Source organism: Mustela putorius, unplaced genomic scaffold (genome assembly GCF_011764305.1).
Source record: "Mustela putorius furo isolate JIRA1106 unplaced genomic scaffold, ASM1176430v1.1 tig00000081_pilon_pilon_pilon, whole genome shotgun sequence".
In the NCBI taxonomy this organism is placed as follows: domain Eukaryota; kingdom Metazoa; phylum Chordata; class Mammalia; order Carnivora; family Mustelidae; genus Mustela; species Mustela putorius.
The window spans coordinates 441,237-574,378 of record NW_025421272.1 but is presented as its reverse complement, the minus strand read 5'-3'; the positions used below and the strand labels follow the sequence as shown (position 1 = coordinate 574,378).

General features: G+C 48.7%; 4 protein-coding genes and 2 long non-coding RNA genes across 14 annotated transcripts; 5 read left to right on the top strand and 1 right to left on the bottom strand.

Annotated features, from left to right (window-relative positions):
• The first annotated feature begins 32,799 nt into the window (after positions 1 to 32,799).
• On the top strand, positions 32,800 to 49,911 carry PES1 (pescadillo ribosomal biogenesis factor 1). The gene is made up of 15 exons (XM_004766430.3): positions 32,800 to 32,929; positions 37,380 to 37,459; positions 38,218 to 38,371; positions 39,839 to 39,948; positions 42,912 to 43,083; positions 43,174 to 43,263; positions 45,803 to 45,919; positions 46,042 to 46,116; positions 46,347 to 46,433; positions 46,571 to 46,701; positions 46,947 to 47,072; positions 47,196 to 47,380; positions 47,807 to 47,973; positions 48,105 to 48,266; positions 49,392 to 49,911. The coding sequence occupies exons 1-15, from the start codon at positions 32,906 to 32,908 to the stop codon at positions 49,473 to 49,475; spliced, it is 1,764 nt and encodes a 587-aa protein (XP_004766487.1). The 5' UTR covers positions 32,800 to 32,905; the 3' UTR covers positions 49,476 to 49,911.
• A 145-nt stretch (positions 49,912 to 50,056) lies between these two features.
• Positions 50,057 to 66,407, top strand: GAL3ST1 (galactose-3-O-sulfotransferase 1). Of its 5 annotated transcripts, XM_004766429.3 has the most exons (4): positions 51,756 to 51,858; positions 63,071 to 63,113; positions 63,943 to 64,082; positions 64,919 to 66,407. In XM_004766429.3, exons 3-4 carry the CDS (start codon positions 63,952 to 63,954, stop codon positions 66,054 to 66,056), a joined length of 1,269 nt encoding a protein of 422 aa, XP_004766486.1. In that variant the 5' UTR covers positions 51,756 to 51,858; positions 63,071 to 63,113; positions 63,943 to 63,951; the 3' UTR covers positions 66,057 to 66,407. The 5 variants fall into 5 exon arrangements, with proteins under 5 accessions (XP_012918942.1, XP_044920202.1, XP_004766486.1 ...); XM_013063488.2 differs by lacking the exon at positions 63,071 to 63,113 and having other exon boundaries at positions 50,057 to 51,858; XM_045064267.1 differs by lacking the exon at positions 63,071 to 63,113 and having other exon boundaries at positions 50,057 to 58,450.
• Positions 66,408 to 67,263: 856 nt separating this feature from the next.
• LOC106007231 lies at positions 67,264 to 69,654 on the bottom strand. The gene is made up of 2 exons (XR_001181869.2): positions 69,457 to 69,654; positions 67,264 to 68,591 (listed from the first exon to the last, which is right to left on the bottom strand). It is a non-coding gene; the product is annotated as an uncharacterized LOC106007231 (long non-coding RNA).
• Positions 69,655 to 69,923: 269 nt separating this feature from the next.
• On the top strand, positions 69,924 to 81,895 carry LOC106007237. Of its 2 annotated transcripts, XR_001181881.2 has the most exons (4): positions 69,924 to 70,025; positions 71,033 to 75,036; positions 75,286 to 75,389; positions 79,709 to 81,895. It is a non-coding gene; the product is annotated as an uncharacterized LOC106007237 (long non-coding RNA). The 2 variants fall into 2 exon arrangements; XR_001181879.2 differs by having other exon boundaries at positions 71,033 to 75,389.
• Positions 81,896 to 97,355: 15,460 nt separating this feature from the next.
• SEC14L4 (SEC14 like lipid binding 4) lies at positions 97,356 to 111,701 on the top strand. Of its 4 annotated transcripts, XM_013063485.2 has the most exons (14): positions 97,356 to 97,559; positions 100,489 to 100,736; positions 101,090 to 101,165; positions 105,345 to 105,388; positions 105,527 to 105,576; positions 105,692 to 105,751; positions 105,884 to 106,072; positions 107,326 to 107,421; positions 107,716 to 107,776; positions 108,741 to 108,824; positions 109,165 to 109,271; positions 109,349 to 109,488; positions 109,580 to 109,749; positions 110,875 to 111,701. In XM_013063485.2, exons 6-14 carry the CDS (start codon positions 105,695 to 105,697, stop codon positions 110,985 to 110,987), a joined length of 1,017 nt encoding a protein of 338 aa, XP_012918939.1. In that variant the 5' UTR covers positions 97,356 to 97,559; positions 100,489 to 100,736; positions 101,090 to 101,165; positions 105,345 to 105,388; positions 105,527 to 105,576; positions 105,692 to 105,694; the 3' UTR covers positions 110,988 to 111,701. The 4 variants fall into 4 exon arrangements, with proteins under 4 accessions (XP_012918939.1, XP_004766489.2, XP_012918938.1 ...); XM_013063484.2 differs by lacking the exon at positions 105,527 to 105,576 and having other exon boundaries at positions 97,357 to 97,559; XM_004766432.3 differs by lacking the exons at positions 100,489 to 100,736; positions 105,527 to 105,576.
• A 9,366-nt stretch (positions 111,702 to 121,067) lies between these two features.
• SEC14L3 (SEC14 like lipid binding 3) lies at positions 121,068 to 131,570 on the top strand. Its single transcript, XM_004766433.3, has 12 exons — positions 121,068 to 121,210; positions 122,199 to 122,274; positions 122,551 to 122,594; positions 122,755 to 122,814; positions 123,859 to 124,047; positions 125,414 to 125,509; positions 126,155 to 126,215; positions 127,266 to 127,349; positions 129,069 to 129,175; positions 129,606 to 129,745; positions 129,840 to 130,009; positions 130,840 to 131,570. Exons 1-12 carry the CDS (start codon positions 121,157 to 121,159, stop codon positions 130,959 to 130,961), a joined length of 1,203 nt encoding a protein of 400 aa, XP_004766490.1. The 5' UTR covers positions 121,068 to 121,156; the 3' UTR covers positions 130,962 to 131,570.
• The last annotated feature ends 1,572 nt before the right edge of the window (positions 131,571 to 133,142 follow it).

Below are 133,142 nucleotides of genomic sequence, written 5' to 3'. Positions count from 1 at the left end.
AAAACGAGAAACAGTATTTAATCACTTGAGACACCAGAACCCTGGGTAGCAGGGCTGCTTGTTAGGACTAGGAAAATAATCTTAACAAAAACAAAACAAAACAAAACAAAAATCTCAGTAGAGGCGCCTGGGTAGCTCAGTCATTAAGCAGCTGCCTTCCCCTTAGGTCATGATCTCAGGATCCGGCTCCCTGCTCCCCAGCTTCTCCGCAGTCTCCCACTCCCCCTGCTTGTGTTCCTGCTCTCACTATCTCTGTCAAATAAATAAATAAATAAATAAATAAATAAAATCGTTTTTAAAAAATCTCTGTAAGCAGAAGAGAGAAGGAAGGATTCCTCCTCTGCGTAACCTCACAGGAAAATCAACGTGCAAGAGTTAAGCCTAGCGGTCTGCGTGACCTTTCCAAACTCTCTTGAGTTTGAAATAGTTCTCTTGTATGAAATGGGAGGGTTGGACAAGATCATTTTAACTAAGCGCTCTTCCAGCTCAACCTGTGAAAATGTTATCATCTGAAAACACCTCTAACCATTTACTCTAATGAGAATTTTATGGCAGTCATATTGTGGCTAACTGCCAAGATTCATTCTTTCAAGATAATCTGGTTTTGCGCCTGATTTACCACAAGTCAAGCTCCTCACATGGACAAATACAGATACACGCATCTGTTTACAGAAGTACTTTACAAGATACAATTAGATTGTCTGGCTGGAGAAGGCAAGGTGTGGCCCATCCGAGTGAGGTTCTGGGGAATGAAGGAGGTCAGCTGGAGGCCCAATTTCTGCAGATTCTCAGGTTTAGACCTCCAGGGGAGCCCCAGCAATTTGTGGGCAATGGAACTGTGTTGATCTGGCACAGGACTGCTTTGGCTCCTGCAACCCTGTCTGTGCCAGGTGGTGGTGATTGTGGTTCCTGCCGCCTCCAGGAGGGCAGTCTGGAGGAGGTGACCATGGTGGAGGGGTTCCCTATCCCCCAGCCTCTGGGAGAAGCAGCTTCCTCCAGGAGGGTGACCCTCTGATTCCCATGGACTCAAAGGCGCTGTGGCAACCCACCAGGGAAGAGGTGCATTTCCCATAGCTATCAGGAACAGAACAACTGGGGGCAACGCTGGGTTGTTTTAGGTAATATTGTCAGGAAAAGTAAAAAGGAAAGATGACTAAAATGTTTGGTTCAGGATTTCTATTTAGGGGTCTATACCAAGAAAGTGAAAATTAGCTTGGAATGAGCAAGTGAAAGTCTGCCAGTCCATGCATCAGGAAAGGTACTGATGAAGTCAGCTGCAATGTTAACAGATTACTTTTCCCAAGGTCATGTTACAGCTGTAAGTGTCCCGATAATCAGGTTCTTTGAGTGACTATTACTTTTTTTTTTTTTTTTTAGATTTTATTTATTTATTTGACAGACAGAGATCACAAGTAGGCAGAGAGGCAGACAGAGAGAGGAGGAAGCAGGCTCCCTGCGGAGCAGAGAGTCCGATATGGGGCTCGATCCCAGGACCCTGGGATCATGACCTGAGCCAAAGGCACAGGCTTTAACCCACTGAGCCACCCAGGCGCCCCTGACTATTACTTTTTTACTGAGACTTCTTTTTTCCCCCTAAAATCATAAATTTGCTGTTGGAAATCCTAATTGTAAGAAAGAAACATGTCTAGAGGACCTAAGTTACTTGGACACAGAGAAGATGCCTGAGGTCAGGAGTTTCCGAACTTAACATTATACACCTGTCTCTGTAGTTCCCAAGGGAAAAGGACTCTGGGTCCACTTTGCTGTCCAGATCTGAAGTCGACCCCTCTCACTCAGTACTGTAATGCGCTGAGCATAGCAAAGCACTCCTTGGTTTACATTTCACCTAACCCCAGTGTCTAGCCAAATGCTTTAATAACCTTTCTATTTGTGTGGTCAGAGCCCCACAGTTGCTCTGCTCCACAGAGGAGCCTACAGATTCAAAACAGCTCCAAGGTTCTGTCTGAGAAGTTCTCTTGAGACCCGCCAGCAGGAATCCAGTGTGCTCCCTCCAGGGGTCCTGGTCAGGACAACCAGCCTTTGAGGAGGGAGGAAGGTTCAGGGGAAAGATGGAAAGGCTGTCCCAGGACAGGATCACTCAGACTGTCCGTGGCGTCCCTGCACTGCATAGATTAAGATAGCCTAATAATCTTGGGTCCTGTGCAAGGCTCTTTTCTCTTACTAAACTGGAATTCAGACCTTTAGAAATTGGAAACTCACCTAGAGGACATTTGCCCCGTAGCATTCTTTCATGGATTTTTTTTTATGTGTTACTTTTCTTTTTTTAAGATTTTAAGATTTTATTTATTTATTTATTTCAGAGAGAGAGAGCACCAGAGGGAAGCAGACTCCCTGCTGAGCAGGGAGCCCAATGTGGGACTTGACTGAGCCACTCAGCCACCCCTTCCTTGATTTTTTTATAATTTAGAGTTTTCTGCATATAGATCCTACACATTTTTTTTTTTTAATGTAGGCTCCACACCCAACGTGGACTTGATCTCACAACCCGAGATGAAGAATTGCATGCTCCACTGACTGAGCCATTCAGGTGCCCCAATCCTATACATGTTTTGTTCAATTTACTGCTCACTTTGTTTTATTTCTCTGCCTTTTGGAATTCTTTGAGGCCTAGGTTTGAAATAGATTCTTAAAGAGCTATGGTTTCCTTCTGCCACATACTGAGATGGTTTTCCAAGCCTGTTTCTTATAAAATGGGACTGGAATACCATAGTCATAGGTTTCTTATTAGGATCTCATGAGGATGCTTATGAAATGCTTAGAAGTGTGGCTGTCATATGGTTCAAACTCATTCCATTTTAGCACTTGTTGATGACTAACTATCAAAATCCAGGAAAAAGGGCACTTGGGTGGCTCAGTGGATTAAGCATCTGCCTTCAACTCAGGTCATGATCCCAGGGTCCTGGGATTGAGCCCTGCATCGGGCTCCATGCTCAGCGGGAACCTGATTCTCCCTCTCCCACTCCCCCTGCTTGTGTTCCTTCCTCTCTGTTTCTCTCTCTATCAAATAAATAAATAAAACCTTTAAAAAAAATAAAAGAAATCAAGGAAGATCTAAACAAATGGAAAGATATTCTGTGTCCATCAACTGGAAGACTCAGTATTATTAAGATGTCACGGTGACACAGATGTCATCATGATCTAGAGATTTAAATGACCCCAGTCAAAATCCCAGTAAGCTATTTTGTGTTGATAAAATGATTCTAAAGCTTCTGTGGAGAGGCAAAAGACCTAGAATAATCAACAAAATACTGAAAACAAACAAAGTTGGAGGAATGACACTACCTAATTTCAAGATTTACATAAAGGTACAGTAATCAAGATGGTGTAGAGGTCGTGAAAGAATCAACGGGTGGACCAATGGAACAGAATAGAAATGGGAAGAGAAATAGACCCACACAAAAATTGTCCACCGATATCTTGACAAAGGAGCAAAGGAAATTGACAAGGGAGAAAAGATAGTCATTTCAGCAAATGTGCTGGAACAATTGGATATCCATATGTGAAAAAAAAAAGTTTATTTAGACATATACCTTATACTTCTCATAAAAAATTGAGAACTGAACATAACATACCAAGCTATAAAATTTAAAACTTCTGGAAGAGGTTATGACTTTTTAGAAGCAACATCAAAGTCATAGTCTGTGAAAGAAATAATTGATAAGCTGAACTTCACTAAAATTAAAAACTTCTGCTCTGCTGAGGACACAGTCAAAAACAAAAGGACGAATAAATAAAATAAATGAGAAGACAAGGGGCACCTGGATGGCTTAGTTAAGCATCTGCCTTTGGCTCAGTTCATGATCCCAGGACCCTGGGATCCAGCCCCACACTGGGCTCCCCACTCAGCAGGAAGCCTGCTCTCTCTCACCCTCTGCCTGCCACTCCCTCTGCTTGTGTGCTCTCTTTCTCCATCTTTCTCTCTCTGTCAAATAAATAAATAAATCTTTAAAAAAAAATGAGAAGACAAGCCACTGACTGGGAGAAAATATTTACAAAAGACATGATAAAAACTTATCCAGGGGCGCCTGGGTGGCTCAGTGGGTTAAGCCTCTGCCTTCAGCTCAGGTCATGATCAGGGTCCTGGGATCGAGCCCCGCATCGGGCTCCTTGCTCAGCGGGGAGCCTGCTTCTCTCTCTGCCTCTGCCTGCCTCTCTGCCTGCTTGTGATCTCTGTCTCTCTCTCTCTCTCTCTCTGTCAAATAAATAAATAAAACCTTAAAAAAAAAAACTTATCCAAAATACACAAAGAACTCTTAAAAGTCAACAATAAGAAAACAACCAACCCAATTTTAAAAATGGGCAGCAGACACTTGATCAAAGATGATATATAAATGGTAAATAAGCATATGAAAAGATGCTCCACATATGTCATTAGGAAATTGCAAAGTAAAACAACAATGATACCACTACACACTTATAGTCAAAATCAGGGTAGTGTGTGGCTCAGTTGGTTGAGGGTCCCAACTCTTGATCTCAGCTCAGGTCTTGATCTCAGGGTTGTGAATCCAAGCCTCAGGGATTGATCTCAGGGTTGTGAATTCAAGTGTTGTTGAGTCGACACTGAGTGTGGAGCCTACTTTAATAAATAAATGAATAAATAAATAAAATTTTAGAAGATTTTAAAAAGGAGTGCCTGGGTGGCTTAATAGGTTAAGCATTAGACTCTTGATTTTGGCTCAGGTCATGCTCTCAGGATTGTGAGATTGAGCCCCGTGCTGGACTCTATGCTGGGCATGAAGCCTGCTTGGGATTTTCTCTCTCCCTTTCCCTCTGCTCCTCCCCCCATCACATGTGCACACTGTCCCTCTCTAAGAAAATAATGATAAATAAAATATAAATAAATGAATGAAAGAATGGTCAAACACCAAATGTTGGTAAATATGCAGGTCAATAGCAATGACCATTCATTGTTTGTGGGAATCAATATAGGACAGTCACTTGGGAAGACAGTTGGGCAGTTTCTTGTAAGAAACATAGTCTTCCTATCAGATTCCACAATCATACTCCTAGCTATTTACCCAACTGGAGATCCACACAAAAACGTACATGTAAAAGTTTATAACAACATTCTTCATAATTACCAGAAACTGGAAGTAACCAAGATATTCTTTAATGGGTGAATGGATAAACAAATTCTGATACACCTCTCCTTCTGCCCTCCTCCCTCTCCCACTCCTCTCTCTCTCTGCCTCTTAACGAAGTAAGATCTTAAAAAAAAAAAAAAAAGGGAAATCAAGCCACAGAGACATGAATGAAACTTAAATGCATATTGATGAGTGAAGAAAGAAGTGAGTCTGAAAAGTATACTTACTATATGATTGTAATTTTTAAAAAAGATTTTATTTATTTATTTGACAGAGACAGACACAGCTAGAGAGGGAACATAAGCAGGGGGAGGGGGAGAGGGAGAAGCAGGCCTCCCACTGAGCATGGAGCCTGATGCGGAACTTGATCGAGGACCTGGGTTCATGACCTGAGCCAAAGGCAGACACTTAACCAGCTAAGCCACCCAGGTGCCTCTATATGATTGTAATTATACAATATTCTGAAAAGACAAAATGACAGAAATAGTAAGATCAGTAGTTGCCAGAGGTAGGGGGGAAGTGGCTGGGGTAAGAGTGTTGAATAAGTAGAGCAAGAACAGAGAACATTTTTTTTAAAGTTTTATCTATTTATCTATTCGACAGAGAGAGAGAGATACAATGAGACAGGGAACACAAGCAGTGGGAGTGGGAGAGGGAGAACTAGGCTCCCCACAGAGCAGGGAGCCCAATGGGGGGCTCGATCCCAGGACCCCGGGATCATGACTTGAGCCAAAGGCAGATGCTTAACAACTGGGCCAACCAGGTGCCCCAACAGGGGACATTTTTTTAGCATCGTAAAACTATTCTGTATTATAGTTATATGGTGGATACATAATACTATGTATTTGTTGAGACTTATAGAACCTTACAATACAGAGAGTGAATTTAATGCGTGCAAATTTTATAAAAATCATTGATGAAATCCCAGGATAGAATCCAGAATGTGACAAGCAACCTAATATGTATTACTAATATATAAAAACAACCAAACAGGTGGGGGAAAGGATGTTTACTTAAAATTTTTTGAAAATGAGTGGGATCTGGAAGATAATGGCAAAAGAGGGTGCCTGGGTGGCTCAGTCAGTTAACCATCTGCCTTCGGCTCAGGTCACAACACCATAGTCCTGGGATTGAGCTCCATGTTGGGCTCCCTGCTCACTGAGGAGCCTGCTTCTCCCTCTGCCTGCTGCTCCCCCCTTTGTGTGCTCTCTCTCTCTCTGTCAAATAAATAAAACTTAAAAAAAAAAGAAAAAAAAGGATAATGGCAAAAGGATTTGCACGTAAGCACTGTTCTCAAAATTGTATATCATGAAGGTATGAGTTAATGCTGATACTACTAGACATATGTGCTGGAGTTGAACAATTAAGTAAATGGATGGTAGATTAAGGAAGGCAAGTTTCTCACAGCTGAAATGGGAATTTACAGATAAGCAAGGGGAAGCTAGAATGATCCATTGATAATGGATTAGAGCTGGGGACATCACTATGAACTAATGTTTAGCTTAATGTACAAAGGTGGTGACATAGTGATATAAATAAATGATTGAATGATTCACAGATAATGTGTGTATACAACAGAACAGTATTGTAAAAATTGGTAGAAGGAAACCTTATTTACAATGGCGTGGAGAGGCCAGCAGGAGGAGCACTCATGCCTACCACTTGTCCTCAGATGCAGACCCAACAAGAACTTGTATGTGGATACTATACTCTCCCACCAGGAAGAAGGAAGATTTCCTCCTGCCCTGGCAACCACCTAGCCAATGAGAAACAGTCACAGCTCAGCCAATGAGAAGCCACTATACTTAACACTCCCAGTCTACTCCAATGAACTATTTGTTTACAACAGCTCTTCCAAAGCCCCCTTTTCTTTATAAAAAAGTATCCCGCTCTTGGGGCCCCTGGGTGGTTCAGTGGGTTAGGGCTCTGCCTTCGCCTCAGGTCATGGGCATGGGCATGGGCATGATCCCTAGGATGGAGCCCAGGGATCAAACCCTGCATCGGGCTCTTTGTTCAGCAGGGAACCTGCTTCTCCCCACCTCTCTGCCTACTTGTGATCTAATACATAAATAAAATCTTAAAAAAAAAAAAAAAAAAGCCCTCTCATTTGTTTTCCTGGCTCCCCTGTGGGCTTGCTGTGGTTTGCCTCTCCTGCATTGTAGATCTCAGCTATTCTCAAATAAACCGTCTTTTTTTTTTTTTCTTAAGATTTTGTTTATGTATTTGTCAGAGAGAGAATTAGGGAGAGCGCACAAGTCGGGGGGAATGGCAGGCAGAGGGAGAAGCAGGCTCCCCGCTGAGCAAGGACAGGATGTGGGACTTTATCCCAGGACCTGGGGATCAAGACCTAAGCTGAAGGCAGATGCTCAACTTACTGAGCCACCCATGTGCCCCACCGAATAAACCCATCCTTTGATGGTAAGATAATAGGCACTTTGAAGGTTAACAGTGTACACACATTTTTTGATGTCAGCTAGAAGCAAAGACACCACAGTAGCAATAAGATTACCTAGTGCCCAGATTTTGGTTTATACCACCCTCCACAAGAGAGACTTCCTAGAGAAGAGAGCCCCGCTTCCTAGAAAAATGACTGATTCTAGGACTGGGGCAAGAAATATACAGGGTGAACCTGGAACATCTTAATAGCGCCAGAAAGTAAAAAGTGTGTATATGAGTGCACATAAACACACACACACACACACACACACACACACTGATGTATATGCCAAAGGGATATGGAAGTCAACGAAAAGAACCCCCTACTGGATGTAAGGTTTTACAGGCGAGATACACATGACACCAGGCGAGATAGGCGCAAGGCAAGGTTTATTAAAGGGGCCCTCTGGCGAGGTTCCGTGACTGCGGAGAGGAGAGTCGGGGAAGTCACGCCGGGGAGGGGGTCCAGTGGGTCTTTTATTTGGGTTAAGATAGGTTCACAGCCATATTAGGTAAGGTATTCAGTCCTGATGTTCCTGTTTCCTGCATAGGTGTTGGTTTACTTATGGTGACGTGTCCTCGGCAGACTCCTTCGTCCTTCTGGTGAGAGAGTCACGGGTTAAGGAAGAGGGAGACCTGGAAAATGACCGCCCAGCAGCCATTTTTATTGTTCCTCCTGCATTCCCGGAGGCGCCGACCCAACAATGGCCAAAGCTAAAACAATTTGAGCAATAAAGAAGTATTAGAAGGGGCGCCTGGGTGGCTCAGTGGGTTAAGCCGCTGCCTTCCGCTCAGGTCATGATCTCAGGGTCCTGGGATCGAGCCCCGCATCGGGCTCTCTGCTCAGCAGGGAGCCTGCTTCCTCCTCTCTCTCTGCCTGCCTCTCTGCCTACTTGTGATCTCTGTCAAATAAATAAATAAAATCTTTAAAAAAAAAAAAAAGAAGAAGTATTAGAATATAACCCAAAGAGGGGCACCTGGGGGGCTCCGTGGGTTAGAGCCTCTGCCTTTGGCTCAGGTCTTGATCCAAGGATCCTGGGATCGAGCCCAACATTGGACTCTTTGCTTGGTGGGGAGCTGCCCCCCTCCTGCCTGCCTCTCTGCCTACTTGTGATCTCTTTCAAATAAATAAATAAAATCTTTTAAAAATAGGGATGCCTGGGTGGCTCAGTTGGTTGAGCAGCTGCCTTCGGCTCAGGTCGTGATCCCAGCATCCTGGGATTGAGTCCCACATCGGGCTCTTTGCTCCACAGGGAGCCTGCTTCTCCCTCTGACTCTGCCTTCCACTCTGTCTGCCTGTGCTCGCTCTCGCTCTCTCTCTGACAAATAAATAAATAAATAAAATATTTTTAAAAAATCTTTAAAAAATATATAACCCAAAGAAAAACAGTATTATTGAGTTCATACTGATGTAAATAAATAATTGAATAAAAAAAAGAAGTGGTGCCATAGACTGAATGTTTATGTCTCCTCAAAACTCTGTATTGAAACTTAATCCCCAAATGTATTTGGAAGTGGGGCCTTTGAGGGGTGATTAGCAGCCCTCATAAATGGGATTAGTCCCCTTAAGAAAAAGATGCCAGGGAGCCCCTTACTCCTTCACCCACGTGAGAACACAGTGAAAAGACAATTATCTATAAACCAGAAAGCAGGTCCTCACCAGATACCAAATATGCTGGCACTTTGGTCAGGGACCTTCCAGCTTCCAGAAATGTGGGAAATAAATTTCTTTTGTTTACAAGCCACTTAGTCTATACTATTTTGTGATAGTTTTCCGAACAGACCAAGATAAATAGTCAAATATTCTTTGCAGAAGAATCCCAAATAATGTGTGTAGATACTCTGTCCTCATGGAGGGGAAGCATAACTTCCCACTCCCTAAGTACGGGACTTCCTTCCAAAGAGTAAAACATGGAAGGGGGGTGGGAGAAAGAGCAACTTCCTCAGCCAAAACCGCCTCAGCCAAATGGTCAAAGTCAACATTAACAGTGATAGATCATATTGGTAGAACATACCCTTGATATGATGTGATAAAAATGGCACTTTTCCTCTGGGGTCTTCCCCCCGCCATCCGCAATTTAACCATGAAAAAAATTCCAAACTCCACAGTAGGCATATTCTACAAAATACCTGACCATCACGCCTCAACACTGCCAAGGTCTTCAAAAACAAGGAAGGTCTGAGAAATTACCACAGCCAAGAGGAGTCTTAGGAGACAAGACAACTACAAGTAACAGGGTATCCTGGAACAGGAAAAAGGAGGAGGGGTGAGGGGTGAGGGGCAAGGGGAAAGGGAAAGAAGAGGAGGAAGAAGAAGAAGATTAGGTTAAAAACGAAGAAAATCCGAGTAATATATGGACTTTAGTTAACAATAAAGTATTGATATTGGCTCATTACTTGTAATACATGTACCATATTAATGTTAGATGTTAATAAGAGAAACTGACCATGGAGTATATGGGAAGTATCTGTGCTAAATACTCAATTTTTTTAAAGATTTATTTGACACAGAGAGAGAGAGACCGACATCACAAGTAGGCAGAGAGGCAGGCAGAGAGAGAGAAGGAGAAGCAGGCTGTCCGCTGAGCAAAGAGCCCAATGTGGGGCTCGATCCCAGGTCTCTGAGATCACGACCTGAGCTGAAGGCAGAGGCTTAACACACTGAGCCATCCAGGCGCCCTAGACACTCAATTTTTTTTTTTTAAGATGTATTTATTTATGTTAGAGAGAGAATGAGAGAAGGTACAGCGGGAGTGGCAGAGAGAGAGGAATAAAGAATCCCCGCAGACTCCACACAGAGCCCAATATGGGGCTTCATCTCACTACCCTGAGATCATGACCTGAGCCAGAACGAAGAGCAGGTCGCTTAACCTACTGTGCTACTCAGGTGCCCCTACCTACTCAATTTTTATGTAAAATTAAATCTTTCCAAAAAATATTTTTTTTAAAGTGAGGAGTTTCCTTAAGATGATCACCTCATCATTCTGGAGGCTCTACTGATTTTATGCAACTTATGGAGGGTGGGGATCTTTTGGGAGACTAGGTTAAAAAAAAAAGAGTGATGTTGTTTGACCAATTTCACAAGGACTCAGTGATTTTAATTGTCCGTATTTTTTTTTCTTTAAGATTTTCTTAAAGATTTTCTTTAAGATTTTCATTTATTTGACAGACAGAGATCACAAGTAGGCAGAGAGGCAGGCTTCCTGCCCAGCAGAGAGCCCAACTCGGGGCTTGATCCCAGGACCCCGAGATCATAACCCGAGCGGAAGGCACGGGCCTTAACCCACTGAGCCACCCAGGAACCCCTACTTGTCCACATTTTTATTTAAGAATTTATTTATTTAGGGGGGGCGCCTGGGTGGCTCAGTGTCATGATCTCACGGTCCTGGGATGAGGCCCAAATCAGGCTCTCTGCTTGGTGAGGAGCCTGCTTCTCCCTCTCTCTCTCTGCCTGCCTCTCTGCCTACTTGTGATCTCTGTCAAATAAATAGATAAAACCTTAGAAAAAAATATTTATTTATTTAGGGACACCTGGGTGGCTCAGTTGGTTGCATGTCTGCCTTCGGCTCAGGTCATGATCCCAAGGTCCTGGGAAGGAGTCCCACGAGTCCCACATAGGGCTTCTTGCTCAGCAGGGAGCCTGCTTCTCCCTCTGCCTGCTCTGCCTGTTCTGCCTGCCGCTCTCCGTGCTTCTGCTCTCTCTCTGACAAATAAATAAATAAAATCCTTTTAAGAAAAAAATATTCTATTTATTTATTTGAGAGAGAGAAAATGAGCAGTAGGGAGGGACGGCGGGAGGAGGAGAGGGAGAAACAGACTCCCCACTGAGCAGGGAGCCCCATGTGGGGCTCAATCCCAGGACCCTGGATCATGACCTGAGCCACCTGGGTGGGTCAGTCGGTTAAGCATCTGCTTTCGACTCAGGTCATGATCCCAGGATTCTAGGATCAAGTCCTGCATCGGGCTTCTCACTCAGCAATGAGTCTGGTTCTCCCTCTGCTTGTGCTCTCTCAAATAAATAAAATAAATAAATAAATAAATAACAAATAAATAAAATTTAGTATAATTTTTGATAGTTATCAAATATTATAGTTAGTTGACTTCAATACTATTTCAGTCAGTGCATCCATATTAATTTTTTGCTTGTCCTTTCACGTTAAATAAATTAAAATGTTTCAAAAAATCTGAGCAATTAAAAGGCATGGATAACAGAGTAAGATGGTCAACATAAGTCTAACGGAAACTACATGGAAGGAAATGGTGAGAATAAAGAAGACGCAATGTTTGAAAAGATAATGGCTGAGAATTCAGAATTGAGGAAAGATACAAATCCTCAGAATGAGGAATACCTTCTGGCTTGAAACTCAAGCCAGATAAATAAAAACAAGCCCAAACTTAGATACATTATAATGAAATGAAAAACTTCAAAGATTAAAAAAAGAAAGAAAGAAAAGAAAAACATCAAAAATAAAAAGAGTATCCTAAAAAAAGCTAGAAAAAGACACATTTTCTACAAAGAAACAATAATTCTACCATCAGATAACTTCTTAATAGTAACAATGGAAGCCAGAACACATTAGATTAATAATATCTCATTGTGTTAAGAGACTATACTAGCCACCTAGAATTCTATACCCAGTGAATCTATCACTCAAAAATTATGTAAAATGAAGACATATTAAGACAACCAAAAACCAGGGTGCCTGGGTGGCTCAGTCGTTAAGTGTCTGCCTTGGGCTCAGGTCATGATCCCAAGGTCCTGAGATCAACAGGCTCCCTGCTGGGTGAGAAGCCTGCTTCTCCCTCTCCCACTCCCCCTGCTTGTGTTCCTGTTCTTGCTGGCTTTCTCTCTGTCAAATAAGTTTAAAAATCTTAAAAAAAAAAAAGAGAGAGAGAGAGAGAGAACCAAAAACCAAGAGCTTACCTGCAACAGAACCTTATTAATACAACTCAGAAGAAAGGAAATGATTCCAGAAGGAAAGTCTAAGATCTAAGAAAGAATGGAAACCAAGAAAATGTCAAGCTTGAGGATAAATGTAAACAAGTACTGGCTGCATAGAATAATACCAATTATGTCTAATATAAAGGGCATATTTCAAGATAAAAATGAAGTACAACAATTGTGCATAAGTCTAGCGGCTTCAGATTGGAGTTAGAGTATACTAAGATCCTTGTGTTGTTCCTGAGGAAAACAAAATAATGATTAACTTTAGGATCTGCTAAGTGTGTAAACTAAAATTTGGGCATGATCCTTAAAAGAACGGAAACAGAGTATACAATCTAGTAGAGAGTAAAAGAGAATTAGTATGGGGGAGAATTTAATCCAGCCATCACAATCCATGTACTAACAGTCTTTTGAGTCCACAGAGAGAGGATGATTGGAAGCTCCCCAGTTGGTACTTTCCCAGGCTCTGCCCTATGTATTTCTTCCTTTGGTTGATTTTAATCTGCATCTGTAATAAATTGTAAAAGTTATAACAGCTTTCACTGAGTTCTTAAAGTCCTTCTAGCGAATTATTAAGCCCGAGGATGAACTTAGCAGCCCATGAACTTGTCACTGGGGTCAAAAGTGTGCACTCTTCCCTATCTTCACAGTTGGTGAATTTTTGGACTATCTAATCTCCACCAAAAATAAAATGGATAAAGTATGGCATATTCTGTACAGCAATGAGAATGGATATTTGCACAAAAATAAAGATGAATTTCATAAACATAATATTGAATGAAAGAAGCCAGAAGAAAAAGAAAACATTGTGTAAGGGAATAAAACTCCCATGGATGCTTTGGTGCTTCTGTAGAAAACCCTAGTCTTGGGCACCTGAGTGGCTTAGTTGGTTAAGCATCTGACTGTTGATTTCAGCTCAGGTAGTCATCTCAGGACCGTGGGATTGAGCCCCATGTTGGGGCTCTGTGCTCTCTGAGCCTGCTTAAGATGTGTGACTCTTCCTCTGTCCCCCCACCCCCACCATGAGCTCTCTCTCTCTGAAAGATAAAGAAAGAAAGGGGCTCCTGGGTGGTTTCACTTGGTTTAGTGTCTGCCTTTGGCTGGGGTCATGATCCCACGGTCCTAGGATCAAGCCCCGTATCAGGCTCCCTGCTTGTTGGGAAGTCTGCTTCTCCCTCTCTCTCTCTCCCTCTGCTTGTGTTCCCTCTCTTGCTGTGTCTCTCTCTGTCAAATAAATAAAATCTTTAAAAAAAGAAAGTGAGAGAGAGAAAAGAGAAAAAAAGAAAAAAAAACAAAATAAAAAGGAAGCAAGGAGCAAGGAAGGAAGAAAGAAAGAGGGAGGAAGGGAGGGAAGGATAAAGGAAGGAAAATAAAGAAAGAAAAAACCCCAGTCTCCCGAGATGTGGAAATGTATATGATACAAAGATAGGCAATACTTGCTTTCACTTCCCCTAAAAACATATAACTTTCAGACTCCAGAAGACTCCAGTCTGTAGCCATTTGTCTAGTTAATTGGGTCTTATCCAAAAGCAGAATAAAACTCTTATTTCCTTGAGAGGGCCAAATGGATACAGTCCAACTAGGCTCCCGGTTTAAGCTCCCAAGGTTCCAGAAAAACTAGAGTGCTATCTCCCCCATGTATTTCAAAAGGGATAATGCCCAGACATCCCAAACATCATGGGCCGGGGCTTATCCAGTTCTTGGAAGGATGTATTTACATTCCATCAGATTAGGGCAAGTACCTAGGATTCTTTCCATTCAATCTCCAATAAGCAGAGATTTTTCTTTTTCCTTTCTTTTTCATTTTTTTAAGATTTTATTTATTTATCTGACAGAGATCACAAGTAGGCAGAGGGGCAGGCAGAGAGAGAGGAGGAAGCAGGCTCCCCGAGGAGGAGTGAGCCCGATGTGATGCGGGGCTCCATCCCAGGACCCTAAGACCATGACCTGCACCAAAGGCAGAGGCTTAACCCACTGAGCCACCCAGATGCCCCCATAGAGAATTTTTTTTTAATTGTTTTAATGTAGTTTTTGGAATGTAGGTGAGGTCCAGAGCCAATGACCAAGAAAGAATTCTTGAGACGTCTTTGGTGCTAAAAGATGATTTTATTAAAGCACAGGGACAGGACCCATGAGTAGAAAGAGCTGCTGCATCCAGTCTGTGAGGAGTGACTGATTATATCCTTGGGAGTTGGGGGAGGTAAGGAGAAAGGAAGGTCTTCAAAAGAACTTTCCCATGCTAAAGAGGACCTATAAGATACTGGAGGCCTGGCCATTGTCAAGTTAGGGTTGTTTTTCCCCCTAGTAAAGCACTAACTATCTTAATAGATAGTTGGGAGTTCCCCTCTGGAAGTTAGGTTATTGATGCTTTTACCTTATAAATCACTATGACATTTGTAAACTGAGTCTCCCTCGGTTTACACAAGGCACAATCCCTGTCTTGCGGGATTGTGATCTATATAGGTTAACCATTTGTTTATCCTTCTCTTAGTTTAAGGGCAGCCAGGAATACCAGAGGAACCTCACGCAGATCCCGCGTGGGGCTGTGTGTGTGTGTGTGTGTGTGTGTGTGTGTGGTGTGTGCTGAGTATCAGCTTGTGCTTTGTCCTCAGCTTGCCTTCAGCTCTCTCATCAGTTTGGCATAACTGGCATAAGGATTATATATACAGACCAGTGAGACAGAACCGAGAGACCACAGATAAACTCTCACATGTATGGTCAATTGATTTTTTTTTCCAAAGATTTTTATTTATTTATTTGATAGAGATCACAAGTAGGCAGAGAGGCAGGCAGAGAGAGCGAGAGGAGGAAGCAGGCTCCCCACTGAGCAGAGATACGACTCTGGGATCATGACCCCAAGCCAAAGGCAGAAGCTTTAACCCACTGAGCCACCCAGACACCCCTGATTTTTGACAGGTTACCTGCCTCATCACCTTTCCCTCCCATCCTCTTTAGCAAGGTTATTTCATACATTTGTAAAACTGTTAAGATTTGTTTGTCACATTCTGCATTCCATTCTGGGATTCCCCAGATGCCTAAAAGATTCTTTTCTTGTTGTTGTTAATTTGCACACATTAAGATTCAGTTTTTATGCTGTGACGTCCTATGGCCTACTGGCAAAAAGCAAACTTAGTTTAACAACAGCCAGACCTCCAGGATCCTGTAAGTCTTTCACTTATGAAAATCCCTTTGGAAACTTCTTTTCTCTCTGCCTCTCCCAACTTAAAAGTACAGAATCAATTGCTCATCACGACCCCAGTGCAGCTTGTTTTACCCACAGGTCCTGTCTCTGTGCTTTAATAAAACTACTTTTTTTGCACTGAAGATGTCTCAAGAATTCTTTCTTGATTGTTTGCTTCTGGACCCCAATATCTCATATGATTTCGGTGTCCCAAAGTGCAGCCAGAGTCTTCTCCAGGGCTGGACTCCCATCCTTGGTATAGACTTGGTGAGTACTTTTTCATCTTTTCCTTTACTTCCATTTACTTTCATTTCAGGGCCTTTTCAAGGAGTAGTCTTATCAGACCACTTTCATGACAATTGCTCAGGCTGCAACCATCTAGTTGATGGCTACTCTACAGGAAGGAGAAAGCCTGCTTTAAAAAAAAAAATTTATTTATTTATTTGACAGGCAGAGATCACAAGTAGGCAGAGAGGCAGGCAGATAGAGAGGAAGGGAAGCAGGCTCCCTGCTGAACAGAGAGCCCAATGAGGAGCTCAATCCCAGGACTCCAGGATCATGACCTGAGCCGAAGGCAGAGGCTTTAACCCACTGAGCCACCCAGGCACCCCAGAAGGCCTGCCTTTTTGATATGGGAAACAGAGGCAGAAGAAAAGTTACTAAATTTCCTTACCCACTGACAAGCCCTTGAAACAGTCAGAGGGACATAGACTCAACTGCTTCCACCTTAACACTTTGCTAAGGGCAAAAGGCAATCCTAGCCTGAACACACCCCCCCACCCCACAACCAGGATCCTGTGGGTCTACTTTAATATGTAAAAATTCCTTTGGAAACGTCCTTTATCTCTAAATCCTCCAAGATATGTGTTGGCAATCATCTCCAAGCATACGGCCCACCTATATATATCTGAAGGGGTCTCATGACTAAGGTCTTATTAGACAGTAATAAATGACCTTTTCACAACAACAGCTAGCCCCTCAAGGTCCTGGAAACCTTGCTTCCAAAATTCCTTAGAGACTTACTCTATTCCTGACACCCTCCCATCTTGCAAGTATATGATGGACCACTCCTCACAGCCCCCAAGCAGAAGCTTTTTCTGCCCACAGGTCCTGTCTCCATGCTTTAATAAACCACCATTTTGCACCAAAGATGTCTCAAGAATTCTTTCTTGGTCATCAGCTCCAGAGCCCACCCCACCAAAACTCACTTATATTCTAAAACTTCATCATTTTGGCTGGAAGATAGTACTCTGGCCAGAATGGTAATAAGACCCAGAAACATGATGCCCTCCCTTTATTCCTGTCCTTATGCAAAGTTGTCTGTCTTGGGCACAGCACTGCCACCGAAGTCACCAGGATGGCTGACAATCTTAAGACTCCCGTGTGAGGTTTCCTTCTGATTGATCTAAAGCAATCCCCTTCACATCCCTGGTCTAGCCACTTCTGGCTACAGGAACTCCATGGGGAGCTGGCCCAAACCAGTATCTGATGCAACTGTTTTCTATTTGTGTCCCATACTAACTACCTAAATCACAAAATTTGGTAATTTCCCATTGTAAAACTTTTCTAGTGTCAAAAATTGTAGGCCCTTCACAGCCTGGCACAGTATTTTGGTTCATCCACAGGCACCCATTTGTAGTCTAGAATGCATTGTGGAAGAAGGGGTTGCCAGCATCCCTCCTACAGGGCGGGATGGTGATCATATTGATTTCATTTGAGGGACTTCTCTGGTTGCTTTGACACCAGAAACCTCGGAAATATCCTGTGTGGGGATGCAACAAGGGAGATAGGCAGCATCTGGGGGTAGTTTCATGGTAATGGACCGTCACTACTTTTCTAGGAGTATAGGATCTTCAGTTTCCAAGGACTTTCCCGTGGGATCACTTTTAACCCACTGGAAACAATTTGGATTTCAAAATCTTAAAAAAAAAAAAAAGAAGAAAGAAAGAAAGACTAGTCTTTTGAATCACTGCATGGGCTCAGTACTCCTTCAGAGACAAGGAAAAATGGCCCTTTAATGGGACATTAAACTGCAATACAGTTAGATCTCTTCTGTAGAAAACAGGACAAATGGACAGGAGATACCCTAGATCCAGGCCTTCAGGGCCCTGGATCTCTTCTGTAGGAAACAGGACAAATGGACAAGAGATACCCTAGATTCAGGACTTCAGGGCCCTAAATCAGGACCCTCAACACAAGGTCCTCTTGCAGAATGTGTTTATGAGTCCAGTGTTTGGCCCCTCACCAGGCTAGTAACCCCCCTCCTGCTATATGGGATGAGAACTGATTCAGCAGTCCTTCTCCAAATAAACCCAGATTGCTGGAGGAAACACTAAGAAAGGGGATGCTGACTCTCTCATTGTTGCCCCTAATAGACCCAGGTTTCTTCTCTTGTATGTGGGAGCTCTTCCCTCATTCATCTCCTGGGTTAACAGCATGATAATTGGAACCAATGGTCTCTGGTTAGACTATTTCAAGAAAGGGACTTTAAGGAATATTCCCACACAGCTGCCAAACTCCCTTTGCTTTGGGGAAGTTCTCTGTCTTTTGTGGCCCCTTCATGGACTGCCTGTTTCTACTTAAGTGGTAAGAAAACCTGTCCTTTCATCAGCCCCAGGGAGCAAGCTTTAGACTAGAAGTCTTCATTCTCTGTCCTTGGGGTTTTTATCTACCTCTACCCCTGGCTGGAGGCCCCGCCCCTCTTCGGCCTTCCCCTGCCCCCCCATCCTGTTCCTGCACTGCCTTGGTGCCGCCTGCATAACTAGCTCCTCCCCTTGCCGGCCAGGAGCAAAGAGCACCCAAGTGGACCTACATCACTCGCTTCGGTTTTCCCCACCAGTGTCATGGGTAAAAATGACAATGGGGAACAAAGTGGACTTCTAAGTGGACTCAGGTGGAAGATACCTAATTTAAGGTGGTTGGGTTTAAGATAGACATGTCTTTAGAGCTATCAAAATTAAATACGAAACTTTTAGTCTACCTAGGTTTACTAAGGTCAAATAAGCTCTTGATCTTGATGAGGGAGCAGAAGGCTAGCTGAGGACAAAGCCCAAGCTGACGCCCTGCAACCTCCCCCCACCCCTTCCTGGGTGGGATTTGGGTGATGTTCTTCCAGGAAGCTCCTGTCTTCATGTTAATAACTTGCTAGAGGGAAAAACTACCTTAACTTGAAAATGGCATGGCCTCCGATATCCTGTGGGTCTTCTTTAACATAGGATGATCTTTTTTTGAAGCCTCTCTTTTCTTTACTTCCCCCAACTTGCAGTTACATTAACAGCCACCCCTCACAACCCCATGCAGCAGCTCTTTCTGCCCATGGGTCCTCTCCCATGCTTTAATAAAACCACTGAGGTTTTTGTTTCGTTTTAAGTAAGTTTTTTTTTTTTTTTAGATTTTATTTATTTATTTGAGAGAGTGAGACAGAGCATGAGAAGGATGAAAGTCAGAGGGAGAAGCAGATCCCCCAACCCCATGGAGCTGGAAGCCTGATGCAGGACTTGATCCCAGGACTCCGGGATCATGACCTGAGCTGAAGGCAGTCGCTCAACCGACTGAGCCACCCAGGCGCCCTAAAACCACTGTTTTGACCAAAGACATCTCAAGAATTCTTTCTTGGTCATTGGCTCCATACTTCGCCACTCCAAACAATTGGACATCTAAATCTTTCCCAGATAAAATACGGTACTGAAGGATTGATGACCAAACAGAAGGTTTATCTGCTTTTGACTTCTTACTGCAAAGAAACTAAAGATACTTGAGTCTGTTGGTAAACATGCTTTGTGCTTTATTAAAAGATTACACTATGGGGGTGCCTGGGCGGCCCAGTGAGTTAAGTCTGCCTTCAACTTGGGTCCTGACCTCAGGGTCCTGGGATCAAGCCCTCCGTCAGCCTCTCTGCTCAGCAGGGAGCCTGTTTCCTCCTCTCTCTCTCTCTCTGCCTCTCTGCCTACTCGCGATCTCTCTCTCTCTGTCAAATAAATAAATAAAATCTTTTTAAAAAAAGATTGTACTATGGGAAAATATGTTTTTAAAAATTGTCAACTGTATTCTTCAGTTTCAGATAAAAAAAGAATTCAGATCTAAAAGATCAGAAATAAATTTCATAAATTTCAGATCTCAAAGAATTCTGGTTGTAGCAGTTCACAATCGGTACTGTTTAGTTTTCACTGGAGGTTATGGTTTCTAAGAGTTAAAATTCTTCTGCTAAATGTAATTAAGACTGATGGAGGGAAAAAGTCTTCGGTCAAAATTTGAATGAATAAAATCAAACAAGATGGGATCCGGAGGGAGACCAAACATAAGAGACTCTAAATTTCACAAAACAAAGTGAGGGTTGCTGGGGGGAGGGAGGTCCTGGGATTGAGCCTCACATCAGGCTCCTTGCTCAGCAGAGAGCCTGGTTCTCCCTCTCCTTGTTGAGTTATGGACATTGGGGAGGGTATGTGCTATGGTGAGTGCTGTGAAGTGTGTAAGCCTGGAGATTCACAGACCTGTACCCCTGGGGCTAATAATAAATTATATGTTAATAAAAAATAAAAAATTAATTTAAAAATTTGAATGAATAGGTTGTAAAGGTTTGCAAAGGGAAATCACTGGAAAGGAATTTCATAACTGGTTGGGACTAAATTTAAAATGAATGGATTTTTAAAGTACACTGGTATAAGATTACAACTCTGCTTTTCTTTTTTGTTAAAGAGGCAAAGTCTTGGATTGTTGATCCGCTTTTTATTTTATTTATTTATTTGACAGAGCCATCATAAGTAGGCAGAGCAGCAGACAGAGAGGGAGGGAAGCAGGCTCCCTGCTGAGCAGAGAGACCAAGGTGGGGCTCAATCCCAGGACCCTGAGATCATGACCCGAGCCGAAGGCAGAGGCTTAACCCACTGAGCCACCCAGGCACCTCTGCCGATCTGATCTTGATAAGAAACTTCAGCTTGCTGGGCGCCTGGGTGGCTCAGTGGGTTAAGCCGCTGCCTTTGGCTCAGGTCACGATCTCAGGGTCCTGGGATCGAGTCCCGCATCGGGCTCTCTGCTCAGCAGGGAGCCTGCTTCCTCCTCTCTCTCTGCCTGCCTCTCTGCCTGCTTGTGATCTCTCTCTGTCAAATAAATAAATAAAATCTTTAAATAAAATAAAATAAAATAAAGTGGCTGCAGCATTAAAAAAAAAAAAAAAAAGAAACTTCAGCTTGGGTCATGATCCCAGTGTCCTGGAATTGAGTCCCACATCAGGCTCTCTGCTCAGCAGGGGCCTGCTTCCCCCTTCTCTCTGCGGGTCTCTCTGCCTGCTTGTGATCTCTGTCTGTCAAATAAATAAAATCTTATTTTTTTAAGATTTTATTTATTTATTTGACAGACAGAGATCACAAGTAGGCACAGAGGCGGAAAGCAGGCTCCCCACCGAGCAGAGAGCCTGATGTGGGGCTCAATCCCAGGACCCTGAGATCATGACCTGAGCTGAAGGCAGAGGCTTAACCCACTGAGCCACCCAGGTGCCCCTCAAATAAATAAAATCTTTAAAAAAAAAAAGCTATGAATACTCAAATTAAGGTTCTACAAATCCTTTCCATGATCAGTTAAGGTCCTGATTTGGGGGAGGACTGTGGTCAACTGTTAATTGTCTCTCTGTTGGACTTCTTATTCTTACAGCCATAAAAAAAAAATTCATTTATTTTTTTCAGTGTAACAGTACTCATTGTTTTTGCACCACACCCAGTGCTCCATGCAATCCATGCCCTCTCTAATACCCACCACCTGGTTCCTCCAACCTCCCACACCCTTCCCCTTCAAAACTCTCAGGTTGTTTTTCAGAGTCCATAGTCTCTCATGTTTCATCTCCCCTTCCAATTTCCCTCAACTCCCTTCTCCTCTCCATCTCCCCTTGTCCTCCATGCTATTTGTTATCCTCCACAAATAAGTGAAACCATATGATAATTGACTCTCTCTGCTTGACTGATTTCACTCAGCATAATCTCTTCCAGTCCTGTCCATGTTGCTACATAAGTTGGGTATTCGTCCTTTCTGATGGAGGCATAATATTCCACAGTGTATATGGACCACATCTTCCTTATCCATTCGTCCGTTGAAGGGCATCTTGGTTCTTTCCACAGTTTGGCGACAGTGGCCATTGCTGCTATAAACATTGGGGTACAGATGGCCTTTCTTCTCACTACCTCTGTATCTTCGGGGTAAATACCCAGTAGTGCAATTGCAGGGTCATAGGAAAGCTCTATTTTTAATTTCTTGAGGAATCTCCACACTGTTCTCCAAAGTAGCTGCACCAACTTGCATTTCCACCAACAGTGTAGGAGGGTTCCCCATTCTCCACATCCTCTCCAACACATGTTGTTTCCTGTCTTGTTAATTTTGGCCATTCTAACTGGTGTAAGGTGGTATGTCAATGTGGTTTTAATTTGAATCTCCCTGATGGCTAGTGATGATGAACATTTTTTCATGTGTCTGATAGCCATTTGTATGTCTTCATTGGAGAAGTGTCTTACAGCCATTTTAATTCTAACATGTTGCCTTTTTCTTTCTTCTTTCTTTTCTTTTTTTCTTTTCTTCTCCCTCTCTCTCTTTTTTAAAGATTTTATTTATTTGACAGAGAGAAACAGTGAGAGAGGGAACACAAGCAGGGGCAGAGGGAGAGGGAGAAGGAGAAGCAGGCTTCCCACTGAGTAGGGACCCTGATGCGCGGTTGGATCCCAGGACTCTGGGATCATGACTGAGCCAAAGGTAGACACTTAACAACTGAGCCACCCAGGTGCCCCTCCTGCCCCCCTTTCTTTCTTTCTAACATGTTGCCTTTTTCAGTGTTTCTCTGCTTGGTGCCCAGACTCCGTCAGTACGATAATTTCACATTGACAGATAGTCCTTACCCTCTAGAGAGATACTTTTTGGCTGTCCAAATTGGACTCGGCTGCCTCTGTCTTTTGTAACACCCCCATGCATTCCTGACTGACCAAAGTTAACCCATAGGTAGGGACATCTCTATGCCCCTATTCAGGACAAAGAAGCTACAGATGAGACCTTCCACCTTCAACAACCTTAAAGATTTAAGGGTTGGGGCTTGGTTGGTTGTGTCCAACTCTTGGTTTTAGTTCAAGGCATAATCTCAGGGTCCTAAGACGGAGCCCCCCATTAGGCTCTGCACTCAGCACCGTGTCTGCTTGATATTCTTTCCCTCTCTATCTCCCTCCCCCATCTGCTGTCCCTCCTGCTAGTGTACTCTCTTTCCTCTCTCTAAATAAATAATTAAATAAATAAAGTCTAAAAAAACCCCTTAAGGGTCAAAATTGTTCAGGGAAGAAATGATGAGATAAGAAAAGGAAAGCAGAAGGCAAAATCCACATTCCCGCCCCCACCCCCCATCCCCCGGTAGGAGTGGTGATGTGGTTTGAAGTAGGTTTCAGGAGCCAATGGCCAAGAACGAATTCTTGAGACGTTTTCTGTGCAGAAAGGGTGTTTTTATTATTTCATGGGGATGGGACTCATGGGCAGAAAGAGCTACATTCTAAGTGTGAAGAGCGATTGATCATAAAAGATTTTCTATCTTGAGGAGGGGAGGGTGATGTTAGGTCCAGCAAACTGAATCTACAGATTTCTGGAAATTGCTTTTTTTCTTGTAAATTATTAAGACAGTTGCAAATTGATAAGACTCATGTCCTGCATGACCGTGATCTCTATCAGTTAACAACTTGTTTTTCCCTTTTCCTTGTTCTTGGGCAGCCAGGAGTGCCTGAGGAATGTCACACAGGGCTCAGTGGGTTAAAGGGCTGCCTCCAGCTCAGGTCATGAGCCCCGCATCAGGCTCCCTGCTCAGTGGGGAGCCTGCTTATCCTTCTCCCTGTGCCACTCCCCCTGCTTGCTCGAGGCACACACACTCTCTCTCTCTCTGCCATAAAAATAAATAAAGTATTTTTTAAAAAGGGGGGTGGAGGTCACAGGGTGTTAGCTTGTGCTTTGCTCTCAGCTTGCCTTTTGATCCCTTATGAAATGGGATATTGTAATATTTCTCAGGGCATTGATGACTGCCTGAGAATAAAGGAAGGAAAAAGCAAGTGGTCAGTTGATAGAGATCAGAGTCATGAAGGACATGAAACTATCAGTCTGTCACTGTCTTAATGATTTATAAGAGAAACACAATCGAGAGTAGTCAGAACTCCAGAAACCTATAGACTCAATTTCCTGGAGCCCTAAAGTCAGGTTCCTCTCCATAGGATAGAAAAAAAAATTTTTTTTAAAGATTTTATTTGTCAGAGAGAGAGGGAGAGAGAGCAAGTACAGGCGGACAGAATGGCAGGCAGAGGCAGAGGGAGAAGCAGGCTCCCTGCCGAGCAAGGAGCCCGATGCGGGACTCGATCCCAGGACGCTGGGATCATGACCTGAGCCGAAGGCAGCTGCTTAACCAACTGAGCCACCCAGGAGTCCCAGGATAGAAAAATTTTAATAATCAGTTGCTCCTCACACTTAGAAGCAGCTCTTTCTGCCCATGGGTCGTGTCCCCTTGCTTGAGTGAAATCACCTTTTTTGTACTGCAAAAGTCTCAAGAATTCTTTCTTGACCTGTGGGCCCCAAGATTCCACAGTGGCCCTACCTTTGTCCTGTTAGGAGGAGAACAGATTCTCTATTGAACTTATGCAAATAACTATGATTGCCAGTAAAGGAAATACTCATTGAGACTTTTTTAATTTCAGAGGGTTCAGACAGAGAGAAAGTTAAATGTTTTAATTTGTTCACAAATGAATACTTTATTCCTTACATATATGAACACATTATATTCTTTATTGTTATAACTTCAAGCCAATGGATGATCCTTTCTACTTGGGGAGATCCATATATAAGGGTCATACAATACATTGAAATGAACTTGGGCATTCATGTCAGAAATGCAGAAATATTTGGGGGATAATCTGGAATGTACACACAGCATTCTGTTTTTGTGATAGCACAAGTTCCATCTTGTGCAGCAGTTAACATCTAACGCCTTTCTAGTTTCCAAAACTGCTTCGTGCATTTCTGTTACTTCAGTATTTAATAGGGAAATGCTATTTTGAGTGTCATTTAGGGCTTTGACTGTCATGACCTGAGCGGAAGACAAGAGTCTTAATCCACTGAACCACCCAGGAGCCCCCAAAGTTACCTTTAAAATATACCACAAGTTCTGTAGCTCTGCTTCGCCTTTTGTCATTTTTCAATTTACTGCTAAGGCTCAGAACATAGCATATATCTTTTTTTTTTTTTTTTAAAGATTTTATTTATTTATTTGTCAGAGAGAAAGCGAGCGAGATCGAGCACAGGCAGACAGAGTGGAAGGCAGAGTCAGAGGGAGAAGCAGGCTCCCTGCGGAGCAAGGAGCCCGATGTGGGACTCGATCCCAGGACGCTGGGATCATGACCTGAGCAGAAGGCAGCTGCTTAACCAACTGAGCCACCCAGGCGTCCCATATAGCATATATCTTAACATACAAAATATCTTAACCTATTAAGAGCTTCCGTGTGCCAAATGACTTCTTCCAGTCCTAAAAGGATGCTAGGTGTTCATACCAACTCAACACAGAACATGTCCACTGTGGTTTTAAATTGGCAAGGTTGGCTGGGTTGGTGATGATTTTAATAATGTGAACATGCATCCAAGCACAACCCAAGAGTACAGTGGCCTTTCCACTATACTCTTGGGTTGTGCTCCTCGCCATGTGAAGCCATGGCCACAAGTTAGAGCAGTAGGCCATTGTGTCCCCTTAGGCCTTAGGAGCCAGCCATCTAGTTTTGGGCTTCCTTGTCCAGTCAGTAGCAAACCAATCAGTGGCCTGGAGATTAATGATTTGTGAGCATTACTCCTAATGACAGCCATCCATTATTTCCATAAGTCCATAGTTAACCCCACAGAGTGGGCTACACTCTGGCTTTTAAGGAATGATTTTGTCATTCCAGCCACACACAACTGGTCAAGGTGATAGCTGAGTATACAATTGTTGGGGAAACTGTTCCAGTTTCCATCTGTTCAAATAATCATGTGCCCACGGGTCCTGTTATTATCCCCACAGAATAACAAGAAGATTGTGTATACATGAGCTTTTGTGGCAATTTCCCTGAAGTTTATCTCAAGTTGTTTAGCTTAAGGCAAACAACATTCTAAGACAACTAGAATGAGAATTTAACATTTGCAAGGGTGTGTTATTGAAACAACTTTTCTCTGTAATTACCCTTATTTCTAGAGATAGCCAAATCAAGACTAGTTTGAAAAACAAGTTCTTGGGGCAGCTGGGTGGCTTAGTGGTTTAAGCCTCTCCCTTCAGCTCAGGTCATGATCTTGTGGGATAGAGCCCCTAATCGGGCTCTCTGCTCGGTGGGGAGCCTGCTTCCCCCACCCCCGTCTCTCTGCCTGCCTCTCTGCTTGCTTGTGATCTCTGTCTGTCAAATAAATAAATAAAATCTTTTTTTTTTTTAAGTCCAATTTTAACAGACTTGGCCTAATTATTTACCTAAGATCAGCAAGAATAGTGATTGACCATGTAGATCTTTCAAAATTTGCTTTTCTGGAACTCTTCAGAAGGAATCAAGACTGAACTTTTAGTAGCCTCTCTGGACCAGAAGCCAAGCCAAATACTTGTCATCAGACATGCCTGCAGTACCTGTATATTTGGACAAATTCTTCTTTCTGAGGTCCTTAAGATATCCTGAGGTTCTTGTACCTGCCAGGAAATGACAGTCGTTACTCACCTGGTGAGGCTGCTAGGAACTCTGTAAGGAAGGTATCAGGCCAACAGTTCCAAGGTGCTTTATGGCTCCAGGTTTCGTAATGTCATGCTCAGTTCCTTAAAGCTGTCTGGTCATATTTGAGTCTCGGCATGTCTCTCAAATATGACATTCCAGTCAAAGCCTTGGTAAACTAACCAAGGTTTCCAACTGGTGTCCCGTTACAAGGAGAATAGATACTTACAGAACTTATGCAAATAACTATGATTACCAGGAAAGAAAATAGTGAAAGACTTTTTGAATCTCATAGTGTTCAGGAAGAGAGAAAATTAAATGTTTCAGTTTGTTTGCAAATGAATACTTTATCTCTTACATATTTAAAATGCTTTATCTCTTACATATATATCCCTTCATATACACAAATGAATACTTTAGCCCTTACAAATAAACATATTTCTGTAAGTCATAGGTATCTTTTTTTTTTAAAGATTTTATTTCTTTATTTGACATAGAGACAGATCACAAGTAGGTAGAGAGGCAGGCAGAGAGAGAGGGGGAAGCAGGTTCCCTGCTGAGCAGAGAGGCCTACAGAGGGCTCAATCCCACGACCCTGAGATCATGACCTGAGCCAAAGGTAGAGTCTCAACCCACTGAGCCACCAAGGCGCCCCACCAGTGTACTTTTAAAATCCATTCATTTCAATCTTAGTCTGCCCTGACCACATATGAAATTCCTTTCCATTTCCCTTCACAAACCTTATACTTCCTTCGCATTCAGATTCTAATTTCAAGCCTTTTCTTTTTCAAATAACCAGTCTCATTTTAGGACTAAATTACTTTCTCTTTCCTTCGATAAAAATGTATTCCCATTCTCTGTACCTTTCTTACACATCAACTTTCCTACAGTAGAGCTGCTTTTCTTATTTCCACCAGTCTTACTTACATTTAGCAGAATTTTAACTAAAACCTTAGTCTCCAGTGGAAACTAAGTAGTAACCAACTGTGAACTGTTATACCAGAATTCTTTAGATGGCAGATTTATGAATCAATCAAACACAAAGCATGTTTTCCAGCAGACTCAAATATCCTTATTTTCTCTGTAATAAGAAGCCAAAGTGCAAACCTACAGTCAGTAGTCAGTGCTTTAGTATTTTATCTCAACTGGAAAAGATTTAGATGTCCAATGAATTCAATTCCAATTTATCATCCAAGCAAAACTTTGAAGTTTCAGACTTTGAAAGCTATCTTAACAATTATGCACGAAAACTTGAGACAGAAAACATTAAACATCATTTAAGTCATCTTTTTAAAAAAAATTAATTTATTCGAGAAAGTGTGAGCATGAGTGGAGGGCAGAGGGATAGGAAGAGGCTGATTGGCCGCTGAGCAGAGAGCTCGACATAGGGTTCAGTCCCGGGGTCCTGGGGTCAGGACCTGAGGCAAAGGCAGCTGCTTAACCAACTAAGCCACCCAGGCACCCCTAAGTCATCTTTTTGCTGACAAATTGCAACAGAGATAACATGCGCTTATTTGACCTTCAGTAAGCCTTGGTAGAATAGAAGTTTCATATTTAATCCTGATAACTCTAAAGACATGCCTATCTTAATTAAACCAACAAACTTAGAGTAGTTTGAATACTGAGTTGTGTTCCACCCGGGTCCACTTAAAAGTCAATCAATTTGTTTCCCATTGTCAATTTTTACGTGGGGCACCGGTGGGGCAATTTGAAGTGGGTGGTTTTAAGTCCAAGGGAGGTGCTCTTCACTCCTTGATGGTGAGGGTAGGTGGAGGAGCCAATGGTGCCAGAGGCACTGAGGACGGTAGAGAAACTAGTTATGCAGACAGCACCCAAAGTGGTACAGAAACAGGAGGAGGGGGAGGCAGAAGAGGCAACATGCTGCTGGAAGGCAGAGAAACAAGACTGCTGGTTCTTCTTCTTCTTTTTTTTTTTTTTTAAAGATTTTATTTATTTATTTGACAGAGAGATCACAAGTAGGCAGAGAGGCAGGCAGAGAGAAAGAGAGGGAAGCAGGCTCCCTGCCGAGCAGAGAGCCCAATGTGGGGCTCGATCCCAGGACCCTGAGATCATGACCTGAGCTGAAGGCAGAGGCTTTACCCACTGAGCCACCCAGGCACCCCAGGACTGCTGGTTCTAAAGCTTGTCTGCTCAGACAGGTGAGCAGATACTGTTTTTTCTGCCAACACAGGAATATCCAGTCCCCATCAGAAGACATGGAACTTCCTCAAAACGAAAGGAGTTTCGGCAGCTGTTGGGGGAATATTCCTTAAAGTTCTCATCCCCAGGTAGACTAACCACAGTTGGCTTCAATTATCACAGCCATTTATCCGGGAGATGAATGAAGGAGAAGGCCCCACATCTGTGAGGAGGAGGAACAATAAGAGAGGATCACTATCCCTTTCATTAGGGATGGCCTGTGTTTTGGCAACCTGGATTGATAAGAGGAGGCTAGTTTAGATAATTATCATCCAGTAGGGCAGGAGAGAGTTTATCAACCTGGTTTGCTGCCAAACATTCTGCATCCCTTAGGGCCTGGACCTAGGGTACCTTCATCTATTTGCCCTGCTTTCTGCAGAAGAGACTGACAGACTGAGGTCAAGCAGTGTTACAGAAGGTCAGTCCTTTCCTAAATTTTGCAATCTGAATTGTTTCCAGTGGGTTAAAAGGTATTCCAAGGGAGAGTCCTTGTGAACTGAGGAAGAGTTTCTTGGTCCATTGCCAAGAAAATCTATTTCTCCACCCCGACTCCCAGGGGCTTCCCACGAGGACATGTCAATGGTTCCAGGTGTCCCTTGAACAAATCACTGTGATCACCACAGCCTATAAGATGGATGCCATCATCCTCCTGCTTCCTTCCCTATGGCATTCTAGACTACAAATAGGTGCCGGTGTATGCACTGAGATGCCATGTCATGCCTTACCTTGCCATGAAGAATCTGCCCTTTTTAACCCATGGAAAACACAAGAGAAGTTTTACAAGATGAAATTACCCAATTTTATAATTGAAGTAGTTAGTAGGGGTCATTGACAGAAAACAGTTAAGGTAGAAATCCATTGTGATCTAAGTGACATTCTAACACGTGTAGTCCTTACAGCTAACTTTCCTAGGAAATGTCCCAGGTTGGGTTTTAATTCAATTGCGTGGGTACTGGTTTTGGTTAGGTCCAAGTGGAGGTCTCATGGCCAGAAGTGGCTTGACCAGAGATGTGAAGAGGACCACATTAGACCAATGAGGAGGAAACCTCACATAGGAGCCTTAAGATTGGCAGCTGTCCTAGTGACTTTGGTGGCTCTCCTGTACTACCCCTTCCCCAAAAAGACAACTCTGTATAAGGACAGATATGAAGAGAGTGAGATGCCTAAATGATAACCATTACTGCTATTTCTGCTTCTGTACCTTCGCTTGCTAACCCATGAGGAGATGGAAAATTACCAGCAAACTTTCTATAGGCACTCTGTAACCACACAACCCCCGCTCAGAATTGAACCTAGCAGAGTGGCCGCTCCCGGACCCCCACCCGGCTCTGGGCCGAGAGATAACAGCCATCTGGCACCAGAGAAACCCCCACCCAGAATTGGACATGACAGAATGACTGCTCCAGGACCCCCCACCCAGCTTCGGGTGCAGGAGATAATAACTATCTGGCACCCCGCGGCTTGACAGGGAGACCCCGGCCAATCCTGAGGTGAAACATACCCTAGCAGCACCAACTAAGCAGTTTGAAGAATGACAGCCCTTTGACCTAACCAATAATCTGTTCCCAGCCTTTTCCCCGCTCTGTAGCATGCCAGTCATATTATAGAGTTGCTTTTTGATAAGTCCCTGCCTTCCCAAAAATAGTGTATAAAAAGGGTTGTGATCCTGAGCTTGGGACCTCTTAGTATCACCAGCAACGAGTGCACAGAGGTCCGGGTTCGAACTCGTAATAAATGACCCCTGCTGTTTGGCTTTGACTCCGGACTCTGGTGGTCGTCTTTGGGGGGTCTCGGAATTTGGGCATTACAAGAGGACATCAAATTTCTGGGTCTTATTACCATTTCGGCCAGGGAACTAACTCCCAGCCAAAAGGCAGGCTTTTTCCTTCCCATAGAGCAGCCACAAGCTAGAAGATCGCAGCCTGAGCAATTGACATAATAGTGTTCCAATAAGACTGTACTCCTTGAAAAGCCCCTGCAATGAAAGTAAAGGAAGAAAAGAGAAATTACTTACCAAGTTTGTACCAAGGCTCACAGTCCAGATGAGAAGACTCAGGCTGCATGTTGGAACACCAAAATGATGTGAGATATTGGCGTCCGGAGGGAACAGCCAAGAAAGAATTCTTGAGATGTTTTACATCTGCATCGTTGCAAAAAAGGTGATTTTGCTAAAGCACAGGGACGGGACCCGTGGGCCGAAGGAGTGTACTGGGGTCATGAGGAGTGACTAATTTATATACTTTCAAATTGGGAGGGGGGTGAGGGATAGCCTAGGTCCCTACAGAATTTGGAAGCAAGGTTTCCAGGACCTTGAGAGGTCATTTACTACTGTCTAGTAGAATACTAGTCATGAGACCCTTTAGATGTACATCAGTGGGACATATGTTTGGAGGATGATTGCTAACACGTATTTTGTGGGGGAGGGGGCACAGCTGTAGAGATAAAAGAAGCTTCCGGGCGCCTGCATGGCTCAGTGGGTTGAAGCCTCTGCCACTAGGGTCATGATCCCGGGGTCCTGGGAGCTTGCCCCGTGTGGGGCTCTCTGCTCCACAGGGAGCCTGCTTCCTCCTCTCTCTCTGCCTGCCTCTCTGCCTACTTGTGATCTCTGTCAGATAAATAAATAAAATCTTAAAAAAAAAAAAAAAGAAGTTTCCAAAGGGATTTCATATGTTAAAGAAGACTTATAGGATCCTGGAGGTCAAGCTAAGGTTGCCTTTTGCTTTAGCAAAGTATTAACATTGAGGCAGCTGAATTTCTGGAGGATCATCACCGTGTCTGTCCCAAGTACTTGTGAATGGGGCATTATAAGGTACATTATGAAGAAATTTACATTTTTTTTTCTATTTCCTTTGCCTTTGTTCTCCACACCACACACCATCTGAAGGCAGTGGTGAATATTTGTATAAACCTTATAATTATACTTTGAGGAACACAATACAGAAAGTATATGTACTTTTTAAAAAAAAGATTTTATCTATTTATTTGACAGAGATCACAAGCAGGCAGAGGCAGGCAGAGAGGGAGGGGAAAGCAGGCTCCCTGCTGAGCAGAAAGCCCATGCAGGGCTCGATTCCAGGACCCTGGGATCATGACCTGGGCTGAAGGCAGAAGCTTAACCCACTGAGCCACCCAGGAGACCCAGTATATGTACATGTTAAAAGCTCAAATGTGCCAAATGTACCTTTACTTTTTTATTATTTTTTTAAGATTTTATTTATTTATTTGATAGAGAGATCACAAGTAGGCAGAGCAGCAGGCAGAGAGAGGCGGAAGCAGGCTCCCTGCTGAGCAGAGAGCCCGATGGGGGGCTCATCCCAAGACCCTGAGATCATGAACTGAGCGGAAGACAAGAATCTTTTATTTTTTTTATTTTTTTAAAAAGATTTTATTTATTTATTTGACAGAGATCACAAGTAGGCAGAGAGGCAGGCAGAGAGAGAGAGAGAGAGAGAGGGAAGCAGGCTTCCTGAGGAGCAGGGAGCCTGATGCGGGGCTGGATCCCAGGACCCTGAGATCATGACCCCAGCCGAAGGCAGCAGCCCAAACCACTGAGCCACCCAGGCGCCTCGTGGAAGACAAGAGTCTTAACCCACTGAACCACCCAGGAGCCCCCAAAGGTACCTTTAAAATATACCACAAGCTCTATAGCTCTGCTTCGCCTTTTGTCATTTTTCAATTTACTGCTAAGGCTCAGAACATACAAGTGGCCTCTCGGGTCACTAGACTTCTCTGAGTAAAAAAGTTTGCTTTTGATCTACTTTATCCCCCTCCAACAGCCAATGAGCCAAAGAGAAAGCCACAAGCAGCGGGAGGAAAACACAGCCCAGCCTCACTAAGCGCCCCTGGCCGCCGCTTTTTCTCAGAAGAAGCCTCTTTCCGAGGGCGCCTAGCAACCGTTACGATGACAACCCACCGGCCCTCGCTCACCTCAGAGTGTGGCTGTCCTCTGCATCCCAGAAGGCACTGCGGGGTCGCTAAGCCTTCCGCCACCTTCCATCCCAACATGCAACGGGGCTCATAGAGACAGGCGATCGTCACCAGATGGCTATAGAAACGCCTGAATAGCTGCGTTCTTTTAAATACTAAAACTGTTATATGTCCAGAGATGAGAAAGAACTCTAAAAAGCGGTCTCAGTGACTTTTTTCAGAAAGTTCCGTTGTAAATTTCGAGGAGGAAAGCCGAATATTTCCCTAGACTCCCTCAGGCACCTCATCGGGCAGCCCGCGCAGGCCCGCGGCGTGGGGGCCTCGGGGCCCTAGGCTGGGCACGTGCGGGAGGAAGTGGCGCTGTCTGCCCGCGCGGCGCTCGTAGACCCTTGATCGTGGAGCAATGGGAGGCCTGGAGAAGAAGAAGGTGAATGGGGCAGGAGCCGGGGAGGCGTGGTGCTGGGAAGAAGGGGAATGAGAGGGAGGGGGAAGCGAGGGTGCCAGAGGACTGCACCTTTCTGGTGTGGCCCTTCGTGCGTTCAGAAACTGCTGGGATCAACGGGATGAGAGACAGCTATGAGAAGGGGTCCGAGGATGACAGTCCTTGTCCGATGAAGTACAGGAAAGAACCTTGGAGCAGGGCTGTAGAAGAAAGTTGGGAGTTGCCAAAGAAAGCCTCACCCTAAATGCAGACCGGGCGGAAAGTCAACTGCTTATTGAAACAGTAATAAACATTACGTAAAGTTTACCATTATGTCAAGTTTATTATCTCCAAAACTTGTTATCCCTTCTCTGTTGAACCTACCCTGCACACTGGGAGGGAAACATAAACAGTCAGGTGTGGTCCCTGCCTTCCCCAAGCTCACTTTCTGGCGGGGAAAGGACTCTATAAACAACCAAATGAAACAATCACATGTTGTTAAATGTGATGTGAAAGGGTGGGGAATGTAAAAGAATACTCACTTCAGTTAGTGTTGTCTTGGAAGGTCTCTCTGACTCGACATTTAAGCTGAAATTTGAAAGATCAGGAGATCCAAATGGGTTCTGGGCGGTGGGAGTGTTTAGTGAGCAAACCTGGCAGAGGACACACAGTGCCAAGACCGTTAGGTGGGAAAGGCTTTCTGTGTGCAAGAAATTAGGACATCAGGATGGCTGGGGGATAGTCAAACCAAGGGAAGAATGGTGAGGTTATGGTTAAACTGGGACCAGATGTGCAAGGTTTGTGAGCCACCAGGAGGGACTTGGATTTTACTCCAGGTGCAGTAGGTCTCAAGGGGAAGTACCCTAGTCAGTTTTTTAAGGATTTCTTGTGCTGTATAGAGAATCACCTTGGTGGTGTGAAAAGACTGGGGAAGGGATGAAGGTGAGGAAGATGTAGTTGTCTCCTGTTTCCTTCAGATTGAAAGTTTCTGTTGCCTGTTTATGTTTAAGCCAACACAGTGTTGAACAACCAGTAAGTGTCAGTGTTTGGAATTACAAAGATAGAAGATGGAAAAATCTCCCTTGCAGCACAGATGCAGCTATGTAAACAAATCACAACAGTTTTTAATGCTGGGTTTCACAAGCGTCTTGAGTCAGATAACGCCCTTTTTTCTTTTTTAAACAGCACAAGCGAGGGAGCAGCAGGCAGAGAGAGAGGGAGAAGCAGTCTCCCTGCTGAGCAAGGAGCCCCCAGGATCCTGGGATCAGGACCTGAGTTGAAGGCAGATGCTTAACCGACTGAGCCACCCTGACGCCCCAAGCCATATAACTCTTTGTTGTAGAGAGTGCTGTCCTGAGTGAGCATCATAGGGTATTTAATAGCATCCTAACTTTTTACACGCTAGATGCCACTGGCACTCAACAGTCCAAAATGCCTAATTGCCTTCCCTCCATCCCACACACACCCAGGAAGTAAAATCACCCCAGCTGAGAACTACTTATCTACTTGATGTTTAAAAGGATAAGCGTGATGACAGACATATGTGTGATGTAAAGCAATGGAAAACACTTTTAAGGAAGACCTAACTTTCTGAGACAGGCTAAAGCTCATCTTTATAACCCCAGTAGACAGTTTCTGGAAGAAAGAATAAATGAAGGTTGTATTTTGTGATGGGGTAATCGGAAGGTGGGGGTCATAAACATACTCTTTGAGGGGCTCTAGATTTATTTCTTAGAGCTAGACCTGGCCATCAAGGTCCCTGCTGCCTTACTGCAGACAGTGATCTTGTTTGGAAAGGACATTTTTGGTACAATGCACTATTGCTCTTTATCAATGATACAGAGATGCGAACACGAGACAGGATGTTGGCACTGCAGACATCCACATGGTTGCATCAGACAGTATGCTCCTTGGGGAGTGGGTAGAGACCAGGTCTTCTGTCTTCATTGCCCTTGTAGCATCTAGCTTAATACATGGAACGTAGTAGAGGTTCTCTTATTTTCCTTTGAATGAATGCTGGAGGGGAGTTCATTTTCCAATGAATAGAATGCATTCTCAACTGGGTATCACCCACAAGAATTAGTTGAAGGGGTTTAGATTTCAGTGATTTGTGACCCTTTATTTGTATTTTTAATTAATTTTAAAAAAGATTTTATTAATTTGTTTGACAGAGAGAGACACAGTGAGAGAGGGAACACAAGCAGGGGAAATGGGAGAAGGAGAAGCAGGCGTCCCACCAAGCAGGGAGCCCGATGCAGGGCTCAATCCCAGGTCACTGGGGTCATGACCTGAGCTGAAGGCAGCCGCTTAGGGACTGAGACACCCAGGCGCCCCTAATTAATTTATTTATATTAACGTACAATGTATTATTTGTTACAGGGGTACAGGTCTGTGATTCAGTCTTACACAATTCACAGAGCTCACCATAACTTACACCCTTGCCAATGTCCATCATCCAGCTACCCCATTCCTCTGACCCCTGACCCCTCCAACTGTCAGTTTTTTTCCTGAGATTGAGTCTCTTACGGTTTTTCTCCATCTCTGGTTTTGTCTTTTTTCATTTTTTCCTCTCTTCCTTTATGATCCTTTGCCTTGTTTCTCACAGTCCACATATCAAAGAGATCATATGATAATTGCTTTTCTCTGATTGGCTTATTTTGCTTAGCATAATACCCTCTAGTTCCATCTATGGTGTTGCAAATGGCAAGATTCCATTTTTTGAATGTTGTGTAATATTCCATTTATATACCACATCTTCTTTATCCATTCATCTGTCAGTGGACATCTAGGGTCTTTCTGTAGTTTGGCTGTTATGAACATTGTTGCTATAAACATTGGGGTGCAGGTGCCCCTTTGGATCAGTACATTTGTATCTGTGGGGTAAATACCCAGTAGTGTAATTACTGGGTCATAGGGAAGCTCTATTTTCAGGTTTTTCAGGAACCTCAGTACTGTTTTCCAGAGTGAGTGGTTGCACCAGCTTGCATTCCCACCAAAGAGTGTAGGAGGGTTCCCCTTTCTCTGCATCCTTGCAACATCTGTTTTTTCCTCACTTGTTGATTTTAGCCATTCTGACTGGTGTGAGGTGGTTTTGATTTGTATTTCCCCAATGCCGAGGATGTTGAACACTTTTTCGTGTATCTGTTGGCCATCTGGATGTCTTCTTTGCAGAAATGTCTGTTCATGTCTTCTGCACATTTCTTGATTAGATTTTTTGTTCTTTGGGGTTGAATTTGATAAGTTCTTTATAGATTTTGGATGCTGGCCCTTTATCTGATATGTTATTTGCAAATATCTTCTCTCAACTCTGTTGGTTGTCTCTTGGTTTTGTTGACTTTCTTTTGAAGGGGTCTTAGATATTTCAATGGTTTGTGGCCCTTTAAAAGACCATATTACACAGACGCCTGGGTGGCTGAGTGGGTTAAGCCTCTGCCTTCGGCTCTGGTCATGATCCCAGGGTCCTAGAATCGAGCCCTGCATCAGGCTCTGTGCTCAGCGGGGAGACTGCTTCCCACCTCTCTCTGCCTGCCTCTCTCTCTGCCTACTTGTGATCTCTGTCAAATAAATATATCTTAAACAAATAAATAAATAAATCTAAATAAATAAAATCTTAAAAAAAAAAAAGAGACCATATTACAGGGCTGACTGGGTGGCTCAGTTAATTAAGCTTCTGACTCTTGACTTCGGCTCAGGTTGTAATCTCAGATAATCAGGTCTGCATTCAGAGAAGAGTGTGCTGGAGATGCCCTTCCTCTGCACCTCCTGAGCACACGCACGCTCTCTCTCTCTCCTTCTCTCTCAAGTAAATAAACAAAATTTTTAAAACAAACAAGAAAGAACACATTACATAACACATCTTTGGTATGTCTGTAGTAACATTTCATGGGGCTGTGAGAGGGGACAGTTAAGGGGGGAGACAGTTTAAAAAGGCTTCTTATGGTAGGGGTTGGTTACAATGAAAACGTTGAAAAAACTGGCTTAGGGGATTAGGCACTGAGGCACAGGATTCCAAACTGCATTTGAATCGAAGCCCTTAAAAGCTATGTGACCTGGATAGGTTATTTCACTGAGTCTGTTTATTCTCAGTAAAATAAATTTTAATGGCACCCATGCCACGGTGTTGTGAGATTAAATGAAATAATGTGTGGAAATCACTAATCATAATGGCCAGTACTTAGAACCACTCCCAAGTGCTTGGTTTAGCACCTGATCCATAGCAACCTCATGGTTCCGAGCGTCATGCAGATGTGTGTGTCCTTTACACTGATTTACTGCAAGAACAGTGCAACAGAGCTTGCTCAGGCAGGTGGACTCCCTCTCTATAGCATTTCCTGTCCCAGAAGCCTCTTGGCTACTTGTCCACAGTGATTATTGCCTCTGGCCTGATGCATGCCCAGAAATTGACGTCATCACTGCAATCAGTGCTAATGGTCATTTGGTTTTTTCCCTCCCCAAGTATGAACGAGGCTCCGCCACCAACTACATCACCCGAAACAAAGCCCGGAAGAAGCTGCAGCTGAGCCTGGCTGACTTCAGGTGAGGGTGGAGAGAAGTAGAATAGGGGAACCGCAGGGAGGTGCCTGGGTGGTGAGTCACACTCAGTGATGGTGAAAACTCAGCTGTATCCATGTCTTAACCTACACTGCCACAAATTCTGTCTAGAATTCTGATAGCCCTAGTCTGGCTTTGCTTTAATGAGCAGTGCTTTGCCAAGGGTGGGTCTGCGGGGAAGCTGAAGAATGGGTCATGTCACAATGTGTCATCAGAATGGGCCTACTGCTACCTTGCATTGCTGCTCTCTGGCTGGGTCTTTGTCACCTGTCCCCTCCCTTCTGGCAGAACAGACTCCTGATCCTGAGAGCCCCTGCAGCCAGGGACTCTCAGCTCCTTGTAGAGTCAGATGTGTAGTTTTCCACAGCTTGTGGGCCCTGCTCTGGCCCACTTTTGGTCACCCAGCACTTTCCATCCTTACAGCCTCTGTCCTTCTAGAATGCTTTTCCCTCTACCTTTTATATGGCTGAAATGTCAGTTTTTCAGCAAGGCCTTTTCTGACTCTCTTTGCTCAAAGGGGTACCTGCCATCTGGCCCCGTCAGCATCCTGATTATTTCCTTTCTGGTATGTGTGACAGTCTACATTAGGTGATTTTTGGGGACTTGTGTTGATCAGGTCCTGCACAGGGACATGAATTCTCCAAGGGTGGGGCCCGTTTTCCCCATTCCCAGCTGTTTTGCAGGCCTGATGTGGCCAGCGCTCAGCGCGTTTACTGACAGAAGGAATGGTCTTCGTCTTCCAGGCGGCTGTGCATCTTGAAGGGCATTTATCCCCATGAGCCCAAACATAAGAAGAAGGTTAATAAAGGCTCCACAGCGGCCCGAACTTTTTACCTTCTTAAAGACATCAAGTTCCTCCTCCATGAACCCATCGTCAACAAGTTCCGGGAATACAAGGTGAGGCCGGGGCTCTGGGGTCTGGATGGCATCTGTCGCTGCTCTGTGACCCAGCAGCTGTGACCTTGGGCAGAGTGTTTAACCTTTCTGAGCAAGAAGGGTGAGGTAATTCTACCTCAAAGGAATGTCTCAAGGATTAACTGAGATCACGTGTGGAAATCATTTGCACAGAACCTGGCAAATGATTCATGCTTTACCTGCTGTTCCTTTGGCCTGGATCTTTTAGAGAGTAAATGTGTTGCCCTTGAAGCAAAGAAAGTACGTTCAGGGACTCTTTGGTGTATTCTTTTTTTTTTTTTTAAGATTTTATTTATTTATTTGACAGATCACAAGTAGGCAGAGAGGCAGGCAGAGAGAGAGGAGGAAGCAGGCTCCCTGCTGAGCAGAGAGCCTGATGCGGGACTCGATTCCAGGACCCCGAGATCATGACCTGAGCTGAAGGCAGAGGCTTAACCCACTGAGCCATCCAGGCGCCCTCTTTGATGTATTCTTCTGCGCCCAGAGAAACTGCACCTTTTCAAATTTTTTCTGGAATCGCTCTCAGGAGACCAGGCTTTCCATTCCATAAATGGAAACCATTCATTGCTTAAGTACCATAGGGAAAACAGAGACCTCATTGGACCAAATGCTGATCATTGAAAGCAGACTGCTGTTACTGAAGCCTGGGAGAGCAGTGGGACCCAGCTGAGCTTTGGGCTGGGAGGAGCTAGGCGCCACCTGGTGGCCACAGGAGACTGGCCAGCCCCAGTTGCTGGCCCTTGGAATATTCAAGTCCAGGGGATGGGTGGCTGGCTCTGTTTTGCTGCTGGGTTGTTTTTTTTTTTTTTTAAACTACTTAAACCCACTGCATTGGAAGTGGGCCCATTGTGGGAAATGGCTGTCTTGGTTCTTCCGCAGCCTTGGAGCCTCTGAAGAGCACTGAGGCCGTCTTGGCCAAAAGTACTTACAGGGAAGACATCAGTTGGTTTGGAGGACCTTGTGGGCCCATGCCTGGCTTCAGCTGCATTTTCCTACATGACCTTGCCCCTATACCCGTGGCTTGTTTCATGCCCACACAGACTGGTGCTCAGAATGAAGGCCAGCTTTCCTGGTCCAGTGCTGCTTTGCGAGTAGGTCACTTGGGCTCAGTTGGAAAATAGGGCTGAAAACATGATGTTTTCATGTTTCATGTGGTGAAGTCAGCACATCAGAGTGGTCATGTCTGGTCATCCATCACAGGGCTGCAGAGAGCTGGCTGTGCTCATCTGTGTGGGCCAGTTGGGATGTTTTTGGGAGTTCACTGTTTTATACATCCCAGGCTGAGGGCATCAGCTGGCACAATCAGACAGCTGTGATCAGCTTTAGGAGGTCCTGAGACTCCTCCCACCTCATGTGTCCCTCCTTGGTGGAAGAAGGGTCTCCAGGAGCCCTTGGCCCCAGCATCAGTGAGGAAGAGATCAGAGGAAGAGATCTCTTCCTCTCTCCCAGGTGTTCGTCCGGAAGCTCCGGAAGGCCTATGGGAAGAGTGAGTGGAACACTGTGGAGCGTCTGAAGGACAACAAGCCCAACTACAAACTTGACCACATTGTGAAGGAGCGGTGAGTTGGGGACTCAGTCCTAACACCAGGACTCTGCTCAAGTTGCTGGTAGCCTTTTGGAGGAAGCAGACCAAAAAACCACGAATTGCAAGTCACAGCAAGTACCATGTGGGATGCTAACTGCATGAAGGGACCTGGGGAAAATATGTTACCTATGGGTTTATAGGGGTAGACATTTGAGTCAGTCAAGGGAAGTATGGTTCAAGCAATGGGAACCACAGATGCAAAGGCCCTGTGGTTATTAAGAGCCAGAGTTCTGGGATTGTGCCCCAGGCATGTGGGGCAGACATGGCAGGCATGGCTAGGTGCCTCTGATTTTTTTTTTTTTTTCTTAAGATTTTATTTATTTATCTGACAGAGAGAAACCACAAGTACACTGAGAGGCAGGCAGAGAGAGAGAGAAGGAAGCAGGCTCCCTGCTCAGCAGGGAGCCCGATGCGGGACTCGATCCCAGGACCCTGAGATCATGACCTGAGCCGAAGGCAGCGGCTTAACCCACTGAGCCACCCAGGCGCCCTGATTTTTTTTTTTTTTTAAGATTTTATTTATTTATTTGACAGAGAGGGAGCACAAGCAGGGGGAGTGGCAGGCAGAGGGACAGGGAGAAGCAGGCTCCCCACTGAGCAGAGACCCCGATGCAGGTCTCAATCCCAGGACCCTGGGAGCTTGACCTGAACCGAAGGCAGACACTTAACTGACTGAGCCACCCACGCACCCTAATCTTAAGTGTTCTTTCCCAGCCTTCTCAGTAGTCCCACTCATCCATTGGCTAAGGCTATGGTTCTTTTTTTTTTTTTTTAAGATTTTATTTATTTATTTATTTGACAGACAGAAATCACAAGTAGGTAGAGAGGCAGGCAGAGAGAGAGAGGGGAAAGCAGGCTCCCCGCTGAGCAGAGAGCCCAATGCGGGGCTCAATCCCAGGACCCTGAGATCATGACCTGAGCTGAAGGCAGAGGCTTAACCCACTGAGCCATCCAGGCGCCCCTAAGGCTATAGTTCTTAACCAGTAGCAGAATTGGTCCCCAGGAGACATAAGGAAATGTCTGGAGATACTTGCGCTTCTCATGACTTGGATGTGGGGCAGGAGAAGGAGTCCTACTGGTGTTTAGTGGGTAAAGACCAGGGAAGCTGCTAAACACCCTATAGTGGATAGGACAGTCCCCGTCACAGAACAGCTTGGCCCAAATTGTCAGTGGTGGTAAGGTTCAGAAACCCCGGGCTAATGAACGTCATCTTCCCTTGGGGGCTCACGGCTTGGGAATAGTCACTCTGGGCTGGATGGACTTGGCGTCACTGAGTCAGGCCCGCCATGGGCTAGCACAGAGAGAGCCCTGGCCTAGGAGCCCAACATGGCGTGTCCTCACCACAGCTCTGCAGCCTGCAAGCTGGGCGGCCTGAGAACGGTTCCTGCTCTGAGTACGTCCTCCTCTGAGAGAGAGACGATAGCTCCTGTCCTGCCTGTTCACACACAGCTGTCATGTGGAGCAAATGCAAAACTTGCACTAGGAAAAAGCCAAGTATCTGGATTCATGCCCACACCAGGTGGCAGTGTGGTTATGGAGTTCCAAATCCACCACCCCCCACCCCAACCCTGATCTCCTTTGCCATCGCCTTAAAAAAAGCTGGTGTCTCAGAAACAGTTGGTGCTGTTCCTTCAAAGGTCCTGGCCAGGTTAGTGTGTTTGTGCGTGAAGTGCAGAGAGAGGACACTTAGGAGACACCACAAGGGGCCAATTGAAGTTTCTGCCTGCACACCAGAAAACCAGATGCCCCTCCTCCTATTGGCTTTGGAGAGGTCCCTGCGGCCTTTCTTCTGTTTCTGTGTGCCGTGAAGACTGGCAGGTTCCTCCTGGCGCACTGCAGGGAGTGACGCCACCTGGGGCTGGAACGACCATGGCCGTCTCTGGTCTCATGGCTTTCAGAGTCCCTTTTTGAAGCAGCAAAACGCTTTCTGTGAAAGAAGGCTTCCTGGAAGGCAGTTTGGGTTCAGAGGCTCCGACAGCCGCTCTGGCTAGGGGAGGGAGGCCAGAGGCCCTGTCTGACCACTTATCCCTAGGCGTTTCCAGGGAGCTACAGGAGCCCAGTTTTAAACCAACAGTCTGGTCCAACGGTGTCATTTTCCAAATGAAATCACTGGAGTTGGGTGAGGCCCAGGGATTCATCCTGGGTCACAGCTGGGGTGGGAATCCAGGTGTCATTACACATACTCCAATGTCCTCTTCATGACCCAGGCCTCCGTCCCTCAGCAGGGCAGCCATGCAGTAGTGGATCCTGCCAAGGATGGCATGTTCTCGTCAGCTTCTTAATTTGTCACAGGATTCCTGGAAGCGTTTTTTTGCTCTGGCTTTTCCTTGCCCAGGACTGAAAAAATTCCAACATCTTTAGCATTTGGTTCCAGTTGCTCCTGCAATCCAGACCAAGGGCCGGGTGAGGAGGGACGAGACATAACTCACTCTGGTGACCTGTGGCCGGGCCAAGCCGTGAGTGCTGCTGAGTGCAGGCTGGCCCCCATTTTCCACCATCACACACTAGGGCAGCATCATATTTTTCTGTTTTTGGTTTTGAACATTACGACTGTATTTGCTTTGAACTGCGGTTCCTACCTTGAAAAATAGACTCGGTCCACTCTCTTTGACCACAAATAGAAGTGGGTCCAGGCTGAGTCCTTGGTGGGCAGTGACTGTTCAGGACCCCCTTTGGGATTTCTCTGATCCTCAGAGCTAAATGGGCCTGGCCTCATTCCATGCTTTCTCATTCCATGCTTTCTCCAATGGGGAAGCTGCCACTGCCAGGCCCCTGGGCATTGCCCAACTTTGTGATCAGGAGATAAGAGTGGCAAGACCTGCTTGGGAATGGGGACTCTGGGGGTGACTAACAGATCAGAAGAGGAATCTAGCCTCCTCACCCCACCCCGAGCCCAGGCTGCCCAAGCCTGTGAGCACCGCTCTCCTCGGCCTGCAGGTACCCCACATTCATAGATGCTCTGCGGGACCTGGATGATGCCCTCTCCATGTGTTTCCTCTTCTCCACCTTCCCACGGACTGGCAAGTGCCACGTGCAGACCATTCAGCTGTGCCGCCGGCTCACTGTGGAGTTCCTACACTATGTCATTGCCGCCCGCGCCCTGCGAAAGGTTTGCCTGGGGCCACCTGGGGGAGGGGTTGCCGCTCTTCTCCCTGCCCTGCCTCCCAGTGCTTTTCACCCTACTGTGCCCTCCCCCCAGGTCTTCCTGTCCATCAAAGGCATTTACTACCAGGCCGAGGTACTGGGGCAGCCCATTGTGTGGATCACACCCTATGCCTTCTCCCACGATGTGAGTACACCTGTGGGGCAGGCAGGGGCTTGTGCTGGGGCGTTGCTCATTCTCTGGCTCCTAACAGACATCAGGACTTGGGCAGAGGGAGGATTTTATTGTCTTGCACAGTCCAGCATGTGCTGGGTTTCCAAGTGCAGCAGGGGTATCATGTGGGGGTGAGGGATGTCCTGCACAGTGTTATAATGACAGCTCGAGCCTGCCTGTGTGCAGTCATCTGGGTGACCTTGGACATGTTCCTGCCTCTTTCTGTGCCTCGGTTCATGAATGATGTTTTTCCGCTTGCTAAGTCTTGTCCTGAGGATGTAAGGGGAAAAAAATCTTGTAGAGTGCCTGGCGCTAGGCCCTTTGGGAATGCCGTGTGGCCAGTAAGCAGCCACCAAAGCTCGGGAAGTAGCTGAGCCCAGCCCTGCCTTCAGAGCCATGGGATCGTCGTCCGGCTCTGTCGCTAGTGGCTGCCAGACCTTGGCCAGGCTGCTCTGCTTAACCCCTTAGCTTCTCCTGACTCCTACCCAGGGTTGGGGGCACTGGGTGAGGTGGGGGAGGATGAGGACATGAGATGTTATTAGCACAAGGCACTACTTCCTGTTTATCTTGGTTTAGACTGGGTATTTTGGGCAGGGATTCACAGAGAGAAATCCTGCTTTTGCCTCCTTAGGGGGCAGCATTAACCTCTGGTCCCCCGCATAGTCTTAGCCAGACTCTCCTTCTGCCGGACTTGTCATCCTCTGGGCCTGTGTCTGGCCGGGTCTCCTGCCTGTGCCATGAGCAGCAGGTGTGCCAGCCTGGCTGGACAGTCTGTTTGCTGACCAGGTTAGCAGGTGCTGCAGGGCCAGCTGGGGATCTGGGCCCCTCCCCTTTACTCTGGGCTGGCAGGGGTCCGAGGCTGGAACCCACTCTGACTGCAGGGTAGTGGAGCTGTCTGCGGGCAGGCTGCAGTCCATGGGTGAGAGGCGCCTTGGCCTTCAGCAGTCTTCTCTTCCCACTCTCCAGGGCCCAGATGTGTGCCAGAGCCTGGGGCCCCTCCCTCTTCTCCTTCCTTCCTCTCTTCTTGCCATGCCTCCTTCCTCTCTAGCCCTCCCTCTTTTTCCTTCTCTCTGATGTGCCACCCCCATGCTGCTCAGACTGGTCTTTGTATGTTCTCCTGGTGGTGAATAGGGCCCTGTAGAGGCCAGCCTCCGCACAGCTGGCCCTGGGGGAAGGGAACAGGCCGCCGTTCCTCCTTCCTCCCTGGCCAGCTCACTGTCACTACTTCCTCTCAGCTGGAGGATGGGGGACCGGTCCTGGGTCATTACTGAGGCCCTCGTGTACCTTCTTCACCCTGAATAGCTAGTGCTGGGCTCCTCAAAGTAGGACCCAGGCAAGTAGTGGGGTGGGGTGGGAAGAGGGGCAGCGATGGGACCCTGCTCAGCACTGTGCTACGGAAAATGGAGTTACGGAGTTAGTCCTCAGATGCTTCCCTAGCAGATGTTCTTGGAAGGATGGAGGTGTGAGTGGGGGCACGGGTGGAGTACGTCTTGGTCCCTGTAACCTCACACTGCCTAATGGCAGAATAGAGAAACAGCTCAAGGTCATGGGCGCGTGTGGCATGAAGGGGATGTTGTGATCACTACCGGTTTTGACATGATTCAGCATATTCTGCCATCCAGCTCCTGGGCGGTCAGCAGGGCTGGGCTCGCCTCCCTGGTTGTGGGGGCAGTGTTGCTCAAGAGTCGAGACACTTTGTCTGGCACTCAGATCCTTCCCCTGTTTTGCTTTATCAACTCCTCAAGGGCAGAGATGAATCCTTTCATGCCCCGTACTTGCCGGGTTGGTAGCTCTCAAGGGTAGCCATGTGCTTTTGCCCCAAGCAGGCAGCTTTTCTCCTGCCATTTCTCCAGAGCTTCCTGGGGCCGAGTCAGGCAGTTGTCCCATCCTGTCCTGGTTCCTTGAGTTGTGCGTTTGTCTTTGGCTTGGGCCTTGGCCTGGGCCTCTGAACTGAGTGTTCGTTCCAAGGCTCCTGCCAAGGTGTGAGGGTGCTGAGTTGTACCCCCCCAGGCCAACAGACTGCTGCAGGGCCGACTCTCCCAGCTGGGGTGGCGATGGAGCTAGGCACGGGGAGGCTAGCAGGCGAGCCCAGAAGAAGACATTAAATGAAGACTGTGGGATGACTCATGGCGAAGGTTGAGCTCTGGCCAGGCTGGTGGTGGAAGGCCACCTCTGTGACCGAAGTCTGGTTTGAGCCAGGACTTGCAGGATGAGTGAAAACTGGGGCAGGGGCCAGGGAGCTTCAGCCAGTCCCTTTCATCTTCCTCTTTATGGCTTGGGGATTTGGCTCTGGCCTCAGGATGCCCCTAACCCTGGGGAACCCTGTCCAGTGCCTCCCCCAGAGTGCTTGTGGGACACGCCACAGAGCCTCTTCTCATGGAGTAGGGGTCTCAAGGCAGGGCTGCCATGGAGGAGCCTTGGGCGGGCTGGAGTCACCTCCCGTGGGGGTTGCCAGTGCCGTCTTTTCCCCTACCTGCACCTGCATTGCCAACGGGTCCCCTGTGCCCTGCAGCACCCGACAGATGTTGACTACAGGGTCATGGCCACCTTCACTGAGTTCTACACCACACTGCTGGGCTTCGTCAACTTCCGCCTCTACCAGTCGCTCAACCTGCACTACCCGCCCAAGGTAGGGCCCCAGCCCAGCCCAGCCCAGGTTCTTCTCAGTGTGCAGGGGCCACGGTCCTGCTGCCCACACAGAGACAGGGGGCTCTGGCATCTTCTCCCTCTGACCTTCTCCTTGCCTCCCAGCTGGAGGGGCAGGCTTACACAGAGGCGAAGACCAGTGAGGACACCTATGCGTTGGACTCCGAGAGCTCTATGGAGGTGAGAGAAGCTTCCAGAGTACTGGCCTTGCGTCCTCCTAGAAGGGTGGTCACTGGCCTGGTGGTGTGGATATGCATGGCTAGACGGGTGGGCTCAGGGCTTGCCCTTGGAACCCAAGACCACTGATGTCCCAGAACTGTCACTGCTCCTGCTATCCCTACCTTGCCACTGACCATGTCCTGAGCCAAGACCTCCTATCTGTAAGCAGTGGCCCTGCTTCTTTCCTATAGAAACTGGCAGCCCTGGGTAACAGTCTGGCCCGCATGGTGGTGCCTGCGGAGGAGGAGGCTGAAGTGGATGAGTTTCCTGCTGATGGGGTGAGGACTGCATGTCAGGGTTGGGGGGGCGTGCTGGGACTGAGCGCTCTGGGTGGAAGCTGGGGGACATCTCCGCCTGCTGCCCTCCAGCATGGGTGTGGGCAGGCTGGATGGCACCACGGCCTCTTTCGTGGCAGGAGATGACAGCGCAGGAGGAGGACCGCAGAAAGGAGTTGGAGGCACAGGAAAAGCACAAGAAACTCTTTGAGGGCCTGAAGTTCTTCCTGAACCGTGAGGTGCCCCGCGAGGCCCTGGCTTTTGTCATTAGGTGAGAGGCTGATCGCCCTGGCTGTGCTCTGCTCTGGGCTGGGGCCCGTCCCAGATGCCCCGCAGTAACACAGGATGGTGGCAGCACGCACCCCTCAGGGCTGTGGTGCAGAATCACCAGGGTGGGCGTGGGGAGCGTCCAGCACCAGCATGTGGGGAGATCCTGGTGTTGGGGAGGGGATGGGTGTGTCCTAGGGGGGTGAGCTTCATGCTGGATACTCCTGTGCTCTCCCCCTATGCCTGTAGGAGCTTTGGGGGGGATGTGTCCTGGGACCAGTCTCTCTGCATTGGGGCCACATATGACGTCACAGACTCCTGCATCACCCACCAGATTGTCGATCGGCCTGGGCAGCAGACGCCTGTTATCGGCAGGTAGATCCCCAGGGCTCTCATCTTCTTCCGTCTGTTTGGATTTCGGGGTGGGGGGCAGAGGTCTGTCTTATCCCCAGAGGCGGGGGGTATCGGGTTGCTTCTATGACCTGTCTCTGTCGCCAGGTATTACGTGCAGCCCCAGTGGGTGTTTGACTGTGTGAATGCGCGGCTCCTCCTCCCCGTGGCAGACTACTTCCCCGGAGTGCAGCTGCCGCCACACCTCTCACCTTTCGTTTCGGAGAAGGAGGGAGATTACGTCCCTCCCGAGAAGCTGAAGCTGCTGGCCCTGCAGCGGGGGGAGCACCCAGGTGAGTGGGCCAGGCGATGGCATGGGTGGGTTTCTCCGGGCTGGCTTTGGCCTCACCTCGTTTCCCTCCTTAGCTGCAGAGGTGGCAAGCTCCTCAGAATGGGACAGTCAGGCTTAGGAGAGGGAACACGTGTGTCCTACAGTCTGCTGTTCCTTGATGTTCAGAGTAACTGAGCAGGAGTGGTCTGGAAGTTGTCGTGGGTATTTAGGTAGGAGGTGGCAGAGCTTGGGATTGGGGGCCTGGAGTTTCCTCAGAAGCCAGCTGGGGCTGTAGGGAGAGGTGCCGGGGGAGTCCCAGTTGGGACAGCCCTGCATCCTCTTTGGAACGTCTTCGTGGCTGAAGAGTGTGGTGCCTGGGCCCAAGTGCTCGGCCTGCAAGGAGAAGAGGAGGCTCCCAGGGCTTTCAGAAGTCACTGCCCTTTCATAGAAAATATGGATGAATCTGAAGAGGAGGATGAGGAGGAAGACAATGATGGTGATGGTGATGAAGGGGGAGAAAATGAAGAGGAGGAGGAAGAAGATGCAGAGGCTGGTTCAGAAAAGGAAGAAGAGGCCCGGCTGACAGCCCTGGAGGAGCAGAGGCTGGAGGGGAAGGTACTGGGAAGCTGCTGGGAGGTGCCCCACTGGCCATCTTTGGTGCCAGCCCTGGCGCAGAATGGCAAGAACCAGGGGACCAGTGGGGGTGGGGGACCCAGCATCCACAAGTGTCTGCCCTGTGTCCCCAGAAACCCAGAGTGATGGAAGGCACCGTGAAGCTGGAGGACAAGGAGAGGCTGGCACAGGAGGAGGAGAATGAAGCCAAGCGCCTGGCCATCATGATGATGAAGAAGCGGGAAAAGTACCTTTATAACAAGATCATGTTCGGCAAGAGGCGCAAAATCCGAGAGGTGAGTCCCTGTCACCTGCCTGAGACTTCCAGGTGAATCTGGGGGCCGGCTGACTGTCTTCTGTGCAGACTCCGGGTCCTTTCTTAGATTTTTTTCTGAGGTTGCTGGTCTGGCCTGGCCCAGCCGCTGGGGTCCCCATGCAGGCCTGTGTCGGCATCTTGGTGTCAGCAGCTTGTACTTGGGCTTTTTTCAGAGCATCAGTTTCCTTCTGACACCCAGCTCTTTCTGAGTTTATTGGCGTCTGGGGACAGAGCTGTCTCAGCAAACTCCAGGCCCGCTTTCGCAAATGACCGCTTAACAGATGTGCATAAAGCAGGAGGGACTGTGGAGGTCTTGGTTAGGTTCTCTTTTGTTTCCTCTTGTTCACAAAGCCAGAGGTGCTCATCGTAAAAAATAAATAAATAAATAAATAAATAAAATTTTTTGAAGTTCTTTGCACACCACAACTCTGTAATCAATGATGTGGGAGTGGCTCACAGTTCTGCTTCTGGGGTGATCTGTAGAATAGCGCCCCAGTTTCTTCTGTGTGTGTAAATAACACAGGGTTTTGGAACCATCATGCTACGTACAGGTGGTTTAGAGGGTGTTTTTCATTTAATCATAGAGTGAATTTCTTGCTATGACCTCATACAAGTGATCTGTTCTCTAGATAGAATCAGTTTGTTTTTCAATTTGAGGCATTCTTAGAAAACACCCTTGAGCACAGCCTGCCTCCTCTGAAGTCCCTGCAGGGTCCATTCATAGGCATGTAATTGGCCAGATTGAAAGGCCCATGTGTGTTTTGTAGTAGATATTTCCAAATGGGCCCCAGGGGAAAGACTCCTCCCCAGCAGCCTGGTGAAGGTGATTGGCACTCAGCTTTCCCAAGGAGTAAGGTAAACGGGGCAGTTGCTTCTAGCTCGGGAGCCTGCGATCCTCCTAACTTGTTATGGGCCCATTAATCATAGAGCCCTGAAAGCAAAGGTAAAAAGCCCATTTTATTGCCTGAGGTTGTTTAGATAGTTGTTTTTCCTCTTGGTCATTTGCCTCTTTAACTTTCCTGGAAGCTCTACCTTTAAGGGACAGCTTTGAGTAGGAGGAGAAGCAGCCCACAATCACAGCTCGATCCCCCCTTCCTCCTCACAGGCCAACAAACTGGCAGAGAAGCGGAAAGCCCACGACGAGGCTGTGAGGTCTCAGAAGAAGGCCAAGAAGGCCAGGCCAGTGTGAGTGGCGGCAGCCTCTGGCTGGGTGTGGCCCGCTCCCGGCAGCTGGACTTGGCACAGGCAGGCCGGAGGACCCAGGCTTGGTGGCAGACCAGAGTCTCTTCTGTTTTCATCCCCTTCCTCCCCCTGCCGGCCCTGGCTTCCTCTCACGCTCTCTGGCTGGAGCCCCAGCCTCCGTTGGATGGAGCTCCCTGCTGGTGACTGGGCAGAGGAGAGGCCTCTGTGTCCAGCCCAGCCTGATGCTCCCAGGAGTCAGTGGCATGATTGGGGGGTGCTGTAGGGGCCTGAGCAGCCTCTCAGGGGCTGCTTCCATTTCTCCTGGCTTCCTGCGGTGCTCACCTCCCCTGAAGGATTGGACCTGTGATTCTCCCGCTGCTGTGGTGGGGCAAGGGTGGGGAAGCATTTGTTACCAAACAGCTGGAGTTTTAGAACCAGTTGAATTCTGTGCTCATGAGCCTTCATGGGGTTGGAGAAGGGCCACCTAGTGAAGTGGAGTCTGCGCTTGGTTCACATTCCAGCCCAGGTATTTTTTCCTCTGTGAACATTGCTTCCTCCTGTGTAAATTAGGGGTAGAAGTTCTGGTACGTCTCTGGGGGTTGGGGGTGGGGGAGGAAGGTTCAGTGATAGTGTTGTGCAGACTCCATAGGGCCGGGTGCCTGGGAAGGAAGGTGCTCTAACACCAGCTGTGATTGTGGTAACTGGTTGCTAGAGTGAGCCTAGGACGGAGAAGCCAGCACCTGAGAGCTCTGTGCAGCTTGAGTCGTGGGTACTTAGCTTTACGTTGTAGGCTCATGGGCAGAATTGTCCAGTAACCCCCTGTGGGTGTTGCATGCAGTCTGACTCGTGACCCTTGCTGGGCCGTCATTGCAGCTTCCCTCCTGCCCCTGACAGTGCTCTTGCTCAGGCCTGGAGAGACTTGCCTTTGCCCGGAGGTCCAGTGCCTCACAGCAGAGCCAGGGCCAGAAACCAGCACTTGGGATGGTCACTCAGCGCCTCCCAGATCAAGCAGGGAATTTCTGAATAGCCCCCTCAGGGTGCTGAGGGCTCTCAGGAGCAGGGGCAAGGGTGGTGGAATGTGGGTTTGGAACTGGGTTTCATGTCTAGGCACCTGAGGGCATTGGCCCTATACCCCTCAACTGTGCCCACACTCTGTAGTTTTTTGGGCAGTGGCTGCAGGCCTGGCTGGGGGAGGAGGGTCCAGACAGGGGTGGGAGTGAGTTTGGGCAGGCTCTGGCAGGAGAGCAGAGAACCCAAGGCCCCTGTCTTGGCCAGGCCCTGCTGTGGGTGGAGAGGGCTGTGCTATACTCTTGCACGCTGGTGAGGGTGGGGCTGGTGGATGTGCTTCCGGGGCAGGGATGGGATCAGGGCCATGGCAAGGGTGCTAAGGCAAGGCTGGAGAGTGAGCCAATTGGATCCAGGAAAATCCCTGGCAGCCATGCAGATGTGGAATTTTCCCCATTCCAGCGTCCCAGCGTCGCCCAGTTATGGCGGGGGCAGCAGGGCTCTGCGCAGCCCATGCCCCACCGAGTGGGGAGCAGGTTTTGCAATGCCCACCGCTGGAGCTGTGCATTCCCGGCCCAGGTGGGCAGGAGTTCCTGTCCTTGGTCCTCCTCGGCAGTGAGGAGGGAAGCTGGGGACTGAAAGAAGGTGGATCATGGTTGCGGTGCCTGCATCTGGGTGGTGCACCCCTTGTGGACACCCTGGAGAGGTGGGGTCAGCGGAGACCTAGTGGCCAGACTGGTTGGAGATAGGTCCCTTGCCTGAGCTTCCCTCTAGGGATCCTGCCCCCATCCACAATTTAGACCCCAAAAATGTGTCCCCAACTCGCACTGACTTGAGCAGGAGGCCGTACCTTATGTTGGATATTTAGGATTCCAGAGACCCCAGTAAAAGCTCAGTGACTAGTCTAGCCACTTCCCTTTGCCCAGAGCTGGGCTGCCCTCATCACCAGCACCACGCCACCCCGTTTCCCAGGCACCCTCGAATCCCCTTCCGGGCCGCAGCTCAGCCGAGCCTCAGGGTCCTGCAGTGGGACAATGGCCCCGTTGGCGCTCCCGAGACAAACGCGCCTTGTTGAGCCGGCGGCGGGGGCGCAGCGTTTCGCGCGGGGACGCTGAATGCGGCTTCTGTGCGTCCCAGGCAGGAGCGGAGGGGCCGGGAGGGGGCCGTGGCTGGCCGCCTATTGGCCGCAGCACCGGGGGATGGGCCAGGCTGGCGGCCGCACCTGGCCGGAGGGAGTGTGGTGGCGGAGGCGGCGGCGGGAGCATGGTTCAGGTCCGGTGGAGTTGGGGGCCTGGGCGGGTACGCCCCGCCGCCTAGTGAGCGCCCGGGCGGCGCGGGCCCGGGACCGAAACAGCCACGCCAGGCCCGAGGAGAACGGGGCTAAGGTATGTTCTGGGAGCCCAACACCCACTGCCTGCCTGTGCCCTGTCTGTGCCCTGCCTGAGGCTGCAGCCGGCGCTACCCAGACCTCCAAACAGGGACCGTGGGAGTCACTCTCAGACCTGGGTGGTGCGAGAGTGCCAACAGCTGCTCCAGGGAATGAGTGCCCTTTGGGCTGACAGAGGGTCGGCAGCTGCGGGGGTACGTTGGTGTGTGCCCTGCCCTTGGTTTTTTCCTCATCGCCCCCTTTCCAGGGTTGTCCCAGTCCTCGGACAGGGTGGGTGGGGCTGGAACTGGGCTGGAGCTGGAAGTCCATTAATGATTAATCTTGGACACAGCAGCCTGAGACCTGGGGGAGGAAGGGCAGGGATCTCCCCTGTTCCCACCAGTGCTCTCCAGAAGTGGTTGGGGGGAAGGGGCATCAGACCAGGGGCTGGGGCTAGGGGGAGGGATGGATCCCCCTCTGCTTGAGGAAGGCCCAAGGCCACCAAAGAGAAGCTTGTAAGTGGGACAAGCCCTGATATCCAGGAAGGGTCCATAGGAAATCCAGCCGGTTGATTTTCTAGGACCAGTGTCAGGAGGGGATACAGCTTGGTCTGCCCTCATTAACAAGCAGGTACTTGGTCACAGCACAGAGCAAGACTGGTCTCTTCCCAGTAGGGCTCCCTGTTCCCACCTGCCTGGAGCTGGAGAGGAGGCCGCAGTAGCATCTGCACATCTGGCTGCAGTAACCCACACCAGGAGGAGGGAGGGAGGGCTGCAGGCCTGACACCCGATCCCCTGGGTTGCCAAGGTGACCGGTGCCATGAAAATCCTCAGGAGGACAGTCCAGTTGGGAGAATCCAACCTCTTCCTTTACCAGGGGCATGACCTGAGACCCAGAGAGGTTTAAGGCCACGGGCCGGCCTGGGCCAGAGCAGCCCCTGTACTTTGTCCTGTGAAAGAGGGCATTCCCATTATCCTTGGGGGGAACTGAGGTCCAGGGCAATTCAGTGACTTGCCCAAGGTCATACATAGTTCAAAGGTGGCTGAGTTGATTATGAATCACAGGAGTCTTGTCCCAGCCCACATCTCAGGATTGTAGCCCTGCTCAAGACCTCTCTGCTGCTCTGGGGTCCTAGGCTCCCAGATTGGTCTGTGCTGCCCCAAACCCCTAGCTCAGGACCCCTCCCCCCTCTTGCCTTCCTAGCTCCCAGCTCTGCCTGACACTCAGGGGGTGGGTAAGCTGCTACCCTGAGAGCGGAGACAACAGAGCCCTGTTTCCAGCTGCCACCTCGGGCTGCTTCATTCCCTGCTTCTCACTCAGGCGGAGCCCTGCCTCAAGGAAGCTCCCTGTGGACAGAGGAGCCTGCTTCCTGCATATCCCCTTGTCCAGTGGGCCTGGGACTGCTGTTTGAGACATGGGGCAGATGCCCTCTTGTTCCCCAGCAAGAAAGAGTGTTTCCCTGACAGCCCCCACTCTGGGCCCTAGGGGACTGAGTGTCACTGTGGTGAGAGGCAGTGATTAACCTAGGCGAATGAGGCACAGATGGAATTGCAGGCGCGGCAGCAGGCCTGTGAAGGGCTTCCTGCTTCACTTGGACTGGGTGAGGAATATGGGGAAGAACAAGCCCTCTTAGGAGGGCTATTCTACTCTAGACAGGGAGGGCAGGAGAGAGCAGACGTACCCTTGGGCATCAGTGGGCTGGGGGCTGGAGGAATCACCAGGTGGTTAGTGATGGTTGGGAAGAACTGGGGCCCCAGATGATAACTTCTTTCCCACCTGGCAGCTCCAGGTGGCTTGGGCACTCCCAGACCTGATTCCAACAGTGCCCTCCCTGAACTGCCATGAGATGTTAGGCAAGTCCTTTCCTACCTGTGACTCAGTTTCCCCCGATGTAAAATCTGGGGATGAGGGAACTCAGGTCTGGAGCATGGGAAATATAGGGGTTTGGATGGAGGAGGGTTGCCTTCCAGGAGTCTGCACTGATGGGTCCTATTTCATCTGCCAAGTGGGTCTAGAAGGGTCATGATAATGATCCAAGGTTTGAGCAAAGGGTCCTGCATGCCTCTTCCAGTTTAATCCTTTTAGTAAGCCCTGAGAGGGGCAGAATATTCCCATTGTTGAGACAATGAGGCTCAGAGAGGGGAAGTCACTGGCCCAAGATCACCCAGCTGGGGACTGGTAGAGTCAGAATTCATAGCTAGAGCATCTCAGCCTCTCCAGGAGGGGAGAGGCTGGTGGGCAGAACCCGGACATTGTGCACAGCAGGTGCTCAGGACCTTTTAAAAACCTTCATACTGTTACATATTTTTATGCAAACAAGTGCATGACATTCCTTTAAAAAACATCTCAGCCGTGCTAGAGGATACAGAGAACGATTATTACCAACTTCCACATACTCACCTCCTGTGTTCCCAGTAACTGGGAGCTAATGAAGAAACCACTGACTTCTTGGTTAAGCTGTGTTTTGCGCCTTTGAAGCTACTTGGGGTCAACTCAGCCCTGGTGGTGACTTTGCCCAAACAAGGCGGTGTAGCAGGAAGAGCTTGCTTGTAGTTCTGCCGGTGAACTCCTCTTCTAGTTTCTGAGCCTCAGTGTTCCCACCCATCCCATGGCTAGCAGGTGACCCTGGGAAGTCTGTTGGGAGTTCCAGGCATGGTTGCCATTTGAAACGGTAGAAATAGGTGACCCTGCAAGATGAGAAAGTGCCTTCTGAATCATCAAAGAACATTGCCCTCTTTCAATCAGCTGCAGGACCTGGGACCCAGCTGGCAGTCATCCCCGCAGCCCAGGGGACAGGCAGGAGGGCAAGACGTCAGGGCTGACAGTTTGGGGGTGGTCCTGTGAGCCAGCAGCTTGGGGTTCAGCTGAATTCCCTCCCTGGGTGATCCTCCCCATGTCTCCTCCAGCACTCCACTCCGGAGGGGCACCCCACTGCTGGGTCCCTGCAGGGCACTGTGCCAGAGCTCCTGGCTGGAGGGCCAACCTGTCCTGTCTGCACCTTTAACTGTGCAGTCCACACTTCCCAGCTTCTCTGCCCTGGGCGCCTGCTGTTTCTTCCCCAGTTTTGGATACTGAGGCTCAGAGAGCTCCGTGGTCACACAGCAAGGTGGGGTAGGCCAATTCTCTCTCTTCCTCCAGCCAGACTGCAGTTTTTTAAAAAAATGGAAGCATCTTTTTCATTCTAATTTTTTTTCAAAGTAATACAGACTCTTTGTAAAACAAAATTGTGTGTCTGTATGTGCGTGCATGTGTGTGTGTTTTACTTTATTATATATTGTAGACATAATTTAAATGAGTACATAATAAACCGTGGGGTGAATATCATGTAATATTTTTAACCATTCCCTATCATTGGACATTTGTTTCTACCTTTTCCCTTTGCTATATTTTTGCACCCACCTCAGATCTCCTGTTAGGTCATCTTCTGTGAACAAATGGCCATAGGTGGAATTGCTGGGTCTGAGGATGGGTGCCTTTAGGCCTGTAATAGTTGCTGTCAAATATGCAGCCCAAGCACTGTAGGGTGAGTCTTGTTCCACTTTGAAAGTCTCCTCCAGTGTCCCCACGAGATTCCCTTCCAGGTACAAGGAACAGCCCTAGGACACCCTCACCCCTTTACCTTATCTTATAGAATCCTGTTCCTTTGTGTGTGCACTGAGCAAACAGCAGGGATGCCCATCAGTCAGGGAATGGTTCTTGGGGAGTAGTGTTCCATGGAATGTTCTACAGTCCATGGCTTTAGAGGCCCTTCATCTTTATCTCCTTGGGAGACTCTTGCTCTTACGGCAGGACTCTTCACCTTCCTCCCCCTTTCTCTGGTGGATTCCATCTGCTCTTTTGACCTCAGTTCTCACCTCTGTGCCCATGCCTCCCAGTCTCTTTCCACTGAGATCTCCCTCTTGTGCTCCAGGTAAGGGATCTTACTGCTCTTTGCATATTCTACAAGCATTCCTTCAGACTCAACTTGTCCTAAACTGAAACTGACATTGCCCTTCCAACCCCAATACTAAACATACCCCTCTCTTAGCTTCCCCCACTCAGGGACTAGCTCCGACCCCAGCCAACTCCCCGCTTAGTCACCCCAACAGGGGTTCTTCCCTTCCCTCCTCCACACCCTATCATTCACCAAATGTTGTCTATGCCATGGCCTACAGATGGTTCCAGTTCATTCCCAGGCTTCTCCTTCGTCCAGGTCATTTCATACCTAGACAGCTGTAACAACCACTGTCAAGGTCTACTGGCTTCTCCCAGTCCTTCCCCACCCCTACCATTCACTTTCCATCTAGCAGCCTCATGGGAATCCCATCTCCTCTCTTCTTTGCTGAAGACTCTCCAGGGTTCCCCATTGCCCACAGGATCCAGGCCAGATTCCTTAGTATGCTTCCTCAAGACCCTGCATCTCCTGCCTGCCCCTGTCCCTTTTCTGGCTGTCCCTCTAGTCTCCCCCTGCAAACCCAGCCTCTGACATACACACATGCTGCACACTCTGGCCAAGGTGAATATCTGTTAGTTTCTGCGTCTTTGCACATGCTTTTCTCTCTGTCTGGCTCATTCCAGGGTAACAAGTGCATTAGTTAAGCCTAGTTGCTTAGGAAAGGCCCAAGTTTGGAAAGACTTAACACAATGGCAGTTTAGTTGTCATTTCATGAAATCTAATTGGGTGTTTAGGGAGTGGTGATGCCAATACCAGCCTCTCCCTTCTTATGCCCCCCACCCACCCATCTCCAGATCATAGAAGACGGCCCCATTCATCCAGCATATGCCAAAGGAGACCACAGAGAAGGCCCGCCCACCTGACATCAACAGCTATTATTCTGCTCACATTCCGTTGGCCAGAATTCAGTCACACAAGGACGCTGAACCACAAGGGAGGATGGGAAATGTAGTTCAGCCACACACTCAGGGAGAAAAGGGAACTAGCTGCCTTTGGAAATCAGAGAGCACATAGCCTCTTCCACTATCAGGAATCCCTAACTCCAGGAAAGCCTCCCTGAGCATGCTCTTCCTGTCCGCCTCAGGCTGGATCAGGTGTTTGCATTCCAGCAAGCCCTACCAGCCTGTCCCCCATCACAGCACCTGCAGCCGCCTGCTCCTCTCACCCCCAGGACTGTGAGCCCAGAACTCTGGCCCGGGAATCATGAACCCTAGCTCGGGGCACGGTGCAGTGGAACAGATCAACTGTAGACTCACTGGGGTCACAAAAGATGTCCCCAACCTGTTGACATGGGAGGAGGGAGCAAGCGTAAGACAAAATGGGACCCTTCTATCATCTGTATGGGTTTATAGACGGAAAAAAATGTAGGGAGGCTTGTGCTAAAGCTGTAAGGTCAGTGACCTCTGGGAATGGGGCTTTTTTCATTGTCTTCTTGTCTGAATTTTTTTTTCAATGATATGTACTGCCCTTATAATTAAAAACATTTTCTATATTTTGTTTCTTTGGCTGGGATGGGGGGAGAACCTGCCAGAGATAATGTCACTATCATACCCTGAGAGGAGAACCCTGTGGCAGGGCTGGAAGCGTAGGTTCTGCTTTCAATGCTTCCTACTCTAGAAAGCTCTGCTTCACGTGTCTCTTCTTTGCCTGCCTTCCCACCCCACCATGACCTCACCTTTTGTTCAGGAGCCTGATCTCCACTCCCTCCTGCCCAAGATCCTTAACCTCTGGTGACACGGGGCTTGTCACATCGCGTCCTTGAGCATCAGCTCCCTCCTCTGTAAAGTAGGGGTGGAAACGGGGCCTCTAGTGACAAGGATCATGAGGGTGTGTGATGTGTGGGAAGTCCTGACTGAGCACAAGAGTGAACTCTGGTCAAGAGTCCACACTTATAAACCACCTCTCTGCTGTTTGTTACCGGCTCTGCCCTAACTCATCCTCCTCCCCATACATTTATTTGTTTTTCCACTAACTCAGTCTAGAACAGATGGAACAGCTCTTTCCCATGCCCTGGGCCAATTCAGCAATCCAGCTATGGACTTTTGGTCCTCCCTGTGGCTATTTAAGCTCTGGTATTTCATGGAGCCTTGAGGGCTGCTCCCAGGCTAGGTGAGGCTATGGGGGAAAGGGCAAAGCGTCTTGAGTGGTGTCAGATGCCTGCTGCTCCCTGAGAGGAGCTGGCAGCTGGTCAGCCTATGAAAGTGCTCAGTGTGAGATTAATAACTATCACAATAATGATCACTATCAACAGATGGTCAATTACCAGTAAATCTTGATCCCCAGGACCCCTGTGCCTGATAGAAGGATGTGAGGTGCTTTTCTAGGTATCCTCTGTTCATGGCAAGGCCGAACCCAGACCCGAAGACAAACCTAAACCCAGCTAAGAGAGGGGTGCAAGAGATTTTGGCGCCTTGGGTGAACCTGAGGGCCCTTGGGATTTAGGACAGGGCTCCGAGAACTTCCTCTTCTTGCCAAGACCTTGGGAATGATCGGCACCTGCAGCGGGCCTGAATCGCGTGGTGTCCCGTGCACCCATCCCCACACAGGATGCCGACAGGAGAGGCATGATCTATCTGTACTGCCTCTTTGATGAAGGACTTGGGGCTCAGAGGTGAAATCTCATCAGACTGATCCTCGCAGAGCTGGTCAGGTTCTCTGCCCCCAGGAGGACTCCCAGGTGAGTTGCTTGCTTTTGTGGGCTCTGCTGATTTTAGACAAACTTTGGTCTCTGGTTGTGTCTCAGTATCTCTAAGCCCTGGAATTTGGCAAGTCTGCATTTGGATTTTCCTATCTGGCTCTGACAGTCCCCGGCTAACTGTGTGACCCTGTACGGGTGAGTTCACCTCTCTGAGCCTCTATTCCTTCACCTGGAGAGTGGACTAATGCATAGAGCAGCCGTGGGACTTAAACGAGATGTTCGAGGAGCAGTTAGCCTCCCTGACTCTCTGCAGGGCTCTGCGGCTGCTTGTGTCCTTGGTGCAAGGACACCCGAGACCTGGCTGAGCCCCGGGGCAAAGGAGCTGTCTGGCTGCTGGGGTCTAGAGATAGTCAGGGACCACCCGGAATGTGCCCCTGGCAGAGGGCCCAGGCAGTACCTGCAGGGTACAGACACATGCCACCTGGTATCCCCAGGGAGGGAACTCATGAATATTCACATTCGCTGGAGCATGAGGGAGCCAGCTGAGCACTGCTGGGTGTCATTGGTGCGTTCCTGTTTCCCAGTGACCGCAGAGACGGCTTGGGAGTCAGATGTGGCTCAGACAGGGAGAGGAGAGGGGCAGCCAGCTGCCGCCCAAGGTGAGTGTGTCTTCCTCCACCCCAGCACAGGGGTCCCTGGGGGGAGCAGGACACCTGGGACCAAGGCCTGCCTGATTGTGGCAGTGACGCCAAAGGACAGATGGTTTACCATCCCGGGCTTGGTTTCCCTGTGTGCCTGCTGTGGGGATGAGTCCTGTTTCTCCTTCATTCTCTAGAGGGTGCTGGTCCAAAGGAACAGGAGGAGTGCTGGGCCTGGCCTGGAGCCAGCTGTCAGCGTAGATGGAGGACAATGTCACTAGGGTAACCAAGAAGGATAGGAATAGAAGGGGAGGGACCATCGGCCCTGAGTGCCTGGGACTGTCACCACCTTGGGCAGAGGAAGAAAGACCCAGGTTCTAGTTCTGTCTGCTGCTGCTGTGCTGTGTGACCTCGAGGGTGACGCCACCCTCTCTGAGCCTTAGCCTCCCTGCTATGCTGTATTCTCAGATTGGAGACTGTGAGGCTCAGGCCACACTGTAATTGTCCATGGTACTCCATGCTTTGGACCTGGGGCTGTCCCCTGACTGCAAGCCTCCATCACAGGCCAGGGGGCACAGACCTTGAAGGGGCCTTGACTGGGACCCTGGGAGGGCAATCATAATGATGTTAATTATACTGATGGCCATCCATGCCCAGTGGTGTCTGCTCTGCTCCAGCCCTGTGCTGGGCTCTTTCCTTGTGGGATGAGGAAGATCTGAATAGAGCATCTTATGCAGGGGGATGGCATCATCATTTTAGAGGAGAATCTAAGACCCAGAGAGGGACACAGGCTTGCCTAGATTTCCTTCTACAGAAAGGAAACGGCTGAACCCGGTCTCAAACGCAGGACCCTGGTTCCAGGTGCTGGCTCCAGGTGGCCCTTGGATGTGTGACTCACACATGTGGCTCTCACACCCTTAAGTTATCTCTAGCTCCCTCTGTCCTGAGGGTCATGGGGGTCATTGACCAAACATTAACTAGGTGCCAGGCTCTGACAGCGCAGGGATGACTTCCCTTCATGCTTGTCTGCCTCCGGGCACAGACAGGATCTCTCCTCCCTTATGGGAGGCCTGGGAACCGGGGCCCTGGTCAATAGTGATGATAATAATAATTAATGTGTACTGATCTCTGCCTGTGTACGTGCATCCTGGCGTTGAAATCTCAGTCTCATGACTCTTCTCCGCTAGGCTTCTGGCGGCCGGCCAGCCCCTGTCTAGAGCTTGGTCTACCCAGGGACTATGCCTGTGATTACCAAGGGCCCTGTTTGCCCTGATCTTGGTGCTGTGTGCCCATTGTACACGTGAGGAGACTAAGATGGGGAGGCTGAGCGGCATGCCCAAGTTCACAGAGGCCAGGCAGGAAGGCTGTTGAGACAGTAGGGACCAGCCCCCAAAGTGCCCTCTGTTTCTCCTCTCTTCCTCCTGGCTGCCCTGCCCCAGCCCACAGGGGCCAGACCCTGCTGTGCTGCTAGGACAGAGCCCCATTAGCCACACTTTGGCCTCCTGTGGCCGATCTTTTTGTCACATACACACTTCCTGCAGGCTTGGGACTGGGCTTAGGACACACCAGGCGGGGGCTGCCACAGACAAAGCTGGAGGGTGCATATTGGAGGCCGACAGACTAGGGCCTAAATCTCAGCCCTGCTCCCTGCCTTTCCGAGTGACCCTGGGCAAGTCACATCACCCCCTGGAACCTTGATTTCCCCATTTGCAAAATGTGGGTGACAGGAGGTTAGCCTCCCGGGATAGCTGAGCAGGATCAGTGAGATGCTCTAGAGAAGCCCCTGCCCAGGGCCTGGCTCATAACAGGGGCTCCAAGGTGAAACCCGAGGGCAGGCATGGTTTCAGGAAGCCCAAGTGGCAGAGTGGACAAATGAATGAGTGAAGCCGTGATGGGCTGGGTGGGGGCGCTGTCCTGGGCCAGGCTAGAGGAGCCTGATTGGTGGTTCTGGGGAGCTGGTCTGCCCCCTGCTGCTGGGCCTCCACCCCAGATCTTCTGCTATCAGCCTCCCAGATTTCTGGCAAGTGCCCTGGTGAGTGGGGCTGCTGGGCCAAGAGTGGGCCCTGGGATCTGGGGAGGGCAGGAATTTTACCCTTCCGTGTTTTAAAGCCAGAGAACCTGAGGCCTAGGGCCCCACTCAGGGTTTGGGTAGGGAGTTTGAGGCTCTGGCCTGGCCTACTGCTCTGCCCTATTTTCTACTGGGTCCCCCAGCAGGGTGGGAGCCCAGTTGGGGCACCTGATGCATGGAGCTGCTTTGTGCTGGGACTGGGCCGCAGCGAGCCCACCCTGAGGGTGACAAAGACTGAGACGACCAGGACCAGGTCCCCGGGGGCTCAGGAGGGAAACAGCTAACACTCTTTGAAAGATAACTACACGCTCATTGCTTTCTTTGCCTCCTCTGTCTCTGAAAGAGTCAATGATGGCGGCGGGGGGTGGGGGGACTCTCAGCTTCCCAATTTTACAGATGAGAAACTGGGACTCCATGGGGGTTCCTGACTGGGGCCTCCACAGCCTGGGATAAGCACCTTCCCTTCCATGACCAGACTGGCTAGCCACCTTACCCCACACTGCATTATCACCTGTTATTTTAAAATGTTGAAAGAATTTTGCCCTTTTTTTGGATTAAAAAAGCAGTTGTTACAGAAATGCATAATATAGAAAAATATTCCCGTATATACCCCCTTTCCCAGCAAGGTAGAGGATACTGCTGTTAAAATTTAGAATACTGCCTTCCAGTTGTTTCTGGGACTACATGTATACATAAATGGATTTGGGGGCATAGTGTTCTGGAAGTTTCTTTTTTTTTTTTTTTTCACATTATTAGATAATGGTGTGTTTTTGAGCCAGTCCACTTAGCTCTGTCTTGTTTTGTTAACGTGTGCAGAGGACTCCGTCTGGGAACAGGTCTCGGTTTGTGTAACATCCCCCACTGATGGACGTTGAGGTCGTTTCTAATTTTTTAAATTTAACACCATGCCATGTGGGACTCTGCCGAAGTGTTTCTATGGAATCGTTGGAATTTGGAGAGCTTATACATTCCTCCTTTGCTAGGATGAACTGCCTTCTAGAAACATTCTCCCCCATTCTCGTTTACCCCTGCTCTGTCCACCTAGCCCACCTAAGAGGGAACAGGGCTGTGTCATTGTTCTGAGGGAGCCTGGCTTCTCTTTTGTGTAGCTTCTTCCTCTGCACATTGCTTCCTCATGTCCTTTCCTGTGATGAGAAATTTCTAGAGGATGAGCAGAAGACTCAGGGCTGTCTGGTGGGGTGGGACCTGGAGTGCCCCTTCTCCAAGAAGGGTTTATGGATGCCTTGGGTAGCTTTTCCAGAGGGAAATATGTGGGGTCCTCCTCTAGGCAGGCTACTTAGCCTCTGCCCCCAGGGATGGTAGGGACGTGCCGTGTGTGTGGTCACGGGGTGGCGTGCATGAGTTCTTGTGGCCTCAGAGGCCCAAGGCCCCCATGCCGTGTGTGTTAGAGCCAGAGTGGAAAGTTTTGTGCTCTGGTCTTACAGCTAAGGGGAGGGAGGAAGGTGCCCTAAGCCCCAGCTCTCTCTTGGACTCCCATCCCTCAGCACGAACTACCCCCCTTACAGTTCATGCCTCAGTCCCCCGCTGTTAGGGTTGCTGCAGTTAGACCAAAAGACTAGACCAAAAACTTCTCCCCAAACCCAAAACAAACAACAAAAAAAGACACCCAGTTAAATGTAATTTTCAGATAAACGCTGAATAATTTTTAGCATGTGCTATGCAGTAGTAAAATTAAACAAATTTGGGGGCACCTGGGCAGCTCCGTTGATTAAGCGCCCAACTCCTGGTTTCGGCTCAGGTCATGATCTTGTGGTCGTGGGATCGAGCCCCACGTAGGGGGCCTCTGTGCTCAGCACGGAGTCTGCTTCAGATCCTCTCCGCCTCACTTTGCCCTCCATGCTTGTGCATGCGCACACACTCTCTCAAATAAATAAAATATTCAAAAACAAATAAGATTACACAAATTTTATTCATTGTTTATCTCAAATTCAGATTTACCTGGGGATCCCTGCCTGCTGGCAGTCAGAGAGAGGAGGTAGGTCTGCCTGGGTGACCTGAACCCTCTCCTTCCTCACTCAGAGCTTCAGTTTCTCCATCTGCCTGCCCTCGAGACCCAGGGGCACAGGGACCAGTGAAAAGAGCTGAGGAGCCAGCCCTTCATTGGGCAGCTGGGAAGGGTGGCATAGAGAACAGGCGGCACTGGCTGGGTCTTTGAAAAGTGAATGATTCCTTGTGAATAGTGCTGGCCCCAGGCCTGGGGCGAGGGAAGAACGGGGCACTGGAAGAGGGCCTTCTTTTCTGTCTTAGAAAAAATTTCATTATGAAGCCCCAAAATGTATAAAGTAAACTGATGACACCCACGTACCCACCCTACCCTTAAAAACTTAAACTGAGGGACACCTGGTTGGCTCAGTCAGTTAACTGGCTGCCTTTAGCTCAGGTCATGATTCCAGGGTCCTAGAATCAAGTCCCGCCTCGGACTCCTTGCTCAGTGGGGAGACTGCTTCTCCCTCTGCCCACTGCTCCCCCTGCTTGTGCCCCCTCTCTCTTTTCCTGACAAATAAATAAATAAAATATTTTTAAAAACATTAAAACTGAAACAGTTAGTAGAACCTGCTTCTTGTGCCATACCCCAGTCTCTCTCTGTATTGGCTTTGCCCACCGTCTCTCTTTGTGCTCCTGTCACTGTGGCTCTCTGTGTGTTTGTCTCTCTGTCCTCCTGTGGACCTTGCCAGGGTGCCACAGAGCCTGCAAAGGGCAGTCTCAATGTCAAAGGCTGCCCATGACCCCACCAAGCCTTGGGCAGGCATGGAGGCTCCCCAAGGCTGGACTCCTGATGCTTGCCCTGCTCTGTGACCCCACAGGTATCTGAGATGCCGCTGCCACAGAAGAAGCGCTGGGTGTCCATGGCCAAGGGGCTGGTGCTGGGCGCACTCTTCACCAGCTTCCTGGTGCTGCTGTACTCCTATGCTGTCCCCCCACTGCATGCCGGCTTGGCCTCCACGTGAGTGGCTCTCCTGGGGGGCTGAGGGGTGGGGTCTAGGGTGTGGGGGCACCCTGGGCCCTGCATTATGCTGTGCTGGGCAGAAATGGTGCTACGGGCAGAGCTCTCTGTGTAACCCTGGGCCTCAGTGTCTTCTGTAAAATGGGCATGATAACAGAGCCTGCCTCATAGAAGTGTGAGGACCCAGTAACACTGTGTGTGGGGCTGGGCTGATCACCATCTGAGGCTCCATTGGGGCCAGGAGGTGGAGGTGACTTGTCCAGGAGAACTCAACTGACGCAAGCTGACGCAAGGCCTGGATTCAGACCGGGGTCTGTCTGCGCCCCCGCCCCAGGCCTGGCTCCTAACCATGAGGCTATCCCACCCCCTCATGGGGCTGCTGTGCCCAGGTCTGCCATGGTTGGTGCTCTTAGCTGGTGGTATCAAGCCGAACTAGAGGAAATCACCAGTGATTGACTATTTTGGGTTGAAAACCAACCTACAAAATTTCCTGTGGTCTAGCCTCATGCTAATGATAAACAGACAATGCCGTGGCCAGGAATGAGACAGGAACCAGCAAGCTTGTCGCACTTGGACCTCACACCAACACCGCAGAGGGGCTGTTATTTCCCCCATTTCACAGATGAGGAAGGTGAGGCCAGAGAGGCCAAAGCACCCTACCCAAGCAGGACAGCTTGGACTGCTTGGATGCAGGCCTGTCTGGTCCCCTGTCCTGGCTCCCCTCCTCCCCACCATCCCCCAAAAGCCCCCATCTTTAGACACCGGGGCACTGGGGGTTCTGTGTCCCGGATGGCCCCCAGCAGCCCCTGAGACTCTCCCCACCATTCCGTCCACAGAAGGACCCCAGAAGGCACAGCGTCCTGCTCCCCGGAGCCCGCTGAGCTGGAGACCCCCGCTAACAGCTCTGCGGGAGCTTGCCAGCCTCGGCGCGACATCGTGTTCATGAAGACGCACAAGACGGCCAGCAGCACGCTGCTCAACATCCTGTTCCGCTTTGGCCAGAAGCACGGGCTCAAGTTCGCCTTCCCTAATGGCCGCAACGACTTCGACTACCCAGCCTTCTTCGCTCGCAACCTGGTGCAGGACTACCGGCCCGGCGCCTGCTTCAACATCATCTGCAACCACATGCGCTTCCACTATGACGAGGTCCGCGGGCTGGTGCCGCCCAACGCCACGTTCATCACCGTGCTCCGCGACCCCGCCCGTCTCTTTGAGTCCTCCTTCCACTACTTCGGTTCGGTGGTGCCCTTCACGTGGAAGCTCTCGGGCCGCGACAAGCTGGCCGAGTTCTTGCAGGACCCAGACCGCTACTACGACCCCAACGGCTACAACGCCCACTACCTCCGCAACCTGCTCTTCTTCGACCTGGGCTACGACAGCGGCCTGGACCCCGGCGACCCGCAGGTGCAGGAGCACATCCTGGAGGTGGAGCGCCGCTTCCACCTGGTGCTCCTGCAGGAGTACTTCGATGAGTCCCTGGTGCTGCTCAAGGACCTGCTGTGCTGGCAGCTCGAGGACGTGCTCTACTTCAAGCTGAACGCCCGCCGCACCTCTGCGGTGCCGCGCCTCTCCGGGGAGCTGTACCGGCGCGCCACGGCCTGGAACGTGCTGGACGCCCGCCTCTACCGCCACTTCAACGCCAGCTTCTGGCGCAAGGTGGAGGCGTTCGGGCGAGAGCGCATGGCCCGGGAGGTGGCCGCCCTGCGGCGCGCCAACGAGCGCATGCGGCGCATCTGCATCGACGGGGGCCGGGCTGTGGACGCCGCCGCCATCCAGGACTCGGCCATGCAGCCCTGGCAGCCGCTGGGCGCCAAGTCCATCCTCGGCTACAACCTCAAGAAGAGCATCGGGCAGAGGCACGCGCAGCTCTGCCGTCGCATGCTCACGCCTGAGATCCAGTACCTTATGGACCTCGGCGTCAACCTGTGGGTCACTAAGCTCTGGAAGCTCATCCGGGACTTTCTGAGGTGGTGACACCCCGCTCACCCGCAGCCCCCTCGGCCAGCTGGATCGCTGAGGAGGGGCTGCGTGGGGGCGCAGGGGGTGGGGTGCCGCCGGCCTCCGCTGGGCCCTCCTGGTGCCATCCCGGCTCCCGGGGTGAGGTGGGGTCTGCTGCGGGGGGCACGGCCAAACCGGAACGGGGCCCTCGGCAGGCAGGGCCTCAGATCAGTATTTGACTAATTCTAGTTTTGTTTTTGTGTTTTGTTTTGTTTTGTTTTAAAGAATTAAATCCCCTTCCCTCCAAAAAAGAATGTTCTATTTCCTGCCTCCCCTTAAAGGGGAGAGTTCAGAAGTAAAGGCGTTTGATGTTGTGTTTTTTGTTAATCAGCCTCTGTGGTGCTGACTGGTGGGGCCCTGTGTGGGAGATGGCCCATGAGGATGGGGGGACCTGCAAGAGAGCATGGGGGGTGCCTGAGTGTGTCTGTGGGACGGAGCCCAGCGGTGTGGCAGGGTTTGGCGCACACCTGTTAGGTGCTGAAGCCCTGTGTGGTTGAAGAACTCCCAGGAACTACCAAGACCTGGAAGAGCATGTGTGTGTGCGATCATCCTGGAGCTCTACCAGTCACTGAGTCCAGCCCAACACTGGTTATGTGTCCAGCACTAGGCTGAGTGCGTTATTTCAATTCATCTTCATCAAAACTCAGCAATGCGGGAACTATCATTTCCTCATGCCAGAGATGAGGAAGGGAGCTCAGAGAGGGAAAGTCATCTGGCCAAGATCACACAGCAAGTAAGTGGTAGGACTGGAACAGGGGCTGGGGAGGATGGAGTGTGCGTCCAGATTAAGAGTCCGTGTGTGTGTGTGTGTGTGTGTGTGTGAGATGGGGAGGTGGGGAGTTCTTGGGGTAGCACTGAGCAGCAGGCCCTGGGCCCAGGCTGAGGTTTCCTTGTATAATCCCATTAATCCTCAGGATCACCCTTCGAGGTAGGCACCATTACCATCCCATATTACAGATGTGGGAATTGACATTCTGAGAGAGATCAGAAGGGACTTAACTGAAGTACACATCAGACCCTAAACTAAACCTTCTCTCTGGGGCCCCAGACGCCTTGCAGCGGTGTGAGTATGCCTCAGCTCTAACCACCTGCGTCCCTCAGCCTCCCCAGGGGGACAAGTTCCCTCTCTGGGGCACAGGACTTGTGGGTCTCTAACTAGGAGCCAGGAGCCAGACACAAAAGGTAGAATCCACAGCCAAATGAGTTTATTGGAGAACTGTCTGTACCAGGCTCCAAGCCAAGTACTTGTACACCTTGTCTGGATATCCACAACATCCCATCTTTATAGACCAAAGCTCAGAGAGGTTAAGTGATTTACTGAAGGTCACCATCTTATTACTCTAAGAACTGGGTTTCCGGCCAAATAAGTGAGATCTTAAGCCCCTCCCTGGATTTGAATCAGTCTTTTTCCTGGGACTGAGTTTCTGGTCCAAGCAGGGTGGAAAGAAGTTAAGGGGACCAACTGTCTCAGTATGCTGGGACTGTCCCAGTTTTTGCACGGAAAGTTCCCAAATCCCAGGAAACTCCTTAGTCTTAGGCAACCAGGATGGTTGGTCAGCTTGGGGGAGTTTTGAACTCACAAGCCCCCTTTAGCCTCCTAAATTTCTTTGCAGCAAGAAATAAGGACACTTTTGAAGGCTTTATTTAATTCATATGGAAAGAACTAAGTGGAAGGAAGGAAGGAAGGATAGCCAAGAGAGAAAGATAGAAAGAAAGAAAGAAAGAGCCAATATTTTTGACTCCAAATTTATGAGATAATCTCCCCCCAATACACATTTTATTTGTCAAAGAGAAATATGATTTAGTGCAATAAAATAATATCTTGGGCTTGTGGAACCTCCTAATTTTATTTCCTTGGACCCTTAAGGGCCTATAAATACTGATAATAATATTATATGCCATCTAATTATTTATTATTAATATTGGCACTACTAAGCCCTTAGGGATCCAAGGGGAATAAATCTGGCAAATAGTAGATGCCAAGAATATAAATTGCTCCATTAGCATTTACTATCTGCCTGGTTTGTTTTAAGAACATTACAGTTATTAACTCATTTATTAACATAATATTTCAACAATGAGTAGTTGTCTGGTATGAGCGGGCACTTTGTGCTCAGCTCTATGCCCCATGGGAACATGAACAATCCCCTTTGCTCTCCTGAAGAGGCGACCAAAACACAGAGAAACCAAGCAACAAGCCCAGGGTCAACCAGCCATGCAGCCATAGAGGCAGGATGCAAACCCAGGTCAGTCAGACACCAAGGGCCGGTGCTTGCAGCCTCCAGACCCTCGGTGCCTTCTAGTTGGCCACCTCAACCTCGGGATGGAGGTCTTCTCAATGGTTGAAAAATGTATGAAGTCTCCAAGGAGCAGGGCTGCTTGATCTCCAGGAGCCACACTGCTCTTGCCACATCTGGACAGCAGAGAGCGCCATGGTACCAAAGTTGGTCTTAGCCGGTCCTGACGTTCGCTGCCGCCCGGGGCTGGGGTCACCCATGGCTAGGCCTGGGCCTACAGGTGAAAGCCAGGGCAAGGGTCATGATTGTGCCCTGGAAGAAATTCAGTGGAACTACCTGTTCCTCTCTGTTATGGGATGAACTGTAACCCCTAAAAAGATAACGTCGAAACCCTAACCCCCACTTCCCTATGACTGAACTTACTTGGAAATAGGGTCTTTGTACATGTAATCAAGTAAAGATTAAGTCATTAGGGTGGGTCCTAATTCAAGACGGCCGGTGTCCTTCTAAGAAGTGGCAATGTCATGTGTCCCTTCACAGGGACAACGCCATGTGAAGACAGGCCGAGACTGGCGTGAGGCAGTTACAAGCCAAGGAATGCCAAGGGTCAACAGTGACCTCCAGAAGCTAAGAAGAGGCCATGAAGGATTCTACCCAGAGTCTCAGAGGGAACATGGCTCTGCTGACACCTTGATTTCAGCCTTCCAGACTTCAGAACTGTGAAAGAATAAATTTCTGTTGTTTTAAAGCCATCCAGCTTGTGCCGCTTTGTTACACAGCAGCCTCAGGACACACACACATGGTCTGTGCCCGGTCCCTGCTCTGGGTCAGGCCTCTGTCCCTCACCTGGATCCCTTCCCTCAGGCTTGCCCCTGTGATCCACCGATAGCCAGAAGCCATCCTAGGCTCTGAACGCTCCATGGTCCCCCTCATCCCTGGGGAGAAGCCATGCAACTGCCCACGTCTGTGGCTTCGCACAGGCTCTTCCCTCTACCATAAAGTGCCCTTCCCGTTGCAGGCCTAACATCGCTAAGTGACTCCAAAGCAAGCTCTGCCGCCTCCTCTGGACCTTCTTCCCCGACATCCCAGCCCTCAAGCTAGCTTAGGGCCTCCAGGCTCCCCATCTCAGTTCTGCTCACCAGGGCACAACTGCAGAGATGCTTGTCTGCCAGGCGCTGATGGTGTGCTCCTCCAAGACAGGATCTGTGTTTGTCTTGACACAAGCAGCCTCTAGTACCCAGGCCAGTGCCCGGCACACAGTTGGTTTTCAATAAATGTTTAAAGGGGAAAGGAAGGAAAGAAATAGGGAGGGAGGAAGGGAGGAAGGAAGGAAGGAAGGGAGGGAGGAAGGAGAGAGAAAAGGAAGGGAGGGGAGGGAGTGGATGGAAGGGAGGAGGGAAGAGAAGAAGGGTGCCTGGGTGGCTCAGCTGGTGAAGCATCTGATTCTCCATTTCAGTTCATCATGATTTCAGGGTCCTAGGAGAGCCCCGTGTAGAGCTCTGCACTTAGAGCAGAATCTGCTTGACATTCTAGCCAGTAGGGCAAGAGAAAGTTACTTCTTCCCTTGAGAGCATTCCAGAGCCTACTTGCCTTAAGTGACTGGGCCCTCATTTTCACTGGAAGGTAACACATTAGCCAAAGCACGCAAGTGCAGGAATGAATTCACAAGGTGAAAAGCCATGTGTTGCTGGGATGGGACACAGGTCAGGTAAGAGTTGACAGGGACCGGTAGAGGCTGGGACCCTGGGAAACACTTACCCTGGAGAGTAGGCATGTCCTGGGCAGGCTGGGGACAACCCAGGGGTACTAGAGAACAGGAGGGAAGCTGTGAAAGGAGAGGTAGCCCTTGCCAACATCCTTGGCATCGTGTCTTTGATAAGCTCTTATTGAGCACCTTCTGTGTACAATGTACCATGATGGGTGCTCAAGGGTAATATACAAAGATGAACTAGCCTCTTAAGGAGTCCAAGGCAGGGACCTGTGAGGGGCTCACAACAGCTGGGCAGAGAGCAGATGACAACGAGGTATGGGACTTCAGTCGGGGAGGGTAGGCTCAGTTGCCAGCAAAGAATACAGAACAGAAAAAGGAGCAGACCAGGCATTTGGAATAGGCTTTGAGGGAGGCAGATACTGGATGCAGGATGATACTGCAAGGAAAGGCATAACAGGCAGAAGATACCGCAGAAGCAAAAGCTGGACAGGAAACAGTGGAGAGGCAAAGGTCCTGGAATAAGAAGGCGAGAAGGAAAAGTCAGCTCCTAAAGGACCCCAGAGGGACTTGCACTTCAAGCTCAGGGGTTTACAATTTCTCTCCATGGCAGCAAGGAACCAAGGGGGGCTTTGGAGCAGGGGAAGGCTCTTGGAGGCATGCTGCCGGAGGACGGGCCAGAGGAGGTGGGAGTAGGGAAGCAGGGGAGGGGACAGGAGGGCCTGGGCCAGGGAAGCAGCAGGGGAGGGGAGGGTGGTCTGCAATTGCCCCAGGGGATAAAGCTCTAGTTTATGGGTCTTTGGGGTGCTGAGGAGGTCCTACAGGAGGAGCAGATCCACTCCAGTTACCCCCACACAAGACCAAGGCTCAGCTGGGCCGTCCACGTGCATGCTCTGCTTAGTGCTGGGCACGTGGGGTTCAGTGTCCTGAGTGAGCACTAAGTTCAGACAGTCTCCAGGGTCACACAACTGCTGCATGGCCTCAGACCTTCCGCTTCCCTATTCTAGGCTCTGTTCGGATGGGGAGGAAGAGTCTGGGGCTCCCAGAACACTCAAAGCCTTTGGCCTCCAACCAGAACAAAGCCTCACCACTTCCCAAGACCCTTCTCGGCCCTTCAGAGCCACACGCCCAGCAGGCCGGCAGGGCCTGCAGGATTGACCGTGCCTGGAGCTGCCCTTGACCCAAGACCGTGCGAAGCTGGCATGTAAATATCCTCAAACCGTCAGGTGGGAACTCTGAGGTGCCCCGTCTATGCTGCCTTCCATTGGTCCCCACAGGGATCAGGCTCTGCCTCACCTGCTTGCTTACCCTCCCTGTGCAGCTGCCGTCCATTTTCCGTCTCACTCCTCCTCTCCCTACCCCCTTGGGTTTTCCCAGGATCACCTCTGGAAAAAACTTCCTGCATTGGAGTCCTTGTTTCTGAGTTTGCCTTGGGGCGAACCAGACTGAGACAAGTACCTACTGTGTGCAAAGCCCCATGCACATAGATGCTCTTGTTAGGGACTCAAGAGGGTCAGCTCCTTGATGAGCTGCAGGTGGAAACGGACTACACCAGTTGACGTTGCCTCTCAAAATTATCTTTATTTGCAGCAAGAAGGAGATGGAGGGGATTAATTTCCAAAACTGTGCTCTGCTGAACAGCGGTAAACAGTCTCCTTTTACTAGGGCTTGGGATGAATATTCAGAGGGGGATTTTAATATGATAGTGACGCTAACCATTGGGCACTTTGTGATTTCCCCTGCACAGGCAACGTCCTCAAATGTTTCTTTCCCTGTTCCAGCATTTCATCAGTTTCCAAAAGATGAAACGGAGAGTTCTGCAGAAGCCTCTAGGAGTGTCCAGAGTTCAGGGAGTCAAGGGGTCTTGCCAGTGACAATCATGTGTATCCTTTGTCTTGAGTTCTGGTTCTCTGCTTGTCCAAGGTGGCGTGGAGACAGTCTGTGGCTGGAAGTCGTCATTGTGGTGGCCACCCAACCCCCAACCCTCACCTGAAGGCCTGGTTACACGCCCATCTGCTGGGTCTGGACCTGGGAAGTTTTTCCTCTTCCCGAAACCACAAGCTCTAACAGCTGTATGAATCATGGGCAGGTCCTCCTGATACATCGGGTGGTAGGTGGAGCCTGGTACACACTGGGACACCATGACAGCAGGTTCCAGGCCTTTGCTGGGGGTGAGCAATGGCCGGCCCAGCTCAAGGAAGCGTCTGATGGGACCATAGGTATAGAGGGTGGGAGACTGAGGCAGGGTGGACAGCTGTGTGTGTGTGTGTGTGTGTGTGTGTGTGAGAGAGAGAGAGAGAGAGACAGCAGATGGTGTCACTTTCAACATGCCCACATCAATGCAGTGGGGCAGGCATCACTGTCCTCATTTTACAAATAACTATTTAAACTCAGGGAAGCGAGTCCAGGGGCCAGTGGCTCAGGGACCCAGCAAGGAATGGACCCTGCAAATCACCTTGAGGTGGGGACTAGAGGCCCAGGAGGAAGGGGCTGGCTTTCTGGGGGAGGGGTAGGCATGGCAGGGCTGCCACTGGGTAAAAGACAGGACCCTGTAGGAAGCCACAGAACGGGATCTGGACACAAGGCCAGAGAGTCAGATCCCATCCTGGCCACTGTAGGCAGCACAGGTGGACAAGTGGGTGATCTGATTGCAACAGAAGATACTGGGCCAGGTAAGTCGGGGGAAAGAGCCCTACACTGGCCTCAGTTTCTCCTTTTGTCACAGGAAAGGCAGCACCCAAGGCCCCTGAGGTCCCTCCAAGTTCTACAGTTCTGGGTCTCTTCCAACCTCTGAGGGTCTTGGTGGCCAGAGGCTACATGGCACTCTTCAGTAGAAATATAACAAAAACCACAAATGTGAGTCACATGTGTTATTTCAAATTTTCTAGTAGCCACATTCAAAAATTTAAAAAAGTGACATAAATTTTAATAATAGATTTTATTTAACCAGATACAGCCGAACTACTATCATTTCAATATGTAATCAATATAGAAATTGTTACTGAGGGTTTTTTTTTTATAAATTTTTTTTTGGGGGGCAACAAGTCTTTGGAATCCCACATGTGTTTCATACCTGCAGCTGCAGCGGGTTTCAGTTTGGACAAGCCACATCCACCGAGCGTTAGCTCACATATTGGATGGCATAGGCAAGGGCTAGTCAGGGGAGTCTGGCTTAAGCAGATCACCACCTCAGCTACAGCCTGGAGGGGTCAGATGGAGCGGGCATGAGTTTTCCTCTCTAGCCTATGAGGGTCCTTAGGGTCTTTCCCTCGTGGTTGCTCAGGGCAAGCGTGGGCTCCAGGGAGACTGACACGCATCCATGAACACAGAGGGAGCGGTGAGGCCGTGGAGGGCCCGATTCCTGCCCTCAGAGTGTTCTGCACTGGAAAGAGGTGCATTCCTCCCAGGTCAGGAATAAACCAGACAGTTGGGGTCAAGAATTGTGTTCAGATCTGGGCTGAGCAAATCATGTCCTGAGTTCAGGCTTCAGTTTCTTTACCTGGGGAATAGGTATAGTAACAGTATCATGTCGGGACTAATTTAATGCTTAGCCCAGAGATGAATACTCCCCTGTGTCCTTGAAGACAAAGGTTAACAGCTCACTTGGGGTTAGGGGCCTAGAGAAAGACCTTTGAGCCTTCTTGTGGTGACTGAGCAAACTGAGACCCAGAAAGAGAGAGGAAGTGAGCCAATCCAGGCCATACTGGGGCTGCTGACTCCTTGTCCAGTGCTCTTTCCTCTGCCAGATTCACTTTTGAAGTTTGGCTTTGACCCACAGTCAGCAACTCTTGGGGCCTGCCTGCGGAAGATCCCTCCCAGACTAGATCAAGCTACCCCTCACTTAGGCCAGGACAATGGGCTCTGGGCCAGAAGCGTGATTCGCCTCCCAAATCTGACACTTGCTGGCTGTGTGACGCAAGGCAAATTGCTCAGCTTCTCTGAGCCTCAGATTCCATGTAGCTTACCCTCCCACCAGAATTGGCTCTGAGGATGGAAATCAAGTGTCTGAAGGGGGCTCCTCCCTGCCCCCACAGGCCTGCGGGAAGAGTCTGGCACAGAACTCCAAACTGCATTTAATCCACAATTAGTCCTTTCTGAAGCTTTGGGCAACTGGCTCGTTATTATCCCATTTCCCAGAGGGAGAAAGCTACTGCCTGACATGCCCCAGGCCCTGGCTCCTCTAGCACTCATGGGTCTTCTCCTAAGGGCCAGTGAGATCTGCAGGCCTGAGGGAGGCCGGCTAATCCCATGATGGGGGTCAGGCACTACAGAGGCCCTCTGACCTGGGTGTATCCCTGCTGTTTGTTCTGGGTCAATATCCAGGCTATGCTCTCTGTCCAGCCCAGCCCTGATGATGACTGCCTTCTACTTCAGCTTAAAGCGGGAATAAAGGGTGGAGTGGGATGAAGGTCATGGGCATAAAGACGGGTGTATTACTTATCTATTGCTATCTCTATATCAATGATAACGAATTACTCCAAAACATAGCCATTTAAAATGGCCATAATCATTTCTTTTTTTATTTTAAGAATGTATTTATTTATTTGGCAGAGAGAGAGTGGCAGGCAGAAGGAAAAGCAAGCCCCTCCTCTTCGCAGCCCCCAAGCAAGGAGGCTGATGCGGGACTCGTCCCACAACCCTGGAATCATGACCTGAGCTAAAGGCAGACGCTTAAGTGACTGAGCCTCCCAGGTGCCCAAACGTTTCTTATCTCCTGGTTTCTATGGTCAGGAGTTATGGGGTGTTATAGCTAGCTTGTTTTGGTTCAGGATCTCCCACGAGGTTACGGCTGAGATGTCAGGACTGCAGTCATCTGAAAGCTTGAGTGGGGCAGGAGGGTTGGCTTCCAAGCTACCTTATGTATCTGGCCAGTCAGTGCTGGCTATTGGTACTCCTAACAACAGTTCCTCCTCCACGGGGCGCTCTCCAGACAACATGGCAGTTGGCTTTCCCAGAGCAAGTGAGCCAAGAGAGCAAGGAAGATGTGGCAACATCTTTATGACCAAGCCTTGTAAGTCGCACCCCATCATTTCTGCAATATCCTCTTGGTTACAAAGACCAGCCCTGCTTAGTTTCAGAGGGGACTAATCAAGGGGGTGAAAACCAGGAGGTATGGCTCATTGGGGGCCATTTTGGGTGGCTACCGCCAGGAGTCATAATAATTACTACTATCTTCTGAACACTTATTCTGTGATGGGCACTGAGTAAGATAATCTGTTTTTCATTGCCTTTTTTTTTTTTTTTTGACCCAACAACCCAGTGATGTAGGTACTACTATCAACTCTGTTTTGCATTGGAGGAAACTAGCTCAGAGAGGTTAAACCACTTGACTAAAGTCACTCAGCTAGCAAGCAGCCATGCCAGGTGAGTCTGACCTTAGAGGCCAACTGCTTACCATCTTCCCAAAGGAAGAGCTTGGGGAGAAAGGATAGAGAAGAGGTTTGCTCTTGAGATAAATGTTGGAAATCCCAGGAACCTGAATGCACAGAGAGGAAACCCCTTTTCCATGGTCCCGAGAATGTGGCCAGAGTTCCCACGTGCAGACTCCTTCTTAGTGGGGTAAGCCTGGCATCAATTTTGGCTGCTGGGAGGAAACCAATATGAAACGATGTCGATGGGTACCTGGGTGCTTTAGTTGGTTAAGCATGCTTGGCTCAGGTTGTGATCCCCAGGTCCTCGGATCAAGTCCTGTGTTGGGCTCCCTGCTCCCCCACACCTGCATGCGCTCTCTCTCTCTCTCTCTCAAACAAATAAGAACTTTAACACATAAATAAATAAAACCATGTGGATGATTACGCATACCCCTACTTATGCAGAGTACACAGAGTTCACATGCCTGAATGGAGAGAGGATACCTAATACGCGATAACAGCTTTTGTAAATCTGTAAGGGCAACTTGACTCTGAACAAGGTGTATAGCTTATACAAGTTATGTATACCTTATACAAGTCTTTCCCAGCTCAAAGCCTTTGTTCAGACAGTTCCCTCCACCTACAATGCCCCTCAAACCACCATCAAAGCAGCAAAAAATCCTCCCTGGAATCCTGAAGACCGAGTCTGCAGATGCCTGGGTGGCTCAGTTGGTTGAGCGGCTGCCTTCGGCTCAGGTCATGATCCCGGGGTCCTGATATCAAGCCCCACGTCTGGCTCTCTGCTAAGCAGGGTGCCTGCTTCTCTCTCTGCCTGCCACTCCCTCTGCTTGAGTTCTGTCCCTCTCTGACAAATAAATAAATAGAATCTTAAAAAAAAAAAAAAAAAGACCAGTCTAATCCCATCTGTGCCTCTTACTAGCTGGGTGGAATCTGGGGCAGGCAACACCCTTCTGTTGGGCCTCGGTTTCCTTGTCTGTTCTTGGGAAACTTGGCCCTTCTGCCCACCCTGCAGGGTGGTCATGAGACCCATGTGAAGGCAATGCAGAGACCAGTGCTGGAGCCTTGGGAACCAGTGAAGCCACTCGGTTCTCATCAGCCGGGGGCACTTAGCAGAAGTGCTGCTGACCCGGGTGGGAAGCGGAGTGTGAGCCCAGAGGGACAAGGCTGGCTGCAAGAGGGAGAGCCGGGGAGTGGTCCGGGCAGCTGGGCTTGGCCTTGGAGCAGAGCACTGTCCTTGCCAGCCTACTGGGACTGCTAAGGAGGACCTGATTTTCATTTGTTTATAACACCTACTGGGTGTTTTTCTGATCATGATATCGGGGCACTCTCATCCTGGAAAATCTGGAAAGTGTAGACAAAAGCACCATGAGAGTTATAGAAATAACCTGTAATCCTACCAATACTGTGAGGTTACTCTACATATATATATATGTAGAGTAACCTCACGGTATAATATATATATATCTCAATCACAATTGAGTTCATCTATAATATACTATTTTGTTCACTGTTAAATTCAGGAATGTTTCTCCAAGTCATTAAGAGATGTGTTCTGGGTGCCTGGGTGGCTTAGTTGGTTAGCCAACTGCTTTGGCTCAGATCATGATCCCGAAGTCCTGGTATCGAGTCCCGCATTGGGCTCCTTTGCTCCATGGGGAGTATTCTTCTCCCTCTGACCCTCCCCCACTCATGATCTCTCTCTCTCTCTAAAATAAAATAAAATAAAATAAAATAAAATAAAATAAAATAAGAGATGTCTTCTTCTTCCTCTTAAAAAAAAAAAGAAAAAGAGAGAGACGTCTTCTCTAGGGTAGTTGTAAGGATACAGGATGTTCTAGGGGAGTAGTTCTATGCTATTGACTTAAATATCCCCTTCCTGGCATTCCCGCTTTCTCGGTTGGACAGAGCTAGTTCTACCGGCTCCAAGAACCTCTCAAAATAGAAATCTGAGGACTGGGTGCCTGGGTGGCTCAGTCGTTAAGCATCTGCCTTCAGTTCTGGTCATGATCCCAGGGTCCTGAGATCAAGCCACACATCAGGCTCCCTGCTCAATGGGAAGCCTGCTTCTCCCTCTGCCTGTTGCTCCCCCTGCTTGCTCTCCGCCATCCCCCACCTATGTCAAATAAATAAATAAAATCTTAAAAATAAATAAATCTGAAAACTAAAGGATGTCTGGCCATGGTGAAGAGCTCCATTGTTATGCTATTTTTTAAAAGATTTTTAAAAATTTATTTGACAGGCAGAGATCACAAGTAGTCAGAGAGGCAGGCGGGGGTGGGGGGGGTGGGGGGGGAGCGGGCTCCCCGCTGAACAGAGAGCCCGATGGAGGGCTCGATCTGAGGACCCTGGGATCATGACCTGAGCTGGAGGCAGAGGCTTAACCCACTGAACTCAGGCATCCCTGTTATGCTATTTTTTAAAGGTTTAATTATACAAGGACTCTCTGAACATACTCTCAGTATAAAAAAATCTAAACCTTACTGATTACATTGAAGCCTCCTGAGGCCCTCCCAAATAACCCTTGTCACCAGTTTCTGTATAATTTGCAGGCATTTTTCAATGCATTTCTGTGTATCCACAAGAAATAGATATATAAATATATAAAATTTTTTATATAATATGTATAAAATATAATCTATATAATAGAAATAGCTAGAGTGCATGATTGAATATAGTGTAAGAATTATTCTGCAACTTACTCTTTTCATTAGACAATATGCATAATTTGCAGATTTGCCTATCTGAGGATGTTTTAATAAACCTTGTCCTTTTTATTTTTTTATTTTTTAAAAAAATTTTATTTATTTATTTGATAGAGAGAGACACAGCAAGAGAAGGAACACAAGCAGGAGAAGTGTCAGAAGGAGACGAAAGCTTTCCCCTGAGCAGGGAGCCTGATGTGGGTCTCGATCCCAGGACCCTGGGACCATGACCCGAGTTGAAGGCAGACGCTTAATGCCTGAGCCACCCAGGCACCCCGACCTTGTCATTGTTAATTGCTGCATAGTATTTTACAAGGTGGAGGGGCCAGCATTTACTTAACCAACCCACTAGGAATGGATATTTAGGTTGGTTCCAATTTTTCATTATTATAAACCTTTCAGTATGGAAAACCTACACACTCCCTTTACACAAATGTGTGAATGTTTTTCTCAGGTGGATCTTAAGAGGTGGGGTCACTGGGTCATGGGCAGTCTTAACTGAGAGGGAAGGAAACTTCACTCTGACAGAGGAGGGAATGACTCAAAGTCACACAGCAGGTTTGTGACAGTGTGGAGACATGACATTTTGGGTTCTCTTCCTTACATGTTTTAAGTCATTCGTGGTCTGAACCGGCCCTCAAGGTCTACACAATTGTTCATAAGAACACCTAAATGTTATTTGCCTTTTTTGCTCCCATCCTTTCATGAGTGTTCATTAGAGTTTTCCAGAGGCTACATGATGTGTGATGACGTCATTGCTCTGAATCTAAGGGAATGCATTGGGCTGCTTTTATCACTGGTGAGGCCAGAATTTTTCTTCATGCTAATTGGCTATTTTATTTATTTATTTATTTATTGCTTTCTGGTATCTCTTATCCATTTTCTAGAAAAGTATTTTTCTTATTAATTTATAAGTGCTTTTTACATATTAAGCACATTGACCTTTTCTCTCATATTGTGGCATTTTCTCCAGTTTGTAGTTTGCTGCTATCTTTGACTTTTAACTTTGTGTTATGTTATTTCATTTGGGAGGTTTTTCCTTTGATTTCTCCATTGCTTTTATGCTTAAGTAGTTCATACCTATCATAGAATATGTTAGGTGTTTACCTCTGCTTTCTTCTACTTTGTTCCTGCAATGACCCTAATCCTTTGTCTGTGGCTTTCTCAGAGAAAGCCAACCATTGGCTTTCTCAGAGTAGCTTGGGCAGGAAATGACACAGGCTTGCCCCCCAGTTCTCGGGGTGCTGGAGCTGTAGGAGCAGGTTGACTGGAAGCTCAGTCTCTAAGGAAAAGGAAGCCCAGGTCAGAGACAGCCTCTCCTCAACTTTAGGTTCCAGGAGGTACTAGTCTGAGTCCCAACTAAGATGGCCAGTGGGCCAACACCTGGACATATGGGGGCAGGGTCTGGAAGGGCAGACCTGGGGACAGGAACAGGTACATATGCTGAGTACCCAGCCTAGACCTCGAGCCTCTAGGCTTCTTCCCCCAGGGGCGCCAGAAGCATGCCAGGGAAAAGGAACAGTATGCCACAGGACAGTCTGGGGTTTGGTCTCTCTGTTCTTTGTTGAACCTCCCTGGCTGCCACAAGTGCCCCCTCCTCCTCTCACAGGCAACTTGAATGGGAGCTGACAAGTTCATCCATCTTGACCAGCTGTCCATGGAGTTTGGGCGCAGCATGACCGACTTGATGGCAACCCCAAGCACCTGACCCTGACCAGGATGGCCAGAGGATGAGGAGGGAGGGGGGATGGCCATGGTGTAGTGCTTGTTCACCAACCCTCACCCACAGATCAAATACGGGGGCGATGTGCCCAAGAGCTACCACCCGCGTAACCAGGTGAGGACACATTATGAGCACACGGTGACTGTGGCCAGAGGCTCCTTTGTGCAGGTGGAGAACAAAATCCTGTTCCTGGGCTGTGTGCTCAGGTAGGGATGGTGGCCATGCCATCCCTGGGCACAGCTGAGAGGGGCCTGGAGCTCAGGCAGGTGGTCATTTGTGGGGCCCTGTCGCCTGCAGATGGCAGTTCGCATCGGAAGGGACAGACATCGGCCTTGGGATTTTCCTGAATACCAGGATGTGTGAACAGAAGCAGGAAGGGGACATGGTGGAGGTGTTGCCCATCCAACGCTGCAAAGCCCATGTGGTCCCTGAGGACGGGAGCCTCACCTGCCTCAAGGCCAGCATCTGGAAATATCGGCAGGAAACAGCTGCACTTGGACCTGGGGGCTGGGGGCTGGAGTCCTGATGTGCATCCACGTTTTACCATGTGGGGGCTCTTGGCACCAGCAGACAGGATGTGTAACTGGCTTCGGGCTCTCAGGCAGGACAATGGCTCCCTGGTCCTGGCACAAGAACTTACACCATGGAGGGTGAGGTCCTGGGTGGGGCATCCCGTCTGAAAATCTGTCCCTTGATGGAGATGTCCTGAGGTTTGACAACATCTACAGCCTAGTTCATTCCAAACATATCAGCTCCACTGTAGATGTTCTACGCATGGACCAAATCTTTGTGGAGAAGACGAAGAGATTCTAGGCAAGCCTTGTGGCTCCCATAGCCTCCCCTTTGATCTCTAGGACCACAATGAATTCATAGCCTTCCCTGGCCAGACTCCCTCCAACCTCCCTAGGAATGGGAATCCTACGACAGCTGCTCCCAGCCCAGTTGTCACAGTGGGTCTGCATCTTAGGAACTACTAGGACTGTGTCCCAGGGGTGGCCAGACAGCCACAGCAAAGCAAACAAAACATGAAAGACTGAAGGCAGTCATCCCTGGGATCCCATTTTTTAAGGGCTCACCAAGCACCCCTTCTCAACAATCTATTCCAGAATCTTGATAGCAAGTTTTTTCAACTGATTCCCAAATTCAGTGCCTGGTTCCTATCATCCTCTATGGTTCTACCATGGTATCTTGCCCAGATGGCACCAAGGTGCTGGGGCCAACTGGTAGGGGGAGTTTAGTTGGAGAAGTGCCACATGGGAGGAGAGGGCATTGGAGAGCCATGTCAAGGATGGAGGGATTTCCCTGGCTTGGGTTGCCTTGACCCCATGATCTGCCATATCCCACCCACCGTTCCATCTGTTTCTAGCAACTGCCCTTGCTACAGTTTTCTGGAGACATGGGCTGAAGACCAGAGCTGTTGGCCAGATAACGGACATGTTCACAGCTGTCCCCACCTGCCTCCTCTCCTACAAAGCCTTCACTCTGAGCCCACAGTCCCCTGCCCCAAATCTTTGTCTTTGCTCACGCTGTTCCCTCACATAGAAGGCATGCTTTTCTTCCCTCTGTACAAAGTTTCTCTCCAGCAAGCAGTGCTGAGTCACAGTGAGGGCAAGTACTTGGTGTGTCATTTACACCCATGAGATTCTCTCTTTCTACTGAATAATCCCGAGAGCTTCAACAAACCTTTACAGTTCTAGGACCACTGCCACAATCAGGACGCACAACAACTCCATCTCCCCCCCCAAATTCCCTCCTGCGGGCCCTTTGTCATCCATCCTTCCCCTACCCCAGCCCTGACAACCACTGATCTGTTTTCTAATGCTGCAGTTGACTTTTCCGAAAATGCCAAATTATACGGTATGTGATCTTTCGGATCTGGCTTTCTTCTTTTGGCATGACGCCTCTGAGAACCATCTGTGTTGTTGCCTGTGTTAGTGGTTGGCTCCTTCTTGTGGCTGAGTGGTGTTCCATTGCGTGGAAGCACTGTGCTGTGTTTATCCATTTCTCCGGTGGAAGGTTAGCTGGGTTGTTTCCAGTTTGAGGCAATTACTAATAAAGCCGCTATATGAATACATGAGGTTTTTGTCTGTTCCTGTTTTCATTTCTCCAAGATAAATATCCAGGGGTGGGATCACTGCTGAGCCATATGGGAAGGGTCTGTTTAGTGTTGTAGGAAACTGGCAAACTTTTTTTTTTTTTTTGCTTCGTTCTGCATTTCCCATCCGAGCATTTGAGCATTCCATTTTCTCCACACCCCTGCCTCGGTATCCTCGGTTATCTTGATGTTCTGATGCCACTCTAATATGTACGTGATGATATTTCTGTGGTTTTAATTTACATTTAATTTACATCACTAATGACTAGGGCTGTTGAGCGTCCTTTCGTGAAGAGGGCATCATCTATGAGATAAGGCAGACCCAAGTTCAAGTCCTGTGTCTGGCGCTTACTGTGTGACCTTGACCAGATCTCTTGGGGGCTCTGTTTCCTCATTGACAAATGGGGAAGATAACGGTATCTATCTTTGGGTGGTTGCTATGAGGAGAAATGAGATCCACAGGCACCCAGTGAGCATGGTAGGTTGCGGGGAGGGGCAGACAGCAGCTGCTCATGGGTGCTGATAACAAGTGTTGGAGACCAGAGACCTACCCACATGTGTCCCACAAGCTTTGCCCAGGCATCTTCATTTCACCTGCTCTGCTCGCCCCAACTGCCCCAAAGAACCCTCTGTCATTTACAACAGCTCTGATCTCCCACTGCCCTCTCTGGGTCTCATGCCCCCACCCCCACCCCCAATATCTCTCCCCAGCTGGCTGCTGGCTCACCCTAGCATGGTCAGCCCTGCCCCTGATATCTCACACTTAGGCCTCAGTAAACCTCTTACATCTGTCCCCAAATTTGACTTTCTCACTTACCCTGTTTCTGGACTTCCTTCTCTTAATTCAGTTAATGAATAGTTCAAAACCCCTTCCCTGGGCGCCTGGGTCGCTCAGTGGGTTAAGCCTCTGCCTTTGGCTCAGGTCATGATCCCAGGTCTTGGAATTGAGCCCCGCATCGGGCTCTCTGCTCAGCAGGGAGCCTGTTTCCTCTTCTCTCTCTCTGCCTGCTTCTCTGCCTACTTGTGATCTCTGTCTGTCAAATAAATAAACAAAATCTTTAAAAGAAAAAAACAAAAATAAAACCCTGCCCTTCTCAGGTCATTAGAGAGCCGTCTCCCATCCCACCCTGCAGGGACTCCTTGGCCAGATCCGGGGCATGTGTCATATGTTTTCTGGGGCCCTTGTCCAGCCTGTGTTATTTCAGTGCCTGTTGGTGTCTGCTGCCATCAGCTTGTAAACTTACACATCTTTCCATGGATTCTCTCCTTTGGTGGTGACTGTCCGTCCAGACTCGGGACAGTCGTCCCTAGTAAATGGTCTTGCATCCATCCCAGTTCAACACACACCACAGAACAGTAATGCAGACTGCAGCTGTCTGCTTGGGCCCTGAGTGCCAGGCATTAGGCCTGCAAACTCTCTCTGGCTCTCAGAAGACCCCCCCATTCTGAGGGTCAATGCAAACTTGGTCATGCAACAGTGATTCTGACAGCAGAGCAAGAAGCCCCTTGTGCATGTCCCTCCCTGCTGCCCCGGCCAGGTCCGGGCTTGTGCACTCACCCAGGGCCTCTGGGACACCACTGCCCTGCAGCCATAGCCGGGGCTGCTAGTGTACCTTACGGCAGAGGAGGAAAGCAGCCTGGCGGTCCCTGCTCTGGGAGCACAGATGGCCCTGGGCCCAGAGTGTGGTGGGCTCTTGAATGTACATAGCTAAGGAGTTGGCGGGACACACAGGAGCTCCTGACATTTCCCATCCGGTGTCCACTGACAGTCTCAGCACTGGGCCAGTGCATAGCATGGAGCAAGTGCATAGCGAATGAATGAATGGATGAATGAATGAATGAATGATGCCAAATTCCTCCTCTGCTCTGTCTAGGGCTGATGCATTGCTGGGATGATCAGCTAGGAGGCTCATCCCTTGTACTAGAACCCCAGGGTCTCCTGCCTGACCCCTGGTCTCCTGAGCCTGGGCTGCAAGCTGGCAACCAAATGCAGCCTCCATGAGCAGGACCCCCTCATGGCCCACAAGCTGAACACAGCAAGCCACAGATCTCAGACCAGCCTTGCCACCAGACCAGGCCCCAGGGCCTGAGTTCAGGCTTCGAAGAACTAGTCCCCCTTCCAAGGACAGGGGTAGCTTTGGTGGGGCTTAGCCACGGGACTCTTCCAAAGTCCTTTTTTCTTTTTCTTTTTTTCTTTTAAAGATTGTACTTATTCATTTGCCAGAGAGAGAGAGCACAAGCAGGGGAGCAGCAGAAGGAGAAGGAGAAGAAGGGACTTGAGCCTAGGACCCTGGGATCATGACCTGAGCCGCAGGCAGCTGCTTAACCAACTGAGCCTCCCAGGCGTTCCTCTTCCAAGGTCTTACTGCTCATTCTACAGCTCCAGCCTCTTCTAACAGGTTCCTGCTCAGCCTTTTGTCTCTCTACTCTCCTCAACCCTGCCTTACGCCTGGCTTAACCTTGTATGCCAGACATCCTTTCTTCCTGTCTCTCTGTGCTTCCTCACTGAGCGTGTCCTGTCCAGAGGAACTGGCCGGGCCCACAGGGCCCATATGGTGACATGTCCTAGCTGGGACACCTGGGGTTGGGGTAAGGCAGGGCCTCCAGAGTCCTAGGCTCTTGATCTGTGCTTCTGCCTTTGAGGAAAAAAAGAAAAACAAACTTGTGTTTCTCCAAAGTTAAACACAGAGGGGCACCTGGGTGGCTCAGTGGGTTAAGCATCTGCCTTTGGCTCAGGTCATGACCCCAGGGTTCCAGGATCAAGTCTCTCATCAGGCTCCCTGCTCACTGAGGAGTCTGCTTCTCTCCCTCCCTCTGTTGCTCCCTCCCTACTCATTCTCTCTCTCTCTTTCTCAAATAAATAAAATCTTTTTAAAAACTGTTAAACATAGGGGTGCCTGGGTGGCTCAGTGGGTTAAAGCCTCTGCCTTTGGCTCAGGTCATGATCCCAGTATCCTGGGATCAAGCCCCACATCGGGCTCTCTGCTCAGCAGGGAGCCTGCTTCCTCCTCTCTGCCTACTTGTAATCTCTGTCTGTCAAATAAATAAATAAAATCTTAAAAAAAAAACTGTTAAACATAGAATTGCCATATGGCCCAGCAGTTCCACTCCTAGGTAGATATCCCAGACTTGAAAACAGGGGTTCGAACAAAAGCTGTACACCCACATTCACAGCAGGACTATTCACAACAGCCAAAAGGTAAAAACAGCCCAAGAGTCCACCAACAGACAAATGAATAAATTCAATGTGATTTATTTACACAACAGAATATTATTGATTCATAAAAAGGAATGAGGTACGGATACAAGTTAGAATGTGGATGATCTTTGAAAACATGGTGCTAAGTGAGCAAAGCCACAAACAAAAGGTCACATGACGGACGATACATTTTATATGAATTATCCAGAATAGATAAATGCATAGAGATAGAAAGCAGATTGGCGGAGGCCAGAGGATGGGGGAAGAGGGGAATGGCGAGTGACTGTTTAATGGGGGTTCTCCTTTGGGGTTGATGAAATGTTTTGGAAGTAGCTAGAAGTAGTGGTTGTACAATATTGTGCATGGACAAAACGCCACTAATGGTATGCTAAAATGGTTAATTTTCTGTTACATGAACTTTATCCCAATAAGAAATTTAAAAAAAAATACCACTTGTGGGAGTGCCTGGTGGGTCAGTTGGTAGACCATGTGTCTTGAAGTCGGGGTCATGAGTTTGATCCCTACTTTGGGTGTAGAATTTACTTAAAAATAAATAAACAGACAAACAAATAATAAAACTAAAGTAATATTTGTGGATTCCTTTCCTCCAAATATAAAAATAACACACATGCAAAGAAATACAATCCACAGGAAAATACGGGTTGGCCACACAGTCATGGAAAAATAAAAGCTACATAAAGAGCAGAAGGGCTGACCAAATTTATGAAGTCAGACTTTATAAATAGGTAGGAACAGGGTCAAGGGATTAATGGGCACCAGGGGCCACACAAAATAACCAAGAAGGACGTGTCAATAGTATGTTTTAGGGACTCCTGGGTGGCTCAGTCGGTTAAGCAACTGACTCTTGGTTTCAGCTCAGGTCGTGATCTCAGGGTCATGGTGAGAGTGCCTAGATATCATGATCAGAAAACCCCAGTGGGTTTTATAAACAAATGAAAATCAGGTCCTCCTTAGCAGTCCCAGTAGGCTGGCAAGGACAGTGCTCTGCTCCAAGGCCAAGCCCAGCTGCCCGGACCACTCCCCGGCTCTCCCTCTTGCAGCCAGCCTTGTCCCTCTGGGCTCACATTCCACTTCCCACCCGGGTCAGCAGCACTTCTGCTAAGTGCCCCCGGCTGATGAGAACCGAGTGGCTTCACTGGTTCCCAAGGCTCCAGCACTGGTCTCTGCATTGCCTTCACATGGGTCTCATGACCACCCTGCAGGGTGGGCAGAAGGGCCAAGTTTCCCAAGAACAGACAAGGAAACCGAGGCCCAACAGAAGGGTGTCGCCTGCCCCAGATTCCACCCAGCTAGTAAGAGGCACAGATGGGATTAGACTGGTCTTTTTTTTTTTTTTTTTTAAGATTCTATTTATTTATTTTTCAGAGAGGGACAGAACTCAAGCAGGGGGAGTGGCAGGCAGAGAGAGAAGCAGGCTCCCTGCTAAGCAGAGAGCCAGACGTGGGGCTTGATATCAGGACCCCGGGATCATGACCTAAGCCGAAGGCAGCCGCTCAACCAACTGAGCCACCCAGGCATCTGCAGACTCGGTCTTCAGGATTCCAGGGAGGATTTTTTGCTGCTTTGATGGTGGTTTGAGGGGCATTGTAGGTGGAGGGAACAAAGGCTGAACAAAGGCTTTGAGCTGGGAAAGCCTTGTATAAGGTATACATAACTTGTATAAGCTATACACCTCGTTCAGAGTCAAGTTGCCCTTACAGATTTACAAAAGCTGTTATCGCATATTAAGTATCCTGTGTGCTCCCTCTCTCCATTCAGGCATGTGAATTCCTGTGTATAACTTGAATAAGCTATACACCTCGTTCAGAGTCAAGTTGCCCTCACAGATTTACAAAAGCTGTTATCGCGTATTAAGTATCCCGCATGCTCTCTCTCTCCATTCAGGCATGTGAACTCTGTGTACTCTGCACAAGTAGGGGTATGCGTAATCATCCACATGGTTTTATTTATTTATGTGTTAAAGTTCTTATTTGTTTGAGAGAGAGAGAGAGAGAGCGCATGCAGGTGTGGGGGAGCAGGGAGCCCAACACAGGACTTGATCCGAGGACCTGGGGATCACAACCTGAGCCAAGCATGCTTAACCAACTAAAGCACCCAGGCACCCATCGACATCGTTTCATATTGGTTTCCTCCCAGCAGCCAAAATTGATGCCAGGCTTACCCCACTAAGAAGGAGTCTGCACGTGGGAACTCTGGCCACATTCTCGGGACCATGGAAAAGGGGTTTCCTCTCTGTGCATTCAGGTTCCTGGGATTTCCAACATTTATCTCAAGAGCAAACCTCTTCCCTATCCTTTCTCCCCAAGCTCTTCCTCTGGGAAGATGGTAAGCAGTTGGCCTCTAAGGTCAGACTCACCTGGCATGGCTGCTTGCTAGCTGAGTGACTTTAGTCAAGTCGTTTATCCTCTCTGAGTTCGTTTCCTCCAGTGCAAAGCAGGGTTGATAGTAGTACCTACATCACTGGGTTGTTGGGTCAAAAAAAAAAAAGGCAATGAAAAACAGATTCTCTTACTCAGTGCTAGTCACAGAATAAGTGTTCGGAAGATAGTAGTAATTATTATTATTATCAGCCTCCACAGGACAGAGTCTGCTTGAGATTCTTTCTCTCTCTTCCTCTGCCCCTCTTGCTCATGCTCTCTCTGTAAAATAAATACATAAATCGTACACAATGGATGTTGGCAGAAAGCAGAGAAAGGGGAGCCCTCTTACACTGCTGGTGGGAATGTAAGCTGGTGCAGCCACTCTGGAAAATAGTATGGAGGTTCCTCAAAAAGTTGAAAATAAGGTTATCCCAGGACCCAGCAATTGCACTACAAGGTATGTACCCCAAAGATACAGATGTAGTGATCCAAAGGGACACGTGGCCCCCAATGTTTATTGCAGCAATTTCCAGAATAGCCAAACTATGGAAAGAGCCCAAGTGTCCACTGACAGAGATGAGTGGATAAAGAAGATGTGGTATATATGCACAATGGAATATTACTTAGCCATCAAATCTTGCCATTTGCAACAATGTGGGTGGAACTAGAGGATATTATGCTAAATGAAATAAGCCAACCAGAGAAAAACAATTATCATATGATTTCATTCATGTGTGGAACTTAAGAAACAAAACAGAGGATCATAGGGGATAGGAGGGAAAAATAAAACAAGATGTGATCAACCATAAGATACTCTTAACCACAGGAAACAAACTGAGGGTTGCTGGAGGAGAGGTGGGTGGGAGGTTGGGGTAACAGGGTGATGGGCATTCAGGAGGGCAGATTATGTAGTGAGCACTGGGTGTTATGTGTAACCGATGAATCATTGACTTCTACCTCTGAGACACATAACACACTATATGTTAATTAACTGAATTTAAAAGAAAAATAAATTAATTAATCTTTTAAAAAAAACACCAGTATCTTCCAAAACTGTGCTGTCCAAAGCAGTGGTAATTGACCACTATTTAAACTTAAGTAACTAAAATAAAAAATTCAGTTCAGTTCATTTCAAGGGCTCAGTATGTGGTTAGTGGCTGCTGACAAAGACTTTCCCCTTGACCAAATTCAGCCTGGTTTCTAGCAGCTTGTGCCTGTGTCCCTAGGATAATCCCAAACCCCCTAATATGCCCACTGAGAAAGCTTGCAATTATATATCCTTTCTCTATTCCTTTGAGATGTAAATCATATACCACTCAAAACTGTCCCTCAAGGACCTGAAAGCCATCTCTTTGAAATGCAGACATTCAAGGACATGACTTTTTTTTTTTTTTGACGATTTTATTTATTTATTTGACAGACAGAGATCTCAAGTAAGTGGAAAGGCAGGCAGAGAGAGAGAAAGGAGGAAGCAGGCTTCTCATTGAACAGAAAGCCCAATGCAGGGCTCGATCCCAGGACCTTGGGACCATGATCTGAGCCGAAGGCAGAGGCTTTAACCCACTGAGCCACCCAGGCACCCCAGGACATGACTTTTGATCCTGTTCCCAGTTCATGTAGGAGGATAAAAGGATATAAGCTTAACTTGGGGGACAGGGGTGAGTGGGAGGGGCGATACTTGCTCCAACTTGCACTGTTGTCTGCCTTAACTAGTGCTCAGCTTTGTTTATCTTTTTTTTTTTTTAAGATTTTATTTATTTATTTGACAGAGAGAGAGATCACAAGTAGTCAGAGCAGCAGGCAAAGGGGGGTGGGGAACCAGGCTCCCTGCTGAGCAGAGAGCCTGATGTGGGGCTGGATCCCAGGGCCCTAAGATCATGATCTGAGCTAAAGGCAGAAGCTTAACCCACTGAGCCACCCAGGTGCCCCAGCTTTGTTCATCTTTGACATTATGAAATTAGACAGTGTGGACATAGGACATGTGGAAAACCCTGTGGAGCAGTGCTTCATATGATGATGACATCATCAAATCTTCCTAAGAGGGGGCCACCCAACTGATCCTTCATCTCCTAGGAGAGGAAGCCTCCAAGGAGCTCAACTGATAAGGGAGAATATTAAAGAAGCAAATCAGGTCAAAATATAAAAAAGCATTAAAAAAACATTTTGGAGGAAGGACAGGCATTTTATTATTTTTTTATTTTTTAAAGATTTTATTTATTTATTTGATATCAAGAGAGGGAACACAAGCAGGGGTCATGGGAGAGGGAGAAGCAGGCTTCCCGCCGTGCAGGAAGCCCCATGTGGGGCTCAATCCCAGGACCCTGGTGTCGTGACCTGAGGCAAAGGCAGACTCTTAAGGACTGAGCCACCCAGGCACGCCAGGACGGGCATTTTTTTTTTTTTCCAAGATTTAATTTATTTATTTGACAGAGAGAGAGATCACAAGCAGGCAGAGAGTCAGGCGTGGGGCGGGGAGCAGGCTCCCCAACAAGCAGAGAGCCCTATGTGGGGCTCGATCCCAGGACCCTGAGATCATGACCTGAGCCGAAGGCAGTGGCTTAATCCACTGAGCCACCGTCCCCCCCCCCCTTTTTTTAAGACAGGACGGGCATTTTAAGTTGTAAGCAAACAAGCAAAACTTCTGTAAACTTTAAATCTGGTTGAAGTAACAAGTAAAGTTTATAGTCAGTTCGGTGTGGCTTTAATTCCCTTTGCGAGAAAACCCCAGGTTCCATGTCCCCTGCTCTGGCAAATTGGCCCATAATTCAGAACCATAATAACAAGGAGTATCTGGTGAAAATTTTACACCCAAGTTACAACTCCAACAAAGTAACAAAAGATGAATATTGAAACTCAGCAGAGATGTCAAAGTATAGAGTTGGAAGCCTGTGGGGAGACTAGAGGGAGATATGAAAGCAAGTAAAGAAATAACCAATAAACACATGAAGTTCAAGTGGGATGTCTAGGAACAAGCCTTAGTATAATTGTAGTAATTCTGGGGATCATTGGATTTCTGCCTTTGCTGTTCAGAGTAATCTGAAGTGCTCAAAACTCTCCGTTGGAATGAATTTCTAATTTAATAATTAATTTAATAAGTCCCACACACCAGGCCCTGAGCGCTACTCAGCCTTCCATATTCCCCAGGCAAGTCTGCCCACAGGGTTATGGTCTGGGACAGAGGTGAGGCTCTGACATGTCCCCGATCACCATTTGCTCCTCTACTTCCTCCCCTACGTCCACCACGAATTTATGCAACAACCTCCTGACAAGTTTCCTGTTCTGAGTATCTTCTGTCTAGGTCATTCCTCACCCCTGGGCCATGGTTCTCTTCCTGACACTAGGGGAATCACATCGGTTTCTCCTTCTAAAACTTTCAAAGGTCCCCCACGAATTGCCTGAAGTGCCTTCCTGACCTGACCTCAATCTTTTTGAGGCCCCTGCCTTTACAGCCACTCTCTCCTCTCTTACCTCTATGAGTTTCTTGAAGTGGTCAGCTCTATCTAGAATATTCTTCTCCCATTCCCACCTAGAGGCCCAGCTCAAAGACCATCTCCTCTGGGGGACATCCCAGGACAGGACACCCCTTAGTGCAGTGTTCTTGCTTATACCTTTACTAAAACACTCTATCTTCAGGGTGACAGGGCAGGTAGTAGTTAAAGATCCAGGCCTTCGATATAGACAAATGAGGGTTCAAACCCTAGTTCTGGGTCTTACCAGCCTCTTAGTTGCTGCACATGCAAATGAGCACACTGGTACAATGGTGAGCACAGCAAATATTGCCTGTGCCTTCATGGGGTTGACAGTTAAGGGGATGAGTCAAATAGTTGAGCCAATCAATGTCTAATGAGAACAATACTCTGGAATACAGAAACAGGGTTCTTTTTGAGCATTTAACTGCGGAATCAGAGGAATTGCAGCACTAACAAGACAATGCAGAAGGAGGTAAGGTAAGATGGTCAAGATGACGAGAATAGCATGTGCAAAGGCCCTGTGGTAGGGTAGAACATCAAGGGGAGAGAGATCGCTCTGTACACTCCCTGCCTGATGTTCTGTGGCTTGGTAAAGGCAGACCTCCTGGCTTTTGTAGAGAAAGAAAGATAGAAATTCACTTGTGGCCCCAGACCCCTAACCTATGTTTTTTTCCTAGTCCTAGGTCTTCAGAGTAGTTGGTCAGGCTCCCACTGTTCACCTCTCTCTCTTTCTCAGGCCCTTGCACCACCTCCCACCCTAGAGTTAAAGAGCAGAGGGGATGTGGACATGCCACCCTGAGGTCACCCTGAGATGGTGGTGGGAGCCAACAAACCTTCCCCCAGCTGCCCTAAATCCTAATCTTCACCTCCCAGGCAGGCTCAGGCATGAGGCCACACCCACCCCGGGCATCTGTGTCAGGGAGACACTCCCTCCCAACCCCTGCACCAGGGGTAACCTATGCCCCATTCTACATATTTGGAGGGACATCCAGTAGCATTTGTTGGGCTGAGACGTCTGCAGGATAGGACTGAATTAGCCATGAGGTGGGGCAGAGCTGGCAGGGGCTTCCGCAAAGACTGATCCCACTCCAACAGTGGAGATGCCGTTTGTTCACCCCCCACAGAACTTCCTTCAGTTGGCAGGCTATACTACAGGCTTGAATTAGGACCACAAGCAGGCCACCTATGGCCACCGACAGATGCCTGGAGTTTCCAGAGCACCCAGAAGGTGGGAGGGAGAGACAGTGAGCACAGTGAGTGGGCAGAAGATGTGAGATTAAGGTTATACACCATCACGACACCATCCCTGTAGTTTAGCTTCTCAGCCCATGGCTCGGGGGACCGAGAGAATGAGCTAGCTTGGGAAGGTTGTGGGGTAGATAGACCCATCATGGAAGAGGGGCATCTTCTGTCCCCCCAAAGCCTCAGCATCCAGATGCTTAGACTGAAAGTCCTCCATGCCCAGCCAGTGGCTGACGTTCGAGGAGGCGGCCTCACCCTACAGTTTCAGAGGAAAGATATCAGTGCTGTGTCAGCATGACAGGACCTGAGGGTAACCTGGATGCAGGGAACTTGTCAGGTAGAAGGACACAGCACGGTGGTGAGTGCCTGGACCCATACCAGCCTATCTGGGTTCCGATCCTGGCTTTGTTGCATGCTGGCTCTCAGACCTCAGAGGCTCCTTGAACTCCAGTTTCCTGGTTCCTAATTGGGATAATAATCATGCCAATGTCAGAATGCACCAGGAGGACTAAGTGAATGAACCCTGCATTGTCAAAGAAGGCAACTGCTAACCACTTACAGTAGTTTGCTGGGATTGCCATAACAAAGTACCCCAAACCAAGTAGCTTACACAATAAAATGTATTCTCTCCCAGTTCTGGAGATGAAAAGTCCAAGATCCAAGTGTCAGCTGGCTTGGTGCTTCCCATGGGAGGAAAATCTGTTCCCTGTCTCTCCTCTGGCTTCTGACAGGTTCCCGACAATCTTTGGCATTTCTTTGCTTGTGAGAGCATCACCTCCATCTCTGTCCTCACAGGGTACTCTCCCTGTGGGCATGTCTGTATCTGAATGTCCCCTCTTCATAAGGACACCAGTCACTTTGGAATAGGGGCCCACCATTCTCTTGTAAGACTTCACCCGAATTAATTACATCTGCAATGACCGTATTTCCAAGCAAGGTCACCTTCTGAGATACTGGGGATTAGGGTTTCAACATATGAATTTGGGAGGGGACACAATCCAACCCAAAATATGACATGTGGCTTATTGAGCATTTGAAATGTGGCTAGTTGGAATTGAAATGAAAGACTGCATACTGAACTGAAATGCTAAATACACACTGGGTTTCAAAGACTTAGTACAGGGGTGTTTAGGTGGCTTAGTTGGTTGAATATCTGCCTTTGGCTCAGGTCATGATCCCAGGGTCCTGGGATCGAGTTCTGCATTGGGATCCCTGCTCTGAGGGGAGTTTGCTTCTCCCTCTGCCTGGCACTCTCCCTGCCTGTGCTCTCTCTCTCTGACAAATAAATAAAATCTTTAAAACACACACACACACAAAGATTTAGTACAAAAAAAGAATGCAATATATCTCACTATTAATTTTTAATGAGATAATTAATTTATCTCATTTATTAATCATATCAATTTTGTTTCAAGATGATAATATTTTGAACACCCTGGTTAAATAAAGCATAATTAAAATTAGATTTTTAAAAACGTGGGTGCTAGAGAATTTAGAGTTACCTATGTGGCTTCCATTGTTTATCTCTCTTGAACGTAGAAACTAATACTTACAAAGCCCTTAGGACAGGGCCTGGCCCATGGAAAATACTGGCAAGCCCTTGATAAACAAAGCCTTCTCTTAGGAGGTGACTCCTTACTTGTGGCATTTTAAAAATACAACTTTTCCCACTTCTCAGAGCTGCATGTAAACTAACTCTTCTTCTATTGTCTGGATTTCATTTTATAATCTGGAAGCATATGGCATATATAATATGGTCTTGACTTTTCCAAATTGTTTCGTGGTATTTTTTTACATGTGGTTATAAACTCTTCATCAACCACATTAAGCACTGTGGCTTCCTAAAAAATTGTTTCTGTTGGGCTGGCAGGAAGGGCTACTAAAGATGGCGAAAGTTCCGGCCACAAGACTTGAGCTCAGACGGGAGAACAAAGGCCCACGCAGGAATCTGAGACCCCCGCCCCGGGCTCCTGTGGACCAATGGGATCCCGATGAGCAGGCGGGATATCCAAATAAGGGAAACTTGCCAGAAGACCCCTGAGCTTTCCCCAAGACCCCTTAAAAGCCCCCTCCTCCCTGCCTTGGGCGCGACTTCCGCCACTCTGCTTTCCAGAGTGGCGGAACCTCGCCCGAGGGTGCCCACCTCCTCCCGGAGCAACTTTCCTGGCTCCCCTTCTCCTGAGCCCTGAAACTTCACTGGAGAGCGTTTTTAATAAATCTTGCCTTGCACCCACTTTGCCTGGTGTTGTGTTTATTTTGTCGGAAAACCTTAGTTTCCAATTTTCCTATTAACTGCACACCTCAATTTTAAGCTGAAAATCCTTTCTGGTAGTTAGGATTAAAAAAGAGAGATTTAGGAGCACCTGGGTGGCTCAGTGGGTTAAAGCCTCTGCCTTCGGCTCAGGTCATGATCCCGAGGTCCTAGGATGGAGCCCCACATCAGGCTCTCTGCTCCGAGCCTGCTTCCTCCTGTTTCTCTGCCTGCCTCCTCCTGTTTCTCTGCCTGCCTCTCTGCCTACTTGTGATCTCTGTCAAATAAATAAATAAAATCTTAAAAAAAAAATAGAGAGAGAGATATTTATTTATTTTAGAGAGAGAGTGTTGGGGCGGGGCGGGGCGGTGCTCAGAGAAGGAGGAAGAGGCAGAGGGAGAGTCCCAAGGAGTTTCTGAGCTATGCGGAAGCCCAACTCGGGGCTCCATCTTGTGACTCTGAGATCATGACCTGAGCTGAAACCAAGAGCCAGTCGCTTAACCGCCTGAGCCACCCAGGCACCCCTGTTAGTTAGCAATTTTACTGGACAAAGTGATAAAATACTGAAGGATCCTAATGCACTTTGTCAGGTAGTTTCCGAGAAAAGGTGAACCACTTTCCAGTCCAGCCGCAATGTATAAATGTCTCCATTTCACCAACTTCTACCTTTATCATAGTATTATTTTAAAAGTTGCGTGTGGAAAAAAAAAAAAAAAACAAACAGTTGTGGGTGTATGTGCATTTGTGTGTGAGCCTTATTTGGTTTGCTCTGTTTCTATTTTGTTGCTGATTTGGCTGAGGTGGGGGCGGGGGGAGGGGTGGAGTATCTTATTGATTGTATCCCCATTTCTATGATGACCTGGAGGGTTAGCATTTATCCACTAGATCATTTCCCCTGTGCATTTTCCCTTCTGATAATTAGTGTTTTGAGTCCTTTGTCCATTTCTTAGCGCCTTAGTATTTTCCTTATTAGTTTACATGCATTCTTTATAAAGATATGGATTTTGCACATTATTTTTTACAAATTCTCATTAGCAACTGCTGACTTAATTGTGTGTCTTGCTTAACAGATTTTTGTATTTTTATGTAGTCAAATCAATTTATTGTCCCCTTTGTGATTTCTGTCACTGCTTTCAAGCAAAGGCATGCCCTTCCAGAGACATGGTGTCTGTTTCACTTTCTTTTAGCTTTTTACCCTTTCTTTTTTGAAAGATTTTACTTATTTATTTGACACAGAGAGAGAGAGAGAGAGAGATCACAAGTAGGCAGAGAGAGGGGGAAGCAGGACCCTGAGACCATGACCTGAGATGAAGGCACAGGCTTAACCCACTGAGCCACCCAGGAGCCCCATACACTTTTTCTTAAATTAAGATTTTAAATCCCTCTAGAACAGTGCTGTCCAAATCTTTTTTGTTTGTTTGTTTTAAGATTTTATTTATTTACTTGAGAGTGAGCCAGAGAGCAGGAGTGGTGGGGAGGGTCAGAGGGAGAGGGAGAAGCAGGCTCCCTACTGAGCAGGGATCCCGATGTGGCACTTGATCCCATGATCCTGGGATCATGACCTGAGCCGAAGGCAGTCGCTTAACAGACTAAGCCATCCAGGCACTCCAAAATCTTAAAAAATAAATAAATAAAATCAAATAATTCTAAAGTATATATTAAAAAAAGAAACAGATGAAATTAATTTGAATAGTTTTTATGAATTTATTTATTTATCCCAATATATCTTATTTATCCCAATATATAAAAAAAATTCCCACATGTAATCAATATAAGAATTATATTTAATTATATATATAATAATATATAATATGTATAATATATAATGTTATATATAATATATTTATATATTAATTATATTTAATTAATTAATGAAGTATTTCATTTGGGGGGTATCACGTCTTCGAAATTTGGCATGTAAGAGCCCATCTCTGTTTGCGCTAGTGACAAGCTGCAGTCCTAATACTTAACAGCCACAAGTGGCTCGTGGCCACCAGATTGGTCCACACAGGTCTGGAATTTGGTTCAACCCAGAGGGAGGGGCAGAGGGGGAAGTGTTCTGATGGTCTGACCTATCTCCCCCTGCACCTTCACCTTCCACCTGCTCCTCTTGACAATTCCTGCCCCGCCAACCTGTGTTTTTCTCACCTTTCTCAGTGACCTCTACCTGGTTCCTGGATGCCATGTTGGCCACCTGTGTCAGTCACCCACCACCCGTGGCCTCTTGACTCCACCCAGGGCTTCCAGCAACTATAGCCACCTGCCTTCTGGCTACAGAACCTACCCAGGGGCTCACCAGGGGGCCATCCCAGAATTTCCACCTCTGCAGCTCCCTGCTCTGGAGAAAGTATCAATAATAATAGTAATTATAAAACAGTATTCCTAACATTACATACTGACTGGATGTGGAATGCCAGACTAATCCGTGGCAGATCTTCTTACCTAATCCTCCTGACCGTCTTGGGACTAGAACCTTTTTGCCGGTAAAGGCTCCCATCAGTCAGTGAACACAGAAGGGGTGGGGGGGCGCGGTGTGCACGGCACAGCCTACAGTCAAGGCCAGGGGAGGGAGGTTGGGGTCCCATGGGCCGAAACTCCTGAGGATCACCTAGAGGGTTGAGACGGGTTTATGAAAAGTTCCTCCATTTTGCTGGGAAAGAGGATCTAGGTGTGTTCCCCACAACTTGCCCACATCTCCTTTATGACCCCCTCCCGTCACCTGCCACGCAGGAACCTGTAGGATTCCCTGATGAGGATGCTTGGAGATAGCAGCGTCTGCTGCCTTCCCCTCGAGTGAGCGTTCCGGGACGCTCGGGGGCGGGTCACCTCCCTGCGCGCTGTAGGGTGCGTCCTAGCCACCGCCAGTAAAACACCCGGAGCGGAAGCGAGAAAGCAGCGGGGCGGGGCAGGGCTGGCGCTCTCCCGTTGGGGCGGGGCCAACATCTGCTCGCCCAACGAAACCAGGCAGCTGCAGCGAGGCCAGGCGGCGGGCCGGCAGACTCCTGGCACACCTGCGCCCCTCGACCCCTGAGCTCGCCGGGCACCATGAGCGGCCGAGTTGGGGACCTGAGCCCTCAGCAGCAGGAGGCGCTGGCCAGGGTGAGGGGGCTTCACGGGTGGGAGGCTTGGGGAGGAAGGAGCTGCTGGACGCTGCCCACCCCGGGTGGAGCCCCCATTGTTTAGATGGAAAAGGGACCCTTCAGGGCATCTTTGGGTCCAGCTCACCCTGCCCCTGGGCACAGTGGCTGAGGCAGACATATACGGGACACAGGACTTGAACACTTCTCCAGGCTACACTGGGGCTGAATCCAGCTTTCCACTCCTGACCACAGAGTCTTGGCCCTTGTCCCCTGGTTGTGGGAGTAGGGTGGTGCTGCCATCCCTCTAGGCAGACTTGGGCAGACAGACCAGCAGGTCTCCTGCTCTGATTGTGACATTTGTTTGTTTGGCTTCTCTTTGTGGTTTTCAGACTCCTGGGGCCCAAGCCTTCTCCCTGTTGTCAGTGTTTCTGTTAAAGGGGAATGGAGGGGGTTTGGAGACACTCCTTCCAGCCGCAGCTGAGAGTGTCACGCCCTGGGGAAAGGAAAGCATATTCTGGTCTCAGGGGCCACAGCATTAATTTGATTTGGAGATGGCTGGGCCTGCAAACTGTGACTTCAGGTTAGGGGAGGGAGGTGACGGCCCTGGCTCACACTTTGGGCCCATGAAGGGCAGGCTTCAGGCTTGTGGAGAATGGTTTCTTTTGCGGCTCCTACCCTGGGAAGGGTCCTCCAGGAGGAGTGAGGACCCCTGATGAAGGAGGGGGACCCTGGATCAATTCTTAGTGAAGGAGAGAAGGGTCCAGGTGAAGAGTGGGGGGTCCTGGATGAATTCCCAGGTAAAGGAGGACTTTCCAGGAGCAATGGGTCCTGAGCTGAAGGAGGAGTCCCCAGGCGAAGGAGGAGAGGAAGTCCCCTGTTTAGCCCTCTCTCTACCCACTGGCAAAGGCCTCAGGGGAGCCCTGGATGCTAGGCTCATGGGAGGGACTGGACACCTGGCTGACACCCCTGTTGGGGGTGAACTATGACGGAAATGCTTGTGGGTCAAAAATCCTTAAACAATGTAAAAAGAGATTATTATGATTTTGTTTCCATTATTTAGAAGAAATGAATGCTAGTTGTTTTAAAAATTAGGGAGAAAAAAGAAAGTAGGAAAAAGAAATCACCCATGGTCCCAGAGGTCTAGACAACCACTCCTAGGAGCATTTCCTTCTAGGTTTTTCCGAAACCTAGTTTCGCCACCTGTGGTCACGCTGCCAGAGGCTGCCTTTTCCATAAGGTATCATTGTTAAGATAGTTTTTCCTTTGGGGCACCTGGGTGGCTCAGTGGGTTAAAGTCTCTGCCTTCGGCTTGGGTCATGGTCTCAGAGTCCTGGGATTGAGCCCCATGTCGGGCTCTCTGCTTGGTGGGGAGCCTGCTTCCTTCTCTCTCTCTGCCTGCCTGTCTGCCAATTTATGATCTTTGTCTGTCAAATAAATAAATAAAATCTTTAAAAAAAACAAAAACAAAAACTGTGAGATAATAAATATTTAAAAAAAAAAAAAAGATAGTTTTTCCTTCAAGTTACTCCAGGCCCTTCCCAGTACCTGCTTGTGGCGTTGGTTTTTTTTGTTTGTTTTTTAAGTTTTTTAATTTATTTGAGACACAGCGAGAGAGGGAACACAAGCAGGAGGAGTGGGAGAGGGAGAACCCAACTCCCCGCTGAGCAAGGAGCCTGATATGGGGCTGGATCCCAGGACCCTGAGCCAAAGGCAGATGCTTAATGCCTGAGCCACCCAGGCACCCTGTGGCTTTCTGTTTTACTTGATGTGCATTCCAAGGATGGGGTGGCTTTGAGACTGGAAGATGTGGACTCCTCATGGCCTTGAAGCTTCCTTACTCTGTCCCCCCTCCAACACCCCAGTCTCCGTTCCCTCCTCCAAGAAGCAGTGATGTGATGTGACTTTTTCTCCTCCTGCCTCAGGGTACATCCTGGCATTCAAAGGAGGGACTCTGGTAACCTGGAGGGACTGAGGGGTGCAGAGTTATTGTTATGTCCTCACTCTCCCTAAAAAACTTCCTCAGGAGCCCAGAGGCTGCACCTGATCTGTGTGCCTTGTGGGGACTGGGGACTCGGGGTGGTGATGAGAGCTGGTGCTCTTGCTCACGTTACTTGTTAACACTGGAGATGTTTCATCTTATTTGTTTTTCATCATGTGACCAATACATGAACACTTTCTTGTTTTTTTTAATTTTTAAAATTTGTTTAAAAAGATTTTATTTATTTATTTGACAGAGAAAGAGATCACAAATAGGCAGAGAGGCAGGCAGAGAGGCAGGCAGAGAGAGAGGGGGGAAGCAGGCTCCCCGCGGAGCAGAGAGCCCCATGTAGGGCTCGATTCCACGACCCTGGGATCATGACCTGAGCCAAAGGCAGGTGTTCAACCGACCCAGCCACCCAGGCGCCCCCAAACATACTTATTTTAAACATGATCCATAAAGCTAAAGGAGGTTTGGTGGACGGCGGTCAAGATAGCTTCCTATGGTTTTGCTAGCATTGGCTTCTAATCCTAAAGTTCCATTCACAGGTTCGCCTGCAAAGCCACCCCTCCAGGGCTTGCCTTCAGCTCCCTTAGTTCCCGTGAAAGTGAAGCCTCTTCTCTGTCCCAGACCTGAGCCCCAGTCCCATACCCAGACTTTAAAACATTTAAAAAAAAAGATTTTATGTATTTATTTGACAGAGATCACAAGTAAGCAGAGAGGCAGGCAGAGAGAGAGGAAGGGAAGCAGGCTCCCTGCCGAGCAGAGAGCCTGACACAGGACTCGATCCCAGGACCCTGAGATCATGACCCAAGCCGAAGGCAGCGGTATAACTCACTGAGCCACCCAGGCGCCCCCCTACCCAGACTTTAAACTCTGCCCGTAGGCAGAGGCTCCCGTCAGCAGGTTAGTCCCTCTCTTTCCCCAGCCTCAATAGCACTTGATGAGGCATCCCCCGCTTCTCTTGCAGCTCCTCCCTGCTGACCTTTGCCTGGGGCTGTTTCCACAAAGACTCCACTACCCAGAGCTCTGGGCAATCCACGTTTTGCAGAATGCCCACATTTTTCTGGCACCGGCTACAAGCCAGGACTGCCGCTAAGTGCTTTGCCTGTACACACTCCTACGATTGGCACAAGTTCATCTTTATCCCACTTCACAGATCAAGAAACTGAGGCTCAGAATGGTTAAGTAACTTGCTTCCAGATCTAGACCCTCAAGGTACAGTATCAAGGGCAAGGTTCCTAAATTCTTCTCGTTTGCCTACATCCGATTCACTAGGGATCTTTGTCAAAATAGAAAAAGCAGGACCCCACCTCAGTCCTGTAGAATGAGGATCTTAGGGAGAAAGAGAATCCCCAGAATTTGAGAAGGACCCAACTCTTCCTGCCATGGTGGGCTGAGGAGTGCTCCATTCCCACGTGGCAGTCAGCAGCTGCCACTAACTGTGTGGTCCCCACCCTGCAGAGTCCCTGGGTAGGACTGATTAACAGACTGAGTTCAGGAAGGGTTGTGGTGGGGTTGGGACCCAGGGGTCACGGGAGCCCCTTTGACCATTATATCTCCCTCCTCAGTTCCGGGACAACCTCCAGGACCTGCTGCCCACCCTGCCCAATGCTGATGAGTACTTTTTCCTGCGCTGGCTCCGAGGTGAGGCTGGCAGGACCCGGGGTGGGGGTGGGCAAAGGGGAGAGAGGGAAGAAGGGGTTCAGGAAAGCAGGTGCAACTTTGGGAGACAGTGCTACCGAGTGGGAAACGTAGGCTCTGGAATCATCCTGCTTTGGGTAGAACCTGAGTTCCCCTCCAAATTGGTATGGCACAAAAACTCCATTGAGCCTCAGTTTCTTAATCTGTAAATGGGATGGGAACACCTCCCCAAGGATTGCTGTGAGCACTAAATGGGAGAGTGTAGCACCTGGCACTGGGTGGGCATATGGTTGAGGTGAGGTTAGAGTTCACACCTGGGAGGTTCTCAGGATGACGGTCCCGGCCGGGCCTGGAGTCAGATAGTCCCAAATATACTCTTCAGGACTTGCCTGCAGGTCTATCTGCAGATCCTTGAAGAGAGCGCAGTGTCTTTCCCTGAGGGAACTTGGCCCAGCAAACACTTCAGGAAGTGCGATTAAAAGTAGAGAAGGAGTTTCTTCCAGGAATTGCCACAGGAGTGTAAAATTAGAGAAACAGAAACCTAGGGGGAGAATTCATTTCAATTCAACACACCCCTATAGAATGGATTGTGAACTTGAACCAGGATTCTGAACTTGAACCAGAAGGTTGAAATCAGGCCGGAAAGTACACACACAGTGAGATGATGATGCCAGCCTTGGAATTGGGCAAACCTGTGATTGAATCCCAACTCCGCTGTGCTGGCAGTGTGACTCAGCAATCACTCATTGTCTCTCGGCCTCACTTTTCTCTTCTGAGTAATGGGTATAATATTGGTCTCCCATCTTCCAGATGCTGTGAGTCAGACATTAGGTCATGGGCAAGCACAGCACCTACACTGAGGAAGCCCTCCCTTCTGTTCTGTTTGTTCTATTTGATTCTATTTTTTAATTATTTTAATTAATTATTATTTTCTACAAACTATTTTTTAGAATGGCTTTAGGTTTACAGAGCAGTGTGAAGGTAATACAGGAAGTCCCCACACACACTGCACCCAGTTTCCCCTATCATGAACGTTTTCGTTCCGATGGTACGTCTGTTACAATTCATGAACCAACACTGATGCATTATTATTAACTAAAATCCCTACTTTGTTAAGGTCACCTTAGTTCCTTTGTTCCAGGAGCATATCCAGGATGCCATGTTACATTTAGTTGTCATCTCCCTAGGCTCTCTTGGCTGTGGCAGGTTTTATTCTGGGTTTTTTTTTGTGTGTGTGTGTTTTATTAAAGATTATTTATTTATTTATTTATTTGTCAGATAGAGAGAGAGAGAGCGCGTGCGCAAGCAGGGGGAACAGCAGGCAGAGGGAGGAGCAGGCTTCTCGCTGAGCAAGAAGCCCATATGGGGCTCCATCCCAGGACCCTGGGATCATGACCTGAGCTGAAGGCAGTTGCTTAACCAACTGAGCCACCCAGGTGTCCCTTCCATTGTGCTTTTTTTTTTTTTTTTAAGATTTTTATTTATTTATTTGACAGACAGAGATCACAAGTAGGCAGAGAGGCAGAGAAAGAGGGAAGCAGGCTTCCTGCTGAGCAGAAAGCCCAATGCGGGGCTCAATCCCAGAACCCTGGGACCATGATCCAAGCCGAAGGCAGAGGCTTAATCCACTGAGCCACCCAGGTGCCCCCCATTACGCTTTTAACATGTCATGTCCATGTCATTCTCCTGGGCTAAAGAAGGAGTGAGGACAGTAGATTTCTTTCTTTTTTTTTTTAAGATTTTATTTATTTATTTGACAGAGAGAGAGAGAGAGAGAGCACAAGCAGGGGGAAAGGCTGAGGGAGAAGGAGAAGCAGGCTCCCCGCAGAGCAGAGGAAGCCCCATATGGGACTCAATCCCAGGACTCTGGGACCATGACCTGAGCCAAAGGCAGTGGCTTAACCAGCTGAGCCACTCAGGTGCCCCAGGACAGTAGATTTCTTGAAGCCCCATAAGACCTCTCTCCTCCTCTGGAGTCTTTCTGGATTTAAAAACCAACTTTTCCAGTCCCTGGTGCGTCATTGAGAAAGGAGTGAAATCACAGACCCTGTAGGCTGCTGGGTCATGGCAAAGGGGAAGGATCTAAGGTTGGGAGAGAGGAGACGGAGTATCCTGATGCCTCCCACTTTCTCCTGAGGCAGACCAGCTGACATAGCCCCATCCCCTTCAACTTCACCTCTGTAGCTGCCCTCCCTGCCTTACTAGCTCAACACCTGGGCAGCAGGAAGGGTGATCTCTGGGGCTGAACTTGGAGTCTTTTGGCTCAGGCCAGATGCAGAAGGGCTCACCGTGACCTTCCTTCAAGTCCCTTCACGTTTTGTTTTGTTTCCATCCTATGACTGCGTATCTCTGCCACTCAGATGCCAGCTCCGTGATGGCAGGGTCCGTGCCTGCCCCATACTTCCAGCCTGGCACGTAGTAGGTGCTACTAAAAAAGCTATGAGTGCCCATCAATAATGCCCAAACCACTTCCTGTAGAACAAGAAACCGCCCTAGTCCTCAATAGGAAATCTCCTATACACCAGAGTTATTTCTTTTAGAAGCCAATAAAAGAACATTATAGACAGTTATGCACAAACAAATTTGAAAATCTCAATAAAATCTGTGCATTCCTTTAGAATACACATATAAGGCCAAAATCCAGCAAGAAGAAGATAGAAACCTCCAAGACCAGTAAATATTAAAGACATATAAATGGTACTAAAAAGCTTCCTTCCTTCCAAAACCCAGACCCCAGTGGCTTTACAGATGAATTTTCCCAAAGTTTTAAGATTAGCTGATACCTGGTTTTACAAATTGTTGGAGCTGCTTTAAAATATATATTAAAAAGTGAAAGTTACTTTATGAAGCTTGGGTTAATTTGATTCCAAAATTAGGTCAGGACAATAAAAGAAAATTCTAGGCTTGTTACACTTGTTAATGTAGGTGTAAGGAAGCCTAAGGGAAACATTACATAAAAGAATACAATAAGGTATTTAAATTACACAGCATGATCAGTGGGAGTTTATCTTAGGTGCAGGAAGAATTCAATATCAGGCAATCTATCAAAGTCATTGAACACATTTATGGAATTAAAAATGAGAAAGTATGTGGCTATCTCAATGCAGGAAAAGCATTTGAAAAGGCTCATCTCCTATTTATAAGATAAAAACAAAATAAAAATTTCTTAGCAAACTAGAAATCGAAAGAAATTTCCTTGGCTTGGCTTATTAACATTTATGCAGCAAACACCTTACAATACTTGTTGCCAGTTAAGAAGTTTTAGATGCATTTTCTTTAAAGTCAGGAACAAGGAAAGGATGATGTCAAGCAGCATCATAGTTTAAACAGAACTAGAGATCCTTGCCAACATTATAAGGAAAGAAAAAAGTAATCTAGTCTATAAAGACTAGAAAGGAAGAGTTAAATTTCTTTTCCAAGTTTAGAACATTCATTTCTAAAATAAAGCATCACATTTTTAATTAAAGTAAACTTATATCTTCAAAATAAGTAACCACAATAATAGTTAATAATTTACTAAGAAGTCCTTGGGAACCAAAAGATATTATTCCTGTTTAACAGATTAAGAAACTAAGACTTATAGAAGGTAGGTGAATTGCTCAAAGTTGCACAACAACTAAAAGGACAAAACTAAAATTCAAACCCAAGTCTGTTTGACTCCAAAGCCTATGCTCCTCACTACCCCTAACACCAAGGGGGTTTGTGTGACTACAGGGACATCAAATACTACAGGCCAGATCAGCCTCTGGGCTGAAAAGTTTACAAAGGCTTGGATACTGAAATCAAGGACTTCCAAAGTCTTCTAGAGAATTAAGGATCCTTGCTTTTTAAAAACGTCCGGGGGTGCCTGGGTGGCTTAGTTAGTTGTTTGAGAGGTCAACTCTTGACTTCAACCTAGGTCACAATCGGGGTTTTGAGATAGCGGGGAGTCTGCTTGAGAGTCTCTCTCTCCCTTGCCTCCCCCTCCCCCGCTCCCTCTCTTTCCCTCTCTCTCTTTCTCTCTCCAAAATAAATAAATAAATATATTTTTAAAAAACAAAATGGTAAAAATATGTCCAGACCCCCCAATATATTCTGGTATGTCATGGAAAGCTCAGGCTCCGTGTTTCCTCCTGAGTTTTCAAAGAACTGTGAGTTCTAGACCCAGCCTCAAGCCTTCTCTTACCTTGGCTCTTTTTGCAGCTCGGAACTTTGACCTGCAGAAATCTGAGGACATGCTCCGGAAGGTGAGGCCCCATTCTCATGAGTCTCCTGCCTCCCACACAGTGGACCCCATGGATCAGTAACAAAGAGAGTAGGAACCCATGCCCTGTCCTGTTCTTGCATGTTTCCTCCCTTCCTCCTTGGATCCCTTTCTACATCAGACCTGGATCCCCCACAGCCCTCTTCCTGGCATTGCCATCTCCAGTTCTAGGTCAGTAGAGCCTGGGGTCTTGGGGTCTATAGGCAGAGGGACCTCGCCTAATACCCACAACTGCCTTCAAGGCCTTTGTGGTAGGCAATCTTCAGGTCCTTCCATTTCTCCACAGCACATGGAGTTCAGAAAGCAACAGGACCTGGACAACATCCTTTCGTGGAAGCCCTCAGAGGTAAGCCTCATGCAGCATCCCCTCCAAGACCATCAGATACCCCTCATACCCCTTCCCCAACATCCAGCCTTCTGATGGCTGATAGGCTGGTTTGAGTCAGGACCTCACACCAACTCCAAACCCCGTGCCTAGGTGATCCAACTGTACGACTCTGGTGGTCTGAGTGGCTATGACTACGAAGGCTGCCCCGTGTGGTTCGACATCATTGGGACCCTTGACCCCAAAGGTCTTCTCCTGTCAGCCTCCAAGCAGGAGCTTATCCGGAAGCGCATCAGGGTCTGTGAGCTGCTTTTGCGGGAGTGTGAGCTGCAGAGTCAGAAGGTAAGTGACTGGGTCCAGGATGGGAAGCACGTGGAGGGCCTGATCTGTCTAATGGGAGGCACCAAGAGCAGGTAGGAAAGGCATGCTGCCTCTGCATCTCCCCAGGCCTCAGCACTCTGGGCTTTGGTGGGACGTGGCTTCCCTCGCAGTCACCCATCTGTGAGTATCTAACATGTGTGTGGCACTCGCTGCTGGCGCGTGCCAAGGATCACCAAAGCCCCTTCCCCGCTGACCTTGGATGAGAGGCTGACCTTGAGTGCAGTGAACACTCTGGCTTTGTTCCCTGAGAACCCTGGGAACAGTGGATGGTCAGCTTTGCTTATGGAAAAGATGTGCCTGGTTGGAAACTATGTAACTATAACATATTGCTGTGGGCTAGTGGCTCTTGAGACTTGGCACATTGTCGTGGGGCCCTAGAAGCTAATATGGAATTGCTACCAAAAAAAAAAAAATTTGAGTCCTATGGGGCATAAGGCTTCCAAGTCAGGAGGACCCACACCAGTCTGTACAGATCTTCTCTTTGCCCTGACTGTACTTCCTGGTCCATACCCTTCAGAACGAATCTATTGCCAAGTGTGGTCTGTTGGCTTTGTGAGTCTAAGTGTCTCCATGAGCCTAAAAGGACCCTGGGTGGGGGAGCTCTTGTGTTACTTCGGGATGACCTGCCTGATGGCGAGGACAGGACCTGTGTCTCCAGTGTCTGTCACGGTGCTGGACACCAAGGAGCCCTTGGCACAGAGATCTGTGACATTAATCGGACAAAAGCATGTGTCGGGCACTGGGCTCTTTGGGAGTTAGCTCACTGAATTGTCCTAGAAATTCTTTCAGAACCTGGAATTATTCCCACTTTCCAGAAGGAGAAAATAAGGCTCAGAATGGTTAAAAACCCACCCAAGGCTACAGAACCTGCCAGCAGTGTAGCTCTGGTTTGACACACCTTGGGACTACAGACGCTGGCTGACCTGGCATATGTTGTACAGGGAGATGCCCGATGGACAACAAATGAGGTCTTTAATTCTACTGTTAACTAATTCCGGGCATTCGTGTTGAGCAAACAGTGTGATAAGGAATCACTGTGCCAGGGCTCAGAATGCAGCATTTTCTTAGGCCCTAGGTGGGCTCAATCTGTTTGAAAAACCCTGTGGGCAGTTGCAGGCAGGGGTAGCAGGAAGGTAGAAGCAGTACAGGGTCTCCCTGGCCGGGACCTTCTGGCCAGAGTTGTCTGACTTATATCTCTGTGTTGTCCCATGTAGTTGGGCAGGAAGATTGAGACAGTGCTGATGGTGTTTGACATGGAGGGGCTCAGCCTGAAACACCTGTGGAAACCAGCTGTCGAGGTCTACCAGCAGGTGAGGTAGGCAGCTGGCTCCAGGACAATAGGGAGCTGCTGTCCACACCAGCTTCCAGTCCATGGAGGAGGGATTACCCCACACACACACCGCTGGGGCCCCCAGAGCTGCCAGTGAAGCTGGCCTGGGGTCCCCCACTTCCAAGGACAAAGAGGAGCATGAGTATTACAGGGGATGGTGGGTGGCCAGGGGGTGGCGGTGGCAGGGTCTCCTGTCTCAACAGCATTAAAGGCCACCAAATCCAGGTATAGAATGTGTTGAAGCATGACCTTGACCAGACTTGTCTTGCCACAGTTTTTTGCCATCCTGGAAGCAAATTATCCTGAGACGATAAAGAATTTAATTGTCATTCGTGGTGAGTCCATGATGGGGATGACCCCTGGGGGAGGAGAAGGGAAAGGGGGGATCAGTGGGTAAATCACCCAGTTTAGGGTTTCTCAAACCATCCTTTGTGAAGATCAGGAGTTTTTTGTTTGTTTCTTTTTGTTTGTTTTTTTGTCAGTCCTTCATAGACTGATACTTTCCGAGTATACAGAATCTGCTCTGATAGGTTGCAGCAAATGTCAAATAAGTTATAAGTTTCTAAATGTAAATGGGTGTTTTCTTTACTTTATTTTTCTCAGTGTGGAATGGTAACAGATTGTTCAAGGACCACACTGGCTGGGAGATATGTTTGGAGTGGGAATGGTCCCTGTCTGTGACGGTTGTACAGTGAGGGGCCCACCATGTGTGCTCTGGGGTCAAATGATTTGCTTTCCAATTTGACTAGCTCTGTGATTGTGAGCAAGTCTACTTAACTTTACTAAGCCTCAGTTTTCCCAGTCTGTAAAATAGGGATGCAATGACAACATCCCGTAAGACAGCCATGAGGTTAAATGAGACAGTCTGTGGAGGAGCAGCCCACAGAAAGTGTCCAGTCAGTGTGAGCAATTCAGGTGGGACGTGAGGTCAAATGCAGATGCTCCATCTACTTACACCCAAGAAAATTCCGAGGCAACTTGGAAAACCTGTGAGTGTGGACAGGAAGAGGCACTATTGGGAAATCTACATTACTGACACCCTACAACTGGGTGGGGGAGGCAACCCTTTACTGAGAGCCAGGCACTCTGTCATGTGTTATGCATACATAGTTTAATTTATCTCCATTTTATAGTTAACAGCACTAAGACTCAGAGAGGGTGAGTAACTAGCTGACGGTCACACAGCAGGGAGTAGTAGAATCTAGATCAACCCAACTCATATCCAGCCCAGGGCCCTGGCCGTGACTATACCTCTGGTCCTCTCTAGACAGCTTCCCAAGGGAGTTTCATGTGTTTCAGCCCCCAAGCTGTTCCCGGTGGCCTTCAACTTGGTCAAATTTTTCATGAGTGAGGAAACGCAAAGGAAGATAGTGATTCTGGGAGGTGAGTGACTTGGTCTCCTGGCTGTGCCCATCTCTGCCTGGGCAAACAGAGATCAATGTGAAAGGTCCCATTTCTCCCTGCCTCATCCTCTTTAATCAGGCACTGACTTTGGCCTGAACTCACACCTACACTGAAGCACACTCTTATGAAGCTTTGGGTCCTGGATTCCAGCCTGGGTGGCCACATGAAGCATTTGGGTGCTTTCAGGAGTAGGGGCTCAGGGGAGTGAGCTAAGGGAACGTCAACTTTCCTCCCTAGGTGTGGCTTCTCTGCCCTCTGTTGAGCCTCCCTGAGCCCCCCATTGTCCCCTACTCCCCACCACCACCTTGCTCCCCCTCAGGCAACTGGAAGCAGGAGCTGCCAAAGTTCATCAGCCCCGACCAGCTGCCCGTGGAGTTTGGGGGGACCATGACTGACCCTGATGGAAACCCCAAGTGCCTGACCAAGGTACAGGGTGCTCAGAGGATGGGGATTGAGGGTTTATGACCACGGTGTAGTGCTTTCTCACCAGCCTTCACCCACAGATCAAATATGGGGGTGATGTGCCCAAGAGCTACTACCTGCGTAACCAGGTGAAGACACAATATGAGCACACGGTGACAGTGGCCAGAGGCTCCTTCATGCAGGTGGAGAACGAAATCCTGTTCCCAGGCTGTGTGCTCAGGTAGGGATGGTGGCCACGTCACCCCTGGGCACAGCTGGGAGGGGCCTGGAGCCCAGGCAGGTGGTCATCTGTGGGGCCCTGTCCCCTGCAGGTGGCAGTTCGCATCAGAAGGGGCAGACATTGGCTTTGGGGTTTTCCTGAAGACCAAGATGAGTGAACAGAAGCAGGCAGGGGACATGGTGGAGGTGTTGCCCATCCAACGCTGCAAAGCCCATGTGGTCCCTGAGGACGGGAGCCTCACCTGCCTCAAGGCTGGCGTCTGTAAGAGCTGTAGGATTCACTGGAGTCGCCTTCCTCCTTATGGCCGAGAAATGAGCTTCTTGTCCAGGCTGTCCTGCTTGCCCTCTTTTTCCTGCCCTCGGGGAGGGGGAGGGAGTCTCTGCAAGTTACTAGATCCTATAACGGCTGGGGGAATTGGCTCCAGGATGTTAGGTCTGGTGAGTAGCCCCTGGGTATGGGTAACAGGGCAGAGAGGCATTTTAGAGAGTGGGATTCACAGCCTGAAGCCCCAGACTCAGCTCCTGGGAGCCCCTTACACAGCACTCAACAGGCTGAGAGACAGGTAGGTAAATAGATGTGGGCTACCCTCTAGGGGTCCCTGGCTGCCCAGGGGCATAGGCAGGTCCTTGTGGGAATTCCAAAGAGAGGATTCCTCCATGTGCTTATCCTTCATTCTCAGGCCATCCAAGATAGATGCAATTAGGTCCGTCTCTCCAGAAGCCGCACTCCCTAGGGACAGCACTGACCTGACTCTCTTGGGAACAGTGCTACGAGAAGGGAAACCCAGGGTTGAGGAGCATGAGGTTTACTAATGCTCTGGTTAACATGTATCTAGTTCACCTTTGTGGAGAGGGAGAATCAGAAGGGTGGAAACCCAGAAATTTAGATGACTTATCACATCCCAGAGTTCCCTTTGCACCTTGGCATTGAAGGGAATGACTTCTTTGAGAGGCACGATGGGAAAGCGGCTTGTGGAGCTCAGCCCTTTCCCCTGGGGAGAGCAGGGCTCCTCTCTCGGTTGGAGCATCAAGATAAGGGAATCCTGGTCCTTCTCTTCCTTGCTCTGTACTCATCGGGAAGTCCTCTCTACCTCTGTAGCTTCAGCTTCCTCATCCTGAAAATGGGGATGATAGTATTCCATGGGGCTGGTTTGAGGGTTTGGAAAGCCGGGAGCGCCAATGAAACTCCTGACACATAGAAGGGGCTGCCGGATGCCGGTGGTTATTCCTCTCCTTAGCCTAAGGCAATGGCTTGGGCAGTGGGCGCTGGGAGCGGGGCAGTGGCCAACCCTCCGGCACCACCTGCAGTCCTGGGCCCATTGCCAAGGGCACTACGCATGCAAATATGTCAGGTTGGCTTTGCGGGATGACTTCTCCACTCTTGCAGATATCCTGCGCTTTGACAACACCTATAGCCTGATGCACGCCAAGAAGGTCAGCTACACCGTGGAGGTGCTGCTCCCAGACAAGGCCTCCGAGGAGAAGCTTCAGGGTCTCTAGGCGAGGAGACCATCCCCAGCGCAGTGAAGACCCTGGCTGCCTCTGTGCCTGGGCTTTTCAACCCCGTAGCTCTCCCTCCCTGTGCCCTGCCCTCCCAGGCACAGAGGCAGAGCAGGAAGGGGACACCCAGTCCGTCGGCCACACTGAGGATTCAGACAGGCTCCTGATCCCCTGTTTTTGGAGACCAAGGACACTTGTCCCGGGACTCACCAACACCTAGCAATCTGGCCTGGGAGCATGTGCCTGTGCCCCGGGCCATACAGGGAGAGCAAAGCATCAAGTCTGAAAGAGCAAGGATGCCCCCGTCTCTGTGCCTGGGACTCGGTGGATGGGGATAGGGGCAGCTGGAGGTGGCCTGGTGAAAGGATGGAGCCAGCTAAGTGATAAAGTGGAAGTGGAGGGTCTTGGTTGTGGGAGGGCACCAAGGCCCTTTAGACTTGCCCTCCTGCCTTTGGAGGGAATATCAGGAATGGAGCATGAGGCCCAGCAGGGATAATCATGGCCAGGACAAGCCATGCTCGGTCACCCAGAGCTAGATGGGTGAAGACTAAGTCTATCAGAATTCTCAGTGACCCTGGCCTCCCTCTCACCACCTGCCATGATCCAGCTGATATTCAGCTTGGGTTCTTTTTGGCTCTGAGGAAGGACCAGAACCATAGCAGAGCTGGAGGGCCATGGAACATGCTGGAATAAAGTAGAATGTGCTGAGTTAGAGCTGCCAGTCCCCAACGTGCTTATCCTTGACTCTCATTTGCTTCTTGGAGAACCATCAAGTTTTCTTCCATCTTTGTGTCTCACTAGAGGGACAGCTAAGTATCCCACCCCAAATGTGACTCTGTAGCTGGCTGGTGATGGCTGGTGATGCCTCCCACATCCCACAGTCAGGATCATCGTGTGCTTGAATGAACACCCAGAATGAACCAGCACAGTCGCTGAGTGGTCAGATGTCCCTGTTATAGGGGTCCTTGGTGCAAAGGATTAGCATCGTGGCTGCCAAGATATTTACCAGAGGCAGGAAGCCTCTGCTAACACTAACATCCAGGTGCTCTGCAAACAAGAAGCCAGCTTGGGCCCCTTTCTTGCTCTCAGATTCTGTGATTTCATTTTTTTCCAGTTAATAGCTTTCCTGATTTCCCAGGGCCTCTTCTTCCCAGGCAAGAAAAGAATGAGGCTTGGGAAGGCGGGGGTCTTCAGGTGAGCTATGTGATGTCCTTGGGGCCCCAGACCCTCCACCTGTGGCAGGCTCCATCATCCATGGTCCAGCACACAGTCCGAAACAGGGGCTCTGCTGCTATAGAAAGCCAATGAACTCAGAAACACAATTTAAAGCCAATGCATGGAGGCATGGCTGATCCAACAGTGTAGGAGGAGTTTGACGAGAAAAAATCTGGTCCTGCCAGCGCCAAGGAGAGAGGGCCAGGGCTGCTGGGTGAAAATCATATGACATCCTTGTGTCCAAGGGGTGCTCCTGCCTCCCCACTGCAACGGGGTCTCCCACCACCACCCTACGGCACGCTGTGGCCCCCCTCCGCGGACCCAGAGGCACTTGGGCATTTCAGAGCCATCTTCCTGCAGCACAAGCTAGAGAGGGTGTGGCTGGCTGCAGTTGTAAGGGTCCAGGTCAGGTTTCCCAGGGCCCACCCCATGTCATGATGAGGGAGCTCACAGTGCCTCATTTCAGCCTCACATCCCCAGCTGAAAAACAAGGGGTTCATGGATTTGAACCTGATCCTTGCTTTTCCAACCACCCACAACAAATTTCCCACAATGTGTTTGCACAGCCTTCTCTGGTTTCCTTGCAAGTAGCAGATTGGTCCTTGTACAAGGGTTTAATTTACACAAATATGGGCCACCTGGGGAGTGGCAAGGAATGGAGGGCTCAGGGGTTGGGTGTGGACACCAGTGACCTTGAATCTCAGAGCTGGTAGAGTGTACTGCATGTGAACCTGTGAATACGGTGGTCACCTTGGGAAATGAGGACAGGATGTCCTGTCCAGCAAGGTGGACAGGGAGCTTGTCCTCAGCAACTCCATCCCTCACTCGACACCATCACCTCTTTACCAAAAAAAAGGGGGGTGAGGGGAGTAGCCCAGAGAGGGGCTGGCTCCCCTGAGGTTTGTTTCTTCCTTCTAGTCACTCATCAATGTTTATTGAGTGCCTAGCACCAGGCCCTGCAGGCCCTGGGCACACAGGGTGCTGGGCTTACCCCTGTCTGCTGGCAGAAAGCTTACCTGCACCAAGGGAGGCTGAAGTGATTCTCATGGCCATTATCAAGTGGGCAGCTCGGTGGGGCAGGAGGCAAATTCTGGGGGAGTATCCAGCAAAAAAACAAACAAAAAAAAACCCTGATGGGGTATCAGACATGCTTTGCCAAAGGCAGGGACCCCTGAAGGGAGAGCTGAAGGTGTAGGCGAGCCTTCCAGACAGAGGAATGAAGTGAGAACAGCTGTAGTGTGTTTGAAGCTAGAGGAAAGCCAGAAGGGCCCTTGGGTGACGCTGGAAATGGGTCACCGATGTTTGCTGTTTCTTTGTGAATGACTGTGTACACATTAGGTACATTAGTTAATAAGACTATTTCATAATGGAGGTTACAAAACAGAGATTTGTTGTTTGTCAAGAAAGAGTGGCAAAAGCTTGGCAGGAAGCCATGGATCAAAGCTCTTGCTCAAAATGAGGTGGTTGGAAATAGCCAGGCCTTCCCTGTCCAGAGGCGTGGAGGCAGGGCCTTCCTTTCCCAGGGCCCATCTCCTAACTGGAATCCTAACAATATTCTAGGGGAAGCGGGGAAATAAGCTGGGGAGGGGGGAGGTGTTATGTATAGGGTTTTTTGAGGACAGTTGGGAAGGCTTTCCTGCCCCTCAAATCTCTAAGTCAGTTCAGCTCACCTTCCAAGAGCCCAGGCCAAAAGGGACCCCAGTGTGGGACAATCACAGCTTCACAATCACTAGAGCAAGTCTTCGGCACTCCAGGGCTTGGCAGGGCACAGTAGGACTCCTTCCATGAAACCCCGAAACAGACAGAAACCCCAGAAACTAGCGAGGATGCCAAGGCTCAGTTAGAGGGAGTGCTGTGGCCAAAGGCTCAGTGTCTAATGGCAGGGGTGGAGCCAGCACCCAGGTTAGCTGCCAGCAGTACCCTTGCCCTGCCTTTCAGAGGACGACAAGGTCAGTGTGGGCAGGTGGGCGCCGCCAGAGAGGGCAAGCCTGGGACAGAGAGGGGCACTGGCCTGGGTCTGAGGAAGCCACCTTTCTGTGGGATGGGCCAGGCTCTTCTCCGTGGGCCAGGACAAGCTGATGCAGGAAGCATCACGCCCTCTTTACCAAGGAGGGTGAGGCCTGGGGCAGGAAGTGACTTGTTAGGACACCCAACGTAAAGGGGGGAAGGTAGGATGTGAAAAGGGGTTCATCTATCCAGACAGCCCAGGTGCTAAATGAGCACATTGGGTGGGCAGGCTTCAGGCTTGGTGACTTTAGAGAGGAGGGGGCAGCCATAGGCTTGGGCAGGGTGGCGCTCCGCTGTCTGCGACCTCTGCTCTCAGCCACCAGGGGGCGGTGTTGATAGTACGTCTCTCTCCCGGCAGCAGAAATGTGAACAGGACCCCTCCGAGATCTGGCTGGTGAAGGGTGGATTTACAGGTGGCTTGAGGTGAAGTTCACTGGGCCCAGGCTCCCTGTGGGCCCATGCGGAGCAGCCGAAAGAGGTGGTCCCACCTGGGTTCAGATCCTGGTTCTGCCCCTTGCTGGTTTTCTCTCTAGATCCCTGTAGACTCCATCCTCCATCCTTTGGCTGCCATAATCCGTCATCTCTTGCTTGGGTTATTAGAAAGGTGTCCATGAGTCAGTTTCCCTGTGCCTGTTCCTACCGCCTCCCAGGAGGCTCCACGGGGCAGCCAGAAAAAGCCTTTCTGAAATGAAAATCTGATCATCACTTCCTGTGGGAGCCCTTCCCTGGCTCCTCATTTCCTCCCCGGGAAAGTTCAGTTTTCACTAGTGGCTTATAAGGCCCTCTGTGACCTGCTTATGACACCCGCATTGCAGCTTCACCCAACGACCTGAACTCACCAATTCATCAGACTCCTTCCTACCTCCCTGCTTTTATTCATGCTGTACCTTCAGTCTGGGACTCCCTTCCCAGTCTTGCTCTGTGCACCCTCGAGGCTCCCAGAGACCTCTTTCCCTAGCCAAGCCCCCCTCCCCAATCCCTAGTAGAGTAAGAGTCTTGTCTCCATGCTCTTGTTGCAAGGGGCCCAGTGTTTATCATGGGAGTCATCATCTGTCTCGTGTCTGTCTCTTACTCCCCACCGGCTACCAGGCCAGGCTACACTCCCCAGATGTTCAATAAAGCCTTGAAAAAAAAAAAAAAAAAAGATACCATTTACTGAGTGTCTGTGCAGGCCTGCTGCCCTTGTGCTATCTTGTCTGATTTTCATGGCAGGCTTGTCAAATAAATACAGTCGTTCTGGTAATATAGGGGAGGAAAGAAAGGCTCGGAGACATGGTAGTTTGCTCAGTGACGGCGTCAAGACTGGGATTCAGGATGTCTGACTCCTGAGTGACATGTCTTCCTCACCCATCCTCCCCCCCCAGATTGGGTCATACCAGGAGCACTGCCAGAGAGCAAAGACTAACAGCATGACTCAGCAGCAGGGAGAGACCAAAGAAGAGGGTCAGATAGCCACAGAACAGAGGCGAAGGAACCAGAGAAGATGGGCACTTCCAGCTGTGTCCCTGTCCTGAGATGATGGTGGACCTCACAATAATTATAAAAGCTGACACTAAATAACAATAATAGTAATAGTAATAATAATAATAATAATAAAAGCCAACACTGGCTGGCTCAGTTCATTGGCATGTGACTCTTGATCTCGGGGTCATGAGTTTGAGGCCCACATTGGGTGTAGAGTAAATAAGTGTAAAAAAAATAAAATAAAAGCCAACACTATTGATCATTTACCATGTGCCAGGCAGTGAGTGGTTACTGGCTTCTTCTTTTTTTTGGTTACTGGCTTCTAACCAGGGGTTCCGGGGTGTGGTGTGGGTGGCCCCATTTGCCTCCCCCCCCCCGCCTTCAGCTCAGGTCATGATCTCGGGGTCCTGGAATTGAGCGCCATGTCAGTCTCCCTGATCAGTGGGGAGTCTGCATCTCCCTCTCCTTCTGCTGCTCCCTACTGCTTGTACTTCCTCTCTGTCTCTCTCTCCCTCTCAAATAAATAAATAAAATCTTTTTAAAAAAATCAGTCGTTGGGCGCCTGGGTGGCTCAGTGGGTTAAGCTGCTGCCTTCGGCTCAGGTCATGATCTCAGGGTCCTGGGATCGAGTCCCGCATCGGGCTCTCTGCTCAGCAGGGAGCCTGCTTCCCTCTCTTTCTCTCTGCCTGCCTTTCCATCTACTTGTGATTTCTCTCTGTCAAATAAATAAATAAAATCTTTAAAAAAAAATCAGTCGCATTTCTATACAATTAACGGGAACATTCAAAAAGCAAAATTAAGAAAATAATTTCATTTACATCAGCATCCAACAGTAAAGCACTTACGTATGCCCTTAACTAAAGAAGTGAAAGACTGATACGCTGACAACCACAAAATATTGTTGAAGAAAATTAGAGACTACTAAGTGTAGGTAAAAAGACACCTACACTTAATGCTGTTAAGATGGCAACACTCCCTAAAGTGATCTACCGATTCTGGGCAATCCCTACCCAAATCCCAACTGCCTCTTTTGCAAAAATGAACAAGCCAACCCCAAAGTTCCTGTGGAAATGCAAGGGACTCAGAATAACCCAAACAATCTTGGAAAAGTAGAATGAAGTTAGGGAGGACTTGCATTTCCTGATTTCAGAATTTAATATAAAGCCGCAGTCATCAAAACAATGCGGTACAGGCATAAGGATAGACTTACAGATCAGTGGCAAAGAGCGGAGAGTCCAAAAATCCACTCATCTGCAGTCAAGTGGCTTTCGACATGTATGCAAAGACCGTTCAATGAGAAAAGAATAATCTCTTCAACAAGTACTGCTGGGGGTTGCCTGGGTGGCTCAGTGGGATAAGCCTCTACCTTCAGCTTGGGTCATGATCTCTGGGTCCTAGGATAGAGCCTGGCACCGGACACTCTGCTCAGGAGGGAGCCTGCTTCCCCCTTCCCCTCTGCCTGCCTCTCTGCTTACTTATGATCTCTCTCTCTCTCTCTCTCTGTCAAATAAATAAATAAATAAAATCTTAAAAAAAAAAAAAAAAGAACCAAATACTCCTGGGACAACTCCATTACAACATGGGAAGAAGCCAGTCGGCAAAGACAAGATGATTCTCTTCATATGAAATATCCAGAACAGGGAAATCTATAGAGATAGAAAGTAGATTTGCAACTGCCAGAGGCTGGAGTCGGGGAGCAGGAAATGGGAAAGGGCTGCTAATGGGTATACAGAGGTTGGTTATTTGGGGGGGGGTGATGAAATGTTCTATAATTAGGTAGTGATGATAGTTGCACAACTTTGTGAATATACTAAAAAAAAAATCATTGAATTTTACACTTTAAGAGTGGTGAATTTATGGCATGTGAATTACAACACTTAATTTTTTTTTTAATTTAAGGAGAAGACAAAACTGCCCAAGAGTAAAAATGAAAAGTAAATTGTCTCAGGGTGCTACCCAGAGCACAACTCTGGTGGGGCACCCCCAAATTCTCTTCCATCTCCTATTTTCAAGCCATTCCCACCTCACCTTACAGCCCTCTGAACCCTCCCCACTTGCCTCTATCCAACAACGCTCAGCCCACTCACCCTGTAGTAAGGCTTCTCTTGGGCCCCCTTTGTACTGGCCCAACTAGTTCTGGTATGATCCATCTAGGGGAGGGTGGACAGGAATGTGACCCCACTGGGGCCCAAGTGGTCTGAGTAGCAGCCTTTTCACATTTCCTAGTAACCACCTAGAAGGAGGGCTCCAGGCTGTGCCGTGGGCGGCCCCATCTGCCCCCTGCCGTTGTTTGCTTCTGTGGTTGTTACCATGGTCCACTGAGAGTCTGACAAACTAGGAGCTAAACACAATCTGGGGATTTACTGGGATAAGACATGCATGCAGTGTGGGTGGGGGTTGGGGGCTCTCCTTTGCCAGGGCCTTTGTTTCAAAGGAGGCCTCAAGACACTCCACAGCCCAAGAGGTGTGGATCCAGGCTTCCCAACACACAATGATATAGACCATTTATTGAGTACTCAGTACGTACCGGGCACAACGTTAAGCCTTCTGAGGGAAGGCAGGGCTGGGGAGTGGTTCTGGTGCAGATTCCGGAATCAGACAGGCTTGGGTTCGAATCTTGGCTCCCCATTTCCCGGCTGTGTGACCTCAGAAAATTTTCTTACTCTCTCTGATCTTCCATTTCTTTGCAAAATGGGGATAACCCTACCTGTTTCCAAATGGTCCGATAATGATATGCTCTAAGCAGAGAGGAAATGCTCCACCAATGGGAGACTGTGGGCTCCATGCAGACAGAGACCTAATCCATCTGTTTATTGCAATATCCCCAGCATTCCCCTCCACATGCTCTTCAGTTTCCCACCTCCACACCTTTGCTCATGCACTTTCCCTCCACCTGGGATGCCCACTCCTCTACTCCAATCTCCATCCTTCTTCTCTTGAAAGTCTGGCTCAAATGCTACCTGCATCCATCCCATTGGGGTGACTTCTGTGCCTGGGTCCTCCCTCTGATAAGGATGGAAGCTCTTGGAGCTGAGACTGTGGGATCATCTAATAGTGCAACAGCAGAGTGCTTAATTGCCTGGGCTCAACTCTGGCTAAGTTGAATTCACTTCTCTATACCTCAGTTTGCTTATCTATAAAATGGGCTTAACAATGGTGCCTACCCCTACGGGTGTTCTGAGGTTTAAATGAGGCAATGTATTTAGGATGGGGCTTGGCGTGGAATAAGCCTTCAATAAGTATAATAAGCCTACACTGTCCAATATGGTAGTTGCAACCCACATGGGGTGATTTAAAGTAAAATTAATCAAAATTGAATTTAATTCAATTCACACTTGAATTCCTCAGTCTCATTAACCATTTTCCTATGTGACTAGTGGCTAGCAAATATGTTGACTAGGACAGCCTAAATACAAGACATCTTTGCAGAAAGTTCTGTTGGCCAGTGTTATGAATGATGATGTTGTGTGCACAATAGGTGTTCCCTTCTGGCTCTCCCTGCCCAGCCCCTGATGTCCCTAGAAATAACTGGGGCACCTTACATGAAAAGGATGAGGGAGAGAAAGGAGACTGGTGGGAAATAGGAAGGATTAGGGGCTAATGAAAGGGCAGTGGAGGAACCTAATCTCCACCTGCTCCCAGCCTGGCTGGAAGTAGGTGTGGACAGCAGCTAGGGGCTTTGCAGAAAGGGGATGGAATGTGAAGTGGGGTGGGGTTGAGGTGTGGAGTTACCTAATTGCTTCTGAGTGCATCTGGCAGGTGCCTCAGATTGAGGGAGATGGCTAACAATGCCCCCCTTCTCCTTGTGGGCCAGATTCTATCAGGGGCCCAGAGCAAGGAAGATATCCAGCACTAACCAAAGTCAGCTAGCCCAAAGAGGTCCCAAGATAGGGCACCTGGGTGGCTCAGTCGGTTGAACAACTGCCTTCAGCTCAGGCACGATCTGCAAGTCTCAGGATCGAGTCCCACATCGGGCGCCAAGCTCCATGGGGAGTCTGCTTCTCCCTCTGACCTTCTCCCTTCCCATGCTCTTCTCTCTCTCTCTCTCTCTCTCTCTCTCTCAAATAAATAAATAAAATCTAAAAAAAAATTTTTGTTTTAAAAAGAAGTCCCAAGATAGCCCAGGGATGGGGACATAGGATGCCCACAGACAGGGAACCTGGGAGAGCCCTGGGCAGAGTGCCTTGAGCTAGTCCAGGGGTTGTTTCAGTCCCCATGGACCCCATCAAGTTGTGAAGATATGGCCACACAGGCGTGGTGTGCTCTCAAGCAGATGTGGCCCTGGTTCTTTCTCTTAGATAGTCGTTGACAACGTGGCCTTTGCTCTACTGGAGTTTCTGACAGGCTGGACAAGAATAATCCCTTAGCTGTGACGACCCTTGACAGTCCATATGTCTCCTTAGATCTTCCCTCCAACTGCACAAGGACAGGGCAAGCACTGGTAGTCCCATTCCATAAATGAGGCAAGTGACTCTCAGAGATGTCCTCTTGAAAGGGTGTTCTCATAGGGGAATGGGGAGCCAGGCCAGGCCTTTTAGGCAGGTCTAATGGTGGGATATCAGGCAGCATGACAGAAATCAAAGGACAGGGAAATCTTCTGGGCTTCCTTCATCACCTTGCATGCTTGGTGGACACACCTCACTGATCAGGTGTTTAAAAACCAAGGAAACATTAAAAAAAAAATCCAAAAAACCAAGAAACACCCTCACTACCCCAAGACCGTGCTTATGCCCCACCTCTTCCTCAGGGCCCAGGGAATGTGGGATCCCAAACAAAGACCCTCATGTCCTCATGATCTCAGCGATGAGAAAGCAGGCAAAAAGGTGGGGTGCTCAGCCCTTCCCCGTATTGAAGGTGCAGGGTCAGCATCACATAATAAGACTTGAAAGACACCAGGAAAAGTAGTGTCAGCCCAGTAGAAAAAACAGATCTTCAGCAAGGACATAGCCTGTCTCTTCTTGAACATGGACACTTGGTGCAAAAGGCTATGAGTTTCCCACCCCAACAAACTAAACTAACTCTGCTAGCTTAAACAAGTCCCCGAGTCTTACCAGTCAGAGCTGGATTTAGGGGGTGCCCTTTGCAGAACGCTAGGTATGGGGTTTCTTCATTAAGCAGATGGGAGATTGATGATGAGAGAGAAAGGGTGCCTGCTGGGGGCAGTCTTCACTCCTCCTGAAATCCCCCCTTTCTCTGGAGGCCTCGGAGCATGGGTGGGGATTTGAAAGGCACTCAGCCTGGGCTCCAAAACCCTCTGGCATGCTCTCCTGTGCCCACCTGCCCCCCCAGACCTGTCCCAGAGCCAAGCACGGGACCTCACTTAATCCCAGTTATGTAATATGCAATCCAACAGTTGGCCAAGGAGGAGGTGCCTGGAGCCACACCCAGAAGTGGGGGCAAAAGGCCCCAGCTGGGTAGGGCCACAGATGAGGCTCAGTTTCTGCCTGGAGTAGCCCCCACTCCTCCAGCCTCACCCAGACACCATGAGTGGCCGAGTCGGAGACCTGAGCCCCAAGCAGGCAGAGACCCTGGCCAAGGTGAGAGCCCCTTTCCTTGAGCCCCAGAAGAAAAGGGCAGAGGAGAGGGGGGAGGGGGTGGCCAGAACCCTGTCCCACTCTGTTGGCTTAGTGTGTTTTTGACATTTTCTCTTTACCGTCACCTTACCCAGGGTCATGTTCCACAGCAGCCAGTGATATCAGCTCTGTCCAGGGCAGGGGTTGAGGGAAAAGGACCACATCCAAGCAGTAATAGTGTGTGTGCCAGATCAAACTTGACTTCTTTTGTGGGAGACAGTATAAGAGAGCTTTACCGACAGCTGACCCCACCCCAGCCATTCCTCCCAGGCCCCTTCGATGGAACCCGAGGATGCTAATGGTTTGCCCTCTAACTCTGTTTCCCCTCCTTCCCGAGGACCCTGAAAGATAACCTGTCTGTAAGGGTGAGCGGGACAGAGCAGGGTGAGTGGTCAGCCCCACAGCCAATGGGGAGGAGAACATGCAATCACTAACCACGCTTTTGTAGATGGGGTGAAAAAAGGCAGAAGCCTCGGCAGGCTAATACATGGAAAGAACTATGAATGCACTCATACTCCAGTCCCCTTACCCACCCACCCACACAGTCACTCATTTATCCTTTTTTCTTCTCACCTCCCACCGCACCCTCCCCAACCATCCATCCATCCCTCCTCCTGTCTCTTCACCCACCAATCTCTCTTTCCTCTATTTCCCCATCTCTCCCTCCTTCCGTCCACTGATTTCTCCTTCATTCTTTTTCCATCCACCCACCCACTCAACCTTCCAAGCCTTCATCCATCGATCCTTCTTTCTATCCATTTACTCAGGATCTATCCTTCCGTCCATTCATCTGCCCGTCTCCCCATATACCTGCCTCTCATCCTATCCATCTGTCCACCCATCCTTCCATCGTCGTGGGCGTGTGAAAGAGAAGGGATGATGAAAACAATTATTGAGTCTGAGGGCCAAGGTTCAGTGCAAAAGCCACTTTAACCAGCATCTCCCTTCCCAGTTCCGAGAAAACGTGAAGGACGTGTTGCCCGCCCTGCCCAATCCTGATGACTATTTCCTTCTGCGCTGGCTCCGAGGTGAGGGCAGAGGTGGGGGAGACCAGGGTGAGGGGCAGTGGAAGGGGCCTGGTCCTAACCGCTGCAGAACAACTCATGGCTCTCAGGATCCAATCACACTGTCTTGCTTCACATGCTCAGATCCAGGAGAGGGGAGGGCCCTACCCGGGAGGAAGGAAGGAAGGTCCTACCCGGGCCCCTAGTGCCATGCATAGCTCCTCACAGTCCAGGACCAGGACAATGTGACTACAAGGCAGCCTCTCTCCTGCCTCACACCTTCCTTCCATCTTCACACAGCTCGGAATTTCGACCTGCAGAAATCAGAGGCCATGCTCCGCAAGGTGAGACCTGTCTAACCATGTTTGATAGGGGATCTGGGTTGATGGAGATCTGGGAAGTGTTTTGTGGGGCGCAATCCACACCTCCAGCTCCCATCTCCACCCCCTCACTGAAGGTGCTGGGAGCCCAGCGGGGCCTTACCTCTCCTCCTCTCCCTTTCAGTATATGGAGTTCCGGAAGTCCATGGACATTGACCACATCCTTGATTGGCAGCCCCCAGAGGTGAGCCAACCCCTCCCCCAACACCCCAGTCCTTTATAGACATAACATTCAAGCAGCCTCTGGGTCACTGGAGAACACGAGTGAAGGGCTACAAGCCTGAGAGGCCCGTGGAACTGCCTGCAGGCCTCCAAGCACCTCTCCTCTAATAAAGATGAACATTTCCTGGTTGCTTATGAGGTCCTGGCCTGAGTTAAAACTTTAACTGCATGAATTTACTTAGTCATCACAACTCAGAAGTGGGTACAACTGTCCCTATTTTACAGATGAGGAGACTGAGGCCCAGCAAAGGTTAAGCATGCTACCCAAAATCCCGCAGCCTCAACGTCGAGCTGGGATTTGAATTCACATGAAACTGGCTCTTCACCACCACAGATAGCTTGTGCCTCTGAGCCCTCACCCCTAGGGCCTTGATCAAAGCATCCTGTCTGTGCAGGAAAGAAATTTAGCCCACCAAGTTGCTGGAGAGAACAGTCCCACCACTGGCACTCTTAGTAAAGCCATAGTGGCCATAGTTTCATTTGTAGAGTGTAAGTTCTGGGCCAGGCACTGTGCTTTGCCAATATGATCTTGGGGACTTTCCCTAAGGGAGGGATTAACCAAACCATTTTACAGAAGAGAAGTGGAATGGGACTCGGGAAGGGACTGTCACTTTTTCAAGGATGCACAGCAAGGATGCAGTGGTGTCTCTATTTGGACCAAATATATTGACCTTCAGAATCCATGTTTTCCATCACTAAGCTCAACTTTTCCATTAAGAAAAGTTAATGGAAAGGGACGTGGGAGATGTTGGGGGACAGAATTAAGGAGCCAAGAGGCCTTCAGCCAGACCCAGCTGATGCCTGGCTTTGCTATGTACTCTCTACAAGCAAGGTATTCCCCCCAGGGTCCCTTAGTTTTCCTCACCTGGACAATAGTGCCATCCTTCAGGGAAGGGGCAGTGCTTATAGCATGCTGTGTGCAGGCTTGGGTCATCCAGGCCAGCCAAGTATGGGGGTCTCTGGAGAAGTACATAATGCCAAGTTCTGTGTATCTTTCCATGCCCAGGTGATCCAGAAGTACATGCCTGGTGGCCTGTGTGGCTATGACCGGGATGGCTGCCCGGTGTGGTATGACATCATTGGGCCGCTTGACCCAAAGGGCCTCCTCTTCTCGGTCACCAAGCAAGACCTGCTTAAGACCAAGATGAGGGACTGCGAGCGCATTCTGCATGAGTGTGACCTGCAGACAGAGCGGGTAAGGCCCAAGCTGAGTGAGGCGGGCAGCTGGGTGCAAGTGAGGCTGCCAGGGGACAGAGTCCCAAGATCACACACACTGTGCTCTCTGCTGTCACAGTCAGAGGACTCTGGGGTCAAACCATCTCAGCAGCTCTGCTGCTTCCTAGCTGTGTGGTCTTGGAGAGTCATGTCTCCGCTCTAAGCTTGTTCCTCACCTACAAAACAATAATAATAATAAATAATGGTTGCAAAGATTAAAGGAGATAATGCAAATGTATGGCCCAGCACATAGAGCCTCATGCATATTTCTCAACAATGCTAGTTACTTTTACTCCTTCTGAGTCTGCTGTTCCTTCTGTTCAGATAACTCTATCCCCCAGTGCATGGATACCTCCCACACTTCCCTTGGCTCTCTCCCTTCTATTGTTCAGGTCCCAAACTTAGATGTCACCTTCTCTGAGGTCCCTATCTGGGTTAACGTGTCCCCGCAGCTCCTGTGCTGCTTACTTGCAGCACTTACCTCGGGACTTACAGCGACCTAGTTGCTTGTCAGTCTCTCCAAGCAGAATGTGAAGCCTTTGAGCACAAGAATATTATAGGTTATACTCTCCATGTCTGACACAAAACAGGTGTTTAATAAATATCAATTGGGAGGGTGCCTGGGTGGCTCAGTGGGTTGAGCCTCTGCCTTCGGCTCAGGTCATGATCTCAGGATCCTAGGATTGAGCCCTGTGTTGGGCTCTCCGCTCAGTGGAGAGCCTGCTTTCCCCTCTCTCTCTGCCTGCCTCTCTGCCTACTTGTGATCTCTCTCTCTTTCAAACAAATAAAATCTTTAAAAAAATAATTATCAAGGGCGCCTGGGTGGCTCAGTGGGTTGGGCCGCTGCCTTCGGCTCAGGTCATGATCTCAGGGTCCTGGGATCGAGTCCCGCGTCGGGCTCTCTGCTCAGCAGGGAGCCTGCTTCCCTCTCTCTCTCTCTCTCTCTCTGCCTGCCTCTCCATCTACTTGTGATTTCTCTCTGTCAAAGAAATAAATAAAATCTTTAAAAAAAAATTATCAATTGGACCAACTGAGGGATAATTGGATGATTGAATTGCAGTATGAATGGATGGATGGGTGGGTCAATTAATGGATGGATGGACAAACGGATGGATGGACAGATGATAAATGGATAATGCATGATGGATGGATGGACAGTTAGATAGATGGATGGATGGGTAGGTGGATGTGTGGGTAAATGCATTCAGTTTTGTCCATTTGTTCCTTTGAGGACAGAGTAGGGGGCTGGTAGAATCACTAAGGGGTCAAATGCTAGGGTCACCATGTCCCAAGTTCTGAGCCTGCACCCTGAACCTTGGAAGTAGTCTTCGCTTTTATTGTTGCAGCTGGGAAAGAAGATTGAGACCATTGTGATGATATTTGACTGTGAGGGCCTGGGACTGAAGCACTTCTGGAAACCTCTGGTGGAAGTGTACCAAGAGGTGAGGAGAAGGCCCCATGGGTGACTTCTGCTTTCCTTAATGATGAGCTTGGTCTGCTGTGACCTTGTTCACTCAAAGCCAGGATTTGGTAAAAAGTGGTGGACTTTCTGGGCTCTGGCACTGCAACGCAGGACCTAAAGGGCCTTAATGTGTTTTCCAAAAGACAGGCCTCAGAGTCAACACTGTACTGAGACCCTAGAGGCCACCCTCTGCCAAATCTTCCCAGTTCTGTCATCCCAAGCTCTGTGACTCCAGCAAGTCACTTCATGCCTCCATGCTTCAGTTTCCTTGCCTACAAAATGCAAATACCGGTATTCTGCATTTCAAAGGGATGTAGGGATATTCCGGTGGGTTGATATATAAAATGTGTACACAGTGCTTGGAAAATTGTGAAGATTTAATGAACAATAGTTACTATTATTGCTATACTACTATTACTATAAGATTTACTCTGAAAATGATTATTATTAGAGTGTGGTTGTTAAAGTCTGAAGAGAGAAACTCTCCTCCGGAGGCCAGTGGAGGTGATGGAAATAAAGGAAACCCTCCTTAGTCCTTTGGACACTCCAGAAGGGAGACTGAAAGGCAATGGGGGTAGGAGAAGATGAGATGTGGACTCTGATGGGGTCTTTCTTGGTTCTACAGTTCTTTGGCCTCCTTGAAGAGAATTACCCGGAGACCCTGAAGTTCATGCTCATTGTGAAAGGTGTGTGACAAGTGACTTCACTTTTTTGTGCCTCAGTTTCCTCATTTGTACCCTAGAAATAATAAAAGTGCCTTCTTCCCTGGGTAGTAATGAGGCAGGTTGGTTGCTTGGCTGCATGCAAGTCACTTAGAACGCCTGGAATAAAGTTAGTGTTCCTTAAATAGTAATTTCTGCGGTTGGCCTTACTGCAAGAAGAGGCAGTTCCAATACTAGCTCTTCCAGGAATCCTCTCTCATTTCTCCCACCCATGTTGATCTCTTCATTGCCAAACTGCCTGTGACACTGAAAGCTGGAGCAGCCAAGTCTGGCCTTTCCTGCCTGCTGCCTTCTGGAGGTCTCTAGTTGTCTTATGTGTTCATCCTGGTTTTTTCCCTCAGTTGTTCTGCCCAAATGAATATTTGATGGTTGGCTGGTTAATTGGTTGGTTGGTTGATTATTTGTTTCATTGGTTGTCTAGTTTATTGGCCAGTTGGTTGGCTGTCTAGATGAATGACTGGTGGGTGGTTGGAGAGTTAGTTGGTCAGTTAATTGATTGGTTGATTGGTTGGTTTGTTAGATAGTTGTTGGCTTGGTTGACTGAGGGACCAGCTAGCATTTTGGTTAGTTGGGTAGGTGATTAGCAAGTTGGCAGATTGGTTAGTCAACTGGCCAATTTATCATTTAGCTGAAACTTGGATGGTTGGCTGGCTGCAGAAGGCAAGTGGCTGTGTTGTTAGTTGGTTGCTTAATAGGCTGATGGGTTTTCTGGTTGGCTGATTTGTTAGTTTGTTGTTTTGACTATTTGGTAAGTTGGCTGACTAGTTGGTAGTCTAATTGGTGGCCTGATTAGAAGGCAAATTGATGGGCCATTTTCTTGCTTGGTTGATTGGATGATTGACTGGGTGGCTGGTTAGTTGGCTGCCTGTTATCTGGCTACCAATTGTGGAGGCAGTTTGGCAAGTGCAGGACATTTTCCAATTCATGAATCCTCCATATTAGTGGCTATGACTATTACAGAGAGAGTGTCACAATGGAATAATTTTTTTCTCCATTATCTTTGTATCTCTCCAGCTACCAAACTGTTCCCTGTGGGCTACAACCTCATGAAGCCCTTCCTGAGTGAAGACACACGCAGAAAAATTATAGTATTGGGAAGTAAGTAATTCTAGCTCTATTCCCTGAGCACTGTGCCACCTGGAGTCAGACATTCCTTCTCAAAAGTAAAGTGAAATATATTTTACTCTATAGAGTATACCCAGTTATCTTTGGAACATTCCATGTCCTTGGTGACTGAGGCCTCACACCTTCTCCTTATTAGTTTCAGTGTGGTTGATAGGCAACCTCTGGGCTATAGGCCTCATTTTCCTTTCAATGCTTATCACCTCAGTGCTTCTAAAGGCAATGTGGGCTGAGTAGGATAAGGAATAAGGGCAGGAAGAGGAAGAGGAGATGTGATTCAGGGAAAGGAGTGTCAACAAGAAGGGACTGGATAAGTGAATAATAATGCATCTATTTGATGAATTACTAGAAAACCAGAAAAGATGATTTGATACCAAGGGAAATGTTATTAAGTTTTTAAAAGCAGATTATAAAGTGGAGTGGATAGTATCATCTTCCTTGTAAAAACAAAAATAGATTACTGGAAGAAAATGAAACAAAATGTTGATTTGTGGATGGCAAGAAATCAAGCATTTTTTTTTTACTTTGTATTTTTTTCTGTTTTCTAAAGTTTTATAATAACATGTATTACTTGTATAAGTAGAAAAAAATCATTATTTTTAAAAATGATAAGGAGGGGCACCTGGTGGCTCAGTGGGTTAGGACTCTGCCTTCAGCTCAGGTTATGATCTCAGGGTCCTGGGATCGAGCCCCACATCGGGCTCTCTGCTCAGTGGGGAGCCTGCTTCCCCCTCTATCTCTGCCTACTGCTCTGCCTACTTGTGATCTCTCTCTCTCTGTCAAATAAATAAATAAAATCTTTAAAAAAATTAAAATGATAAGAAAAGAGAAATCGTTCTTAAACTCAAGCCAATGACCTTGAACTTGGAGCAACTTCTTGCAAGCAGAATGGTCAGATCATCAAATCAGGAGATCTAAGAATGTGGGAAGGTAGAGTCTTACAAATCCTTGCTTTCTTTCTCTTCCTGATACTTGAGTCTTTGCCTCTGCCCAGTTCCACAGGGATAGGGAGCTAAGTGGATCACAAGGTAGCCCCCCAAATCCAGTAGCAGTGTGGGTAATGCCACACTCCAGGTACAAGTCTGGGGCTCTGTCCTACTGGTGGCACACAGGGTCCTGTGTGTTTGGCCCTCGTGTGCCAAGCATTATGGTCTTTGCTTTTATCCCACTGGAGGCAAGGAATATCCCATGACCACAGTGGGGTTGGGGGTGGGTAGGGGAGATAGCCTGGATTGTCATAAGACCCAGAATGCATAGAGTTTTGCACAGGGCATGAAGAACAGTAATGAGCATTATGGCTTTAGTGATTAAGCAGCACAGAAAGGGAAGGTCTATTCAAAGGCCCAGGGCTATCCATTCCCCACCAAGAGGTCTGTCTTGAGTATGCCATCTATATGCTGTATGGCTGCCAACAAGGTTTTTTACTTCAAAGGCTTTAAAGTCTCCTTGAGACAATTAGATGATTCTTATCTTCACTACTCAGGACTGGAAGACCCTCAAAAATGTGCAAACCCGTCAGCTCAGGAAACATTTTTCCATAGCAATACAATTCTGGATGACACTTCCTACAGCCCAAGGCCTGAGAGACTGGTTAATTGGTCTTTGTAGCCTAGTACGGTTTTGGGCTTGGGCCCCACCCCAGTGGGAGTGGAGGGCTGACAAGTCCCCTCCACACTTTAACCCCTCTGCCCACAGGCAACTGGAAGGAAGGTTTGCTGAAACTCATCAGTCCCGAGGAACTGCCTGCTCAGTTTGGAGGGACTCTGACTGACCCAGATGGGAACCCCAAGTGTTTAACTAAGGTACAAATAACCCCAGACAGGAGAGGGGAGAGGAGTAGAGTTGAGTTCCTTTCTCACCCACTCATTCATTCCACAAATTCTCCACAGACATGGAGAGACCCCGTAAGACAGGTACTGGGCTAGACAGTCCCAGCCTCCCTATCACCGGGCTCTCAGCAGCTGTGCAGGCAAACAAGAAAGGAGGAAAATGTGACTCTGAGGGATGAACTGGAAGGGGAGGTTTCCAGAGGAGGTTTTGACCCTGGAGGGTCAGGGAAGGCTTTCTGGTGGCAGGTGGTGGGAAGGTGGCAGTGGGAGAGGACAGGGTGAGCAGCATACTTCCAGAAGATGGTGAAAGCATCTCAGGCAGGAGAAACAGCATGAATTCAACAGCACAAGCAATGCCATGTTCAAAAGAGTGAAGCAAGCCCATTCTGTCCTGTGTCTGCAGATCAACTATGGTGGGGAGATCCCCAAGTCCATGTACGTGCGGGACCAAGTGAAGACTCAGTATGAGCACTCAGTGCAAATCAATCGTGGCTCTTCACACCAGGTGGAATATGAAATTCTGTTCCCAGGCTGTGTTCTCAGGTAAGGGCCTGGACACCAACCCATTTCTGGCTGATCTTACACCTTCAGGGTCCCACAAGAATGAGCAGGACTTATCCCCCTCCCGCCCACCCAGGTGGCAGTTCTCCTCTGATGGTGCAGACATTGGTTTTGGGGTCTTCCTGAAGACCAAGATGGGGGAGCGGCAGCGAGCTGGGGAAATGACAGAAGTACTCCCCAGCCAGCGTTACAATGCCCACATGGTGCCTGAGGATGGGAGCCTCACCTGCTCAGAAGCCGGTGTCTGTAAGTCTACCCTGGCTGGAACTCAACTCTGGAAGGCTGGAGCCACCTGTCCCATGGTTTAGAGGAGGAAACAGAGGGGCAATGACCCCCCCTATCCCAGGAACATACAGCCTAGGTTAGTGTAATTCATCCACACAGTTGATCATTCAGACTACACTCTCAGGCATTTACTACACACCAAAAGCTAGTGATGCCTTGAAAAGTTCAGAGTACTTGGTCCACAGGACACAGACAAGGGACAATAAGGCATTTCCCAGGCAGAAACTGGGGTTCTGAGAAGTAAGTCAACTTATTCAGAGCCACACAGTTGAGTGTGATGTCAGGGTCCCACCTCAGTCTCATGGTAGCTGCATAACCCCCGGCAAAGCTTACCAATCTGGACCCTTGGTTTGCTCTTCTGTGAAGCAGAGGTTACAACCTCTGCCTCTTGGGTGATTGTGAGGAAGTAGAAGGTATACACTGGTCACACTTTATCCAAGTGGGCTGGGAGGTCTTTGACATTCCCAGCTTCCCTCCCACCCCCACCAACCCCTATCATGCAAGTGTCCAGGTGTGGAGATAATGGGATGCAGTGGCCATTGTCCTCATTGCCAACTCGTGCAACTGAAGTCAGGCTGGGCATGCGCCAAGAGGAGGTCAGTGTCTGTTTACAGACATGGCTTAAGAGTGACAGTTCCCATGGGAAAGGGAAAAGGAGTGGTGGGAACTTGGCCCAGCTTAGTTAACATAGCAGGTAGAAACAGAGCCTGTCCTCCCTCCTGTAGCTGGGGTAGAGACATGGGCAATGTGAAGCCAGGCCTAACTATCCATCTGTCCATCTGTCCCCCCAGATGTCCTGCGCTTTGACAACACCTATAGCTTTGTCCATGCCAAGAAGGTCAGCTTTACAGTGGAAGTGCTGCTCCCAGACGAAGGCATGCAGAAGTATGACAAAGAACTCACCCCTGTCTAGGCAGCTTCCTCACTTCTCTGAGACCCCAGACCCTCTCCTTTTTCTATATATATCCTATCACCCTTCCTTCCCTCAGAAACTGATCACTGAGATTAGTCAGTAAAGAAAGAGCTGCCTTGAGGAAGACTTATGTGCTGTGGTCAGATCAGGAAAGGCACAGTTTTTGAAGGATGCCAAGATTGCATAAGAGAAGGAAGAAAGGTGAAAGCAAGAGGTGACATCACTGAAACCCAAGAAATCACAAAACGAATCCTTACCTTTTGTCCTCACTTCTCCTAAGGCATTTGTGTGTGTTCAAATTTCTACGCTATGAGCTATGAGCCACTTGGGTTACAAATACATCTAAATTCTTTTTTACTTCTACTCCTTATACAGTAGATGCTCAATATATACTTGTGAACTTGAATGAAGGTAGTGAGCAGGGTAATTCACCGGTGTACATTTCAGCACCTAGGACAGAGGCCAGAGCCACCCTGGTTACTGCCCCCTCAGGTAGGTAGGAGAGGCCTCCATAAGACTTCCCAACCCATCACTCCCACCTGTATCCACTTCCCTTGGAACTCACACCTTATATTCTAAGCAATTAAAGAAACTTTACTGAAAGCAAAAGAGGTCCTATCTGGCTCTGGCTGCTGCCTGTTGATAACAATTTAAAAGTCTAGGCTATCATCTGATGAGTGCTTTCTTGCATACCACACATGGTGCCAAGTGCTTTATGAGTGTTGCTCATTTCACTCTCAAACCTCCCCCGGGGGCCACTTCTCATGGCCATCTTATGGATAAGAAAAGGAAGGCTCAGAGAGGTAAGGTCACCTCCAAAATATAGTTCTTAAGTGGCAGATTCAAGCCCTAGGGTTTGTTTTTTCTTTACTCCAAAGACATTGTTTTTAACTGTCTATAATTCCACTTCCTCAGACCCTACTTTCACAAAGGAAACAAAGAATGACTTATTTGTCCTAGATCTTCCAGTAGAAGTGTCCTGGGTGTCATCCTCTCCAATCCCAGTTTATGGACAAAGTATGTGTTATGTCCATTGGGCAGCTGGGGTAATAGAGCCCCCCAATGCTCAATTGTATGTTGTTAGTCCAAGGAGATTCACAGCAAAATGGACTAGGCCTTTGCCTCGAAGCCGTGCACCCTGTCCACTGTTCACATGGCCTCTGAGAAGCATGACCTCCTGACACCCTCCATGGCCCTGGGTGACTGAGGGAGAAGTCACATCTCCAGGACATTCCTGCTCCATCCAAGCCAGGGACACAGAGACACTGGCTTGAGCCCTAGGACCTCTGGACAGGAGGTACCGAATTACACAGAAAAGGTGGGTAGGTGGAAACCAAAGGCTGACTGGTCCTTGGGAATGAGCTGCCCAGGACCAAGGCTGCTGAAGTGAGCCAGAGTGGAAGGCCTGTCTCCAAAACCAATCAAGCAAGTGTTCAGCAATGCCTAGCACTTTCCATCTGCACTTATGGGCACAAGATTTTATCTCCATTTTATAAATGGGAACCTGAGATCTCAGAAGGCACTGGCCTGGTTTCCTTTGGCCTATGGGTGGGAGAAATAGTCTTGAAGTTAGGCCACCCTCCCCCACCTGCTCACTCGCATCAGATTCACACTACTGTAACAATTTGCCAGAATTAGGCTCTCAGAGGTGGGGAAGGTGAGGTAGGGAGGAGAGGGTTGTCAGATTTATGGGGGGGAAGAGGCAATATGTGGAATGTACTTAAAATTTATTGTTTCTCTGAAATAATACTTAATGGGGCATCCTGTATTTTATCTGTCTACCCTACAAATGAGGGAGAGAGGAGGTAGAAGCAGGGAAGAAAGGGAAGAGGAGGATGGGCTCATTCTCTTGGAAGACTGTGGTAGCATCAGCAATGTGGGTCCAGGGGTCCCTGGGAGTGGTTGGCCCAGCATCTCTGGTGCAGGATGGAGGCAGAAGGCAGCACTACCCTTGTCCCCTGCGGGAAAGCCTCCTACACTGCAGCAGGCTCAGAAGGAGGATGAGGGGTGGACCCTTTACACCCTTGAAGCTGAGGCAGCTGTCAGCAAAGGATGCCGTCATTTGCTCGACCTCCTCTACTGCCACTCAGAGAGCTCCCTCACTTGACCTCTCTGGGTCCTCCTCTCCCTGGTTTGGCTATACCAGGGAGAGGCCACCTACATTTCCAGGGTAAGGATTTC

Bases quoted from the DNA above. Each gene is read 5' to 3' on its own strand.
- SEC14L3 (XM_004766433.3), top strand. From the start codon at position 121,157: ATGAGTGGCCGAGTCGGAGACCTGAGCCCCAAGCAGGCAGAGACCCTG. The intron at 122,815-123,858 runs GTGAGCCAACCC...TTCCATGCCCAG, and splicing joins TTGATTGGCAGCCCCCAGAG to GTGATCCAGAAGTACATGCC. The intron at 129,176-129,605 runs GTACAAATAACC...CTGTGTCTGCAG, and splicing joins ACCCCAAGTGTTTAACTAAG to ATCAACTATGGTGGGGAGAT.
- GAL3ST1 (XM_013063488.2), top strand. From the start codon at position 51,589: ATGCGGCTTCTGTGCGTCCCAGGCAGGAGCGGAGGGGCCGGGAGGGGG. The intron at 51,859-63,942 runs GTATGTTCTGGG...GTGACCCCACAG, and splicing joins CCGAGGAGAACGGGGCTAAG to GTATCTGAGATGCCGCTGCC. The intron at 64,083-64,918 runs GTGAGTGGCTCT...TTCCGTCCACAG, and splicing joins CATGCCGGCTTGGCCTCCAC to AAGGACCCCAGAAGGCACAG.
- PES1 (XM_004766430.3), top strand. From the start codon at position 32,906: ATGGGAGGCCTGGAGAAGAAGAAG. The intron at 37,460-38,217 runs GTGAGGGTGGAG...TTCGTCTTCCAG, and splicing joins CTGAGCCTGGCTGACTTCAG to GCGGCTGTGCATCTTGAAGG. The intron at 39,949-42,911 runs GTGAGTTGGGGA...CTCGGCCTGCAG, and splicing joins GACCACATTGTGAAGGAGCG to GTACCCCACATTCATAGATG.
- SEC14L4 (XM_004766432.3), top strand. From the start codon at position 97,506: ATGAGCGGCCGAGTTGGGGACCTGAGCCCTCAGCAGCAGGAGGCGCTG. The intron at 97,560-101,089 runs GTGAGGGGGCTT...CTCCCTCCTCAG, and splicing joins AGCAGGAGGCGCTGGCCAGG to TTCCGGGACAACCTCCAGGA. The intron at 106,073-107,325 runs GTAAGTGACTGG...TGTCCCATGTAG, and splicing joins GTGAGCTGCAGAGTCAGAAG to TTGGGCAGGAAGATTGAGAC.